Below are 144,179 nucleotides of genomic sequence, written 5' to 3'. Positions count from 1 at the left end.
TGTAAAGCGCTGCGGAATATGTTGGCGCTATATAAATAAAATTATTATTATTATTATTCACACTCAGCGTATGAAAATACGGTCCGTATATTACGGCCGTAATACGCTGAAAAGTCCCGAAAATAGTGGTCCGTAGCTCCTCCGTAGGCAGGGTGTGTCAGCGTTTTTTGCGCATGGTATCCTCCGTATGTAATCCGTATGTCATCCGTACTGCGTGTTTTTATCGCAGGCTTGCAAAACCGACATACGGCTATACAAGGGATCCATGTGTAAAAAAAAAAAACATATATACTGTCTATATATATATATATATATATGTATATATATATATATATATATATATATATATATGTCAGTAGACACATATATGTATATATATTAATATTTCATCCAGCGCGATATGCAGAAAGCCGGTAATTCAATTACCGGCTTTTGCTTTCTCCTTCCTAAAACCCGACATGATATGAGACCTGGTTTACATACAGTAAACCATCTCATATCCCCATTTTTTTGCATATTCCACACTACTAATGTTAGTAGTGTGTCTATGCAAAATTTGGCCGTTCTAGCTAGTAAATTAAGGGGTTAAATGGCGGAAAAAATTGGCGTGGGCTCCCGCACAATTTTCTCCACCAGAGTAGTAAAGCCAGTGACTGAGGGTAGATATTAATAGCCTGGAGAGGGTCCACGGTTATAGGCCCCCCCCTGGCTAAAAACATCTGCCCCCAGCCACCCCAGAAAAGGCACATCTGGAAGATGCGCCTATTCTGGCACTTGGCCACTCTCTTCCCATTCCCGTGTAGCGGTGGGATATGGGGTAATGAAGGGTTAATGCCACCTTGCTATTGTAAGGTGACATTAAGCCTAATTAATAATGGAGAGGCGTCAATTATGACACCTATCCATTATTAATCCAATACTAGTAAAGGGTTAAAAAAATACACAAACACATTATTAAAAATTATTTTAATGAAATAAAAACAAAGGTTGTTGTAATATTTTATTTAACGCCCAATCCAATCACTGAAGACCCTCGTTCTGTAACAACAAAAACATAATAAACCAACAATATACATACCTTCCGCAGATCTGTAAAGTCCAACTATGTAAATCCTTCTGAAGGGGTTAAAATATTTTGCAGACACGAGCTTTGCTAATGCAACTTTGCTCATGTCTGCAAAACCCCGGATCGTGGGAACTCTCCTAGAAAGCTCCCTGGCTCGAGATCATAAGAGGGCGCCCTCTGCTGGTTGTCCTCATATGAACTCGAGTCAGGGAGCTTTCTAGGAAAGTTCCCATGATCTAGGAACAGCCAGCAGAGGGCGCCTCACCGCAAATGCAGGTAAATATAGGTCATTGACCTACTTTACCTACATTCTCCAGGGTTTTGCAGACATGAGCAACGTTGCATTAGCAAAGCTCGTGTCTGCAAAATATTTTAACCCCTTCAGGAGGATTTACATCATTGGACTTTACAGATCTGCGGAAGGTATGTATATTGTTGGTTTATTCTGTTTTTTTGTTACAGAACGAGGGTCTTCAGTGATTGGATTGGGTGTTAAATAAAATATTACAACAACCTTTGTTTTTATTTAATTAAAATAATTTTAATAATGTGTTTGTGTATTTTTTTAACCCTTTACTAGTATTGGATTAATAATGGATAGGTGTCATAATTGACGCCTCTCCATTATTAATCTGGCTTAATGTCACCTTACAATAGCAAGGTGGCATTAACCCTTCATTACCCCATATCCCACTGCTACACGGGAATGGGAAGAGAGTGGCCAAGTGCCAGAATAGGCGCATCTTCCAGATGTGCCTTTTCTGGGGTGACTGGGGGCAGGTGTTTTTAGCCAGGGGGGGGGACAATAACCATGGACCCTCTCCAGGCTATTAATATCTGCCCTCAGTCACTGGCTTTACTACTCTGGCGGAGAAAATTGTGCGGGAGCCCACGCCAATTTTTTCCGCCATTTAACCCCTTAATTTACTAGCTAGAACGGCCAAATTTTGCACATACACACTACTAACATTAGTAGTGTGGAATATGCAAAAAAAATGGTGATATGAGATGGTTTACTGTATGTAAACCAGGTCTCATATCATGTCGGGTTTTAGGAAGGAGAAAGCAAAAGCCGGTAATTGAATTACCGGCTTTAAAGCTGTCTAGCGCTGGAAGAAATATTAATATATATATGTGTCTACTGACATATATATATATATATATATATATACCTATTCTATGTGTACACATTTATTCTACCTATTCTATTGTAAGCTGTCAGTGTGATTTTACTGTACCCCGCACTGAATTGCCGGCTTTTCTCTCTAACACCGCTGCGTATTTCTCGCAAGTCACACTGCTGGTCCGTGTGTAATCCGTATTTTTGGGGCTTCCATAGACTTTCATTGATGTTTTATTTGCGCAATACGGTGACAAACGCAGCATGCTGCGATTTTCTACAGCCGTAGAAAGCCGTATAATACTGATCAGTTTAATACGGCAGATAAGAGCAGGGGCATAGAGAATAATTGTGCCGTATGTTTTGCGAGTTTTACGGACGTAGTTTCTGCGCTCTTACGTCCGTAAAACTCGCAAGTGTGAAGCCGGCCTAACAATCAAAAGTCTCAGGGGATGTGTCCACGGGCCGGTTTACATTTGGATTAGCTGCCGATTGAACGCTGCGTAGAGCCGCAGAGTTCAACTCGCAGCGGCCAGATGTTACAGCATAGTGGAGGGGATTTTATGAAATCCAGTCTCCACTATGCGTGCGAACACGCATCCGGCGGCCCTGAGTTTCCGGACATGCGGCGCATCTTTTTAGACCGCAGCATATGTTTACCTTGCGGTGACGCTCTGTCTCCGCAAGGTAAATAACAGGGTCCTATGTATGGGGTGCGGAGACTCCCGATGTGTTCACTGAACACAACCAGAATCACCGCACGTACAGAAGGGGGCGGCGCTTTGGGCGAAGCGGGGTTTACGCTCCATCCAAAGCACTGACAATACGGCCCGTGGAGACGTACCCTAATAGAAACACGTGCACCACTTTTGTGCATCACTTTTTCTGTGTAAAAGAAGGGAGATATGATTAGAATTAGGCACATTTTATTTGGTTTGGATTATGGGTTAGAAAACAAAACAAGTGGTAGAATAAGCATGAAGTAATGGCTCTGATTAACGTCAGCGCCAATTTCTCGGAGCCCACCATGAAAGCAGGTTATGTATATCTTGAATGAGGCACGACTTGTAGTGTGTGGCATATTCCTAAAGCTCTTTAAAAAAACACATAGGGGATGTATCTGGGCTGTGTAAAGAATCCATGTGGAATATTGTGTAAATGGGGAACAAAGGAGGGGGGCAGCACATTTTCTTTATGCTGCTCGTGCCACAGTGCTCTATGGTGTTATTGTATGTCGCATAGCTCACTCCATAACTGTATACCACTATTCAAAACTGGACAAGTGTACAGATAACCTTTTGCTAAAATTAAAAATTACCAGAATTTTTCTCATCTTTTGAGTATAAACTTTATCGCTTTTTATTATTTTTTTTCAACATATCTCTTGTTAGAATGATTTTAAGCCTTTGATGTATAGATTTATGTACAATTTCTCATTACTGTGACCCTTACATTACTGAAAATGAATGCTATGCTCAGTAATTCTTGTTTTCACGTCTACAGCTATGCGTGTCACCCCTCAGTATGGACAGCAGAGAGCAGCTGAGCATCACGTAAAAATGATGGGAGCAGGCACTGTAGCCGTGCAGCGCTGGAAGGGCTGCAAACTGTTTCTTAGGTGTTGATCTGGGGTGTATAAAGGGTGATTTTAAGACAAAGAGGATAAAGCTCCTTGCTAGCGATTGTGTAAAGGATTGATTTATGAAATCCCAGTTTCTACATTTCCCTGCATTGTTACACTGAGGTCAATTGTGTTGGAGACGTCAATTTTTCAAGATGCATTGTAACGCTTTCCACAATTCTTGCAGCTTCGATTTCTTCCTCTGGACCCTGAGATTATGTCAAAAATACTAGACCATCTGGATTTCCAGGTCTTTGGGTGCAGGACTAAAGATTAGCACTTAACTATTCACATAATATGTACCATATGACTAGTGTAATTGGCAAATTACTGGAACTTCTGGCAGCAAATAAGCATTTTGCATCTGGATTTCAATAATTTATTTGCAATAAATAAGCAATTTTCAATAGCAAAATGAACAAAGCACACATGATTTATCATAGAATCATAGGATGTTAAGAGTCAGATGGGACCTCAAGGGTCATCGTGTCCAACCCACTGCTCAATGCAGCGCAGGATTTGGTTTACTCAGTTATCTGACTGCACATCACATGTTTGATGATGCAGAATTTCTGCACCATTTCTACATCTAATTAGTAAATTAGCTAACTTGCATTTTTAATTGCGTTTTGTGTGCATTTTCTTTACATAAGTTTTTATCATGTTTTTATAAGGTCGGGGTCAGACCTAACGTATAAAAATACGGTCCGTTTTTTACGGCCAAGATGCGCAGAAAAGTTCCTGAACAGTGATCCGTATTCAATGCGGGGATGAGATTTTTTTTCAGGTAATGTGTTTTAAAAGATTTGCATCTTTGCAAATATAAAGCAGTTAAAAGAAGCTGTAAAGACTGAACATATGTGTATATGCAAGTCATTATTACAATACATTGCGCCCTCTGACCTGAGCATCACAGCAGAGGACGCGGAAGACAGACTGGCGCCTGACGGTGGAACGGGGGACAGGTGAATATCGCGCACTGCCCCCATCATACTCACCTACTCCTGTGAAGTATATCGTGGCACTACTGTGTCGGTGCTCAAGAGAGGTTTCCCACACCAGTATATATAATAAGTAAATAACTTGGCACTCAACTAAGTGGGTAGTGAAAAATTGAACAGAAAATCTTTTATTACTTGTAACAGCAGTCCAGCATAAACGTTTCGGTTTTACATTTAAACCTTCTTCAGTAGACTGCATAGACATATAACAAAATATGACAATTACAATAATGAACATGTCAAAATGATATAATAAGGTAAATCTCAGAAATTGTGATGGATGGGAAGGAAGGAAAAACAGGTGGGGATGAGGTGACATATTTTACATACCCGACTGCTAGCGTAATGGAAAATATGGAAGACTGTTACAGGTAGAAAGGTCCTATGATGTAGTGGTTTGTTAAACCTCAATGCTATCGGAAAGTATCCTGTAGTAGCAAAAAAGTGTGTAAGGAATGTGCCTTGTAATAGCCTGAACATCACAAATATAGCCATACTAACCGGATAAACGGTATGTGTTTATATATGTTCGTCCGGAATGGGCTGTAGAAGGTCACTAGCAAAGAATATATGACATACTCAGTATAGGGTAGTAGAAACGAGAATAATAAGCAGCAAAAAGGCAAAAAGGGAAGATTCTCACCTAGTAAGAAATAATGAGACCCATACAGGGTGCTATAATGATGCCCATATTAGATATAAGGAATGGTGTCCGACAAATAACTATAAAAGAAATGCAAAAATGGCTGAAAATAACTAGGTTATAGTCAAAGGCTATAGTAAAAAAATAGGCAACCATAGGAGATGCTACTATTCTCACCCTGGAGTAGAATATAATGGCCGAAGCAGAAATATATAGGCCGAAGCAGAAATATATATATATATATATGCACATATGCAACCCCGGAGGAACGATTAATGATCTAGAGATAGAAATAAAATATATAGTTAAAAAACTAGAAAACTATTGGGCAAAAAGAAGAACATCATGGGCTTACCTAATATAAGAGAAGTTTTTAATATATGATAAGAGAAGATTCTCATATGAAGCAGGTCCACTCCTGTACAAAGGTAATAGGTATAGAAAGAGTCACCGCCGAATCAAGTATCACCATGCCCAAAGGATAGTAGGCTGTAGAGAGACTTACCGGTATACTGAGAGCAAATGGTGTACATCAACGCGGTGTCCGCCGCTGGTTGAATGCACCATGCTCACAGAAACCGGTTTAAATAGGCCAGGGGCGGGATAGGCAGTATCGTAAAAACCGGAAGTGCGTCATCCTATAAGGAGACGCGCACCGAGAGAGAATAGGCGAGTCAGGAATCATGGGAAATGTAGTCCGGGAATGGCCGGAACCGGAAGTTCGTCATCTACGATGATGTAAGCTGCCTGTGTGGGGAGCTAAGAGTGGTCAGGAATCATGGGAAGTGTAGTCCGGAAGTGGCCGGACCAGAAGAGCGTAATCTATGATGATGTAAACTACCTGTATGGGGAGCTAAGAGTAGTGGGAAATGTAGTGCCAAAGGCGGCCGAGATCGGAAGTAGCACAAATTACCATAGGTATGGTATGGAGTGTAGCCAAAACTAATATCAGTTGGATATAAAGCGTACACATAAAAAAATGGGATAATATCCTAATGGTAAATGTGTGAATGAAGGATGAAAATAATACAATACATAGAGATTATATGCAGTCGGGTACGGAGCAAGGGATAGGAAAATCCAGGGTGGGGGAGGGAGCAGGCAGTGACTTGCATGGAGAATATCAATAAAGTCGACTCTGTAGATAAAGACAAATATATTAGTAAACGGCATACAGTACATATGACTAAAATCATGTTATTAAAGTACAATACCCATAATGTCTAGAGAGTCTTAAATAAAAGCTAGGGGGTCATAGTCTCTATTGAGTCCTTTAGGGGCCAGAGTTTGTAACTCATGAATCCAATATGCCTCCCTCTTTTTAAGGAGGTGGATTCTGTCGCCACCCCGCCTGGGTACCGAAATGTGTTCCAACACCTGAAACCTCAGCTGAGACACATTATGGCCCCTCGAGACAAAATGGGCTGGTAGTGGCAATAGTAGATTCTGGCATCGGATGGTTGATTTGTGCTTAGAAATGCGTGATCTAATCGGTTGGGTTGTCTCTCCAATATATAGGAGGCCACACGGACATTTAATAGCATAAACCACAAATGTTGAGTCACAGGTAAAATAGCTTTTGATCTTGTATCTCTTTCCAGAGTGGGGATGATGAAAGGAGTCCCCTTTAATTATGCTGCTGCATTGATTGCAGTGTAAACATGGAAAGGTACCATATTTCGGTTGATTAAGAAAGCGTTGCGTTTTCTCCTTACAGCTCCCCAGGTCAGCTTTGACCAGGGAGTCACGGATGTTGGAAGGACGCTTATAGCATGGTAGAAAATGTTCCTGAAATTCTGGAATGTGTGGGTGAGCTGTACGTAATATGTTCCAGTGTCGTCTGATATTATGGTGTAGAATGTGTACATATGGGTGATATGTATGTACAAAAGGGACTCTTTTCCTATTGAGAGGGCGTGCTGTAGGTGAGGGGTTGATGGCCTCAGTAAGAAGATCAGGAGGATAACCTCTTTCTCTAAATTTGGAGTACATTTCGTCTGTTCTGGTTTTGAGGAGGTCAGGTTCTGTAACTATCCTCTGTACCCGTTTGAATTGGGAACGAGGGATAGATTTTTTAGTAGCGTTGGGGTGTAGACTTTGATAATGCAGCAGGCTGTTCCTGTCAGTTGGTTTAGTATAGAGGTCGGTTTTGAGGGTCCCCAGACTATCTCTAAAGACCATGGTGTCTAAAAAACTGACTTTTTCTATGCTGCTCGTTATCGTAAAGGAAAGCCCTGGCCAAGCCGTGTTAAGGGTGTGAAAAAATAGATCTAATGTCTGTGATGTGCCAGTCCATAGGCAAAAGACATCGTCTATGTACCGTCTCCAGAAGGGGCAATATGCTTGGAACAGTGGGTCAGGGTATACTATCTCCTCCTCAAATAGGGCCATGTAGCTGTTAGCATATGGTGGTGCCACATTAGATCCCATGGCGGTACCTTTAGTTTGTAAATAAAATTGGTCCTCGAACATAAAAAATTTTTTTGTAAGGACTATTGTCAGTAAGTCAATACAGAGATTTATGACATCTGGGTCAAGTGACGAGTTGGCAAGTAGATGTCTCACACTGAGAATACCCTGTGTGTGGGGGATGGAGGTATATAAATCTTTAACGTCCAGGGAGACTAGTAGGAAATCAGTTGGAAGGGAGTCTAGATTCCGTAGTTGGTGTAGGAAATCACCCGTGTCGAGAAGAAAAGAGGGTAACGTACGTATGTGCGGAGTCAGATTCTTTTCCAAGAAGATGGCAAGTGGAGAAAGTATCGATTCTGTCGAAGCCACAATCGGGCGGCCTGGTGGGTGCTCAAGATTTTTATGTATCTTAGGCAGTATATAAAATACTGGAATGATTGGAAAAACTTTAGTCAAATAGTCCCTTGTTTTAAGATCAATGACACCTTTTTGTACGTAGGAGCTCAAGGTATCTCCAATGAGGTCTCTGATCATGGTTGTGGGATCAGATGGTAGTAACCGATAAACCGTGTCGTCATGTAGTTGTCGGTAGATCTCTTTAGTGTAGTCCAGTCTATTCATAACGACTATAGCCCGCCTTTATCGGCTGGCTTAATAATAATGTTCTTGTCATTACGTAGTGACTGTAAAGCATAGAAGTCGGGGGCACTGAGGTTTGGGGAAGTGTGTAATTTCCGTGTCTCAATATCTTGACGGAGTTTTGAAAAGGAGTGTTCAATAGCATCAACGAAAGCTTCAACGGCGTGAGAAGCCTTAGGGGGTCTATATGAGCTCTTATTGCGTAACCCCAAGCTATGAGAGGAAATCAGAGATCTGGAGGTGTCAGAGGTAGTAGAAGGTACTGTTTCAGGGGAATTGAAATGTACAAGGAGTCGTAGACGACGGTAAAATCGGTGTAGATCCATGTCCATATTGAATGTGTCAAATTTGTAAGAGGGACAAAAGGAAAGGCCTTTCTGTAGAACGTTATGTTCGGCGGTACTGAGAGTCCTTGATGAGATGTTTATGACCAATGGTGTTTTACCTGGGATCTGGTCACTCTGAAGAAGTCTGCGTCTCTTCTTTCGTTGACTCCTCCGTATCCTCTTCTTCTTTGAGGTTGTCGTCGTCTCCGCTGGCCTAAAAAAGTATTTGATCCACTCGGGTTGTCGCGTCTATCAGTTTCTGAACCTGAGGTAGAAAGGTCAATGGAGGAATGAAAGTCAGATCTAGTAGTATTAGGGTAGAATGTAGATTTATCCTGCCAACGATAGACTCGGTTATTCTCATAGTCATCCAAGTCTCTCTGGAATTTAATCCTTTTCCTACTTTCCGTGTCTCTTCTATGTTGGTCAGTAATTGTTTTGATCCGAATTTTCAGTGCATCTAATTCTTCAGCAGTGCTCGAAGAGGACAACTGTGACTCAATATTTTTAATACTGTCTTTACTTGAAGCTATAGCCTTTTGTAAGTGTTCTACTGTAAGAGTCATTAAGTCGAATGAGCACTTATTAAGGATTTGTTCAAATTTCTGACAAAATTCTTGACAGTCACTGAACAAAGTGGGGCGGAGTGGAACTCGCAATCCCCTCGGAATTCTCTTCACACGCAGGTATTCAGTGAGAGTAGCGCAGTGTAATTCCAGGTTGATCTGGCGTCGCTCTTCGCGTTCCAGATCCCTCCCCCTTGTTTCTCTCGGGGTGGCTTTGAGAAAATCACTAGAGAGATTTAACTTAGAAAGTATACTATTAGTTTCATCCGGATTATAAGAAAATGTCGAAGATGACATATCAGACAGTGTGCTCACGTAAAGGAGAGTCAATAGTGAAGTATATCGTGGCACTACTGTGTCGGTGCTCAAGAGAGGTTTCCCACACCAGTATATATAATAAGTAAATAACTTGGCACTCAACTAAGTGGGTAGTGAAAAATTGAACAGAAAATCTTTTATTACTTGTAACAGCAGTCCAGCATAAACGTTTCGGTTTTACATTTAAACCTTCTTCAGTAGACTGCATAGACATATAACAAAATATGACAATTACAATAATGAACATGTCAAAATGATATAATAAGGTAAATCTCAGAAATTGTGATGGATGGGAAGGAAGGAAAAACAGGTGGGGATGAGTTGACATATTTTACATACCCGACTGCTAGCGTAATGGAAAATATGGAAGACTGTTACAGGTAGAAAGGTCCTATGATGTAGTGGTTTGTTAAACCTCAATGCTATCGGAAAGTATCCTGTAGTAGCAAAAAAGTGTGTAAGGAATGTGCCTTGTAATAGCCTGAACATCACAAATATAGCCATATTAACCGGATAAACGGTATGTGTTTATATATGTTCGTCCGGAATGGGCTGTAGAAGGTCACTAGCAAAGAATATATGACATACTCAGTATAGGGTAGTAGAAACGAGAATAATAAGCAGCAAAAAGGCAAAAAGGGAAGATTCTCACCTAGTAAGAAATAATGAGACCCATACAGGGTGCTATAATGATGCCCATATTAGATATAAGGAATGGTGTCCGACAAATAACTATAAAAGAAATGCAAAAATGGCTGAAAATAACTAGGTTATAGTCAAAGGCTATAGTAAAAAAATAGGCAACCATAGGAGATGTTACTATTCTCACCCTGGAGTAGAATATAATGGCCGAAGCAGAAATATATAGGCCGAAGCAGAAATATATATATATATATATATGCACATATGCAACCCCGGAGGAACGATTAATGATCTAGAGATAGAAATAAAATATATAGTTAAAAAACTAGAAAACTATTGGGCAAAAAGAAGAACATCATGGGCTTACCTAATATAAGAGAAGTTTTTAATATATGATAAGAGAAGATTCTCATATGAAGCAGGTCCACTCCTGTACAAAGGTAATAGGTATAGAAAGAGTCACCGCCGAATCAAGTATCACCATGCCCAAAGGATAGTAGGCTGTAGAGAGACTTACCGGTATACTGAGAGCAAATGGTGTACATCAACGCGGTGTCCGCCGCTGGTTGAATGCACCATGCTCACAGAAACCGGTTTAAATAGGCCAGGGGCGGGATAGGCAGTATCGTAAAAACCGGAAGTGCGTCATCCTATAAGGAGACGCGCACCGAGAGAGAATAGGCGAGTCAGGAATCATGGGAAATGTAGTCCGGGAATGGCCGGAACCGGAAGTTCGTCATCTACGATGATGTAAGCTGCCTGTGTGGGGAGCTAAGAGTGGTCAGGAATCATGGGAAGTGTAGTCCGGAAGTGGCCGGACCAGAAGAGCGTAATCTATGATGATGTAAACTACCTGTATGGGGAGCTAAGAGTAGTGGGAAATGTAGTGCCAAAGGCGGCCGAGATCGGAAGTAGCACAAATTACCATAGGTATGGTATGGAGTGTAGCCAAAACTAATATCAGTTGGATATAAAGCGTACACATAAAAAAATGGGATAATATCCTAATGGTAAATGTGTGAATGAAGGATGAAAATAATACAATACATAGAGATTATATGCAGTCGGGTACGGAGCAAGGGATAGGAAAATCCAGGGTGGGGGAGGGAGCAGGCAGTGACTTGCATGGAGAATATCAATAAAGTCGACTCTGTAGATAAAGACAAATATATTAGTAAACGGCATACAGTACATATGACTAAAATCATGTTATTAAAGTACAATACCCATAATGTCTAGAGAGTCTTAAATAAAAGCTAGGGGGTCATAGTCTCTATTTAGTCCTTTAGGGGCCAGAGTTTGTAACTCATGAATCCAATATGCCTCCCTCTTTTTAAGGAGGTGGATTCTGTCGCCACCCCGCCTGGGTACCGAAATGTGTTCCAACACCTGAAACCTCAGCTGAGACACATTATGGCCCCTCGAGACAAAATGGGCTGGTAGTGGCAATAGTAGATTCTGGCATCGGATGGTTGATTTGTGCTTAGAAATGCGTGATCTAATCGGTTGGGTTGTCTCTCCAATATATAGGAGGCCACACGGACATTTAATAGCATAAACCACAAATGTTGAGTCACAGGTAAAATAGCTTTTGATCTTGTATCTCTTTCCAGAGTGGGGATGATGAAAGAGATCTACCGACAACTACATGACGACACGGTTTATCGGTTACTACCATCTGATCCCACAACCATGATCAGAGACCTCATTGGAGATACCTTGAGCTCCTACGTACAAAAAGGTGTCATTGATCTTAAAACAAGGGACTATTTGACTAAAGTTTTTCCAATCATTCCAGTATTTTATATACTGCCTAAGATACATAAAAATCTTGAGCACCCACCAGGCCGCCCGATTGTGGCTTCGACAGAATCGATACTTTCTCCACTTGCCATCTTCTTGGAAAAGAATCTGACTCCGCACATACGTACGTTACCCTCTTTTCTTCTCGACACGGGTGATTTCCTACACCAACTACGGAATCTAGACTCCCTTCCAACTGATTTCCTACTAGTCTCCCTGGACGTTAAAGATTTATATACCTCCATCCCCCACACACAGGGTATTCTCAGTGTGAGACATCTACTTGCCAACTCGTCACTTGACCCAGATGTCATAAATCTCTGTATTGACTTACTGACAATAGTCCTTACAAAAAATTTTTTTATGTTCGAGGACCAATTTTATTTACAAACTAAAGGTACCGCCATGGGATCTAATGTGGCACCACCATATGCTAACAGCTACATGGCCCTATTTGAGGAGGAGATAGTATACCCTGACCCACTGTTCCAAGCATATTGCCCCTTCTGGAGACGGTACATAGACGATGTCTTTTGCCTATGGACTGGCACATCACAGACATTAGATCTATTTTTTCACACCCTTAACACGGCTTGGCCAGGGCTTTCCTTTACGATAACGAGCAGCATAGAAAAAGTCAGTTTTTTAGACACCATGGTCTTTAGAGATAGTCTGGGGACCCTCAAAACCGACCTCTATACTAAACCAACTGACAGGAACAGCCTGCTGCATTATCAAAGTCTACACCCCAACGCTACTAAAAAATCTATCCCTCGTTCCCAATTCAAACGGGTACAGAGGATAGTTACAGAACCTGACCTCCTCAAAACCAGAACAGACGAAATGTACTCCAAATTTAGAGAAAGAGGTTATCCTCCTGATCTTCTTACTGAGGCCATCAACCCCTCACCTACAGCACGCCCTCTCAATAGGAAAAGAGTCCCTTTTGTACATACATATCACCCATATGTACACATTCTACACCATAATATCAGACGACACTGGAACATATTACGTACAGCTCACCCACACATTCCAGAATTTCAGGAACATTTTCTACCATGCTATAAGCGTCCTTCCAACATCCGTGACTCCCTGGTCAAAGCTGACCTGGGGAGCTGTAAGGAGAAAACGCAACGCTTTCTTAATCAACCGAAATATGGTACCTTTCCATGTTTACACTGCAATCAATGCAGCAGCATAATTAAAGGGGACTCCTTTCATCATCCCCACTCTGGAAAGAGATACAAGATCAAAAGCTATTTTACCTGTGACTCAACATTTGTGGTTTATGCTATTAAATGTCCGTGTGGCCTCCTATATATTGGAGAGACAACCCAACCGATTAGATCACGCATTTCTAAGCACAAATCAACCATCCGATGCCAGAATCTACTATTGCCACTACCAGCCCATTTTGTCTCGAGGGGCCATAATGTGTCTCAGCTGAGGTTTCAGGTGTTGGAACACATTTCGGTACCCAGGCGGGGTGGCGACAGAATCCACCTCCTTAAAAAGAGGGAGGCATATTGGATTCATGAGTTACAAACTCTGGCCCCTAAAGGACTCAATAGAGACTATGACCCCCTAGCTTTTATTTAAGACTCTCTAGACATTATGGGTATTGTACTTTAATAACATGATTTTAGTCATATGTACTGTATGCCGTTTACTAATATATTTGTCTTTATCTACAGAGTCGACTTTATTGATATTCTCCATGCAAGTCACTGCCTGCTCCCTCCCCCACCCTGGATTTTCCTATCCCTTGCTCCGTACCCGACTGCATATAATCTCTATGTATTGTATTATTTTCATCCTTCATTCACACATTTACCATTAGGATATTATCCCATTTTTTTATGTGTACGCTTTATATCCAACTGATATTAGTTTTGGCTACACTCCATACCATACCTATGGTAATTTGTGCTACTTCCGATCTCGGCCGCCTTTGGCACTACATTTCCCACTACTCTTAGCTCCCCATACAGGTAGTTTACATCATCATAGATTACGCTCTTCTGGTCCGGCCACTTCCGGACTACACTTCCCATGATTCCTGACCACTCTTAGCTCCCCACACAGGCAGCTTACATCATCGTAGATGACGAACTTCCGGTTCCGGCCATTCCCGGACTACATTTCCCATGATTCCTGACTCGCCTATTCTCTCTCGGTGCGCGTCTCCTTATAGGATGACGCACTTCCGGTTTTTACGATACTGCCTATCCCGCCCCTGGCCTATTTAAACCGGTTTCTGTGAGCATGGTGCATTCAACCAGCGGCGGACACCGCGTTGATGTACACCATTTGCTCTCAGTATACCGGTAAGTCTCTCTACAGCCTACTATCCTTTGGGCATGGTGATACTTGATTCGGCGGTGACTCTTTCTATACCTATTACCTTTGTACAGGAGTGGACCTGCTTCATATGAGAATCTTCTCTTATCATATATTAAAAACTTCTCTTATATTAGGTAAGCCCATGATGTTCTTCTTTTTGCCCAATAGTTTTCTAGTTTTTTAACTATATATTTTATTTCTATCTCTAGATCATTAATCGTTCCTCCGGGGTTGCATATGTGCATATATATATATATATATTTCTGCTTCGGCCTATATATTTCTGCTTCGGCCATTATATTCTACTCCAGGGTGAGAATAGTAGCATCTCCTATGGTTGCCTATTTTTTTACTATAGCCTTTGACTATAACCTAGTTATTTTCAGCCATTTTTGCATTTCTTTTATAGTTATTTGTCGGACACCATTCCTTATATCTAATATGGGCATCATTATAGCACCCTGTATGGGTCTCATTATTTCTTACTAGGTGAGAATCTTCCCTTTTTGCCTTTTTGCTGCTTATTATTCTCGTTTCTACTACCCTATACTGAGTATGTCATATATTCTTTGCTAGTGACCTTCTACAGCCCATTCCGGACGAACATATATAAACACATACCGTTTATCCGGTTAGTATGGCTATATTTGTGATGTTCAGGCTATTACAAGGCACATTCCTTACACACTTTTTTGCTACTACAGGATACTTTCCGATAGCATTGAGGTTTAACAAACCACTACATCATAGGACCTTTCTACCTGTAACAGTCTTCCATATTTTCCATTACGCTAGCAGTCGGGTATGTAAAATATGTCACCTCATCCCCACCTGTTTTTCCTTCCTTCCCATCCATCACAATTTCTGAGATTTACCTTATTATATCATTTTGACATGTTCATTATTGTAATTGTCATATTTTGTTATATGTCTATGCAGTCTACTGAAGAAGGTTTAAATGTAAAACCGAAACGTTTATGCTGGACTGCTGTTACAAGTAATAAAAGATTTTCTGTTCAATTTTTCACTACCCACTTAGTTGAGTGCCAAGTTATTTACTTATTATATATACTGGTGTGGGAAACCTCTCTTGAGCACCGACACAGTAGTGCCACGATATACTTCACTATTGACTCTCCTTTACGTGAGCACACTGTCTGATATGTCATCTTCGACATTTTCTTATAATCCGGATGAAACTAATAGTATACTTTCTAAGTTAAATCTCTCTAGTGATTTTCTCAAAGCCACCCCGAGAGAAACAAGGGGGAGGGATCTGGAACGCGAAGAGCGACGCCAGATCAACCTGGAATTACACTGCGCTACTCTCACTGAATACCTGCGTGTGAAGAGAATTCCGAGGGGATTGCGAGTTCCACTCCGCCCCACTTTGTTCAGTGACTGTCAAGAATTTTGTCAGAAATTTGAACAAATCCTTAATAAGTGCTCATTCGACTTAATGACTCTTACAGTAGAACACTTACAAAAGGCTATAGCTTCAAGTAAAGACAGTATTAAAAATATTGAGTCACAGTTGTCCTCTTCGAGCACTGCTGAAGAATTAGATGCACTGAAAATTCGGATCAAAACAATTACTGACCAACATAGAAGAGACACGGAAAGTAGGAAAAGGATTAAATTCCAGAGAGACTTGGATGACTATGAGAATAACCGAGTCTATCGTTGGCAGGATAAATCTACATTCTACCCTAATACTACTAGATCTGACTTTCATTCCTCCATTGACCTTTCTACCTCAGGTTCAGAAACTGATAGACGCGACAACCCGAGTGGATCAAATACTTTTTTAGGCCAGCGGAGACGACGACAACCTCAAAGAAGAAGAGGATACGGAGGAGTCAACGAAAGAAGAGACGCAGACTTCTTCAGAGTGACCAGATCCCAGGTAAAACACCATTGGTCATAAACATCTCATCAAGGACTCTCAGTACCGCCGAACATAACGTTCTACAGAAAGGCCTTTCCTTTTGTCCCTCTTACAAATTTGACACATTCAATATGGACATGGATCTACACCGATTTTACCGTCGTCTACGACTCCTTGTACATTTCAATTCCCCTGAAACAGTACCTTCTACTACCTCTGACACCTCCAGATCTCTGATTTCCTCTCATAGCTTGGGGTTACGCAATAAGAGCTCATATAGACCCCCTAAGGCTTCTCACGCCGTTGAAGCTTTCGTTGATGCTATTGAACACTCCTTTTCAAAACTCCGTCAAGATATTGAGACACGGAAATTACACACTTTCCCAAACCTCAGTGCCCCCGACTTCTATGCTTTACAGTCACTACGTAATGACAAGAACATTATTATTAAGCCAGCCGATAAAGGCGGGGCTATAGTCGTTATGAATAGACTGGACTACACTAAAGAGATCTACCGACAACTACATGACGACACGGTTTATCGGTTACTACCATCTGATCCCACAACCATGATCAGAGACCTCATTGGAGATACCTTGAGCTCCTACGTACAAAAAGGTGTCATTGATCTTAAAACAAGGGACTATTTGACTAAAGTTTTTCCAATCATTCCAGTATTTTATATACTGCCTAAGATACATAAAAATCTTGAGCACCCACCAGGCCGCCCGATTGTGGCTTCGACAGAATCGATACTTTCTCCACTTGCCATCTTCTTGGAAAAGAATCTGACTCCGCACATACGTACGTTACCCTCTTTTCTTCTCGACACGGGTGATTTCCTACACCAACTACGGAATCTAGACTCCCTTCCAACTGATTTCCTACTAGTCTCCCTGGACGTTAAAGATTTATATACCTCCATCCCCCACACACAGGGTATTCTCAGTGTGAGACATCTACTTGCCAACTCGTCACTTGACCCAGATGTCATAAATCTCTGTATTGACTTACTGACAATAGTCCTTACAAAAAATTTTTTTATGTTCGAGGACCAATTTTATTTACAAACTAAAGGTACCGCCATGGGATCTAATGTGGCACCACCATATGCTAACAGCTACATGGCCCTATTTGAGGAGGAGATAGTATACCCTGACCCACTGTTCCAAGCATATTGCCCCTTCTGGAGACGGTACATAGACGATGTCTTTTGCCTATGGACTGGCACATCACAGACATTAGATCTATTTTTTCACACCCTTAACACGGCTTGGCCAGGGCTTTCCTTTACGATAACGAGCAGCATAGAAAAAGTCAGTTTTTTAGACACCATGGTCTTTAGAGATAGTCTGGGGACCCTCAAAACCGACCTCTATACTAAACCAACTGACAGGAACAGCCTGCTGCATTATCAAAGTCTACACCCCAACGCTACTAAAAAATCTATCCCTCGTTCCCAATTCAAACGGGTACAGAGGATAGTTACAGAACCTGACCTCCTCAAAACCAGAACAGACGAATTGTACTCCAAATTTAGAGAAAGAGGTTATCCTCCTGATCTTCTTACTGAGGCCATCAACCCCTCACCTACAGCACGCCCTCTCAATAGGAAAAGAGTCCCTTTTGTACATACATATCACCCATATGTACACATTCTACACCATAATATCAGACGACACTGGAACATATTACGTACAGCTCACCCACACATTCCAGAATTTCAGGAACATTTTCTACCATGCTATAAGCGTCCTTCCAACATCCGTGACTCCCTGGTCAAAGCTGACCTGGGGAGCTGTAAGGAGAAAACGCAACGCTTTCTTAATCAACCGAAATATGGTACCTTTCCATGTTTACACTGCAATCAATGCAGCAGCATAATTAAAGGGGACTCCTTTCATCATCCCCACTCTGGAAAGAGATACAAGATCAAAAGCTATTTTACCTGTGACTCAACATTTGTGGTTTATGCTATTAAATGTCCGTGTGGCCTCCTATATATTGGAGAGACAACCCAACCGATTAGATCACGCATTTCTAAGCACAAATCAACCATCCGATGCCAGAATCTACTATTGCCACTACCAGCCCATTTTGTCTCGAGGGGCCATAATGTGTCTCAGCTGAGGTTTCAGGTGTTGGAACACATTTCGGTACCCAGGCGGGGTGGCGACAGAATCCACCTCCTTAAAAAGAGGGAGGCATATTGGATTCATGAGTTACAAACTCTGGCCCCTAAAGGACTCAATAGAGACTATGACCCCCTAGCTTTTATTTAAGACTCTCTAGACATTATGGGTATTGTACTTTAATAACATGATTTTAGTCATATGTACTGTATGCCGTTTACTAATATATTTGTCTTTATCTACAGAGTCGACTTTATTGATATTCTCCATGCAAGTCACTGCCTGCTCCCTCCCCCACCCTGGATTTTCCTATCCCTTGCTCCGTACCCGACTGCATATAATCTCTATGTATTGTATTATTTTCATCCTTCATTCACACATTTACCATTAGGATATTATCCCATTTTTTTATGTGTACGCTTTATATCCAACTGATATTAGTTTTGGCTACACTCCATACCATACCTATGGTAATTTGTGCTACTTCCGATCTCGGCCGCCTTTGGCACTACATTTCCCACTACTCTTAGCTCCCCATACAGGTAGTTTACATCATCATAGATTACGCTCTTCTGGTCCGGCCACTTCCGGACTACACTTCCCATGATTCCTGACCACTCTTAGCTCCCCACACAGGCAGCTTACATCATCGTAGATGACGAACTTCCGGTTCCGGCCATTCCCGGACTACATTTCCCATGATTCCTGACTCGCCTATTCTCTCTCGGTGCGCGTCTCCTTATAGGATGACGCACTTCCGGTTTTTACGATACTGCCTATCCCGCCCCTGGCCTATTTAAACCGGTTTCTGTGAGCATGGTGCATTCAACCAGCGGCGGACACCGCGTTGATGTACACCATTTGCTCTCAGTATACCGGTAAGTCTCTCTACAGCCTACTATCCTTTGGGCATGGTGATACTTGATTCGGCGGTGACTCTTTCTATACCTATTACCTTTGTACAGGAGTGGACCTGCTTCATATGAGAATCTTCTCTTATCATATATTAAAAACTTCTCTTATATTAGGTAAGCCCATGATGTTCTTCTTTTTGCCCAATAGTTTTCTAGTTTTTTAACTATATATTTTATTTCTATCTCTAGATCATTAATCGTTCCTCCGGGGTTGCATATGTGCATATATATATATATATATTTCTGCTTCGGCCTATATATTTCTGCTTCGGCCATTATATTCTACTCCAGGGTGAGAATAGTAGCATCTCCTATGGTTGCCTATTTTTTTACTATAGCCTTTGACTATAACCTAGTTATTTTCAGCCATTTTTGCATTTCTTTTATAGTTATTTGTCGGACACCATTCCTTATATCTAATATGGGCATCATTATAGCACCCTGTATGGGTCTCATTATTTCTTACTAGGTGAGAATCTTCCCTTTTTGCCTTTTTGCTGCTTATTATTCTCGTTTCTACTACCCTATACTGAGTATGTCATATATTCTTTGCTAGTGACCTTCTACAGCCCATTCCGGACGAACATATATAAACACATACCGTTTATCCGGTTAGTATGGCTATATTTGTGATGTTCAGGCTATTACAAGGCACATTCCTTACACACTTTTTTGCTACTACAGGATACTTTCCGATAGCATTGAGGTTTAACAAACCACTACATCATAGGACCTTTCTACCTGTAACAGTCTTCCATATTTTCCATTACGCTAGCAGTCGGGTATGTAAAATATGTCACCTCATCCCCACCTGTTTTTCCTTCCTTCCCATCCATCACAATTTCTGAGATTTACCTTATTATATCATTTTGACATGTTCATTATTGTAATTGTCATATTTTGTTATATGTCTATGCAGTCTACTGAAGAAGGTTTAAATGTAAAACCGAAACGTTTATGCTGGACTGCTGTTACAAGTAATAAAAGATTTTCTGTTCAATTTTTCACTACCCACTTAGTTGAGTGCCAAGTTATTTACTTATTATATATACTGGTGTGGGAAACCTCTCTTGAGCACCGACACAGTAGTGCCACGATATACTTCACTATTGACTCTCCTTTACGTGAGCACACTGTCTGATATGTCATCTTCGACATTTTCTTATAATCCGGATGAAACTAATAGTATACTTTCTAAGTTAAATCTCTCTAGTGATTTTCTCAAAGCCACCCCGAGAGAAACAAGGGGGAGGGATCTGGAACGCGAAGAGCGACGCCAGATCAACCTGGAATTACACTGCGCTACTCTCACTGAATACCTGCGTGTGAAGAGAATTCCGAGGGGATTGCGAGTTCCACTCCGCCCCACTTTGTTCAGTGACTGTCAAGAATTTTGTCAGAAATTTGAACAAATCCTTAATAAGTGCTCATTCGACTTAATGACTCTTACAGTAGAACACTTACAAAAGGCTATAGCTTCAAGTAAAGACAGTATTAAAAATATTGAGTCACAGTTGTCCTCTTCGAGCACTGCTGAAGAATTAGATGCACTGAAAATTCGGATCAAAACAATTACTGACCAACATAGAAGAGACACGGAAAGTAGGAAAAGGATTAAATTCCAGAGAGACTTGGATGACTATGAGAATAACCGAGTCTATCGTTGGCAGGATAAATCTACATTCTACCCTAATACTACTAGATCTGACTTTCATTCCTCCATTGACCTTTCTACCTCAGGTTCAGAAACTGATAGACGCGACAACCCGAGTGGATCAAATACTTTTTTAGGCCAGCGGAGACAACGACAACCTCAAAGAAGAAGAGGATACGGAGGAGTCAACGAAAGAAGAGACGCAGACTTCTTCAGAGTGACCAGATCCCAGGTAAAACACCATTGGTCATAAACATCTCATCAAGGACTCTCAGTACCGCCGAACATAACGTTCTACAGAAAGGCCTTTCCTTTTGTCCCTCTTACAAATTTGACACATTCAATATGGACATGGATCTACACCGATTTTACCGTCGTCTACGACTCCTTGTACATTTCAATTCCCCTGAAACAGTACCTTCTACTACCTCTGACACCTCCAGATCTCTGATTTCCTCTCATAGCTTGGGGTTACGCAATAAGAGCTCATATAGACCCCCTAAGGCTTCTCACGCCGTTGAAGCTTTCGTTGATGCTATTGAACACTCCTTTTCAAAACTCCGTCAAGATATTGAGACACGGAAATTACACACTTTCCCAAACCTCAGTGCCCCCGACTTCTATGCTTTACAGTCACTACGTAATGACAAGAACATTATTATTAAGCCAGCCGATAAAGGCGGGGCTATAGTCGTTATGAATAGACTGGACTACACTAAAGAGATCTACCGACAACTACATGACGACACGGTTTATCGGTTACTACCATCTGATCCCACAACCATGATCAGAGACCTCATTGGAGATACCTTGAGCTCCTACGTACAAAAAGGTGTCATTGATCTTAAAACAAGGGACTATTTGACTAAAGTTTTTCCAATCATTCCAGTATTTTATATACTGCCTAAGATACATAAAAATCTTGAGCACCCACCAGGCCGCCCGATTGTGGCTTCGACAGAATCGATACTTTCTCCACTTGCCATCTTCTTGGAAAAGAATCTGACTCCGCACATACGTACGTTACCCTCTTTTCTTCTCGACACGGGTGATTTCCTACACCAACTACGGAATCTAGACTCCCTTCCAACTGATTTCCTACTAGTCTCCCTGGACGTTAAAGATTTATATACCTCCATCCCCCACACACAGGGTATTCTCAGTGTGAGACATCTACTTGCCAACTCGTCACTTGACCCAGATGTCATAAATCTCTGTATTGACTTACTGACAATAGTCCTTACAAAAAATTTTTTTATGTTCGAGGACCAATTTTATTTACAAACTAAAGGTACCGCCATGGGATCTAATGTGGCACCACCATATGCTAACAGCTACATGGCCCTATTTGAGGAGGAGATAGTATACCCTGACCCACTGTTCCAAGCATATTGCCCCTTCTGGAGACGGTACATAGACGATGTCTTTTGCCTATGGACTGGCACATCACAGACATTAGATCTATTTTTTCACACCCTTAACACGGCTTGGCCAGGGCTTTCCTTTACGATAACGAGCAGCATAGAAAAAGTCAGTTTTTTAGACACCATGGTCTTTAGAGATAGTCTGGGGACCCTCAAAACCGACCTCTATACTAAACCAACTGACAGGAACAGCCTGCTGCATTATCAAAGTCTACACCCCAACGCTACTAAAAAATCTATCCCTCGTTCCCAATTCAAACGGGTACAGAGGATAGTTACAGAACCTGACCTCCTCAAAACCAGAACAGACGAATTGTACTCCAAATTTAGAGAAAGAGGTTATCCTCCTGATCTTCTTACTGAGGCCATCAACCCCTCACCTACAGCACGCCCTCTCAATAGGAAAAGAGTCCCTTTTGTACATACATATCACCCATATGTACACATTCTACACCATAATATCAGACGACACTGGAACATATTACGTACAGCTCACCCACACATTCCAGAATTTCAGGAACATTTTCTACCATGCTATAAGCGTCCTTCCAACATCCGTGACTCCCTGGTCAAAGCTGACCTGGGGAGCTGTAAGGAGAAAACGCAACGCTTTCTTAATCAACCGAAATATGGTACCTTTCCATGTTTACACTGCAATCAATGCAGCAGCATAATTAAAGGGGACTCCTTTCATCATCCCCACTCTGGAAAGAGATACAAGATCAAAAGCTATTTTACCTGTGACTCAACATTTGTGGTTTATGCTATTAAATGTCCGTGTGGCCTCCTATATATTGGAGAGACAACCCAACCGATTAGATCACGCATTTCTAAGCACAAATCAACCATCCGATGCCAGAATCTACTATTGCCACTACCAGCCCATTTTGTCTCGAGGGGCCATAATGTGTCTCAGCTGAGGTTTCAGGTGTTGGAACACATTTCGGTACCCAGGCGGGGTGGCGACAGAATCCACCTCCTTAAAAAGAGGGAGGCATATTGGATTCATGAGTTACAAACTCTGGCCCCTAAAGGACTCAATAGAGACTATGACCCCCTAGCTTTTATTTAAGACTCTCTAGACATTATGGGTATTGTACTTTAATAACATGATTTTAGTCATATGTACTGTATGCCGTTTACTAATATATTTGTCTTTATCTACAGAGTCGACTTTATTGATATTCTCCATGCAAGTCACTGCCTGCTCCCTCCCCCACCCTGGATTTTCCTATCCCTTGCTCCGTACCCGACTGCATATAATCTCTATGTATTGTATTATTTTCATCCTTCATTCACACATTTACCATTAGGATATTATCCCATTTTTTTATGTGTACGCTTTATATCCAACTGATATTAGTTTTGGCTACACTCCATACCATACCTATGGTAATTTGTGCTACTTCCGATCTCGGCCGCCTTTGGCACTACATTTCCCACTACTCTTAGCTCCCCATACAGGTAGTTTACATCATCATAGATTACGCTCTTCTGGTCCGGCCACTTCCGGACTACACTTCCCATGATTCCTGACCACTCTTAGCTCCCCACACAGGCAGCTTACATCATCGTAGATGACGAACTTCCGGTTCCGGCCATTCCCGGACTACATTTCCCATGATTCCTGACTCGCCTATTCTCTCTCGGTGCGCGTCTCCTTATAGGATGACGCACTTCCGGTTTTTACGATACTGCCTATCCCGCCCCTGGCCTATTTAAACCGGTTTCTGTGAGCATGGTGCATTCAACCAGCGGCGGACACCGCGTTGATGTACACCATTTGCTCTCAGTATACCGGTAAGTCTCTCTACAGCCTACTATCCTTTGGGCATGGTGATACTTGATTCGGCGGTGACTCTTTCTATACCTATTACCTTTGTACAGGAGTGGACCTGCTTCATATGAGAATCTTCTCTTATCATATATTAAAAACTTCTCTTATATTAGGTAAGCCCATGATGTTCTTCTTTTTGCCCAATAGTTTTCTAGTTTTTTAACTATATATTTTATTTCTATCTCTAGATCATTAATCGTTCCTCCGGGGTTGCATATGTGCATATATATATATATATATTTCTGCTTCGGCCTATATATTTCTGCTTCGGCCATTATATTCTACTCCAGGGTGAGAATAGTAGCATCTCCTATGGTTGCCTATTTTTTTACTATAGCCTTTGACTATAACCTAGTTATTTTCAGCCATTTTTGCATTTCTTTTATAGTTATTTGTCGGACACCATTCCTTATATCTAATATGGGCATCATTATAGCACCCTGTATGGGTCTCATTATTTCTTACTAGGTGAGAATCTTCCCTTTTTGCCTTTTTGCTGCTTATTATTCTCGTTTCTACTACCCTATACTGAGTATGTCATATATTCTTTGCTAGTGACCTTCTACAGCCCATTCCGGACGAACATATATAAACACATACCGTTTATCCGGTTAGTATGGCTATATTTGTGATGTTCAGGCTATTACAAGGCACATTCCTTACACACTTTTTTGCTACTACAGGATACTTTCCGATAGCATTGAGGTTTAACAAACCACTACATCATAGGACCTTTCTACCTGTAACAGTCTTCCATATTTTCCATTACGCTAGCAGTCGGGTATGTAAAATATGTCACCTCATCCCCACCTGTTTTTCCTTCCTTCCCATCCATCACAATTTCTGAGATTTACCTTATTATATCATTTTGACATGTTCATTATTGTAATTGTCATATTTTGTTATATGTCTATGCAGTCTACTGAAGAAGGTTTAAATGTAAAACCGAAACGTTTATGCTGGACTGCTGTTACAAGTAATAAAAGATTTTCTGTTCAATTTTTCACTACCCACTTAGTTGAGTGCCAAGTTATTTACTTATTATATATACTGGTGTGGGAAACCTCTCTTGAGCACCGACACAGTAGTGCCACGATATACTTCACTATTGACTCTCCTTTACGTGAGCACACTGTCTGATATGTCATCTTCGACATTTTCTTATAATCCGGATGAAACTAATAGTATACTTTCTAAGTTAAATCTCTCTAGTGATTTTCTCAAAGCCACCCCGAGAGAAACAAGGGGGAGGGATCTGGAACGCGAAGAGCGACGCCAGATCAACCTGGAATTACACTGCGCTACTCTCACTGAATACCTGCGTGTGAAGAGAATTCCGAGGGGATTGCGAGTTCCACTCCGCCCCACTTTGTTCAGTGACTGTCAAGAATTTTGTCAGAAATTTGAACAAATCCTTAATAAGTGCTCATTCGACTTAATGACTCTTACAGTAGAACACTTACAAAAGGCTATAGCTTCAAGTAAAGACAGTATTAAAAATATTGAGTCACAGTTGTCCTCTTCGAGCACTGCTGAAGAATTAGATGCACTGAAAATTCGGATCAAAACAATTACTGACCAACATAGAAGAGACACGGAAAGTAGGAAAAGGATTAAATTCCAGAGAGACTTGGATGACTATGAGAATAACCGAGTCTATCGTTGGCAGGATAAATCTACATTCTACCCTAATACTACTAGATCTGACTTTCATTCCTCCATTGACCTTTCTACCTCAGGTTCAGAAACTGATAGACGCGACAACCCGAGTGGATCAAATACTTTTTTAGGCCAGCGGAGACGACGACAACCTCAAAGAAGAAGAGGATACGGAGGAGTCAACGAAAGAAGAGACGCAGACTTCTTCAGAGTGACCAGATCCCAGGTAAAACACCATTGGTCATAAACATCTCATCAAGGACTCTCAGTACCGCCGAACATAACGTTCTACAGAAAGGCCTTTCCTTTTGTCCCTCTTACAAATTTGACACATTCAATATGGACATGGATCTACACCGATTTTACCGTCGTCTACGACTCCTTGTACATTTCAATTCCCCTGAAACAGTACCTTCTACTACCTCTGACACCTCCAGATCTCTGATTTCCTCTCATAGCTTGGGGTTACGCAATAAGAGCTCATATAGACCCCCTAAGGCTTCTCACGCCGTTGAAGCTTTCGTTGATGCTATTGAACACTCCTTTTCAAAACTCCGTCAAGATATTGAGACACGGAAATTACACACTTTCCCAAACCTCAGTGCCCCCGACTTCTATGCTTTACAGTCACTACGTAATGACAAGAACATTATTATTAAGCCAGCCGATAAAGGCGGGGCTATAGTCGTTATGAATAGACTGGACTACACTAAAGAGATCTACCGACAACTACATGACGACACGGTTTATCGGTTACTACCATCTGATCCCACAACCATGATCAGAGACCTCATTGGAGATACCTTGAGCTCCTACGTACAAAAAGGTGTCATTGATCTTAAAACAAGGGACTATTTGACTAAAGTTTTTCCAATCATTCCAGTATTTTATATACTGCCTAAGATACATAAAAATCTTGAGCACCCACCAGGCCGCCCGATTGTGGCTTCGACAGAATCGATACTTTCTCCACTTGCCATCTTCTTGGAAAAGAATCTGACTCCGCACATACGTACGTTACCCTCTTTTCTTCTCGACACGGGTGATTTCCTACACCAACTACGGAATCTAGACTCCCTTCCAACTGATTTCCTACTAGTCTCCCTGGACGTTAAAGATTTATATACCTCCATCCCCCACACACAGGGTATTCTCAGTGTGAGACATCTACTTGCCAACTCGTCACTTGACCCAGATGTCATAAATCTCTGTATTGACTTACTGACAATAGTCCTTACAAAAAAATTTTTTATGTTCGAGGACCAATTTTATTTACAAACTAAAGGTACCGCCATGGGATCTAATGTGGCACCACCATATGCTAACAGCTACATGGCCCTATTTGAGGAGGAGATAGTATACCCTGACCCACTGTTCCAAGCATATTGCCCCTTCTGGAGACGGTACATAGACGATGTCTTTTGCCTATGGACTGGCACATCACAGACATTAGATCTATTTTTTCACACCCTTAACACGGCTTGGCCAGGGCTTTCCTTTACGATAACGAGCAGCATAGAAAAAGTCAGTTTTTTAGACACCATGGTCTTTAGAGATAGTCTGGGGACCCTCAAAACCGACCTCTATACTAAACCAACTGACAGGAACAGCCTGCTGCATTATCAAAGTCTACACCCCAACGCTACTAAAAAATCTATCCCTCGTTCCCAATTCAAACGGGTACAGAGGATAGTTACAGAACCTGACCTCCTCAAAACCAGAACAGACGAATTGTACTCCAAATTTAGAGAAAGAGGTTATCCTCCTGATCTTCTTACTGAGGCCATCAACCCCTCACCTACAGCACGCCCTCTCAATAGGAAAAGAGTCCCTTTTGTACATACATATCACCCATATGTACACATTCTACACCATAATATCAGACGACACTGGAACATATTACGTACAGCTCACCCACACATTCCAGAATTTCAGGAACATTTTCTACCATGCTATAAGCGTCCTTCCAACATCCGTGACTCCCTGGTCAAAGCTGACCTGGGGAGCTGTAAGGAGAAAACGCAACGCTTTCTTAATCAACCGAAATATGGTACCTTTCCATGTTTACACTGCAATCAATGCAGCAGCATAATTAAAGGGGACTCCTTTCATCATCCCCACTCTGGAAAGAGATACAAGATCAAAAGCTATTTTACCTGTGACTCAACATTTGTGGTTTATGCTATTAAATGTCCGTGTGGCCTCCTATATATTGGAGAGACAACCCAACCGATTAGATCACGCATTTCTAAGCACAAATCAACCATCCGATGCCAGAATCTACTATTGCCACTACCAGCCCATTTTGTCTCGAGGGGCCATAATGTGTCTCAGCTGAGGTTTCAGGTGTTGGAACACATTTCGGTACCCAGGCGGGGTGGCGACAGAATCCACCTCCTTAAAAAGAGGGAGGCATATTGGATTCATGAGTTACAAACTCTGGCCCCTAAAGGACTCAATAGAGACTATGACCCCCTAGCTTTTATTTAAGACTCTCTAGACATTATGGGTATTGTACTATAATAACATGATTTTAGTCATATGTACTGTATGCCGTTTACTAATATATTTGTCTTTATCTACAGAGTCGACTTTATTGATATTCTCCATGCAAGTCACTGCCTGCTCCCTCCCCCACCCTGGATTTTCCTATCCCTTGCTCCGTACCCGACTGCATATAATCTCTATGTATTGTATTATTTTCATCCTTCATTCACACATTTACCATTAGGATATTATCACATTTTTTTATGTGTACGCTTTATATCCAACTGATATTAGTTTTGGCTACACTCCATACCATACCTATGGTAATTTGTGCTACTTCCGATCTCGGCCGCCTTTGGCACTACATTTCCCACTACTCTTAGCTCCCCATACAGGTAGTTTACATCATCATAGATTACGCTCTTCTGGTCCGGCCACTTCCGGACTACACTTCCCATGATTCCTGACCACTCTTAGCTCCCCACACAGGCAGCTTACATCATCGTAGATGACGAACTTCCGGTTCCGGCCATTCCCGGACTACATTTCCCATGATTCCTGACTCGCCTATTCTCTCTCGGTGCGCGTCTCCTTATAGGATGACGCACTTCCGGTTTTTACGATACTGCCTATCTCGCCCCTGGCCTATTTAAACCGGTTTCTGTGAGCATGGTGCATTCAACCAGCGGCGGACACCGCGTTGATGTACACCATTTGCTCTCAGTATACCGGTAAGTCTCTCTACAGCCTACTATCCTTTGGGCATGGTGATACTTGATTCGGCGGTGACTCTTTCTATACCTATTACCTTTGTACAGGAGTGGACCTGCTTCATATGAGAATCTTCTCTTATCATATATTAAAAACTTCTCTTATATTAGGTAAGCCCATGATGTTCTTCTTTTTGCCCAATAGTTTTCTAGTTTTTTAACTATATATTTTATTTCTATCTCTAGATCATTAATCGTTCCTCCGGGGTTGCATATGTGCATATATATATATATATATTTCTGCTTCGGCCTATATATTTCTGCTTCGGCCATTATATTCTACTCCAGGGTGAGAATAGTAGCATCTCCTATGGTTGCCTATTTTTTTACTATAGCCTTTGACTATAACCTAGTTATTTTCAGCCATTTTTGCATTTCTTTTATAGTTATTTGTCGGACACCATTCCTTATATCTAATATGGGCATCATTATAGCACCCTGTATGGGTCTCATTATTTCTTACTAGGTGAGAATCTTCCCTTTTTGCCTTTTTGCTGCTTATTATTCTCGTTTCTACTACCCTATACTGAGTATGTCATATATTCTTTGCTAGTGACCTTCTACAGCCCATTCCGGACGAACATATATAAACACATACCGTTTATCCGGTTAGTATGGCTATATTTGTGATGTTCAGGCTATTACAAGGCACATTCCTTACACACTTTTTTGCTACTACAGGATACTTTCCGATAGCATTGAGGTTTAACAAACCACTACATCATAGGACCTTTCTACCTGTAACAGTCTTCCATATTTTCCATTACGCTAGCAGTCGGGTATGTAAAATATGTCACCTCATCCCCACCTGTTTTTCCTTCCTTCCCATCCATCACAATTTCTGAGATTTACCTTATTATATCATTTTGACATGTTCATTATTGTAATTGTCATATTTTGTTATATGTCTATGCAGTCTACTGAAGAAGGTTTAAATGTAAAACCGAAACGTTTATGCTGGACTGCTGTTACAAGTAATAAAAGATTTTCTGTTCAATTTTTCACTACCCACTTAGTTGAGTGCCAAGTTATTTACTTATTACTCACCTACTCCTGGCACGGTCCCTGCACGCCCCTGGTTCTCCGGGCGCCGGCAGCTTCTTCCAGCATTGAGCGGTCACATGGTACCGCTCATTACAGTAATATATATGCAGCTCCACCCCTATGGGAGTGGAGTCGGGTCCATATTCATTACTGTAATGAGCGGTACCATGTGACCGCTCAATGCTGGAAGAAGCTGCCGGCGCCCGGAGAACCAGGGGCGTGCAGGGACCGCGCCAGGAGCAGCTGAGTATGATTAGACGGCTGCCGCTCCCCCTCCCCTGCGGACCCCTGGGAATGACTCGAGTATAAGCCGAGAGGGGCAATTTTAGCCTAAAAAAATGGGCTGAATGTCTCTGCTAAGGCCTCTTTCACATTTCCATCGTTGGCTGTGCGTCATAGTGCAGTGGAATGATGTGTCGATGGACTTTGTGAAAATAGAGAGAGAGAGAATTTTTCCCTGCCTTGAAAATCCTTCCGGGCATGCTCAGAGGGAAAAAACGTGATACGTCGCTGGATTCCTGTGTGTGACCGTCAGCGACAGATCCTGCGTCCATAGGCTTCCATTATAGCCGACGACGGACAGCGCAGGACCCGTCGCTGAGCGATTTTCCAATGTACAGAAAAAACGTTCCTCTGAACGTTTTCTCTCCACGACGGACCGCTATTTTCCGACTCATCCTGTGCACGACGGATGAAACGGATGGCCATCCATCACAATCCGTCGCTAATACAAGTCTATGGGAAAAAACAGGATCCTGCAGAAAAATTTGCAGGATCCTGTTTTTTCAAAACTTGACGGATTTCGACGTAAGACAAAAGACGGAAGTGTGAAAGAGGCCTTATACTCAAGTATATACAGTATTTCTCCTTGAGTAGGTTTTGAGTCTTTTTGCTGAATTTGTGGAATTGAAGCTGAGTGAAAATTTCACGTTTTTGAGTTTTGAGCAGGATTTGGAGAATTTCTGCTCAGATTCTGTACCAAAGACTATTGCAAACATGCAGAGTGAGCAATCCCTTATGAGAATTCTGAAGGAAACTTCCCCAAAGCAGGCACTGTATTATTATAAAGCTGCTAAAACTATTCAGGAAAAAAAACTCTTCCAAAACAGTATCAAATGCATAAAAATAGCATAAATGTTGTGTTTCATTCAGCTGTTTTTTATGAGCAGGATTTCTAAAGGTATCTGCTTAAAACTACAATTACCATCTTCTCTATTAGTTTCATTTTTGCTGAATTTTCATTGCATTTTCTCACGTATTTCATCCATTTTTGGTAAAGATTTAAGAAATGTTTTTAAATGACAGAAAACAGAAAATATTTAATTCTGCGCTTAAAAATCAACTGCATTTTTTATATGCAAATTTTTACATGCATTTACTTTCAGGCTCCCTATAGAAGCCTACAGAGGAAAATAAAAACAATTACAAATGCACAGTTCAACAGCATGTTTAGATGCCCAGTGTGGTACATGAGTTTTCATGAAATCACATGCACGGGTACATTTTCTGCACCAAAACCGCAGCAGAAAAAAGCGCTACATGTGAACACAACCTTAAGAAAAGAAAAACTCTTCAAAAACCTCTCCAAAAATGAGAGTTTTCTGGAAGCCTTGAAAACTTGTGATACTTGAACACTTGGAAAAAAACTCAGTGTCAGCATAGCCTCCCACAAACAAAAGTTCATCAACAGATCATGGAATGATAATAACTTTTACAATAATAATAATCTTTATTTTTATATAGCGCTAACATATTCTGCAGCGCTTTACAGGTTGCACACATTATCATCGCTGTCCCCAATGGGGCTCACAATCTAGATTCCCTATCAGAATGTCTTTGGAATGTGGGAGGAAAGCGGAGTACCCGGAGGAAACCCACACAAACACGGAGAGAACATACAAACTCTTTGCAGATGTCGTCCTTGGTGGGGTTTGAACCCAGGACTCCAGTGCTGCAAGGCTGCTGTGCTAATTGAATGTGTTAAATAAAATGTTCCTGTGCCGAGATAATCTTATAAATGTGCCCCTGTTGTGTACTGTGTAATGGCCATGTCTGACCATACAGTAACATGGCCTGATTATACCACAACTTCTGGGCAAGGAGGAAGCAAAAGAGAGTATACAGGCAGGACAGTATTGGTTTGTATCTAATTCTTTCTGTGAAATCATAGTAACATAGTAACATACATAGTAACATAGTTAGTGAGGCCGAAAAAAGACATTTGTCCATCCAGTTCAGCCTATATTCCATCATAATAAATCCCCAGATCTACGTCCTTCTACAGAACCTAATAATTGTATGATACAATATTGTTCTGCTCCAGGAAGACATCCAGGCCTCTCTTGAACCCCTTGACTAAGTTCGCCATCACTACCTCCTCAGGCAAGCAATTCCAGATTCTCACTGCCCTAACAGTAAAGAATCCTCTTCTATGTTGGTGGAAAAACCTTCTCTCCTCCAGACGCAAAGAATGCCCCCTTGTGCCTGTCACCTTCCTTGGTATAAACAGATCCTCAGCTAGATATTTGTATTGTCCCCTTATATACTTACTAGCTATTGAACCCGTTCTACGCCCGGGTGGCGAGCATTTATATTGGTATATGGTCTCCATCCTGGTATGTGCTGCTCCATCCTGCGTCCCCATCTTGTCATGAGCTGCACCCATCCTGCGTCCCCATCCTGTCATGTGCTGCTCCATCCTGCGTCCCCATCCTGTCATGTGCTGCAACCATCCTGCGTCCCCATCCTGTCATGTGCTGCACCCATCCTGCGTCCCCATCCTGTCATGTGCTGCACCCATCCTGCTCCCCCATCCTGTCATGTGCTGCACCCATCCTGCGTCCCCATCCTGCGTCCCCATCCTGTCATGTGCTGCACCCATCCTGCGCCCCCATCCTGTCATGTGCTGAACCCATCCTGCGTCCCCATCCTGGTATGTGCTGCACCCATCCTGCATCCCCATCCTGCATCCCCATCCTGTCATGTGCTGCACCCATCCTGCGCCCCCATCCTGTCATGTGCTGCACCCATCCTGCGCCCCCATCCTGTCATGTGCTGCACCCATCCTGCGTCCCCATCCTGGTATGTGCTGCACCCATCCTGCGTCCCCATCCTGCGTCCCCATCCTGTCATGTGCTGCACCCATCCTGCGTCCCCATCCTGCATCCCCATCCTGTCATGTGCTGCACCCATCCTGCGCCCCCATCCTGTCATGTTCTGCACCCATCCTGCGCCCCCATCCTGTCATGTGCTGCACCCATCCTGCGCCCCCATCCTGTCATGTGCTGCACCCATCATGCGTCCCCATCCTGGTATGTGCTGCAACCATCCTGCGTTCCCATCCTGGTATGTGCTGCAACCATCCTGCGTCCCCATCCTGGTATGTGCTGCAACTATCCTGCGTCCCCATCCTGCGTCCCCATCCTAGTATGTGCTGCAACCATCCTGCGTCCCCATCTTGGTATGTGCTGCAACCATCCTGCGTCCCCATCCTGGTATGTGCTGCAACCATCCTGCGTCCCCATCCTGCGTCCCCATCCTGGTATGTGCTGCAACCATCCTGCGTCCCCATCCTGGTATGTGCTGCAACCATCCTGCATCCCCATCCTGCGTCCCCATCCTGGTATGTGCTGCAACCATCCTGCGTCCCCATCCTGGTATGTGCTGCAACCATCCTGCGTCCCCATCCTGCGTCCCCATCCTGGTATGTGCTGCAACCATCCTGCGTCCCCATCCTGTCATGTGCTGCACCCATCCGGGGGCCTAAGCAGGCGGGGACACCGGCGCGCTGTGGGGGTCAGGTGCCGGTATCGCCGCCAGCTCAGGCCCCCCAGCACTTACTATACTCACCTGTCTGTCCCGTTCCAGCGCTAAGCGCGTCATCGCGCCCTCTGAACTGAAGGTCACAGACTGAAGACCGGGAAGATGGCGGCGCTCAGCGGTGGAACGCAGGACAGGTGAATATGGCCAATACTCACCCTCCTGGCGGTCCCTGCTTCTCTGTTGGAGATCGCGGTGTGCGTTCAGTGTGAACGCATACCGCGATCTCCCGGGAGCGTCACTCTGTGAGGCCCAGACTGCGCCGGCGCTTGCGCCTGCGCAGTCTATAAAGGCTTCGGACAGAGTGACGCTCCCAGTGTTATATTATCCCCTTAGTGACGGAGCCAAATTTTTTAATTCTGACCAGTTTCACTTTATGTGGTAATAACTCTGCAACTCTTCAACAAATCTCAGTGATTTTGAGATTGTTTTTTCGAGACATATTACACTTTATGATAATGGTACATTTAGGTCAATATGTTTTGTGTTTATTTATAAAAAATATCAAAAATTTGATAAAAATGTTAAAAAATTAGCAATTTTCAAAATTTGAATGATTATCCCTTTAATCCAGATGGTCATACCACAGCAAACCATTAATAAATAACATTTCCCACATGTCGGCTTTACATCAGCATCATTTGTAAAATGTTATTTTATTTTTTTAGCATTTTATGAGGTTTAAAATTATAGCAGCAATTTTTCATTTTTTCAAGGAAATTTACTAATCTTATTTTTTTAGGGACTTATCCATGTTTGAAGTGTCTTTAGGGGTCTCATATATTGGGAAACCCCCACAAGTGATACCATTTTAAAAACCGCACCCCCTGACATATCAAAAACTGCAGTCAGGTAGTTTATTAACCCTTCAGGTGCTTTACAGGAATTAATGCAAAGTGATATGACAGAAATGAAAATGTGTATTTTTACCACCTAAATGCCTCTAACTTCTGAACAGATTACTACAGCCGTCAGACTCTAAGGCCGCTATTTGGTCATGAATTGCCATGGCAAACATCAGGACAACAAAATCATGATCTGAGGTCACCAATTGGGATAAAGAGGAAGCCCTCACACTCTGTTAACCATTTATAATGATGTAGTCACTATTGACAGCAGCATCTAAGGGGTTAAACAGATTTGGACGGTGCAAACACTGATCGTGACTGATGCAGAAAGTTGTCAGCTATAGTGCACAACCGACAGATGCTGTATTGTTACCTGTATGGGGAGGCTATTCTCTTATATCTCAGGTCAGTTAAAAGACGTATTGGCGGTCACTAAGGGGATAAGATACATGGTTATTAGATCGCCCCTCAGTCGTCTTTTTTCTAGACTAAATAATCCTAATTTCGCTAATCTATCTGGGTATTGTAGTTCTCCCATCCCCTTTATTAATTTTGTTGCCCTCCTTTGTACTCGCTCTAGTTCCATTATATCCTTCCTGAGCACCGGTGCCCAAAACTGGACACAGTACTCCATGTGCGGTCTAACTAGGGATTTGTACAGAGGCAGTATAATGCTCTTATCATGCATCATTTCACTGCATGTTTTTAAAGAATATTTTCCTTCAAAGAAAGAATCAGCTGTGATCCCATGCTCTCCTGTCTGTATCCTCTGTTTTACTTCCTTCCCTGCCCAGGAGCTGTGGTATGATCAGACCATGTTCCTGCATGGTGAGACACAGCCATTATACAGTACACAGCAGGGACACATTTAGTGCAGTACAGACATTTTAATTAAACACATTCAATTGTGGAAATTATTATTATTCAAAGATCTATTGACTAAAATGAACTTTTATTCATGGGGGAAGATGCCCCTCATCTTTTAGAATACATCGGGGGCTTATCTACAGCATTCCGGAATGCTGTAGTCTAAGCCCCTGATGCTGGTGGGCTTAGCTCATTGTCGATTTTGGGGGTGACAGGTTCCCTTTAAATACATTTGATTTGACACTGACCAGACAGGGGGACTTATTAGCAATTCCAGAGGTCAATTTACTTTTACACTGTCTTCATAGAGACATTTTGTCATATTATGGTAAATGTGTGAAAACCATACACAAACTGGATTTTTTCTAATGCACCAGGAATCTGGCACCTACATGACTTGTGCATATAGGTTTACGCTACATATATTCCAAACTCCAACAATTAGTCTACCCAATGACTGATGTTTACTAATATTTATAAAAAGAAGAAAATGAGAGCTAATGGATTACAACCTTAGAAGACTTTACGGTATTACAGGAAAACTTTTTTTAAAAATTCCAAAGACTGCTATTAAGCAATGTATTGTGTTAAAATACACTATGGCTATGTCATTGTCAGCATGGGTTCACTAAAATAAGACCATTAGGACTGAGGCATTACATGAACGAACTTTGGAAAAAAATGAAAGAATCACTATGTATAATGAAAAGTTCAGCAACTTTACATTACATTTGTATTTAAATTTCCCAACTATTGTCACACATGCTAATTCTGAGAATTTGCTACAATTGTATCCAGTCTAAGCAAACAGTAGAACACCACTGATCCAAAGAATAGGCTTTAAAGTATTTGTCAGGGGAGCAGAGGCCCAGCTTGAATGATCTCAATCTATTGAAGCAGCTAGGGTTACAGAGACTGCCGAGTGCTTTTACACAGCGTTTTCCATTTTGTTCCATATTCGTGGCTTGCTGTACCCCAGCAATTGGGACATTTTTTCTAATTTTTATATAAAACATAAAAAATAAACTCAATAAACTCAAAGAGATTTTACACAAAGACTTCTAAGGCAATCAATATGAAACCAATTAAGACTTAAAGGGAATCTGCCACCCGCAAAATGGAAGGTGAGCTAAGCCCACCGGCATCAGGGCCTTATCTAGAGTTGAGCGACTTTTACTTTTTTAGGATCGAGTCGGGTTTAGTGAAACCCGACTTTCTCAAAAGTCAGGTCAGGTGAAATCGGCCGATTATTGCGAAAAAGTCGGGGGCCGACCGAAACACGAAACCCAATGCAAGTCAATGGGGAATCAAAGTCGGCAGTGAGTGGAGGACAGGAAAACACCTAGAGTGCCCATTTTAATGCCAAAAACATCAATTCGTAGTACTGAAGCTTGTCAATCTTAATTTACTTTATAATAATAGTTAGTAGGGTTGAGCGAATCGGATCGTTCATTTTCATAAGTCGCCGACTTTTGGCAAAGTCGGGTTTCATGAAACCCGACCCGATCCCTGTGTGGGTTCGGCCATGCGGTACTCGACTTTCACGCCAAAGTCGCGTTTCAATGATGTGAAAAGCGCCATTTCTCAGCCAATGAAGGTGGACGCAGAGTGTGGGCAGCGTGATGACATAGTTCCTGGTCCCCACCATCTTAGAGAAGGGCATTGCAGTGATTGGCTTGCTTTCTGCGGCGTCACAGGGGCTATAAAGGGGCGTTCCCGCCGACCGCCATCTTACTGCTGCTGATCTGAGCATAGGGAGAGGTTGCTGCCGCTTCGTCAGAAGCAGGGATAGCGTTAGGCAGGGTACATTAACCCTGAAACCGCTTGTGCTGTAGCGATTTCCACTGTCCAACACCACCTTTTGTTTGCAGGGACAGTGGAAGCTACATTTTTTTTTCCTCAGCGCTGTAGCTCATTGGGCTGCCCTAGAAGGCTCCCTGATAGCTGCATTGCTGTTTGTACACCGCTGTGCAAACCAACTGCTTTTTTCAAAGCACAAATCCTGTTGTTCTTTCCTTTCTGCACAGCTATCTTGTTTGTTTGTCCACACTTTTGATTTAATTTGTGCAGCAGTCCACTCCTTGCTATTGCTGCCTGCCATACATTGCTGAGATTACTGCAGGGAGATAGTAATTGTAGGACAGTCCCTTTTTTTTTTTTTTTTTTCTCGTTACATCTCTTCAAGCCACTTTCTGCCACAGAAAATATACTCTAATACAGAGGCCCACAATTATTCACTAGTCTCCCTGAATAAAAAAAAAAGGGTGCAGATTAAAATTGGCAAATCTGCATCAGTGGCAGTCTAACAGTGGGCCTGATTTCTTGCCAATTCTCCCAGAAATAAAAAAAAAAATTGTGGGAGATTAAGATTGCCATTTCTGCTTGAGTGCCAGTCCTGTGTGTGCCATCTCTCTCAAATTTTGGTGCACACAAAGCCTAGTGTCTAATACTGTTTTTTTTTTTTTTTTTTTTTAATTCTCCCTGAAAAAAAATACATAGTGGGATATTAATATTGGCATTTGTGCTTGAGTGCCAGTCGTGTGTGCCATCTCTCTCAAATTGTGGGCCACAGAAAGCCTAGTGTCTATAATACTGTTTTTTGGTTTTTTTTTAAATTCTCCCTTAAAAAAAAATAGTGGGAGATTAATATTGGCATTTGTGCTTCAGTGCCAGTCGTGTGTGCCATCTCTCTCAAATTGTGGGGCACAGAAAGCCTAGTGTCTAATACTGGTTTTTTGGGGGGTTTTAAATTCTCCCTGAAAAAAAATTAATAGTGGGAGATTAATATTGGCATTTGTGCTTGAGTGCCAGTCGTGTGTGCCATCTAGTAACATAGTAACATAGTTAGTAAGGCCGAAAAAAGACATTTGTCCATCCAGTTCAGCCTATATTCCATCATAATAAATCCCCAGATCTACGTCCTTCTACAGAACCTAATAATTGTATGATACAATATTGTTCTGCTCCAGGAAGACATCCAGGCCTCTCTTGAACCCCTCGACTGAGTTCGCCATCACCACCTCCTCAGGCAAGCAATTCCAGATTCTCACTGCCCTAACAGTAAAGAATCCTCTTCTATGTTGGTGGAAAAACCTTCTCTCCTCCAGACGCAAAGAATGCCCCCTTGTGCCCGTCACCTTCCTTGGTATAAACAGATCCTCAGCGAGATATTTGTATTGTCCCCTTATATACTTATACATGGTTATTAGATCGCCCCTCAGTCGTCTTTTTTCTAGACTAGATAATCCTAATTTCGCTAATCTATCTGGGTATTGTAGTTCTCCCATCCCCTTTATTAATTTTGTTGCCCTCCTTTGTACTCTCTCTAGTTCCATTATATCCTTCCTGAGCACCGGTGCCCAAAACTGGACACAGTACTCCATGTGCGGTCTAACTAGGGATTTGTACAGAGGCAGTATAATGCTCTCATCATGTGTATCCAGACCTCTTTTAATGCACCCCATGATCCTGTTTGCCTTGGCAGCTGCTGCCTGGCACTGGCTGCTCCAGGTAAGTTTATCATTAACTAGGATCCCCAAGTCCTTCTCCCTGTCAGATTTACCCAGTGGTTTCCCGTTCAGTGTGTAATGGTGATATTGATTCCCTCTTCCCATGTGTATAACCTTACATTTATCATTGTTAAACCTCATCTGCCACCTTTCAGCCCAAGTTTCCAACTTATCCAGATCCATCTGTAGCAGAATACTATCTTCTCTTGTATTAACTGCTTTACATAGTTTTGTATCATCTGCAAATATCGATATTTTACTGTGTAAACCTTCTACCAGATCATTAATGAATATGTTGAAGAGAACAGGTCCCAATACTGACCCCTGCGGTACCCCACTGGTCACAGCGACCCAGTTAGAGACTATACCATTTATAACCACCCTCTGCTTTCTATCACTAAGCCAGTTACTAACCCATTTACACACATTTTCCCCCAGACCAAGCATTCTCATTTTGTGTACCAACCTCTTGTGCGGCACGGTATCAAACGCTTTGGAAAAATCGAGATATACCACGTCCAATGACTCACCGTGGTCCAGTCTATAGCTTACCTCTTCATAAAAACTGATTAGATTGGTTTGACAGGAGCGATTTCTCATAAACCCATGCTGATATGGAGTTAAACAGTTATTCTCATTGAGATAATCCAGAATAACATCCCTCAGAAACCCTTCAAATATTTTACCAACAATAGAGGTTAGACTTACTGGCCTATAATTTCCAGGTTCACTTTTAGAGCCCTTTTTGAATATTGGCACCACATTTGCTATGCGCCAGTCCTGCGGAACAGACCCTGTCGCTATAGAGTCACTAAAAATAAGAAATAATGGTTTATCTATTACATTACTTAGTTCTCTTAGTACTCGTGGGTGTATGCCATCCGGACCCGGAGATTTATCTATTTTAATCTTATTTAGCCGGTTTCGCACCTCTTCTTGGGTTAGATTGGTGACCCTTAATATAGGGTTTTCATTGTTTCTTGGGATTTCACCTAGCATTTCATTTTCCACCGTGAATACCGTGGAGAAGAAGGTGTTTAATATGTTAGCTTTTTCCTCGTCATCTACAACCATTCTTTCCTCACTATTTTTTAAGGGGCCTACATTTTCAGTTTTTATTCTTTTACTATTGATATAGTTGAAGAACAGTTTGGGATTAGTTTTACTCTCCTTAGCAATGTGCTTCTCTGTTTCCTTTTTGGCAGCTTTAATTAGTTTTTTAGATAAAGTATTTTTCTCCCTATAGTTTTTTAGAGCTTCAATGGTGCCATCCTGCTTTAGTAGTGCAAATGCTTTCTTTTTACTGTTAATTGCCTGTCTTACTTCTTTGTTTAGCCACATTGGGTTTTTCCTATTTCTAGTCCTTTTATTCCCACAAGGTATAAACCGCTTACACTGCCTATTTAGGATGTTCTTAAACATTTCCCATTTATTATCTGTATTCTCATTTCTGAGGATATTGTCCCAGTCTACCAGATTAAGGGCATCTCTAAGCTGTTCAAACTTTGCCTTCCTAAAGTTCAATGTTTTTGTGACTCCCTGACAAGTCCCCCTAGTGAAAGACAGGTGAAACTGCACAATATTGTGGTCGCTATTTCCTAAATGCCCAACCAATAGTGGGAGATTAATATTGGCATTTGTGCTTGAGTGCCAGTCGTGTGTGCCATCTCTCTCAAATTGTGGGGCACAGAAAGCCTAGTGTCTAATACTGTTTTTTTTTTTGGTTTTAAATTCTCCCTGAAAAAAAATTAATAGTGGGAGATTCATATTGGCATTTGTGCTTCAGTGCCAGTCGTGTGTGCCATCTCTCTCAAATTGTGGGGCACAGAAAGCCTAGTGTCTAATACTGGTTTTTTTTTTGTTTTAAATTCTCCCTGAAAAAAAAAATAGTGGGAGATTAATATTGGCATTTGTGCTTCAGCGCCAGTCGTGTGTGCCATCTCTCTCAAATTGTGGGGCACAGAAAGCCTAGTGTCTAATACTGTTTTTTTTTTTTTGGCTTTAAATTCTCCCTGAAAAAAAAATAAATAGTGGGAGATTAATATTGGCATTTGTGCTTGAGTGACAGTCCTGCGTGTGTGGCATCTCTCTCATTTTGTGCCACAGAAAACCTAGTGTGTAACATTGTGCCTGATTTTCCTTGCAGTCTCACCCACCTATAAAGGGATATCTAAATCCTACAGAAGTTTGAGTTCACCTTGTAACTTGTTTTATAGTAACAAATACCGTTACTTTGGTTACGTTTTTCAAACAATGAGGAAGTCAGGTGGAAGAGGTCGTGGCCGTGGGCGTTCATTGCCAGCTGGTAATGATGGTAGTGGTGGTGGAGCATCAGGTGGTCGTGGGAAAAGCAATATAGCACCTAAGTCTCGAGTTGTGGAGCCAGGTTCGTCGTCTGGCTACACAAGGCCTCGAACGCTCCCTTTTCTGGGAGTAGGAAAACCGCTTTTAAAGCCGGAGCAGCAAGAGCAAGTTTTGGCTTTCCTTGCTGACTCAGCCTCTAGCTCTTTTGCCTCCTCTTCTGAAACTGGTAAATGTAAAAGCAGCGCTTCGTTAGTGGATGTTCAGGGACAAGTCGCTTCCTTGTCCTCTTCAGCAAAAACAACAACAAAGAAGGATGCGTCAGGCGACACAACGGGTTACTCCATGGAGCTCTTTACACATACCGTTCCTGGGTTAGAAAGTGAAACAGTTACATAGTTAGTAAGGCCGAAAAAAGACATTTGTCCATCCAGTTCAGCCTATATTCCATCATAATAAATCCCCAGATCTACGTCCTTCTACAGAACCTAATAATTGTATGATACAATATTGTTCTGCTCCAGGAAGACATCCAGGCCTCTCTTGAACCCCTCGACTGAGTTCGCCATCACCACCTCCTCAGGCAAGCAATTCCAGATTCTCACTGCCCTAACAGTAAAGAATCCTCTTCTATGTTGGTGGAAAAACCTTCTCTCCTCCAGACGCAAAGAATGCCCCCTTGTGCCCGTCACCTTCCTTGGTATAAACAGATCCTCAGCGAGATATTTGTATTGTCCCCTTATATACTTATACATGGTTATTAGATCGCCCCTCAGTCGTCTTTTTTCTAGACTAAATAATCCTAATTTCGCTAATCTATCTGGGTATTGTAGTTCTCCCATCCCCTTTATTAATTTTGTTGCCCTCCTTTGTACTCTCTCTAGTTCCATTATATCCTTCCTGAGCACCGGTGCCCAAAACTGGACACAGTACTCCATGTGCGGTCTAACTAGGGATTTGTACAGAGGCAGTATAATGCTCTCATCATGTGTATCCAGACCTCTTTTAATGCACCCCATGATCCTGTTTGCCTTGGCAGCTGCTGCCTGGCACTGGCTGCTCCAGGTAAGTTTATCATTAACTAGGATCCCCAAGTCCTTCTCCCTGTCAGATTTACCCAGTGGTTTCCCGTTCAGTGTGTAATGGTGATATTGATTCCCTCTTCCCATGTGTATAACCTTACATTTATCATTGTTAAACCTCATCTGCCACCTTTCAGCCCAAGTTTCCAACTTATCCAGATCCATCTGTAGCAGAATACTATCTTCTCTTGTATTAACTGCTTTACATAGTTTTGTATCATCTGCAAATATCGATATTTTACTGTGTAAACCTTCTACCAGATCATTAATGAATATGTTGAAGAGAACAGGTCCCAATACTGACCCCTGCGGTACCCCACTGGTCACAGCGACCCAGTTAGAGACTATACCATTTATAACCACCCTCTGCTTTCTATCACTAAGCCAGTTACTAACCCATTTACACACATTTTCCCCCAGACCAAGCATTCTCATTTTGTGTACCAACCTCTTGTGTGGCACGGTATCAAACGCTTTGGAAAAATCGAGATATACCACGTCCAATGACTCACCGTGGTCCAGTCTATAGCTTACCTCTTCATAAAAACTGATTAGATTGGTTTGACAGGAGCGATTTCTCATAAACCCATGCTGATATGGAGTTAAACAGTTATTCTCATTGAGATAATCCAGAATAACATCCCTCAGAAACCCTTCAAATATTTTACCAACAATAGAGGTTAGACTTACTGGCCTATAATTTCCAGGTTCACTTTTAGAGCCCTTTTTGAATATTGGCACCACATTTGCTATGCGCCAGTCCTGCGGAACAGACCCTGTCGCTATAGAGTCACTAAAAATAAGAAATAATGGTTTATCTATTACATTACTTAGTTCTCTTAGTACTCGTGGGTGTATGCCATCCGGACCCGGAGATTTATCTATTTTAATCTTATTTAGCCGGTTTCGCACCTCTTCTTGGGTTAGATTGGTGACCCTTAATATAGGGTTTTCATTGTTTCTTGGGATTTCACCTAGCATTTCATTTTCCACCGTGAATACCGTGGAGAAGAAGGTGTTTAATATGTTAGCTTTTTCCTCGTCATCTACAACCATTCTTTCCTCACTATTTTTTAAGGGGCCTACATTTTCAGTTTTTATTCTTTTACTATTGATATAGTTGAAGAACAGTTTGGGATTAGTTTTACTCTCCTTAGCAATGTGCTTCTCTGTTTCCTTTTTGGCAGCTTTAATTAGTTTTTTAGATAAAGTATTTTTCTCCCTATAGTTTTTTAGAGCTTCAATGGTGCCATCCTGCTTTAGTAGTGCAAATGCTTTCTTTTTACTGTTAATTGCCTGTCTTACTTCTTTGTTTAGCCACATTGGGTTTTTCCTATTTCTAGTCCTTTTATTCCCACAAGGTATAAACCGCTTACACTGCCTATTTAGGATGTTCTTAAACATTTCCCATTTATTATCTGTATTCTCGTTTCTGAGGATATTGTCCCAGTCTACCAGATTAAGGGCATCTCTAAGCTGTTCAAACTTTGCCTTCCTAAAGTTCAATGTTTTTGTGACTCCCTGACAAGTCCCCCTAGTGAAAGACAGGTGAAATTGCACAATATTGTGGTCGCTATTTCCTAAATGCCCAACCACCTGCAGATTTGTTATTCTGTCAGGTCTATTAGATAGTATTAGGTCTAAAAGTGCTGCTCCTCTGGTTGGATTCTGCACCAATTGTGAAAGATAATTTTTCTTGGTTATTAGCAGAAACCTGTTGCCTTTATGGGTTTCACAGGTTTCTGTTTCCCAGTTAATATCCGGGTAGTTAAAGTCCCCCATAACCAGGACCTCATTATGGGTTGCAGCTTCATCTATCTGCTTTAGAAGTAGACTTTCCATGCTTTCTGTTATATTTGGGGGTTTGTAACAGACCCCAATGAGAATTTTGTTACCATTTTTCCCTCCATGAATTTCAACCCATATGGACTCGACATCCTCATTCCCTTCGCTAATATCCTCCCTTAAAGTGGACTTTAGACAAGACTTTACATAGAGACAAAGCCCTCCTCCTCTCCGATTTTTACGATCCTTTCTAAACAGACTGTAACCCTGTAAGTTAACTGCCCAGTCATAGCTTTCATCTAACCATGTCTCGGTTATTCCCACTATGTCAAAGTTACCTGTAGATATTTCTGCTTCTAGTTCTTCCATCTTGTTTGTCAGGCCATGCCCATTGCAAGTTGAATCGGACATGGAGTGCACAGATGCACAGCCACAGCCAGATTACTATGCTGTTCCTTTGACTCAGACCACAACATTGCCCTCACAGTGTACTGATCTAGAATCAGACCCTGATGAGACTATGCTGCCCCGTCACGAACGCTATACCACCGGCTTACACGGTGACACAGACGAAGTTGCACACGAGATAGAAGAGGAGGTCATAGATGACCCAGTTGTTGACCCCGATTGGCAGCCATTGGGGGAACAGGGTGCAGGCGGCAGTAGATCTGAAGCGGAGGAGGAGGGGCCGCAGCAGGCATCAACATCGCAACAGGTTCCATCTGCCGGGCCCGTATCTGGCCCAAAACGCGTGGCAAAGCCAAAACCAGTTGGAGGACAGCGTGGCCATCCGCTTACAGAAGCTCAGTCTGCAATGCCTGAAAAGGTATCCGATGGTAGAAAGAGTGCAGTCTGGCATTTTTTTTAAACAACATCCAATTGATCAGCGCAAAGTCATCTGTCAAAAATGTTCAACTACCTTAAGCAGTGGTCAGAATCTGAAAAGTCTAAATACAAGTTGCATGCATAGACATTTAGCCACCATGCATTTGCAATCCTGGACTAACTACCAAACATCCCTTAAGGTTGTAGCACCCTCGGCCAATGAAGCTAGATCCCTTCCATCACTGTAAGGCCACCATTTCCCGCACCACCTGCAGTATCTGTGCAGGTTTCGTTGCCAGGCCAAAGCAGTCAGGGTCAGGGAATCACCAGTTTCGTAGTAGGAAACACTGCATGTAGGGCACCAGCAAGAATACCGTCTCCAACCGTCTCTCAGTCTGCCATGTCCACCGGCACCCCCCGCTAGTTCTTCCTCCTCCTCGTCCTCCTGCAGAAGCGGGAGCTCGTCCACAGACCACAGTCGCACAACCACTCCATCTGCAGCTGCCACTGTTGCACACCAGGTGTCCCATTTTGGGGCAGCTACTGGCAAGCGTCAGCAGGCTGTATTGGCAATGAAGTGTTTGGGCGACAACAGACACACCGCGGAAGTTCTGTCCGAGTTCTTGCAGAAAGAAACGCAGTCATGGCTGGGCACTGTAGATCTTGAGGCAGGCAAGGTAGTGAGTAATAACGGAAGGAATTTCATGGCTGCCATTGCCCTTTCCCAACTGAAACACATTCCTTGCCTGGCTCACACCTTTAACCTGGTGGTGCAGTGCTTCCTGAAAAGTTATCCGGGGTTATCCAACCTGCTCCTCAAAGTGCGCAGACTTTGCTCGCATATCCGCCGTTCGCCCGTACACTCCAGCCGTATGCAGAACTATCAGCGGCCTTTGAACCTTCCCCAGCATCGCCTAATCATCGACGTTGCAACAACTCAACACTGCACATGCTTCAGAGACTGTGCGAACAGAGGCGTGCTGTTATGTATTTGTGGGAGGATACACATACACGGGCAGGCAGTTGGATGGCAGACATGGAGTTGTCAGGTGTGCAGTGGTCGAAGTTACAAGACATGTGTCAAGTCCTTCAGTGTTTTGAGGAATGCACACGGCTGGTTAGTGCAGACAACGCCATAATAAGCATGAGCATCCCCCTAATGCGTCTGCTGATGCAAAGTTTGACGCACATAAAGGAGCAGGCGTCTGCAGCAGAGGAAGAGGAAAGCCTTGATGACAGTCAGCCATTGTCTGGTCAGGGCAGTGTACAGGACGAGGTAGCGGGCGAACAGGAGGAGGAGGACGAGGAGGATGATGGGGATGAGTATTTTTTTAATGAGGAAGCTTCTCCGGGGCCAATGGAAATTGGTGGCGTGGCAAGGCCGGGTTCCGTTTTTTTGAGGGACACAAGTGACGTAGATTTGCCTGTAACTGCCCCTCAACCCAGCACAACCGCAGATTTGACAACTGGAACTTTGGCCCACATGGCGGGTTATGCCTTACGTATCCTCAAAAGGGACCCACGCATTATTAAAATGATGACTGATGACGATTACTGGTTGGCCTGCCTCCTTGATCCTCGCTATAAAGGCAAATTGCAAAATATTATGCCACATGAGAACCTGGAACAAATATTAGCAACCAAACAATCAACTCTTGTTGACCGTTTGATTCAGGCATTCCCAGCACACAGCGCCGGTGATGGTTCTCACACGAGCTGCAGGGGGCAGCAGACCAGAGGTGTTAGAGTTGCACAAATCAGAAGTGGCGTTGGACAGAGGGATTTTCTGACCAGGTTGTGGAGTGATTTTGCTATGACCGCAGACAGGACAGCGACTGCAGCATCAATTCAAAGTGACAGGAGACAACATTTGTCCAGTATGGTTACTAACTATTTTTCATCCCTTATCGATGTTCTCCCTCAACCGTCATTCCCATTTGATTACTGGGCATCCAAATTAGACACCTGGCCAGGATTTGCAGAATATGCATTGCAGGAGCTTGCTTGCCCAGCAGCTAGTGTGCTATCAGAAAGAGTATTCAGTGCTGCTGGTTCAATATTAACCGAAAAAAGGACTCATCTGGCTACCCAAAATGTTGATGATCTAACCTTCATTAAAATGAACCACTCCTGGATTTCAAATTTTTTTTTTCCCCACCTTTCCCGGCTGACACCTAGCTTTCCTACAAAAAGGTCTTGCTTGTGGACTGGTCTGACTGAGTTTTCCAATCTCGTAATTTGCAGCAGCTGTTTGTCCAGCATACAACATGTTTACACCTCCCTAAATGGGCAAACTCCCCCCATGGGGCCGTGGTCTCGCCACTTGGCGCAAGCACCCGTGAGAGTGCCGTTTGTCTGAAGAGGTGGGTGTGCACGCTTTTGGTCGACGGCACTGCCACTGGGTCCCTCATAGTACAATAAAGTGTCTCTGGCGGTGGTGGCGCGCTACCAACGTCAGACACACCGTTGTAACATGAGGGGCCCTGGTCCTGTACCGCCGGCCACAAGACAGTTCCCCCCCAGCTCAAACAGTGCTCTACGATTTGCAAAATTATCTCTCACAGCTCCACCAATGTTTAGTCTACGCGCTGACATCCTTCAATGCCTGGCACTGACAATACCAATGTGTTGACATGTATGATGCTACTTAAAATAGTCAGGGGCAGTGTCCTATATTTACACCAGTAAATACAGTAATTAGCGCCAAATTACTAGGTCTGAAACTCAGCAGAAGAGCCCACCCCTGTACCTAAGTATGCCACCCTTTTGTTTTTTGGTTTTGTAGTATTGCGAGACATTAACATCTATTTATTTTTTGGGAGTACTAACTGTCAGACACTCCTTACAATCGGCCTCCGCTGACAACACCAATGCTGCCTGTGTACCCCTGCAAGATAATTCCAAGTGCATAGAGCCTACTTTTGTTATGTTAGGCCTACTAAGTCTGTCTGCGGTCCATAATAGAAATTGTCCTTCACTGACCACACCACTGCTGCCCGTGTACCCCTGGAACCTATTTTAAAGTGCCTACAGCCAACTTTTCTTATGTTAGGCCTACTAAGCCTGTCTGCGGTCCCTCCTTCCAATAGTCCTCCACTGACCAGACCAATGCTGGCCATGTACCCCTGGAACCTATTTTAAATTGCATAGAGCATCCTTTTTTTAATTGTAGGCGTACTAAGTCTGTCTGCGGTCCATAATTGAAATTATCCTCCACTAGCCAGACCAATGCTGGCCGTGTACCTAGCTGAAAGTGCATAGAGCCTACTTTTTTTCTTTATTTTATATTTATAAAGCCCAGATGAACTACGCTGTACCATGGTTCGAGCTACCCAGTCGACACTTCTTTTGCGAGAAAAGCCATCCCAGCCCTCCACCAGCATGAAAAAGTCCACATTGTCCATGCACTCAGGCAATCTAAGAGTAGAAAGGTGCACCTGACAACAGACGCATGGACCAGTAGGCATGTCCATGAAAGGTTACGTGTCCATTACGGCGCACTGGGTTAATGGGGTGGATGCATGGTCCACAGGGGACAGCCTACTAAGTCTGTCTGCAGTCCCTAATTCAAATTGTCCTCCGCTGACCACACCAATGCTGCCTGTGTACCCCTGTAACCTTTTTAAACTGCATTGAGCCAAATTTTTTGTTTAAGGTCTACTACCTGTGTCTGTCTGCGCCACTCAATACAGCTGTCCTCCTCTGAAAAAAGCTGAGCGTCAATTGTCTGGTTTTCAGCCTATAGGAATTTGAAAACTGCATTGGGGCTACTACTTCGGTAGGGCCTACTAACGGTGTCTGCCGCTCCAAGGTGTTCTCCTGGTTGCCTTTCCTGAGCTTCAATCTTCAGGCTCATCTTAAATAGTTTTTTAATCGAACAACTGCAGTGGGGCTACTGGTTTGGTTGGGGCGTACTAAGATTGTCTGTCGCTCCAAGGTGTTCTCCTGGTTTACTTTCCTGAGCTTCAATCTTCATGCTCGTCTCAAATAGTTTTTTAATCGAACAACTGCAGTGGGGCTACTAGTTTGGTTGGGGCCTACTAAGATTGTCTGTCGCTCCAAGGTGTTCTCCTGGTTTACTTTCCTGAGCTTCAATCTTCATGCTCGTCTCAAATAGTTTTTTAATCGAACAACTGCAGTGGGGCTACTAGTTTGGTTGGGGCCTACTAAGATTGTCTGTCGCTCCAAGGTGTTCTCCAGGTTGCCTCTCCATAGCTTCAATCTTCATGCTCTCGTTAAGTAGTTGTTGAAACAACACTGCATTAGGCCTACAAGTTGGGTCTGGGTCGTAGAGACGGTGTCTGCCGCTCCAAGGTGTTCTCCAGGTTGCCTCTCCATAGCTTCAATCTTCATGCTCTCGTTAAGTAGTTGTTGAAACAACACTGCATTAGGCCTACAAGTTGGATCTGGGTCGTAGAGACGGTGTCTGCCGCTCCAAGGTGTTCTCCAGGTTGCCTCTCCATAGCTTCAATCTTCATGCTCTCGTTAAGTAGTTGTTGAAACAACACTGCATTAGGCCTACAAGTTGGGTCTGGGTCGTAGAGACGGTGTCTGCCGCTCCAAGGTGTTCTCCAGGTTGCCACATAATCGAAGCTGCATAGAGCCTACTTTGATATTTTAGGCCTACTAAGTCTTTCTGCGGTCCCTCCTTCCAATTGTCCTCCAGTGAGCACACCAATGCAGACCGTGTACCCATGTAACCTTTTTTAAACCTGCGTCGAGCCAACTTTGTGGTGTAAGGCCTACTTGTAGTGTCTGGCTGCACCACTCAATACAGCTGTCCTCTTTACAAAAAATGACCTGCAATTATCTGGTTTTCAGCCTATCGGAATTTTAAAACTGCAGTGGGCCTACTAGTTTGTTGGGGCCTACTAACAGTGTCTGCCGCTCCAAGGTGTTCTCCTGGTTGCCTTTCCTGAGCTTCTATCTTCAGGCTCTTGTTAAATAGTTGTTAAATGGAACAACTGCATTTGGCCTACTAGTTGGGTTGGGGCCTACTAACAGTGTCTGCCGCTCCTTGCTGTTCTCCTGGTTTCCTGTCCTGAACTTCCATTTTCAGGCTCTCGTTAAGTTGTTGTTAATGTTAGACTGCATTTGGCCTACTAGTTGGGTTGGGGCCTACTATCGGTGTCTGCCACTCCTTGCTGTTCTCCTCCACTGAACAAAGCTGTGCCGCCTGTTTACTACTGTTGCCAATTTTGAACTGCATATAGACTACTTACTGATTTGGGCCTACTCTCTGTGTCAGCCTCTCATTACAGTTGTCCTCCACTGAACAAAGCAATGCCCCCTGGTTAGTCCTGTTACCAATTTTGAACTGCATTTAGCCCACTTTATTCTTTGGGCCTATATCTGTGTTTCCTCCTCATCCTGCCCATTGCCCAGCCAGTGATAGATGAGTCTGCTGGTACATTGCCTCAGACCACTACATTCCCCTTGCACGCTACACAGCCAGAATCTGATCCTGCTGAAATTCAGGTTCCCCTTCCCACATAGTATACCACCTTACAAGGGGACAAAGAGGAAGGTGAAGATGAAAGTGCAAGTTCCATCATCAGGTTGGGGGGCATACTCATTGGCGACGTCACTGGCACAGGGCCCCTCATAGTACGCAAAAGTGTCGCTGCGGTGGGAGGCGCCCCCGCCGTGCAAACACACTGCCGTACTTTGAGGGGCCCTGTGCCAGTGCCAATGCCAACAAGTGGGCCCCCCTGCTTGCTCAGGATCACAGCACTTGCAAAGTTTAAATACTTACCCCGCCCTGCTCCACTGCCTGTTATGACCTGGTGGTTAGGAGCACCCGGAATGACCTGATAGTTAAACCTCATACAGGACGAGCTCTGGGATGTGGGAGCTCTGCTGACCGCAAGCCCTAATCCTATCACACACACTAGAAATAGCCGTGGAGCGCTCCTGACCAGAACTAGGCGCCTCGTCACAGCCTAAGAACTATCTAGCCCTAGAGATAGAAAATAAAGCCTACCTTGCCTCAGAGAAATTCCCCAAAGGTAAAGGAAGCCCCCCACATATATTGACTGTGAGTAAGATGAAAGTCACAAACGCAGAAATGAAACAAGTTTCAGCAAAGGGAGGCCAGACTTACTAAATAGACAGAGGATAGGAAAGGTAATTTTGCGATCAGCACAAAAACCTACAAAAGACCACGCAGAGTGTGCAAAAAGGACCTCCGCACCGACTCACGGTGCGGAGGGGCCACTCTGCATCCCAGAGCTTCCAGCTAGCAAGACAAAATCATGATAACCAGCTGGACAAGAAAACAGTGAACAAATAAAGACTATCAGGGACTTAGCTTCTGCAGGAGAAGGCAGGTCACCAGAGAGATCCAGGAGCGAACTGAAGCAATGCAAAAAACATTGACAGCTGGCATGGAGTAACGATCTGAGAGGAGTTAAATAGAGCAGCCAACCAAAGGATAAACCACGTCACCTGTGTAAGGAACCTCAGAAGCAGCAGCTTCACTCATAGCCACCAGAGGGAGCCCATAGACAGAACTCGCCGAAGTACCATTCACGACCACAGGAGGGAGCTCGACAACAGAATTCACAACAACTGCCGTGACGTGGTCCAGATTTCCTGGGCCCACAAAATACTTAAATCAGCCCTACCCCCAACAACTTTGGCCAAATGACCCCCAATTTCCAATGCCTAACTATTATTGTAAGGGAAATAAAGATTGACAAGCTTCCTTAAGAAGAATGGATGTTTTTGCCATTAAAATGGGCACTCTAGGTGTTTTCCTGGTCCCACTCACTGCCGACTATGCTGCCCCATTGACTTGCATTGGGTTTCGTGTTTCGGTCAATCCCGACTTTACAACATAATCGGCCGATTTCACTCGACCCGACTTTTGAGATAGTCGGGTTTTGCGAAACCCAACTCGACTCTAAAAAAGTCAAGGTCGCTCAACCCTAATAGTTAGGCATTGAAAACAGGGGGTCATTTGGCTAAAGTTGTGGGGGGGTAGGGCTGGCTCAAGATTTTCGTGGGCCCAGGAAACGCGGAATACGTCATGGCGGTGGAGCAGGGAGAGGTAAGTATTTCATCTTTGCAAGTGCTGTGATCCTCAGCAAGCAGTGGGGGGCTGTTGTGAATTCTGTGGTCAAGCTCCCTCCTGTGGTCATGAGTGATACTTCGGCTGGTTCTGTCTATGAGCTCCCTCTGGTGGATGTGAGTGGGGCTGCGGCTTCTGAGTTTCCTTCCTCAGGTGATGAGGTTAAGTCGTTAGGTGCTGCTCTATTTAACTCCACCTAGTTCTTTGTTCCTGGCCTCCAGACAGTGTTCCAGTATTGGTCTTGCTTTCTCCTGGATCGTTCTTGTGGCCTGTCTGCCCTGCATAAGCTAAGTTTTGCTTGTGTTACTTTTGTTTGCTATATTTTCTGTCCAGCTTGCTATATTGGTTTTTCTTGCTTGCTGGAAGCTCTGAGACGCAGAGGGAGCACCTCCGTACAGTTAGTCGGTGCGGAGGGTCTTTTTGCGCCCTCTGCGTGGTTGTTTGTAGGTTTTTGTGTTGACCGCAAAGCTATCTTTCCTATCCTCGGTCTATTCAGTAAGTCGGGCCTCACTTTGCTAAAATCTATTTCATCTCTGTGTTTGTATTTTCATCTTTACTCACAGTCATTATATGTGGGGGGCTGCCTTTTCCTTTGGGGAATTTCTCTGAGGCAAGGTAGGCTTATTTTTCTGACTTCAGGGCTAGCTAGTTTCTCAGGCTGTGCCCGAGGCGCCTAGGTCTGGTCAGGAGCGCTCCACGGCTACCTCTAGTGTGGTATGATAGGATTAGGGATTGCGGTCAGCAGATTTCCCACGTCTCAGAGCTCGTCCTATGTTAGTAACTATCAGGTCACTTGTGTGCTCTTAATCACTAGGTCCATTGTGGTTCTGAATCACCAGTTCATAACAGGGGGCCACTAGTTGGCACTGGCACAGGGCCCCTCATAGTACAGCGCTGTGTTTGACGGCGGGCGGCGCCTCCCACTGCCACTATGAGGGGCCCTGTGCCAGTGCCAACGAGTATGCCCCCCACCTGATGAAGGAACCTGCACTTTCATCTGACCCTTTCTCTTTGTCCCTGTGTAAGGTGATATAGTATGCGGGAAGGGGAACCTGACTTTCATCAGGGTCAGATTCTGGCTGTGTAGAGTGCAAGGGGAATGTAGTTGTCTGGGTCAATGTACCAGCAGACTCATCTAGCAGTGGCTGGCCAATGGACAGGGTGAGGAGTTAACACAGATATAGGCCCAAATTAGAAAGTAGGCTAAATCTAGATCAAAATTGGTAACAGGACTAAACAGGCGGCATTGCTTTGTTCAGCGGAGGACAACTGTAATGAGAGGCTGACACAGTTAGTAGGCCTCAAAAAGTAAGTAGGCTAAATGCAGTTCAAAATTGCTAACAGGGCTAAACTGGCGGCATTGCTTTGTTCAGTGGAGGACAACTGTAATGAGGGGCAGACACAGTTAGCAGGCCCAAATAAGAAAGTTGGCTAAATGCAGTTCAAAATTGGTAACAGGACTAAACTGGCGGCATTGCTTTGTTCAGCGGAGGACAACTGTAAGGAGTGGCTGACACAGTTACTAGGCCCAAAATAAAAAAGTAGGCTAAATGCAGTTCAAAATTGGTAAGAGGAGTTCACAGGTGGCATAGCTTTTTTCAGCGGAGGAGGACAACTGTTATGACAGGCTCACACAGTTACTAGGCCCAAGTAAGTAAGTAGGCTAAATGCAGTTCAAAATTGGTAAGAGGAGTACACAGGCGGCATAGCTTTATTCAGCTGAGGAGGACAACTGTTATGAGAGGCTCACACAGTTACTAGGCTGTCATGATCCCAATGGCAGGGGATCACAAAAGGACTAGAAAAAATACAAAACAAGCTCTAGGGTGATGGAACCTGAGCTGACCGCGATCCTGAACCTAAACACACAACTAATAGTAGCTGGGGAACGTGCCTACGATGATCCTAGACGTCTCGCGCCAGCCGAAGGACTAACTTCCCCTATTAGAAGAAACACAGACCTCTCTTGCCTCCAGAGAAACACCCCACAGAAATAGCAGCCCCCCACATGTAATGACGGTGAAATGAGAGGAAGGCACATACGTAGTGATGAAAACAGATTCAGCAAAATGAGGCCCTGCTAAAGCTAGATAGCAGAGGATACAAAAGAGAACTGCGCGGTCAGCGAAAAACCCTACAAAAAACCATCCTGAAATTACTTGAACTCATGTGCCAACTCATGGAACATGAGGAGTAATTTCAGCCCACTAGAGCAACCAGCAGCAAGAATCACATATCAGCAAGCTGGACTAAGACAAAAAATAAAACAAAACGTGGAACAAGAAAATCAAAACTTAGCTTGTCCTGAAGATTACAGAAGCGGGAAGCAGAGGTAACAAGACACTCTGAATACAATGATAGCCAGCGAGGAAATGACAAGAAGGCCAGGTTAAATAGGAAACTCCCATATCCTGATAGAACAGGTGGACACCAGAGACCACAGAGAACACAAGTCACCCAGTACCATCTGTAACCACCAGAGGGAGCCCAAAAACAGAATTCACAACAGTACCCCCCCTTGAGGAGGGGTCACCGAACCCTCACGAGAACCACCAGGGCGACCAGGATGAGCCCTATGAAAAGCACGGACCAAATCAGCAGCATGAACATCAGAGGCAACCACCCAAGAATTATCCTCCTGACCATAACCCTTCCACTTGACCAAATATTGAAGTTTCCGTCTGGAAACACGAGAATCCAAGATCTTCTCCACAACATACTCCAATTCTCCCTCCACCAGCATCGGAGCAGGAGGCTCAAGTGAAGGAACAACAGGTTCCTTATACTTCCGCAACAACGACCGATGGAACACATTATGAATAGCAAACGATGCCGGGAGATCCAAACAAAACGACACAGGGTTAAGAATTTCCAAGATCCTATAGGGACCGATGAACCGAGGCTTGAACTTAGGAGAAGAGACCTTCATAGGAACAAAACGAGAAGACAACCACACCAAGTCCCCAACACGAAGTCGAGGACCGACGCGGCGACGGCGATTAGCAAACTGCTGAGCCCTCTCCTGGGACAACTTCAAATTGTCCACCACATGACTCCAAATCTGATGCAATCTATCCACCACCATGTCCACTCCAGGACAATCAGAAGGCTCCACCTGACCAGAGGAAAAACGAGGATGAAACCCCGAATTACAAAAGAAAGGAGAAACCAAGGTAGCAGAACTAGCCCGATTATTAAGGGCAAATTCAGCAAGCGGCAAAAAGGTAACCCAGTCATCTTGATCAGCAGAAACAAAACACCTTAAATAAGTTTCTAAGGTCTGATTAGTTCGTTCCGTCTGGCCATTCGTCTGAGGATGGAATGCAGACGAGAAGGACAAATCAATGCCCATCTTAGCACAGAACGTCCGCCAAAATCTAGACACAAACTGGGATCCCCTGTCAGAAACGATGTTCTCCGGAATCCCATGCAAACGAACCACGTTCTGAAAAAATAGAGGGACCAACTCAGAGGAGGAAGGCAACTTAGGCAAGGGCACCAGATGAACCATCTTAGAAAAGCGGTCACACACAACCCAGATGACGGACATTTTTTGAGAGACAGGGAGATCCGAAATAAAGTCCATGGAAATGTGCGTCCAAGGCCTCTTCGGGATAGGCAAAGGTGACAACAATCCACTGGCCCGAGAACAGCAAGGCTTAGCCCGAGCACAAACTTCACAAGACTGCACGAAAGAACGCACATCCCTCGACAAGGAAGGCCAACAAAAAGACCTGGCCACCAAGTCTCTAGTACCAAATATTCCAGGATGACCTGCCAACACAGAAGAATGGACCTCAGAGATGACTCTACTGGTCCAATTAACCGGAACAAACAGTCTTTCAGGCGGACAACGATCAGGTTTATCCGCCTGAAACTCCTGCAAAACACGTCGCAAGTCTGGGGAGACAGCCGACAAAATCACCCCATCCCTAAGGATACCAGTAGGCTCAGAATTTCCAGGGGAGTCAGGCACAAAACTCCTAGAAAGAGCATCCGCCTTCACATTCTTTGAACCTGGCAGGTACGAAACCACAAAATTAAAACGGGAGAAAAACAGTGACCAACGAGCCTGTCTAGGATTCAGACGCTTGGCAGACTCAAGGTAAATCAGATTTTTGTGATCAGTCAAGACCACCACACGATGTCTAGCACCCTCAAGCCAATGACGCCACTCCTCAAATGCCCACTTCATGGCCAAAAGCTCCCGATTACCAACATCATAATTCCGCTCAGTGGGCGAAAATTTTCTAGAAAAGAACGCACATGGCTTCATCCCTGAGCCATCAGAGCTTCTCTGTGACAAAACCGCCCCCGCTCCAATCTCGGAAGCATCAACCTCAACCTGAAAAGGAAGTGAAACATCTGGCTGACGCAACACAGGAGCAGAAGAAAACCGGCGCTTAAGTTCCTGAAAGGCCTGCACAGCCGCAGGAGACCAATCAGCAACATCAGCACCCTTCTTAGTCAAATCCGTCAAAGGCTTAACAACACTAGAAAAATTAGTTATGAAACGACGATAAAAATTAGCAAAGCCCAAAAACTTCTGTAGACTCTTAAGAGATGTAGGCTGCGTCCAGTCACAAATAGCCTGAACCTTGACGGGATCCATCTCAATAGTAGAAGGGGAAAAAATATACCCCAAAAAAGAAATCTTCTGGACTCCAAAGAGACACTTCGAACCCTTTACAAACAAAGAATTGGCCCGCAGGACCTGAAACACCTTCCTGACCTGCTGAACATGGGACTCCCAGTCATCAGAAAAAACCAAAACATCATCCAAATACACAATCATAAATTTATCCAGATATTCACGGAAAATATCGTGCATAAAGGACTGGAAGACAGAAGGAGCATTAGAAAGTCCAAAAGGCATCACCAAATACTCAAAATGGCCCTCAGGCGTATTAAATGCGGTTTTCCACTCATCACCCTGCTTTATCCGCACAAGATTATACGCACCCCGAAGATCAATCTTAGTGAACCATTTAGCCCCCTTAATGCGAGCGAACAAATCAGTCAACAATGGCAAAGGATACTGATATTTGACTGTAATCTTATTCAAAAGACGATAATCTATACAAGGCCTCAAGGAACCATCTTTTTTGGCCACAAAAAAAAAACCTGCTCCCAAAGGGGACGAAGAAGGACGGATATGTCCCTTTTCCAAGGACTCCTTAACATAATCCCGCATAGCAGTATGCTCTGGCACTGACAGATTAAACAAACGACCTTTAGGAAATTTACTGCCAGGAATCAAATCTATAGCACAATCGCAATCCCTATGAGGACGAAGCGAACTGAGCTTAGGCTCCTCAAAAACATCCCGATAATCAGACAAAAATACAGGAACCTCAGAAGGAGTAGATGAAGCGATAGAAATCGGAGATGCATCATCATGAACCCCCTGACATCCCCAGCTTAACACAGACATTGTTTTCCAGTCCAGGACTGGGTTATGAGTTTGTAACCATGGCAGACCAAGCACTAAGACATCATGTAAATTATACAGTACCAGGAAGCGAATCACCTCCTGATGAACGGGAGTCATACGCATGGTCACTTGTGTCCAGTACTGAGGTTTATTCATAGCCAAAGGTGTAGAGTCAATTCCTTTCAAAGGAATAGGGACTTCCAAAGGCTCCAGACTAAACCCACAGCGGTTGGCAAATGACCAATCCATAAGACTCAGGGCAGCGCCTGAATCCACATAGGCATCGACGGAAATGGATGATAATGAACAAATCAGAGTCACAGACAAAATGAACTTAGACTGTAAAGTACTAATGGCAACAGACTTATCAACCTTTTTTGTGCGTTTAGAGCATGCTGATATAACATGAGCTGAATCACCACAATAAAAACACAACCCATTTTTCCGCCTATAGTTTTGCCGTTCACTTCTGGACTGAATTCTATCACATTGCGTTGTCTCAGGTGCCTGTTCAGAAGACACCGCCAAATGGTGCACAGGTTTGCGCTCCCGTAAACGCCAATCAATCTGAATAGCCATAGTCATAGACTCATTCAGACCTGTAGGCGCAGGGAACCCCACCATAACATCTTTAATGGCCTCAGAAAGGCCATCTCTGAATTTTGCAGCCAGGGCGCACTCATTCCACTGAGTAAGCACCGACCATTTCCGAAATTTCTGACAATATATTTCTGCTTCATCTTGCCCCTGAGAGAGAGCCAATAAAGCTTTTTCAGCCTGAATCTCTAGGTTAGGTTCCTCATAGAGCAAACCCAATGCCAGAAAAAACGCATCCACATTGAGCAACGCAGGGTCCCCTGGTGCCAATGCAAATGCCCAATTCTGAGGGTCACCCCGCAGGAATGATATCACAATCTTGACCTGCTGAGCAGGGTCTCCAGAGGAGCGAGATTTCAAAGAAAGAAACAACTTGCAATTGTTCCTAAAATTCAGAAAACTAGATCTATCTCCAGAAAAAAACTCTGGGATAGGAATTCTAGGTTCAGACATAGGAGCATGTACAACAAAATCTTGTATATTTTGAACCTTAGCAGCAAGATTATTCAGGCTGGAAGCCAAACTCTGAACGTCCATGATAACCAGCTGAGGTCAGAGCCATTCAAGGATTAAGAGGAGGTAAGAAGCAGCCAGGCTGCAATTAAGGCTAGGCAGCAAACTCTGAGGAGAGAAAAAAAAAAAAAACTACCTCAGACTACTTTTCCTCCTACTTCAGCCAATACGATTACCACTTTTCGGGCCGGCTATACTGTCATGATCCCAATGGCAGGGGATCACAAAATGACTAGAAAAAATACAAAACAAGCTCTAGGGTGATGGAACCTGAGCTGACCGCGATCCTGAACCTAAACACACAACTAATAGTAGCTGGGGAACGTGCCTACGATGATCCTAGACGTCTCGCGCCAGCCGAAGGACTAACTTCCCCTATTAGAAGAAACACAGACCTCTCTTGCCTCCAGAGAAACACCCCACAGAAATAGCAGCCCCCCACATGTAATGACGGTGAAATGAGAGGAAGGCACATACGTAGTGATGAAAACAGATTCAGCAAAATGAGGCCCTGCTAAAGCTAGATAGCAGAGGATACAAAAGAGAACTGCGCGGTCAGCGAAAAACCCTACAAAAAACCATCCTGAAATTACTTGAACTCATGTGCCAACTCATGGAACATGAGGAGTAATTTCAGCACGCTAGAGCAACCAGCAGCAAGAATCACATATCAGCAAGCTGGACTAAGACAAAAAATAAAACAAAACGTGGAACAAGAAAATCAAAACTTAGCTTGTCCTGAAGATTACAGAAGCGGGAAGCAGAGGTAACAAGACACTCTGAATACAATGATAGCCGGCGAGGAAATGACAAGAAGGCCAGGTTAAATAGGAAACTCCCATATCCTGATAGAACAGGTGGACACCAGAGACCACAGAGAACACAAGTCACCCAGTACCATCTGTAACCACCAGAGGGAGACCAAAAACAGAATTCACAACACTAGGCCCAGATAAGTAAGTAGGCTAAATGCAGTTCAAAATTGGTAAGAGGAGTACACAGGCGGCATAGCTTTGTTCAGCGGAGGAGGACAACTGTTATAAGAGGCTCACACAGACTTTGTAGGCCTAAAATAAAAAAATAGGCTAAATGCAGTTCAAAATTGGTAAGAGGAGTACACAGGCGGCATAGATTTGTTCAGCGGAGGAGGACAACTGTTATGAGAGGCTCATAGAGACTTAGTAGGCCTAAAATAAAAAATTTGGCTAAATGCAGTTCAAAATTGGTAAGAGGAGTACACAGGCGGCATAGCTTTTTTCAGCGGAGGAGGACAACTGTTATGAGAGGCTCACACAGACTTAGTAGGCCTAAAATAAAAAAGTAGGCTAAATGCAGTTCAAAATTGGTACGAGGAGTACACAGGCGGCATAGCTTTGTTCAGCGGAGGAGGACAACTGTTATGAGAGGCTCACACAGTTACTAGGCCCAAGTAAGTAAGTAGGCTAAATGCAGTTCAAAATTGGTAGGAGGAGTACACAGGCGGCATAGCTTTTTTCAGCGGAGGAGGACAACTGTTATGAGAGGCTCACACAGACTTAGTAGGCCTAAAATAAAAAAGTAGGCTAAATGCAGTTCAAAATTGGTAAGAGGAGTACACAGGCGGCATAGCTTTGTTCAGCGGAGGAGGACAACTGTTATGAGAGGCTCACACAGTTACGAGGCCCAAGTAAGTAAGTAGGCTAAATGCAATTCAAAATTGGTAAGAGGAGTACACAGGCAGCATAGCTTTGTTCAGCGGAGGAGGACAACTGTTATGAGAGGCTCACACAGACTTAGTAGGCCTAAAATAAAAAATTAGGCTAAATGCAGTTCAAAATTGGTAAGAGGAGTACACAGGCGGCATAGCTTTGTTCAGCGGAGGAGGACAACTGTTATGACAAGCTCACACAGTTACTAGGCCCAAGTAAGTAAGTAGGCTAAATGCAGTTCAAAATTGGTAAGAGGAGTACACAGGCGGCATAGCTTTTTTCAGCGGAGGAGGACAACAGTTATGAGAGGCTCACACAGACTTAGTAGGCCTAAAATAAAAAAGTAGGCTAAATGCAGTTCAAAATTGATAAGAGGAGTACACAGGCGGCATAGCTTTGTTCAGCGGAGGAGGACAACTGTAATGAGAGGCTCACACAGTTACTAGGCCCAAGTAAGTAAGTAGGCTAAATGCAGTTCAAAATTGGTAACAGGAGTACACAGGCGGCATTGCTTTGTTCAGTGGAGGACAACTGTATTGAGTGGCGCAGAAAGACTTAGTAGGCCCAAAATAAAAAAGTAGGCTAAATGCAGTTCAAAATTGGTAAAGGAGTACACTGACGGCATTGCTTTGTTCAGTGGAGGACACCTGTATTGGGTGGCTCAGACAGACATAGTAGGCCCAAAATAAAAAAGAAGGCTAAATGCAGTTCAAAATTGGTTACAAGAGTACACAGGCGGCATTGCTTTGTTCAGTGGAGGACAACTGTAATGAGAGGCTGACAGTTAGTAGGCCCAAAAAAGTGAGTAGGCTAAATGCAATTCAAAATTGGTAACAGGACTAAACAGGCGACATTGCTTTATCCAGTGGAGGACAACTGTAATGAGTGGCTGACACAGTTACTAGGCCAAAATAATAAAGTGGGCTAAATGTCTGCCAAAAAATTGTTCATAAATAAACAAGTGGCATAGCTAGGTACAGGGGTGGGCTCCTCTGCTGAGTAGCAGACAGTGGTAGTTGGCGCAAAGTATTAACTGGTCTAAATGGAGGCCAGGGCCCCTGTATATTTTTACTATCATCTATCATTTCAACAAATTTGCATTGGCAGTGCCATTGAAGGATTTAACAGCACAGACTACACAGTGGTGGAGCAGGGAGAGGTAAGTTTTGCAAGTGGTAGAGCACTGTTCAAGCTGGGGGGGAACACTCTCTTCGTGGGCGGCTGTACTGGCACAGGGACCCTCATATTACGACGGTGTGTCTGACGTTGGTTGTGCACCACCACCATCAGAGACACTTAATGGTACTATGAGGGACGCTGTGCGAGTGCCGACGCCCAAGAGTAGTCACACCCACCTGTCCAGGCAAACGGCACTCGCACGGGTGCTTGCGCCAAGTGGTGACCACGGCCCTGTGGGGGGAGTCAGCCCATGTAGGGAGGTATTAAAATGGCCTATGGTGGACATTCAGCAGCTGCAAATGGAGGAATTGGAGAAGTCAGTAAAAGGAGGCCAAAACCAAGACATTTTTCAAGCAAACTATGTATCAGCAGGGGAAGGTGGGGCAAAATAATTTGAAATCCATGATTGGTTCATTTTAATGAAAGTTAGATCATCAACATTTCGGGTAGCCAGACATGTCCTTTTTTCGGTCAGTATTGAACCAGCAGTGTTGTAAATTCTGCTCTTGGGCTCCCTCCGGTGGTTATGAGTGATAGTGCTGCTGTCTTTGGATCGCAGCATTCATCAGGTGTGTCTACTTTTTGCAATTAGGACTGGGCTATTTAGTCTTGCTTGATTCTTTAGTCAGTGCCAGTTGTCCATTGTTTTTGGAGGATTCACATCCCTGCCTGGTCTCTCCTGTTTTGCTGTTCATTTCAACAAAGATAAGTTCTGGCTTTGTTATTGCAGTCCACATGCTGTGGGCTTTATAGTTCAGTGCAGTTCCATGTTTTGTCTTGTCCAGATTTGTCTGTGTAAGGATTTTCTCAGCCAAGCTGGAATCTCTGGAAATGCAGATATACCCTCCTTGTCTTTAGTCAGATGTGGAGTTTTTGTATTTTCTGTGGTGGATATTTTCTAGTGTTTTAATACTGACCGCATAGTATTCTGTCCTATTCTTTCTTTTTAGCTAGAATGGCCTCCTTTGCTAAATCCTGATTTCAGTCTGCGTATGTCATTTCCCTCTCCTCTCACAGTCAATATTTGTGGGGGGCTGTCTATCCTTTGGGGATTTTCTCTGAGGCAAGATAGTTTTCCCGTTTCTATCTTTAGGGGTATTTAGTCCGCCGGCTGTGTCGAGGTGTCTAGGGAGTGTTAGGTACATCCCACGGCTACTTCTAGTTGCGGTGTTAAGTTCAGGGTCTGCGGTCAGTACAGGTACCACCTTCTCCAGAGTATGTCTCATGCTGCTCTTAGCCCACCAGATCATAACAGTACAACTGGCCAACAATGAGTTAAACGCATCTCAGAAGAAGGGAAGAAAAGTGCTGAGCCATTTTTTTTTCTGTAGTCTGTTGTGTCTTTTCTTCCCTCTTTTCCTCTGGGTGGCTCAGGAGTTTGGCGCTGGCATGGATGTTCAGGAACTGGCGTCTCGTGTGGACCAACTTGCGGCTAGAGTACAGGGTATTTCCGATTATATCGTTCAGACTCCGGTATTAGAGCCTAGAATTCCAACTCCTGATTTGTTTTTTGGGGATAGGTCCAAATTTTTGAGCTTTAAAAATAACTGTAAACTGTTTTTTGCTCTGAAACCCCGTTCCTCTGGTGATTCCATACAGCAGGTTAAAATCGTTATTTCCCTGCTGCATGGTGATCCTCAGGATTTGGCATTCTCCCTGGAATCTGGGAATCCGGTTTTGCTTAATGTAGACACCTTTTTTCAGGCGCTAGGGTTATAATATGATGAACCTAATTCAGTGGATCATGCAGAGAAGACCTTGTTGGCCCTGTGTCAGGGTCAAGAAGCGGCAGAATCATATTGCCAGAAATATCGAAAATGGTCTGTGCTGACTAAATGGAATGAGGATGCCTTGGCGGCAATTTACAGAAAGGGTCTTTCTGAATCCGTTAAAGATGTTATGGTGGGGTTCCCCACGCCTGCTGGTCTGAGTGATTCTATGTCTCTGGCCATTAAGATTGATCAGCGCTTGCGCGAGCGCAGAGTTGTGCCCACTGTGGCGTTGTCCTCCGAGCGGAGTCCTGAGCCTATGCAGTGTGATAGGATTTTGTCTAGAGGTGAACAACAAGGATTCAGGCGTCAGAATAGGTTGTGTTTTTACTGCGGCGATTCTGCTCATGTTATTTCTGATTGCCCTAAGCGTACAAAGAGAATCGCTAGTTCTGTTACCATCAGTACTGTACAACCTAAATTTCTGTTATCTGTGACCTTGATCTGCTCATTATCGTCATTTTCTGTCATGGCATTTGTGGATTTAGGTGCCGCTTTGAACTTAATGGACTTAGAATTTGCCAGACGTTGTGGTTTCCCCTTGCAGCCTTTGCAGAACCCTATTCCTTTAAGGGGAATTGATGCTACACCGTTGGCTATAAATAAACCTCAGTTTTGGACACAGCTGACCATGCGCATGGCGCCAGCCCATCAGGAAGATTGTCGTTTTCTGGTAAAATATGTAGAAAAGACCAGCATATAAGAGAGTGTACAAAATACTAACTCTATAATACTATGTTAAATATAGGAGAACTTTGAGTTTTTAGTATAAAAAATATCATTTATTGGATACAAAAACATGTAAGGCTAGGTTCACACTAGCGTTGCGCCGCCCTGCGTCGGCGACGCAACGCGCTACGCACGTAAAAACGCGCGCAAACGCGCGCAAAAACGCGCGCGTTTTGCGACGCGTGCGTCGTTTTTGACGAAAATCGGACGCACAGAAAATGCTACAATGTAGCTTTTTCTTGCGTCCGACGCTAGCGTCGGAAACGACGCACGTGGCAAAAACGCCACCAAAACAACGCACGCGTCATAGGGGCGCGTCGCCGCTGCGTCGCCGGCGCAACAGCGACGCACATTGGCGGAACGCCAATGTGAACGTAGCCTAAAAGGTACAAAAGACTATAATACATAAAAGACAAAAATAAGGCATGGAAATATAATGGATGGTGTGATCCCAAAAGTGCGAGGACACAAATAGGGGTCAAGATCCTGGACAAGTGCAGGGAAAACAAATGCACAATATAACAATGCTGTGTATGGCATGGGATTAGTACTGCATAAATACTGATCATGGAGATAATCTCCTTCCTCATATATTCTCAGAAAAATCCCCGCCGTGCATGTTTCCCCACATATCAAAAAAAGCCAGCTGCTGCCGGAAACAACTAATGCATAATGAAGGGTTAATTACCCATAGTATTAGTGGTGCCGTCCAGGACCCGACCTCTCTCCCCGACGCGCGTTTCGCGAGAGTGAATCTCGCTTCCTCAAGGGGGCGTGGTCTCAACTGAATGGGCGTCAGCGTTAAATACCAGGTTGTTCCGGTCACATGACCGGCAACGTACCAATGGTATCCCATGTATATGCGCCTGCGCATACGCCATGATCGGGACCAAAAATATCCGCGAGCCCCGCGCCGCCAATGCACCCGCCGGATGGAGCGGCCGGCACCATGCCGCATACCGCCCGACAGGAGACATGGAGGCGCAGAGCACGCGGGAGGGTCCGGAACATAGCGGACACGTGGATGGCATATTCAAAAGATAAACAAGCCACACATATAATGGTGAATTACGATGGTGATTAATCACTTTATAGTAGTTAAAAATAGTGATAAATCTCTTTTATGAACACTTAAAAGGGAAAAATACTAAATTTGTGCTGCATTAAATTGTTGATAGCATGAAATCCATGCACATAACAATGTGTTACGTTTATATATAGTGCCACATTCCCACATATATTGTAAATATGCTGTAAATATGCAAATTATATATACAAAAAGAATTAATAAAGTGCCCATACTGTCATTACATAGACAAAATAATAATAATTACTATAAATATTTATATATTATACATATATTCGTTTTCTGGTGTTGCATAATTTGCATGATGCTATTGTGCTGGGTTTTCCATGGTTACAGGTACATAATCCGGTGTTAGATTGGAAATCTATGTTTGTGACTAGTTGGGGTTGTGAGGGGGTTCATGGTCACGTTCCTTTGATGTCAATTTCCTCTTCCCCCTCTTCTGAAATTCCTGAGTTTTTGTCAGATTTCCAGGATGTATTCGATGAGCCCAAATCCAGTTCCCTTCCACCGCATAGGGACTGTGATTGTGCTATTGACTTGATTCCAGGTTGTAAGTTCCCTAAGGGCCGACTTTTCAACCTGTCTGTGCCAGAACATGCCGCCATGCGGAGCTATATTAAGGAGTCTTTGGAGAAAGGGCATATTCGGCCATCTTCTTCACCATTGGGAGCAGGTTTTTTTTTCGTTGCCAAGAAGGATGGCTCCTTGAGACCCTGTATTGATTATCGCCTCTTGAATAAGATCACGGTCAAATTTCAATACCCTTTGCCTTTGCTTTCTGATTTGTTTGCTAGGATTAAGGGGGCTAGTTGGTTTACTAAGATTGACCTTCGAGGGGCATATAATCTTGTTCGTATTAAGCAGGGTGACGAATGGAAAACTGCATTTAATACGCCCGAAGGCCATTTTGAATACCTTGTGATGCCATTTGGGCTCTCTAATGCTCCATCTGTGTTCCAGTCCGTTATGCATGATATCTTTCGGAGTTATCTTGATAAATTCATGATTGTATATTTGGATGATATTTTGATTTTTTCCGATGATTGGGAGTCTCATGTGAAACAGGTCAGGATGGTATTTCAGATCCTTCGTGATAATGCTTTATTTGTGAAGGGGTCTAAGTGCCTCTCTGGAGTGCAGAAGGTTTCTTTTTTGGGCTTAATTTTTTCTCCCTCATCTATAGAAATGGATCTGGTTAAGGTTCAGGCCATTCATGATTGGATTCAGCCCACATCCGTGAAGAGCCTTCAGAAATTTTTGGGCTTTGCTAATTTTTATCACCGTTTCATTGCCAACTTCTCCAGTGTGGTTAAACCCCTGACCGATTTGACGAAGAAAGGCGCTGATGTGACGAATTGGTCCTCCGCGGCTGTTTCTGCCTTTCAGGAGCTTAAACGCCGATTTACTTCTGCCTCTGTGTTGCGTCAGCCGGATGTTTCTCTTCCATTTCAGGTTGAGGTTGACGCGTCTGAGATTGGGGCAGGGGCCGTTTTGTCTCAGAGGAATACTGATGGTTCCTTGATGAAACCATGTGCCTTCTTTTCTCGGAAGTTTTTGCCTGCGGAACGCAATTATGATGTCGGCAATCGGGAGTTGTTGGCTATGAAGTGGGCATTTGAGGAGTGGCGACATTGGCTTGAGGGGGCCAAGCACCGTATTGTGGTCTTGACCGATCATAAGAATCTGATTTACCTCGAGTCTGCCAAACGGCTGAATCCTAGACAGGCTCGATGGTCCCTGTTTTTCTCCCGTTTTGATTTTGTGGTCTCGTATCTTCCGGGTTCTAAGAATGTTAAGGCTGATGCCCTCTCTAGGAGTTTTTTGCCTGATTCTCCTGGGGTCCTTGAACCGGTCGGCATTCTGAAGGAAGGGGTGATTCTTTCTGCCATCTCCCCTGATTTACGACGGGTTCTTCAGGAATTTCAGGCTAATAAACCTGACCGCTGTCGAGTGGGGAAACTGTTTGTTCCTGATAGATGGACTAGTAAAGTGATTTCTGAGGTTCATTGTTCTGTGTTCTCTGGCCATCCTGGGATTTTTGGTACCAGAGATTTGGTTGGTAGGTCCTTTTGGTGGTCTTCTTTGTCACAGGATGTGCGTTCTTTTGTGCAGTCCTGTGGGACTTGTGCGCGGGCCAAGCCTTGCTGTTCCCACACTAGTGGGTTGCTTCTGCCTTTGCCGGTCCCTGAGAGGCCTTGGACGCATATTTCTATGGATTTTATTTCAGATCTTCCGGTTTCCCAGAGGATGTCTGTTATCTGGGTGGTTTGTGACCGGTTTTCTAAGATGGTTCATTTGGTACCTTTGCCTAAATTCCCTTCCTCTTCTGATTTGGTTCCGTTGTTTTTTCAGCATGTGGTTCGTTTGCATGGCATTCCGGAGAATATTGTGTCCGATAGAGGTTCCCAGTTTGTTTCCAGGTTTTGGCAGGCCTTTTGTGCTAGGCTGGGCATTGATTTGTCTTTTTCTTCCGCATTTCATCCTCAGACAAATGGCCAAACCGAGCTAACTAATCAGACTTTGGAAACTTATTTGAGATGCTTTGTGTCTGCTGATCAGGATGATTGGGTGGCTTTCTTGCCATTGGCCAGGTTTGCCCTTAATAATCGGGCTAGTTCTGCTACCTTGGCCTTTTTTTTGCAATTTTGGTTTTCATCCTCGTTTTTCTTCAGGGCAGGTTGAGCCTTCTGATTGTCCTGGTGTGGATTCTGTGGTTGACAGGTTGCAGCAAATTTGGGCTCATGTGGTGGACAATTTGGTGTTCTCTCAGGAGGAGGCCCAGCGTTTTGCTAACCGTCGTCGGTGTGTTGGTTCCCGGCTTCGGGTTGGGGATTTGGTCTGGTTGTCTTCCCGTCATGTTCCTATGAAAGTTTCTTCCCCTAAGTTCAAGCCTCGGTTTCAGGGCTGCCACTAGAAATTTCGGGGCCCCATACTGGCAAAATTTTCGGGGCCCCCTTGAGACTCCGCCCAGGCTCCACCCGAGCCCCGCCTCCACGCTCCACCCCTCGAACTGTCCACAGTCCCACTGCTCTCTCTTGGAAAAACTCCACTTCTCACCTATCACACATTAACAGTTCCCATCACCAGATCACACATATAGCCGGCAGCTTTTGTTTTGGCCAAAAGATTTCTTAAGCCGCCACCATAACACGGTAGACACTTTTGGCCGGGCCCTACTCTACTGTAACCTATTAAATATTTGTTAAAATATGCAATACAATTTAGGTATATTTTTATTTATTTTTCAATTTTTAAAATGACCAATAATATCACATACAAAGAACAAATACCGCTACACCATGACCAGATGACATATTACCACCACAGTGATTGAATAATATCACATACAAAGAACAAATACCGCTACACCATGACCAGATAACATATTACCACTGCAGTGATCGAATAATATCACATACAAAGAACAAATACCGCTACACCATGACCAGACCACATATTACCACCACATAGTGACTGAATACTACAATTCTGATCAGTAATTAAAAAAAAGCACCATGCGATCACCATAAGTGCCAATATGCACAGGAGATCTGTACTTAGTATGCAGTGTCTGTGTACAGGTAATACATTGATCACTAGTGAAATTATACACAGGAGCTCTGTATATAGTATACAGTGTATAGTGTCAGTGTATAGGTAACACACTGACTCACCAGTGACATCTCTAGGTGAAGTTCTTCATCTTTCATCCAGCACAGACCGCCATCATTTCATCCAGCCAGGACTTCTCTCTGCAGGAAATAACACAGTTACCTCGAGCTCCGCTTGAAGAATACATTACTTAATTTTTCCCATATTCTGCATTACACTACATGAAGAAAAAGAGGCGACATAGTGTCACTCTACACAGTGACAGGACCACCCCCCCCATTTAAAACCGTGTCCTCAAAAAATAAAATAAATACGGTACATCACTGCAGTAATAATATCCCTAAATTAGCCCCTATGGTAATAATATTCCCCATCCTGGCCACCGTGTGTCTCATTCCTGGCGTCAGCCATATGTTCTCCCATCCTGCCCTCATGAGTATCCATTCTGCCCCATATGATCTCCCCATCCTGCCCCATATGATCGCCCCATGTGATCTCTCCATCCTGCCCCATCTGTCTCCATCATATCCATCCTGCCCCATGATCCTGCACGATCTGTCTCCAATTCTGCTCCCAGTGTCTCCAATCATGCCCCATGTCTCCATTCTGCCCATGTCTGCAATCCTGCCACTTGTCTCCAATCATGCCCCCTGTGTCTCCATTCTGCCCCATCTGTCTCCAATCCTCCCCCATCTGTCTCCAGTCATGCCCCCATGTCTTTCATCCTGCCCCGTGTCTCCAATCATGCCCCGTATCTCCATTCTGCCCCGTGTCTCGCATTCTGCCCTAATGTCCAGCATTCTGCCCCAATGTCCAGCATTCTGCCCAATGTCCAGCATTCTGCCCCCGGGTCTCACAGTCTGCCCCTGTGTCCAGCATACTGCCCCTGTCACTGTGTCCAGCATTCTGCCCCTGTCACTGTGTCCAGCATTCTGCCCCTGTCACTGTGTCCAGCATTCTGCCCCAGTGTCTCCAGCATTCTGCCCCAGTGTCTCCAGCATTCTGCCCGTGTCTCCAGCATTCTGCCCCAGTGTCTCCAGCATTCTGCCCCCAGTGTCTCCAGCATTCTGCCCCAGTGTCTCCAGCATTCTGCCCCCAGTGTCTCCAGCATTCTTCCCCAGTGTCTTCAGCATTCTGCCCCTGTGTCTCCAGCATTCTGCCCCCAGTGTCTCCAGCATTCTGCCCCTGTGTCTCCAGCATTCTGCCCCTGTGTCTCCAGCATTCTGCCAATGTGTCTCCAGCATTCTGCCCCTGTGTCTTCAGCATTCTGCCCCTGTGTCTCCAGCATTCTGCCCCTGTCTCCAGCATTCTGCCCCTGTGTCTCCAGCATTCTGCCCCTGTGTCTCCAGCATTCTGCCCCCAGTGTCTCCAGCATTCTGCCCCTGTGTCTCCAGCATTCTGCCCCTGTGTCTCCAGCATTCTGCCAATGTGTCTCCAGCATTCTGCCCCTGTGTCTTCAGCATTCTGCCCCTGTGTCTCCAGCATTCTGCCCCTGTCTCCAGCATTCTGCCCCTGTGTCTCCAGCATTCTGCCCCTGTGTCTCCAGCATTCTGCCCCCAGTGTCTCCAGCATTCTGCCCCCAGTGTCTCCAGCATTCTGCCCCCAGTGTCTCCGGTGGTCCCCCGCTGCCGCTTGCCTCTTCTCCGCCGTCTGGTCCTCCGTCGGTCCCCCGCTGACGCCTGCCTCTTCTCCTCCGCCGTCTGGTCCTCCGCCATCCGCAGGCGCAGCCACGTGGTGGCACTTCGCACGCTGCTCTGCTCCAGAATGAGGAAGTGGAGCAGGGCAGCGTGTGACGTCATGAACTTGCGGCCCATGATGCACCACGGGCCCAGCCGCCTTAAAGCTACAGGGCTCAGGTAGGCACAGTGGCAGCCGCGCAGCCGCAGCCTGAATAAAAATGTCAGGGGGGCCCGAGCAGAGTGCGGACCGGACCGGCTGCCAGCGTGCTCGCTCGGGCCCCCCTTTTTGCTCCTCATCACCGGGCCCCATACTGCAGTGATGCCTGTAATGCCCTGATGGCAGCCCTGCTCGGTTTATTGATCCTTATAGGATTTCTGAGATTATCAATCCAGTGTCTTTTCGTTTGGCCCTTCCAGCCTCTTTTTCCATCCATAATGTTTTCCATAGATCTTTGTTGCGGAAATATGTGGTGCCCGTTGTTCCCTCTGTTGATCCTCCTGCCCCGGTGTTGATTGATGGGGAGTTGGAGTATGTGGTTGAGAAGATTTTGGATTCTCGTTTTTCGAGGTGGAAGCTTCAGTATCTTGTCAAATGGAAGGGTTATGGCCAGGAGGATAATTCTTGGGTTGTTGCCTCCGATGTTCATGCTGACGATTTGGTTCGTGCCTTTCATTTGGCTCGTCGAACTCGGCTTCAGGAAAATGGCCGCCGCGATTTCCATCTGCGCACGCGTGGCATCCCGCGGCCGTTTTCCTGAAGCCCCGGGAAGCAGGAGACTCCATCTGCGCACGCGCGGCCTCAGGAAGATGGGCGCGCCCACCGAGAAACCGCTGAATAGCGGCGAGCGCGCTCTTTTTCTACAGCTGCGCAGTGCATTCGGCACTTGCGCATGCGAGAAGCACTACGCCACCAACGGGAACATAAGCAAGATGTGGGGGAGAAACAGCGCTGTGACCACGCCCATCCGACCTGACCAGCCTGATTGACTGGCGAAAAAGGCCACTTTTGTAAGGTATTTCGGCAGCATAGGTAGGGAATCAGGGGACAAAAAATACCCTATTGTAAAGCACAGCTCAGGCCCTATTTAACGGTATTTTTATCTCCTACTGAAAAAACGAGGTGACAGGTTCCCTTTAATTAAGTGCTTGTATAGGGGGAGGTTTAAAATAAAACTGCTATAGTGTAGTTTAAAAAATACACAGCAGATGGCAGTATATTCTGCTCTCAGTGCATTGCTCTGTATTTCCTGGCTAAGGGGCTACTTTCACACTAGTGTCGTACGACGCACGTCGCAATGCGTCGTTTTGCAGAAAAAACGCATCCTGCAAAGTTGTCTGCAGGAATGCGTTTTTTCTCCATAGGCTTGTATTAGCGACGCATTGCCACACGTCGCAACCGTCGTGCGATGGTTGGGTCGTGTTGCGTCGAACCATCGGCACCAGAAAACGTTGCTTGTAACTTTTTTTGGTGCGTTGTGTCCGCCATTTCCGACTGCGCATGCGCTGCCGGAACTCCGCCCCCACCTCCCCGCAACTCACAATGGGGCAGCGGATGCGTTGTAATAATGCATCCGCTGCCCCCGTTGTGCTGCGTTGTCACCGGATGCGTCGCAGTGCGTCGGGCCGACGCTAGTGTGAAAGTAGTACTTCTAATTTTGTCAGCCTTGGGGCTGCACAATGTATCTCTATGGGAAATCTGTGTATGATCGATATTTCTCTTTCCTTTTCTTTGAACACAAGTAGTGCGACACCTGAATATTTTGGGGGAAGATCAGATGCAATTTGAGGAGTTACCAGACAATATTCCTGCCAAGATTTGCTTGTCTGGTACCTTCTGCTGGGTAGTTGTGGGGTTTCAGAACCCCAAAATCTGTCACAGGTCTCAAACTGTCTTTTCAAACTTGCTGTCCAATTCAGACATTGAGGTCCCTCTTCATAACTACTTTGATCATTCTAACATTTAGGCCCCCGTCACACATGCGAGTTTTACGGACGTAAGAGCGCAGAATCTACGTCCGTAAAACTCGCAAAAAATACGGCACAATGCTTCTCTATGCCTCTGCTCCTATTTGCCGTATTTTACTGATCAGTATTATACGGCTTTCTACGGCCGTACAAAATCGCAGCATGCTGCGTTTGTCACCATACTGCGCAAGAAATACGCCAATGAAAGTCTATGGAAGCGTGAAAAATACGGATTACACACGGACAAGCAGTGTGACTTGCGAGAAATACGCAGCGCTGTTAGAGAGAAAAGCCGGTAATTCAGTGCGGTGTACAGTAAAATCACACTGACAGCTTACAGTAGAATAGGTAGAATAAATGTGTACACATAGAATAGGTATATATATATATATATGTCAGTGAGACACATATATGTATATATATTAATATTTATTCCAGCGCTATACAGCTTGAAAGCCGGTAATTCAATTACCGGCTTTTTCTTTCTCCTTCCTAAAACCCAACATGATTTGAGACATGGTTTACATACAGTAAACCATGTCTTCTCTCCATTTTTTTTTTGCAGATTCCACACTACTAATGTCAGTAGTGTGTATCTGCAAAATTTGGCCGTTCTAGCTCTTAAAATAAAGGGTTAAATGGCGGAAAAAAATTGGCGTGGGCTCATTTTTCATATTTCTAGTGCAGTAATGCAGTTCAAATTTCGTTTTTTCAAGTTTGCATGTTTTGGCGCTGCAGTGTGCTGCCCTATTTATTTAACTATATACGAGTTGGCGACTCTGGGTTCAGCACCTGTTCACACTCAGTCTATGTTTGGATGTGCAGGTCAGGTTTTTGAAATGTATTCTCTAGCCTTCTGATCGTGCACTCCCCGCCTCCTAGCTTCAGGTGTTTTAATTATAGTAGGTCCAATACCCCTCCACATAGAGAGAGAATTTGAGTCCAAGAAGAGGTTTTTACATGTACCCATTCAGATGGAGACGTTTATTCTCAGTGAGGTAGGTCAAACGTAGGACCTCGTATAAGAGAGATGCCTTAGGCTATGTTCACACTTTGCGGATTTTGCTGCGGCTCCGCAGCGGATTTGACCGCTGCGGATCCGCAGCAGTTTCCCATGAGTTTACATTACAATGTAAACCTATGGGAAACAAAAAACGCTGTGCACATGCTGCAGAAAAATCCGCGCGGAAACGCTGCAGATTACATTCCGCAGCATGTCGCTTCTTTTCTGCGGATTTTCACCTGCTCCAATAGGAAACTGCAGATGAAAATCCGCAGAAGAAACCGCAGTAAAAACCGCGATAAATCCGCAGTAAAAACCGCAACGGGTTTTCACTGCGGATTTTGGAATTCTGCTGCGGAAAAATCCGCAGTGGAATCCGCAAAGTGTGAACACAGCCTTTACGTGGCTACGAGGTACACATAAAATTGGCCATTTTTGTGCGCTAAAAGCTCTCATTTTTCATATTTCTAGTGCAGTAATGCAGTTCAAATTTCGTTTTTTCAAGTTTGCATGTTTTGGCGCTGCAGTGTCCTGCCCTATTTATTTAACTATATACGAGTTGGCGACTCTGGGTTCAGCACCTGTTCACACTCAGTCTATGTTTGGATGTGCAGGTCAGGTTTTTGAAATGTGTATATATATATATATATATTTTTCTTTTTTTTTTCTTTTCTTTTTGGGACACATGGATCACTTCTATAGCGGTATGTTGGTTTTGCAAGCCTGCGAGAAAACCACGCAGTACGGATGCCATACGGATTACATACGGAGGATGCCATGCGCAAAAACGCTAACACACCCTGCCTACGGAGGAGCTACGGACCACTTTTTTGGGGACTTTTCAGCGTATTACGGCCGTATTGTTTTACGCTGTGTGTGACGCCGGCCTAAACCTCCACCACCATGTTTGTGTAGCCATCAATCTGCAGCATTGAACAGTTAAAAAAAAAAGACAAAAACCTGCAGGGGAGATAGATAGATATCGATCTCCTATAGCTTTTTTTTTATGACTTTAGCTTTGCAGACAGAAGGTAAACGCCATTGTCTGTAAGTGTTACAATGAGTCACTTCTAGCTGGCTAGATACAAAACTTGTAGACTCTGTAATCTCAGGATAAATTACCTAAAGGTACCATTAAGGTACCTTCACACTGAGCAACTTTTGAACGAGAACGATAGCGATCCGTGACGTTGCAGCTTCTTGGATAGCGGTCTCGTTGTGTTTGACACGCAGCAGCGATCAGGATCCTGCTGTGACATCGCTGGTCGGATCTAGAAGGCCAGAACTTTATTTCGTCGCTGGATCACCCGCTGTCTTCGATGGATCGGCGTGTGTGACGCCGATCCAGCGATGTGTTCACTTGTAACCAGGGTAAACATCGGGTTACTAAGTGCAGGGCCGCGCTTAGTAACCCGATATTTACCCTGGTTACCATTGTAAAAGTAAAAAAAAAAAAAAACACAACATACTCACATTCCGGTGTTTGTCACGTCCCCCGCCGTCAGCTTCCCGCACTGACTGTGAGCGCCGGCCGTAAAGCACAGCGGTGACGTCACCGCTGTGCTGTGCTTTACGGCCGGCGCTGACACAGTGCGGGAAGCTGACGGCGGGGGACGTGACAGACACCCGAATGTGAGTATGTTGTGTTTTTTTTTTTTTTACTTTTACAATGGTAACCAGGGTAAATATCGGGTTACTAAGCGCGGCCCTGCGCTTAGTAACCCGATGTTTACCCTGCTTCCCTGCACTTTCTGTGTCAGCGCCGGCAGTAACAGCGGTGACGTCAACGCTGTGCTCTGCTTTACGGCCGAGACTGACACAGTCAGTGCAGGGAAGCTGACGGCGGGGGACGTGACAGACATCAGAATGTGAGTATGTAGTGTTTTTTTTTTTTTACTTTTACAATGGTAACCAGGGTAAATATCGGGTTACTAAGCCCGGCCCTGCACTTAGTAACTCGATATTTACCCTGGTTACAAGTGAACACATCGCTGGATCGGCGTCACACACGCCGATCCAGCGATGACAGCGGGTGATCAGCGACCAAAAAAAGGTCCTGATCATTCCCCAAGACCAACGATCTCCCAGTAGGGGCCTGATCGTTGGTCGCTGTCACACATAACGAGATCGTTAGCGGGATCGTTGCTACATCACAAAAAGCGTGACGTTGCAACGATATCGTTAACGATATCGTTGTGTGAAGGTACCTTAACATACCTTAATACCTTAGCCAAGGGAACTACCTGTAACATATATATAGTGTATATACAGTGGGGCAAAAAAGTATTTAGTCAGTCAGCAATAGTGCAAGTTCCACCACTTAAAAAGATGAGAGGCGTCTGTAATTTACATCATAGGTAGACCTCAACTATGGGAGACAAACTGAGAAAAAAAAATCCAGAAAATCACATTGTCTGTTTTTTTAACAATTTATTTGCATATTATGGTGGAAAATAAGTATTTGGTCAGAAACAAAATTTCATCTCAATACTTTGTAATATATCCTTTGTTGGCAATGACAGAGGTCAAACGTTTTCTGTAAGTCTTCACAAGGTTTCCACACACTGTTGTTGGTATGTTGGCCCATTCCTCCATGCAGATCTCCTCTAGAGCAGTGATGTTTTTGGCTTTTCGCTTGGCAACACGGACTTTCAACTCCCTCCAAAAGTTTTCTATGGGGTTGAGATCTGGAGACTGGCTAGGCCACTCCAGGACCTTGAAATGCTTCTTACGAAGCCACTCCTTCGTTGCCCTGGCGGTGTGCTTTGGATCATTGTCATGTTGAAAGACCCAGCCACGTTTCATCTTCAATGCCCTTGCTGATGGAAGGAGGTTTGCACTCAAAATCTCACGATACATGGCCCCATTCATTCTTTCATGTACCCGGATCAGTCGTCCTGGCCCCTTTGCAGAGAAACAGCCCCAAAGCATGATGTTTCCACCACCATGCTTTACAGTAGGTATGGTGTTTGATGGATGCAACTCAGTATTCTTTTTTCCTCCAAACACCACAAGTTGTGTTTCTACCAAACAGTTCCAGTTTGGTTTCATCAGACCATAGGACATTCTCCCAAAACTCCTCTGGATCATCCAAATGCTCTCTGGCAAACTTCAGATGGCCCGGACATGTACTGGCTTAAGCAGTGGGACACGTCTGGCACTGCAGGATCTGAGTTCATGGTGGCGTGGTGTGTTACTTATGGTAGGCCTTGTTACATTGGTCCCAGCTCTCTGCAGTTCATTCACTAGGTCCCCCCGTGTGGTTCTGGGATTTTTGCTCACCGTTCTTGTGATCATTCTGACCCCACGGGGTGGAATTTTGCGTGGAGCCCCAGATCGAGGGAGATTATCAGTGGTCTTGTATGTCTTCCATTTTCTAATTATTGCTCCCACTGTTGATTTCTTCACTCCAAGCTGGTTGGCTATTGCAGATTCAGTCTTCCCAGCCTGGTGCAGGGCTACAATTTTGTTTCTGGTGTCCTTTGACAGCTCTTTGGTCTTCACCATAGTGGAGTTTGGAGTCAGACTGTTTGAGGGTGTGCACAGGTGTCTTTTTATACTGATAACAAGTTTAAACAGGTGCCATTACTACAGGTAATGAGTGGAGGAAAGAGGAGACTCTTAAAGAAGAAGTTACAGGTCTGTGAGAGCCAGAAATCTTGATTGTTTGTTTCTGACCAAATACTTATTTTCCACCATAATATGCAAATAAAATGTTAAAAAAACAGACAATGTGATTTTCTGGATTTTTTTTTCTCAGTTTGTCTTCCATAGTTGAGGTCTATCTATGATGTAAATTACAGACGCCTCTCATCTTTTTAAGTGGTGGAACTTGCACTATTGCTGACTGACTAAATACTTTTTTGCCCCACTGTATATTGGTATATATATATATACTAGATGGTGGCCCGATTCTAACGCATCGGGTATTCTAGAATATGCTATTGCCCAGCCACGTAGCATATTGCCTAGCCACGTAATACAGTTAGGTCCATATATATTTGGACAGAGACAACATTTTTCTAATTTTGGTTATAGACATTACCACAATGAATTTTAAACAAAACAATTCAGATGCAGTTGAAGTTCAGACTTTCAGCTTTCATTTGAGGGTATCCACATTAAAATTGGATGAAGGGTTTAGGAGTTTCAGCTCCTTAACATGTGCCACCCTGTTTTTAAAGGGATCAAAAATAATTGGACAATTGACTCCACGGCTATTTCATGGACAGGTGTGGGCAATCCCTTTGTTATGTCATTCTCAATTAAGCAGATAAAAAGCCTGGAGTTGTTTTGAGGTGTGGAGCTTGCATTTGGAAGGTTTTGCTGTGAAGTAAACATGTGGTCAAAGGCGCTCTCTATGCAGCTGAAACAAGCCATCCTTAAGCTGCGAAAACAGAAAAAAACATCCGAGAAATTGCTACAATATTAGGAGTGGCAAAATCTACCATTTGGTACATCCTGAGAAAGAAAGAAAGCACTGGTGAACTCATCAATGCAAAAAGACCTGGGCGCCCACGGAAGACAATAGTGGTGGATGATCGCAGAATAATCTCCATGGTGAAGACAAACCCCTTCATAACAGCCAACCAAGTGAACAACACTCTCCAGGAGGTAGACGTATCAATATCCAAATCTACCATAAAGAGAAGACAGCATGAAAGTAAATACAGAGGGTTCACTGCACGGTGCAAGCCACTCATAAGCATCAAGAATAGAAAGGCTAGACTGGACTTTGCTAAAAAAAATCTAAAAAAGCCAGCAAAGTTCTGGAAGAACATTCTTTGGACAGATGAAACCAAGATCAACCTCTCCCAGAATGATGGAAAGTGAAAAGTATGGCGAAGGCGTGGTACAGCTCATGATCCAAAGCATACCACATCATCTGTAAAACATGGCGGAGGCAGTGTGGTGGCTTGGGCATGCATGGCTGCCAGTGGCACTGGGTCACTAGTGTTTATTGATGATGTGACACAGGACAGAAGCAGCCGAATGAATTCTGAGGTATTCAGAGCCATACTGTGTGCTCAGATCCAGCCAAATGCAGCCAAACTGATTGGTCGTCGTTTCATACTATAGATTGACAATGACCCAAAACATAAAGCCAAAGCAACCCAGGAGTTTATTGAAGCAAAGAAGTGGAATATTCTTGAATGGCCAAGTCAGTCAGCTGATCTCACCCAATTGAGCATGCATTTCACTTGTTAAAGACTAAACTTCAGACAGAAAGACCCACAAACAAACAGCAACTGAAAACCACCGCAGTGAAGGCCTGGCAGAGCATCAAAAAGGAGGAAACACAGTGTCTGGTGATGTCCATGAGTTCAAGACTTCAGGCAGTCATTGCCAACAAAGGGTTTTCAACCAAGTACTAGAAATGATGCAGCGCCAGAACATACAAACTTGAAAAACGAAATTTGAACTGTATTACTGCACTAGAAATATGAAAAATGAAAAGGGGCTACCAGGTACACATAAAATTGGCCATTTTTATGCACTAAACGCTCTCATTTTTCATATTTCTAGTGCAGTAATGCAGTTCAAATTTCGTATTTCAAGTTTGTATGTTCTAGCGCTGCAGTGTGCTGCCTTATTTACTTAACTATATACGAGTTGGCGACTCTAGGTTCAGCACCTGTTCACACTGAGTCTATGTTTGGATGTGCAGGTCAGGTTTTTGAAATGTATTCTCTAGCCTTCTGATCGTACACTCCGCCTCCTAGCCTACAGGTGTTTTAATTACAGCAGGTCCAATACCCCTCCACAGAGAGAGAGAGAATTCTAGTCTAAGAAGAGGTTTCACATGTACCCATTCAGATGGAGACGTTTATTCTCAGCGAGGTAAGGCAAGCGTAGGACCTGGTATAAGAGAGATGCTGTAAAGGGGCTACCAGGTACACATAAAATTGGCCATTTTTATGCGCTAAACGCTCTCATTTTTCATATTTCTAGTGCAGTAATGCAGTTCAAATTTCGTATTTCAAGTTTGTATGTTCTAGCGCTGCAGTGTGCTGCCTTATTTACTTAACTATATATGAGTTGGCGACTCTAGGTTCAGCACCTGTTCACACTGAGTCTATGTTTGGATGTGCAGGTCAGGTTTTTGAAATGTAGTACCGTATATTGCCCAGTCACACAGTATACAGCACAGAGCCATGTAGTATACAGCACAGACACGTAGTATACTGCCCAGTCACGTAGTATATTGGCCAGTCACGTAGTATGCACCATATCCCTGTTAAAAAAAAGAATTAAAATAAAAAATAGTTACATACTCACCCTCCGTTGGCACCCGGATCGAAGAGGCCAGTTATCGATGCTCCTCGCGCTCTGGTCTGAAGAGTGCATTGCGGCCGGTTACCGATGCTCCTCGTGCTCCGGTCTGAAGAGTGCATTGCGGCCGGTTACCGATGCTCCTCGCGCTCCGGTCTGAAGAGTGCATTGCGGTCTCGTGAGATGATGACATAGCGGTCTCGCGAGACCGCACGTCATCATCTCGCAAGACCGCAATGCACTCTTCAGACCGGAGAGCGAGGAGCATCGGTAACCGGCCGCTTCGATCCGGGGGCCAACGGAGGGTGAGTATGTAACTATTTTTTATTTTTTTATTATTTTTAACATTAGATCTTTTTACTATTCATGCTGCATAGGCAGCATGAATAGTAAAAATTTGGTCACACAGGGTTAATAGCAGCGTTAACCGAGTGCGTTACACCGATTTGGGTAGGATTATATATACAACTTCATGATTCTATTTTGAATGCGATATCTGAGGTTACTTGTATCGGGATATTATCGGTCATATTCCAAAATGGCCTGCCCATACGTCTACATCTTCATATTTTCATATCTTTATATGTCTGCACTTTGACTCATCAGGCGTTCGTTTATGTGGGTTGAATTGCTTATCCTTCTAGATAGTAACATGGCTCCTTAACCAACTACCTAATTTGGCTATTCTCCCTGGGACGGACTTGAGTGTTTCTAATGTATACGCTCATGTCCAGTCAACGGGGACTTGAATATAAATATTCTCGTAACCAGTGTTCTGGCTTCTTTGTTATATCTGGGTACATGTGGGTGCTATTTATAGATGTCCATGGGTGCGGGCGTGATGGCCATCTTTGTGCCCGAAAACCGCCTAAGAATCATTAATACGCTTTTTTTCTTTTCCTTTTTGCTTTCTCCCTTGCATTTTACAGCTTGATTTTGATTCTGTATTTTGCGTGTGGGCGCATTCATATGCGTCTTCGTTTGTTTGTTTTTTATCCCTTACTTATGTAATATAGTTTGCTCACTTAATACCATCATCTTGTGTGCAATTTTTGGGGTAATTAGATAACTTTATGTACTCATATTATACATTCATTGGTATTATTACTATATATTTTTTTTGTTGGATGTGAAATCCAAGCTCTGGCGCCGGCACTCCAGAGCGGAGCGTGCGGCTTCATGTGTTGCTATGCGGCCGCACGCTCCGCTCTGGAATGCCGGCGCCCGAGCTTGGATTTCACATGCGAGACACAGACGTGTTTCTCGCATGTGTGATCCTGGCCTTATTCTAATTTATGCCTATATGTATAATCATACTCATCGATCTTTGCATTTTTTACTCCATCAGCGCTATGGTATAAGCTATGACACTGGGTGGGGCTCTTCGCATAGCACTGACCCTGTAAGCGCGTTATGAGTCTACACATGACGGTGTATGGCCAATATGGCTCCTTCTTACCCATAAAAACCCTTACCCACATTCCGTGTAAACAAAACACCATACTTTAAATAAAAACGTAACACAATAGCTTCTTTGGATAATTTTGGCCACAGCGGCCAGTTTATTAACAAACAATACATACATTTTCTTTAAGCATTAGCATAATTTATGCAAAAATTCGAGGGGAGGGTTCTTGGAGCCTACCGGGAAAATTCTGGCTTAAAATATTTTGGCAAAACCAAAAACAGAACTTAACCCCTTAATGACCGCCAATACGTCTTTTAACTGACCTGAGATATAAGAGAATAGTATCCCCATACAGGTGACAATCCAGCAGCTGTCGGCTGTCCACTATAGCTGACAACTTGCTGTATCAGGGACGATCAGTGTTGGCACCGTACATATCTGTTTAACCCCTTAGATGCTGCTGTCAATAGTGACTACATCATTATAAATGGTTAACAGAGTGTGGGGGCTTCCTTTTTATCCCAAATGGTGCCCTCTGATCATGATTTTGTGGTCCTGATGTTTGCCGTGGCAATTCACGACCAAATAGCGGCCTTAGAGTCTGTCGGCTGTTGTAACCTGTTCAGAAGTTAGAGACATTTAGGTGGTAAAAATACACATTTTCATTTCTCTCATACCACTTTGCATTAATTCCTGTAAAGCATCTGAAGAGTTAATAAACTACCTGACAGCAGTTTTCAATACGTCAGGGGGGGCGGTTTTTAAAATGGTATCAGGTTTGGGGGTTTCCCAATATACGAGACCCCTAAAGTCAATTCAAACATGGATAGGTCCCTAAAAAAATAAATGTTGTAAATTTCCTTGAAAAAATGAAAAATTGCTGCTACATTTTTAAACCTCCTAAAATGCTAACAAAATAAAATAACATTTTACAAATGGTGCTGATGTAAAGCCGACATGTGGGAAATGTTATTTATTAATGGTTTGCTATGGTATGACCATCTGTATTAAAGGGATAATCATTCAAAGTTTGAAAATTGCTAATTTTTTTACATTTTTCTCTCATTTTTGATATTTTTTATAAATAAACACAAAACATATTGACCTAAATTTACCATTATCATAAAGTATGATGTGTCACGAAAAAACAATCTCAAAATCACTGGGATTTCTTGAAGCATTGCAGAGTTATTACCACATAAAGTGACACTGGTCAGATTTCAAAAATTTGGCTCCGTCACTAAGGGGTTAAACACCTCAACTTACCCTCATCCGTACCACCAGCTCGAGGGAACCATAATTCCCGTTTCGGGAAAATTAACCCACCTCCAGCTCCCAGGGTAAAAACCCCGTCCAGAGCCTGTAACCAAAATGCCAGAACAACAAACCCATTTAACTGTCCGGAATTTCCTTCAAATTCCTTCACCGCTGAATCCGCATCAACTCCAAGAACCCCCCCCCCCCAACAGCCACTGTGACAAGACAATAACCAACCCTCACAACTGTCCAACCTATGGTCAATGCTACCAACTAAATATGTCCCTCTACCTATGAATGAATCTAACCGCATTACTAAAAAAGGGGAGGGAGGGTGAGTCTCTGCACATAGGCTTTCCTGATGTAAAGGTGACACCTTTCCCGCACTTTTTCCCCTATATAGCCCACGCCCCCCACTAAAACCCCTCCCTAAGCTCCCCTAACACCCAATCATCTAACCCTGGCACAATTTTGAATAAAGCCTATGTCCAAGCACAGTCATGGGGGGCCTACGTCAAGCTGTGCTTATTCCTGCCCCTTCCTTGAGTGCAGCCTGCATATGAGTGCAGCTTATTTATGGTGTTGGTCCGATAGGACATTTTTGATCATGTGCTTGCGCCGTTTTGCTCTCTCTAATATGTTTGTGTGCACTGTGTCAACATGCATTAACAATATGGGCATGATTATTTCGGGGGTAAAATACGGCAGGTACTTTTACATTGTGTTTCCCTCCCTCTTGATGGTCCCCACTTGGTGAGTGTTTTCTGACCGGCATTTGTGTATATGGCCAGTGCGCAGGCGCATTTGCGCAATGCATCTTTTTGGCTCGGGCTTTACCATTAATGCACCTGTGCGGGGGTTTCCCTTCATTGCGCATGTGTGGATCTCATTTCTATACAACTTTATTGTCATTACACCGTTCTGGTGGATTCACAAGATGGCTGCGACCAGTCTGCTCCATGTGCCTTCCTCACTGCTGTTTCCTAACAGGTGAATATCATTTAGCTCATTTATTCTACATAAATATTGGATCGATACGACACACAGTATGCTACCTCTCCCTGAGGAAGCTGCAACTTTTGCGGCAATACGCGTGGGTTTCTTTTCCCACATCTCCTTCCCTCCTCTCTTTTCCATCGGTATACACATGGCCTTAAGGTACCTTCACACTAAACAATATCGCTAGCAATCCGTGACGTTGCAGCGTCCTCGCTAGCGATATCGTTTAGTTTGACACGCAGGAGCGATCAGAATCCTGCTGTGATGTCGTTGGTCGGGGCTAGAGGGCCAGCGCTTTCTTTGGTCGCTGGCTCTCCCGCTGACATCGCTGAATCGGCGTGTGTGACACCGATTCAGCGATGTCTTCGCTGGTAACCAGGGTAAACATCGGGTTACTAAGCGCAGGGCCGTGCTTAGTAACCCGATGTTTACCCTGGATACCATCCTAACAGTAAAAAAAACAAACGCTTCATACTTACCTAACGCTGTCTGTCCCCCGGCGCTGTGCTCTGCTCTCCTCCTGCACTCACTGTGAGCACACCACAGCGGCCGGAAAGCAGAGCGGTGACGTCACCGCTCTGCTTTCCGGCTGACCGACGCTCACAGCCAGTGCAGGAGGAGTGCAGAGCCCAGCGCCGGGGGACAGACAGCGTTAGGTAAGTATGAAGCGTTTGTTTTTTTTACTGTTAGGATGGTATCCAGGGTAAACATCGGGTTACTAAGCGCGGCCCTGCGCTTAGTTACCCGATGTTTACCCTGGTTACCGGCATCGTTGGTCGCTGGAGAGCGGTCTGTGTGACAGCTCTCCAGCGACCAAACAGCGACGCTGCAGCGATCCGGATCGTTGTCTGGATCGCTGCAGCGTCGTTTAGTGTGAAGGTACCTTTAGCCTGATCTCAACATTTGGATCTCACATGGTGTATGTATTTGATTCTTTTTCTGACATGCAGGACCTTATTATACTTTGTGGTCCTTTCATTTAGCATGGCTGCATTGGGTAAAGGCCGTTTAGGCATTGATCTCTTTTTTTGCCTGTGGTACTGTGATACTAGCAGGTCTACACTTATTTGCTAATATTGTTGTGTTGTTTTGATCTGTGAACCATGTATATATAATTAATTGTTTCTGTATACTAAGCACATTGTATATGGTTATGCCACAGGCCATTATATTGTACTGCATGACCATGCTGGAGTAGTTGGGGATATGGGTTGTCACTCTTTTCCTACATTATTATATTAGGATATGACTTGTGTACAAAGTTTGTGCTATTGTTGGACTTTTAATGTTTTTATCTCTTTTTCTGTGTGATGTATCTTTTTGTATGTTGCATTATTTTTTGTAAAAGCTTAAATAAAATAAAAGATTTTGTATTTTTTTCATATGGTTGTGGTGCTCCCTTCCGTGTGGACTTGATCTTTCTCTATGGTTTTAGTTGCTATGTTTCCAAGTCCACGGTGAGCCCCAACAGTTATATATTCAGCGGTGCCCTCCGCCCTCACGAATTTATTCGTTATACCGCGGTCAACGCTGCCATTAACCCTGTGTGAGCGCTGACCGGAGGGGAGTATGCGGGCGCCGGGCACTGACAGCGGGGAGTAAGGAGCGGCCATTTTCTTCCGGACTGTGCCTGTCGCTGATTGGTCGTGGCTGTTTTGCCACGACCAATCAGCGACTTGGATTTCCATGACAGACAGACCAATGAATATCCGTGACAGACAGACAGAAGGACAGACAGACAGAAAGACGGAAGTGACTCTTAGACAAATATATATATATATATATATATTTACTGTTTGACATTAGTTATTGGAAAAGAAAATGAAAAAAAACAAAACCCTCATGCTGTTTATCCTCATGAGGTTGTAATTTCAATCTTCATTTTTTTTTCTCTTTTCAAAGCATGAAGATCCAACAGAGAGAAGGAGGGCCACTGCCAAAATGTGTTCCCGTCATCTCCCTACGTCGCCTACACTCTGCCCAAGCATGTACCAGTCGCCCTACTACGTCACTTGCATGAAAAAGATAAGTTTATATTTTATTTCTCCTTTACCGTTATCATCTATTTCTATTCTTACCCATCTATCTTTCTATCTCATAAGGAATAACCTACAGTAGCCAAGGTAAAGTTGAATCAACCCCGTGTTATTATTCCATCTTAGAAGAGAATACATGATGTTTCAGCACCTCACACATCAGTCTCATGCTTGAACATAACAGTGTGAGTTGGTGTGATGTCACAACATGTATCCTTGCATATTAGTACATTAATAGATATTGTATAGGGATGAATAATGTTTTCCAGAGATCTCACCAGCAAATGAAAGAAAGAAAAAAGAAAAAGTAAATGCACCCTGTTGCCATCATTTCTAAGTGGAGGTATATGATCAATAATTCTAAATTTAGCATTCTTTTCAGATTGTCAATTCTCTATAAAAGTGTATTGTGACAAGTAGGAACTTGGCTAAAATAAACAATATATACATACACATACACACACTTGCAAACACTTTATTTACAAAAACACCCTTAATCCTTCTTATTCTTTACCCACTGATGGACACCTAATGAAAAGAGGGTGAGGGCAGCCATTCTTTTTCAAAATGTCCAATCACAAGCCGTACTCCGCCTACATATGAAGCAAATAAAAACTGTTAGGGTATATGTGCACAGGTCAGGATTGCATCCGGATTTTGCCAGGATTTTGTCAGTATTTTACATCAGTATTTGTAGCCAAAACCAGGAGTGGGTGATAAATGCAGAAGTGGTGCATATGTTTCTATTATACTTTTCCTCTAATTGTTCCACTCCTGGTTTTGGCTTACAAATACTGATGAAAAATCCTGACAAAATCCTGATGCAATCCTGACGTGTGCACATTATTACACTTAAACTGTTCTGCCAGACTAGCTGAATAGCTATTGCTTGCTTACCTTAAACATCACTTGTGCTATTTTCCTAATATTGCTTTTTTTTTCCAGAGATTGATATTGCACTTTTGGACATCGCTTTTAGAAGATATATTTGTTTTCTTAAACTTTTGGATACCGAACTTCAGTTTCAAGCCCGAAGTCTGCTAAAGTAAGTTCAAATACTCATTCTCATGGAGTGTATATATATATATATATATATATATATATATATATATATATACTAGATTGTGGCCCGATTCTAACGCATCGGGTATTCTAGAATATGCATATCCCCGTAGTATATGGACAATGATGATTCCAGAATTCGCGGCAGACTGTGCCCGTCGCTGATTGGTCGAGGCAACCTTTATGACATCGTCGCCATGGCAACCATTATGACATCATCGTCGCTGTGCCCGTTGCTGATTGGTCGAGGCCTGGCGGCCTCGACCAATCAGACGCGGGATTTCTACGTCCTTTATGACATCATCGTCGCTGTGCCCGTTGCTGATTGGTCGAGGCCTGGCGGCCTCGACCAATCAGACGCGGGATTTCTACGTCCTTTATGACATCATCGTCGCTGTGCCCGTTGCTGATTGGTCGAGGCCTGGCGGCCTCGACCAATCAGACGCGGGATTTCTACGTCGATGCTGTGCCGGTCTCTGATTGGTCGAGGCCACCAGGCCTCGACCAATCAGAGAGCCGGGATTTCCAGGACAGACAGACAGACAGACAGACAGACAGACAGACAGAAAAACCCTTAGACAATTATATAGATAGATTAATGTTTTGATTTGTTTTTCCAATATTATCATATTGTTTCAATGGAGTAAAATATGAAAAGTAATTTAAAAAGTTTAATATGTTCCACTTTGAAACACTGCTGAAAATCTGGTCTGCATTTGGTCCATGTGTGATGTCTCCTCTCCTCCCTTTCAGGGTGTTTACAAATGGATAAGAGACAATGAAGTTTAGGATCACTCACAGAGGGGAGCCATTTTGTTGTAGACAAAATGCCTAAAGGTACCGTCACACTAGACGATATCGCTAGCGATCCGTGACGTTGCAGCGTCCTGGCTAGCGATATCGTCCAGTGTGACAGGCAGCAGCGATCAGAATCCTGCTGTGATATCGCTGGTCGGGGAAGAAAGTCCAGAACTTTGTTTCGTCGCTGGATCTCCCGCTGACATCGCTGAATCGGCGTGTGTGACACCGATTCAGCGATGTCTTCGCTGGTAACCAGGGTAAACATCAGGTTACTAAGCGCAGGGCCGCGCTTAGTAACCCGATGTTTACCCTGGTTACCATCGTTAAAGTAAAAAAAACAACCACTACATACTTACCTAACGCTGTATGTCCCCGGCGCTGTGCTTCTCTGCTCTGGCTGTGAGCACAGCGGCCGGAAAGCAGAGCGGTGACGTCACCTCTCTGCTTTCCGGCTGCCCGGCGCTCACAGCCAGAGCAGAGAAGCAGAGCGCCGGGGACAGACAGCGGTAGGTAAGTACACACAGACAGCTCTCCAGCGACCAAACAGCGACGCTGCAGCGATCCGGATCGTTGTCGGTATCGCTGCAGCGTCGCTTAGTGTGACGGTACCTTAACACATAATTTCATGCAGATACTTATACAGCAAGGTCTGATATTAAGGTACCGTTACACTAAACGACTTACCAACGATCACGACCAGCGATACGACCTGTAAGTCGTTGTGTGGTCGCTGGAGAGCTGTCACACAGACAGCTCTCTCCAGTGACCAACGATCAGGGGAAAGACTTCGGCATCGTTGAAACTGTCTTCAACGATGCCGAAGTCCCCGGGTAACCAGGGTAAACATCGGGTTACTAAGTGCAGGGCCGCGCTTAGTAACCCGATATTTACCCTGGTTACCATTGTAAAAGTAAAAAAAAAAAAAAAACACTACATACTCACATTCCGGTGTCTGTCACGTCCCCCGCCATCAGCTTCCCGCACTGACTGTCAGCGCCGGCCGTAAAGCAGAGCACAGCGGTCACGTTAACCCTGCGCTTAGTAACCCGATATTTACCCTGGTTACAAGTGAACACATCGCTGGATCGGCATCACACATGCCAATCCAGCGATGACAGCGGGTGATCAGCGACCAAAAAAAGGTCCTGATCATTCCCCAGCGACCAACGATCTCCCAGCAGGGGCCTGATCGTTGGCCGCTGTCACACATAACGAGATCGTTAGCGGGATCGTTGCTACGTCACAAAAAGCGTGACGTTGCAACGATATCGTTAACGATCTCTTTATGTGTGAAGGTACCTTTAGAGTGTCAGCTCTGGGGCCGAGGCCTGGACCGAATATTGTCCTTGTGCTGTTATTATTTATTTTGTATATAATGTATTTAAATGTTTAAATTTTATTTAATAATTTCTATTTTCATTATTAATGCAAACTGAAAGGGTTGCCAGTCTAGGACAACGGTGTTCCCTATGCCCAGGGCTGCCGTAATTGCAGAAGTGTAAGTGTCGTGCAGCGACTCTTACACTCCTGTAAAGCAAAATGGCAGCCCCCAGTGGCTGCAAAAATTCTTAATAAAAAAATAAATATTAAAGTTAAAACATTTAATTTTGTATTACAAATCATTTTTTATAGAAACAATCATTTTTAATTAAAAAAAAAAATTGCAGCACCTTCCCTTTAACTCAGGAAGAGTTCAGAGATCAATATTTGGTGGTAAAACCATGATTTTTAATCACAGCTTTCTTGCTTCTTGTCATGTTTCCATCAGTCTTTCCCTGCTTTCCAAAGGAAAACTGTTCACTGTTCTCTTCATTTTTGCCAGCCAGAGACACATATTAATTAGTTATATATATACGCAAGGATACATATATGGTCTTCATACAGCTTCTCCCTTCCTCCCCAGGTTCAACACATAGCTTCTCCCCTCCTCCCCAGGTTCAAAACATACCTTCTCCAATCCTCCCCAGGTTAAACACATAACTGTTCCCCCTCCTCCCAAGATTCAACACATACCTTCTCCCCCTCCTCCCCAGGTTCAACACACATCTTCTCCCCCTCCTGCCCAGGTTCAACACACATCTTCTCCCCCTCCTCCCCAGGTTCAACACATAGCATCTCCCCTCCTCCCCAGGTTCAGCACATAACTTCTCCCCCTCCTCCCCAGGTTCAACACATAGCATCTCCACTCCTCCGCAGGTTCAACACATAGCATCTCCCCTCCTCCCCAGGATAAATACATAGCTTCTCCCCCTCCTCCCAAGGTTCAACACATAGCATCTCCCCCTACTCCCCATGTTCAACACAAATTTTCTCCCCCTCCTCCCCAGGTTCAACACATAGCTTCTCCCCTCCTCCCCAGGTTCAACACATAGCATCTACCCCTACTCCCCTTGTTCAACACATAGCATCTCCCCCCCCCCCCTCCCCAGGTTCAACACAGATGTTCTCCCCCTCCTCCCCAGGTTCAATACATAACTTCTCCTCTCCTCCCCAGTTTCAACACATACCTTCTCCCTTCCTCCCCAGGTTCAACACATAGCTTCTCCCCTCCTCCCCAGGTTCAACACATAGCTTCTCCCCTCCTCCCCAGGTTCAACACATAGCTTCTCCCCTCCTCCCCAGGTTACACACATAACTTCTCCCCTCCTCCCAAGGTTCAACACAGCTTCTCCCCTCCACCCCAGGTTCAACACATAGCTTCTCCCCCTCTTCCCCAGCTTCATCACAAAGCTTCTCCCCTTCCTCCTCAGGTTCAACATAACTTTTCCCCTCCTCCCCAGGTTCAACACATAGCTTCTTCCCGTCCTCCCCAGGTTCAACACATAGCATCTTCCCTCCTTCCCAGGTTCAACACATAGCATCTCCCCTCCTCCCCAGGTTCAACACATAGCATCTCCCCCTCCACCCCAGGTTCAACATATAGCTTCCCCCCCTCCTCCCCAAGTTCAACACATAGCCTCTCCCCCCTACTCCCCAGGTTCAACACATAGCCTCTCCCCCTACTCCTCATGTTCAACACATAACTTCTCCCCCTCCTCCCCAGGTTCAACACATAGCCTCTCCCCCTACTCCTCATGTTCAGCACATAACTTCTCCCCCTCCTCCCCAGGTTCAACACACAGCTTCTCCTCCTCCTCCCCAGATACAACACATAACTACTCCCTTCCTCCCCAGGTTCAACATATTGCTTCTCCCCTCCTCCCCAGGTTCAACACATAGCTTCTCCCCTCCTCCCCAGGTTCAACACACAGCCTCTCCCCCTACTCCCCATGTTCAACACAACTTCTCCCCCTCCTCCCCAGGTTCAACACATAGCCTCTCCCCCTACTCCTCATGTTCAGCACATAACTTCTCCCCCTCCTCCCCAGGTTCAACACACAGCTTCTCCTCCTCCTCCCCAGATACAACACATAACTACTCCCTTCCTCCCCAGGTTCAACATATTGCTTCTCCCCTCCTCCCCAGGTTCAACACATAGCTTCTCCCCTCCTCCCCAGGTTCAACACATAGCTTCTCCCCTCCTCCCCAGGTTCAACACATAGCATCTACTCCTACTCCCCTTGTTCAACACATAGCATCTCCCCCTCCTCCCCAGGTTCAACACAGAGCTTCTCCCCCTCCTCCCCAGGTTCAATACATAACTTCTCTCCTCCCCAGTTTCAACACATACCTTCTCCCTTCCTCCCCAGGATCAACACATAGCTTCTCCCCTCCTCCACAGGTTCAACACAAAGCATTTCCCCTCCTCCCCAGGTTCAACACATAGCTTCTCCCCTCCTCCCCAGGTTCTACACATAGCTTCTCCCCTCCTCCCCAGGTTCAACACATAACTTCTCCCCCTCCTCCTCAGATACAACACATAACTACTCCCTTCCTCCCCAGGTTCAACATATTGCATCTCCCCTCCTCCTCAGGTTCTACACATAGCTTCTCCCCTCCTCCCAAGGTTCAACACAGCTTCTCCCCTCCTCCCCAGGTTCAACACATAGCTTCTCCCCCTCTTCCCCAGCTTCATCACAAAGCTTCTCCCCTTCCTCCTCAGGTTCAACATAGCTTTTCCCCTCCTCCCCATGTTCAACGCATAGCTTCTCCCCCTCCTTCCCAGGTTCAACACATAGCATCTCCCCCTCCTCCCCAGGTTCAACACATAGCTTCTCCCCTCCTCCCCAGGTTCAACACATAGCTTCTCCCCTCCTCCCCAGGTTCAACACATAGCTTCTCCCCTCCTCCCCAGGTTACACACATAACTTGTCCCCTCCTCCCAAGGTTCAACACAGCTTCTCCCCTCCTCCCCAGGTTCAACACATAGCTTCTCCCCCTCTTCCACAGCTTCATCACAAAGCTTCTCCCCTTCCTCCTCAGGTTCAACATATCTTTTCCCCTCCTTCCCAGGTTCAATACATAGCTTCTTAATCTCCTCCCCAGGTTCAACAAATAGCATCTGCCCTCCTACCCAGGTTCAACACATAGCTTCTCCCCCTCCTCCCCAGGTTCAAAACATAACTTCTCCCCCTCCTCCCCAAGTTCAACACATAGCCTCTCCCTCTACTCCCCATGTTCAACAAATAACTTCTCCCCCTCCTCCCCAGGTTCAACACATAGTCTCTCCCCCTACTCCCCATGTTCAACACATAGCCTCTCCCCCTCCTCCTCAGGTTCAGCACATAGCATCTCCCCTCCTCCCCAGGTTCAACACATAGCATCTCCTCTCCTCCCCAGGTCCAACACATAGATTCTCCCCTCCTCCCCAGGTTAAACACATAACTTCTCCCCTCCTCCCCAGGTTCAACACATAACTACTCCCTTCCTCCCCAGGTTCAACATATTGCTTCTCCCCTCCTCCCCAGGTTCAACACATAGCTTCTCCCCTCCTCCACAGGTTCAACACATAGCATCTCCCCTCTTCCCCAGGTTCAACACATAGCTTCTCCCCTCCTCCCCAGGTTCAACACATAGCTTCTCCCCTTCTCCCCAGGTTCAACACATAGCATCTACCCCTACTCCCCTTGTTCAACACATAGCATCTCCCCCTCCTCCCCAGGTTCAACACAGAGCTTCTCCCCCTCCTCCCCAGGTTCAATACATAACTTCTCTCCTCCCCAGTTTCAACACATACCTTCTCCCTTCCTCCCCAGGATCAACACATAGCTTCTCCCCTCGTCCACAGGTTCAACACATAGCATTTCCCCTCCTCCCCAGGTTCAACACATAGCTTCTCCCCTCCTCCCCAGGTTTTACACATAGCTTCTCCCCTTCTCCCCAGGTTCAACACATAGCTTCTCCCCTCCTCCCCAGGTTACACACATAACTTCTCCCCTCCTCCCAAGGTTCAACACAGCTTCTCCCCTCCTCCCCAGGTTCAACACATAGCTTCTCCCCCTCTTCCCCAGCTTCATCACAAAGCTTCTCCCCTTCCTCCTCAGGTTCAACATATCTTTTCCCCTCCTCCCCAGGTTCAATACATAGCTTCTTCCCCTCCTCCCCAGGTTCAACACATAGCATATCCCCTCCTACCCAGGTTCAACACATCGCATCTCCCCTCCTCCCCAGGTTCAACACATTGCTTCTCCCCCTCCTCCCCAGGTTCAAAACATAACTTCTCCCCTCCTCCCCAGGTTCAAAACATAGCTTCTCCCCTCCTCCCCAGGTTACACACATAGCATCTACCCCTACTCCCCTTGTTCAACACATAGCATCTCCCCTCCTACCCAGGTTCAACACATAGCATCTCCCCTCCTCCCCAGGTTCAACACATAGCTTCTCCCCCTCCTCCCCAGGTTCAAAACATAACTTCTCCCCTCCTCCCCAAGTTCAACACATAGCCTCTCCCCCTACTCCCCATGTTCAACACATAATTACTCCCCTCCTCCCCAGGTTCAACATATTGCTTCTCCCCTCCTCCCCAGGTTCAACACATAGCATTTCCCCTCCTCCCCAGGTTAAACACATAACTTTTCCCCTCCTCCCCAGGTTCAACACATAGCATTTCCCCTCCTCCCCAGGTTAAACACATAACTTTTCCCTTCCTCCCCAGGTTCAACATATTGCTTCTCCCCTCCTCCCCAGGTTCAACACATAGCTTCTCCCCTCCTCCACAGGTTCAACACATAGCATCTCCCCTCCTCCCCAGGTTCAACACATAACTTCTCCCCTCCTCCCCAGGTTCAACACATAGCATCTACCCCTACTCCCCTTGTTCAACACATAGCATCTCCCCCTCCTCCCCAGGTTCAACACAGACTTCTCCCATTCCTCCCCAGGTTCAATAAATAACTTCTCCTCTCCTCCCCAGGTTCAACACATATCTTCTCCCCTCCTCCCCAGGTTCAACACATATCATCTCCCCTCCTCCCCAGGTTCAACACATATCTTCTCCCCTCCTCCCCAGGTTCAACACATAGCTTCCCCCCTCCTCCCCAGGTTCTACACATAGCTTCTCCCCTCCTCCCCAGGTTCAACACAGCTTCTCCCCTCCTCCCCAGGTTCAACACATAGTTTCTCCCCTCCTCCCAAGGTTCAACACAGACTTCTCCCCCTCCTCCCCAGGTTCAATAAATAACTTCTCCTCTCCTCCCCAGGTTCAACACATATCTTCTCCCCTCCTCCACAGGTTCAACACATATCATCTCCCCTCCTCCCCAGGTTCAACACATATCTTCTCCCCTCCTCCCCAGGTTCAACACATAGCTTCCCCCCTCCTCCCCAGGTTCTACACATAGCTTCTCCCCTCCTCCCCAGGTTCAACACAGCTTCTCCCCTCCTCCCCAGGTTCAACACATATCTTCTCCCCTCCTCCCCAGGTTCAACACATAGCTTCCCCCCTCCTCCCCAGGTTCTACACATAGCTTCTCCCCTCCTCCCCAGGTTCAACACAGCTTCTCCCCTCCTCCCCAGGTTCAACACATAGTTTCTCCCCTCCTCCCAAGGTTCAACACAGACTTCTCCCCCTCCTCCCCAGGTTCAATAAATAACTTCTCCTCTCCTCCCCAGGTTCAACACATATCTTCTCCCCTCCTCCACAGGTTCAACACATATCATCTCCCCTCCTCCCCAGGTTCAACACATATCTTCTCCCCTCCTCCCCAGGTTCAACACATAGCTTCCCCCCTCCTCCCCAGGTTCTACACATAGCTTCTCCCCTCCTCCCCAGGTTCAACACAGCTTCTCCCCTCCTCCCCAGGTTCAACACATAGTTTCTCCCCTCCTCCCCAGGTTCAAAACATAGCTTCTCCCCTCCTCCCCAGGTTCAACACATAGCTTCTCCCCTCCTCCCCAGGTTACACACATAACTTCTCCCCTCATCCCCAGGTTCAACACATAGCTTCTCCCCCTCATCCCCATGCACAACACATAGCTTCTCCCCCTCCTCCCCAGGTTCAACACAGAGCTTCTCCCCCTCCTCCCCAGGTTCAATACATAACTTCTCCTCTCCTCCCCAATTTCATCACATACCTTCTCCCTTCCTCCCCAGGTTCAACACATAGCTTCTCCCCTCCTCCCCAGGTTCAACACATAACTTCTCCCCTCCTCCCCAGGTTCAACACATAGCTTCCCCCCTCCTCCCCAGGTTCTACACATAGCTTCTCCTCTCCTCCCCAGGTTCAACACAGCTTCTCCCCTCCTCCCCAGGTTCAACACATAACTTCTCCCCTCATCCCCAGGTTCAACACATAACTTCTCCCCTCCTCCCCAGGTTCAACACATAGCTTCTCCCCTCCTCCCCAGGTTCAACACAGCTTCTCCCCTCCTCCCCAGGTTCAACACAGCTTCTCCCCTCCTCCCCAGGTTCAACACAGCTTCTCCCCTCCTCCCCAGGTTCAACACATAACTTCTCCCCTCATCCCCAGGTTCAACACATAGTTTCTCCCCTCCTCCCCAGGTTCAAAACATAGCTTCTCCCCTCCTCCCCAGGTTCAACACATAGCTTCTCCCCTCCTCCCCAGGTTACACACATAACTTCTCCCCTCATCCCCAGGTTCAACACATAGCTTCTCCCCCTCATCCCCATGCACAACACATAGCTTCTCCCCCTCCTCCTCAGCATCAACAACACAAAGCTTCTCCCCTCTTCAGTTTCAACACAGCTTCTCCCCTCCTCCCCAGGTTCAACACATATCATCTCCCCTCCTCTGCAGGTTCAACACATAGCTTCTCCCACTCCTCCCCAGGTTCAAAACATAACTTCTCCCCCTCCTTCTCAGGTTCAGCACATAGCATCTCCCCTCCTCCCCAGGTTCAACACATAGCTTCTCCCCAGGTTCAACACATAGGAAGCCGTGGGCGAAACGCGCGTAGGGGAACGTGTTGGCATTCATGGATCTTTATGGCTGCTTGGGGATGTAGTAAGCACTAGCATGTTATTTTTTCCGTTAGGCATCCATTGGATCTAATCACTACAACTTATACCCCTTCTCTATATCCATGCTGCAACACTGGTTTTAGGGCACCCATTCTCAATATTCAATTGACTCTGTATGATATATTTTTGTTTATTTATCTGGAGTTATGTCTTGTAATTTATAGGTTTTTGCTTCATTGCATTCATAAATATATACTTTTTAAACATATTGATGAGTTGATATACTTCATGTTCTTTGGTCTCTATATATTAGGAAGTATCTTGGGGTATTATCCCAATTAGTCCTGGGTGATCCAGACAGGACTGTCCTTTATGGCAATGGTATCTGTATCTGAGGTTTTGTTTCTAATATAATGTAGAGTGTAGAATTATAGAATATAACACAGCCCCCAATATAATGTAATGTAGACCCCTCATAGGGTATAATGCAGTCCCCTCACAGAACATAATGTAACCCCCTCATAGTATAATTCAGCCCCCTCATAGGGTATAATGCAGCCCCCTCATATAGTATAATGCAGCCTCCTCATAGGGTATAATGCAGCCCCCTCATAGGGTATAATGCAGCCCCCCTCATATAGTATAATGCAGCCTCCTCATAGGGTATAATGCAGCTGTCTCACAGGGTATAATGCAACCCCCTCATAGGGTACAAACAATGCAGCCCCCCTCAGAGGGTATAATGCAGCCTCCCATGGAATATAATCCAGACCCACAGTCTTATGGCCACCAGGACTGATTCACTGATATTATATATTTTTAAACTTTATTATCTCCCCTTGACCAAAAAAATCAAACCTAGATTGCCCCACAGTTTCTTAGGTACATACAGGGTGAGTAGATTATGGAAAGGGCCGGCATTATTATGTTGCATACGATATTTAGATTTAGCTATTGAAACAGTTCTAAAACTTTATTTTTTTAAGTTTTTGAACAAAATTGCAACATAACCCAAAATGCACACACCTGAAAATAAAAACAGAGCAACAGTGTGCAGTATGGCTCTGGGGTTCACAGTTAATAAATTGGGGTGTTGCCGCAAGCCGAAGGAGTTGGACGTGTTTGAGAGAGCTCTGAACTCAACTGCTTAAATCTCTCCAATGCAGCTGATATAGGCAAGGTCGGACTGGCTAACCGGAGAACCGGAGGATTCTCAGGTGGGCCCAGGCACTGACACCTGCTGGCATACAGGGCCGGCAGCTGCCTAGGGCCCCTGCTGCTCCAGGGGCCCCCAGCCAGTGGTGTGTAGCTAATAGCGGCACACCACACAGCTGCTATGGGGTCCGTGAGTCAGGGGGCCTGCCCGGTGCCAGCGGAGCAGCAGTGGGTGTCAGGAGGCAGGAGCAGGCTGCTGCAACTAAAGATTGTCCCCACTGCTAAAGAGAAATTAATATGCACTCTTCCCCAAGCCCACATGGGCGTGGAGAGGAGTCAATGTTCACTTCACTTTTATAGCGCGCAGTGTTAGCCGTAGTCAGCGGCTAACACCCTTTATCAGGGCAGCATACCAGGGACCCCAGTCCATGCAACCACTATGGGGCCGTAAGTCAGGGGGGCCCGGTGCCAATGCTGCCCCTAGTGCGTTCCGCATTCAACTGTATCGGCATCATAAATGTCACTTTATCGCGTACCCGCTGTGTGACAGACAGATAGCAGTGCAGCTGCTGATACCTGAGCAGAGCTGGGATCAGGGGAGAGATGAGGAAGAGAGGTGAGGATTATATTTGTTTTATATACAACCCCTGGCAAAAATTATGGAATCACCGGCCTTGGAGGATGTTCATTCAGTTGTTTAATTTTGTAGAAAAAAATAAGATCACAAACTTGGCACAAAACTAAAGTCATTTCAAATGGCAGCTTTCTGGCTTTAAGAAACACTAAACGAAATCAAGAGCAAAAAATGTGGTAGTCAGCAATGGTTACTTTTTTAACGAAGCATAGGGGAAAAATTATGCAATCACTCAATTCTGAGGAAAACATTATGGAATCACCATGTAAATTTTCATACCCCAAAATAACATCTGCATCAAATGAAATTTGTTCGTTAGTCTGCATCTAATAAGGAGTGATCACACCTTGGAGAGCTGTTGCACCAAGTGGACTGACATGAATCATGGCTCCAACATGTCAATTGAAACAAAGGGGAGGATTATCGAACTCTTAGGGTACCGTTACACTATATGATTTACCAACGATCACGACCAGCGATACAACCTGGCCGTGATCGTTGGTAAGTCGTTGTGTGGTCGCTGGGGAGCTGTCACACAGACAGCTCTCCAGCGACCAACGATGCCGAGGTCCCCGGGTAACCAGGGTAAACATCAGGTTACTAAGCGCAGGGCCGCGCTTAGTAACCCGATGTTTACCCTGGTTACCAGCGTAAAAAAAAAAAAACAGTACATACTTACATTCCGGTGTCTGTCCCTTGCCGTCTGCTTCCCACACTGACTGTGCTCTGCTTTCACTTTACGGCCAACAGTCAGTCAGTGCGGGAAGCAGACGGCAAGGGACCTGACGGACACCGGAATGTAAGTATGTACTGTTTTTTTTTTTTTTTACATTTACGATGGTAACCAGGATAAACAGCCGCTACTACCGTATGTGTCCCTATTACTGCACCTGATACCCCAATACTGAGCCGCTGCTGCCGTATGTGTCCCTTTTACTGTTCCTGATACCCCAATACTGAGCCGCTGCTGCCATATGTGTCCCTATTACTGCACCTGATACCCCAATACTGAGCCGCTGCTGCCGTATGTGTCCCTATTACTGCACCTGATACCTCAATGCTGAGCTACTGGTGCCGTATGTGTCCCTATTACTGCACCTGATACCCCAATACTGAGCTGCTGCCGTATGTGTCCTTATTTCTGCACCTGATACCCCAATACTGAGCCGCTGCTGCCTTATGTGTCCCTATTACTGCCCCTGATACCCCAATTCTGAGCCGCTGCTGCCATATGTGTCCCTATCACTACACCTGATACCCAATACTGAGCCGCTGCTGCCATATGTGTCCCTTTTACTGCACCTGATACCCCAATACTGAGCCGCTGCTGCCGTATGTGTACCTATTACTGCACCTGATACCCCAATACTGAGCTGCTGCTGTATGTGTCCTTATTACTGCACCTGATACCCCAATACTGAGCCGCTGATGCCGTATGTGTCCCTATTACTGCACCTGCTGTGCGGTTCTCTGTGCCCTCTAAATTCTAAAGCAACCCTCTATAATATAGTAATGCCGGGTGCAAGTGCCCTAGAAAACAGTGCCCATATTTTGCCCACTAGAAAGTAATATTGCCCTGTGTGCCCCTTTGATAGCCACAGTAACCTGAGTTCCCGTGTAACAATAAGTGCCCACTTTACATTTAATAATGTCCCAAATCGCCCCCCCTGTACAGCTCCCCTATACACAATATGATGCACTCTTATACACAGTATACTGGCCCCTTAGTAGCCCCCAAACTGTTTGATGGCTACAACAATGTATAATCACCCCCACTGTTGTGAATTCTGTTGTCAAGCTCCCTCCTGTGGTCATGAATGGTACTTCGGCTGGTTCTGTCCATGGGCTTCCTCTGGTGGTTGTGAGTGGAGCTGCGGCTGCTGAGTTTCCTTCCACAGGTGACGAGGTTAATTCATTAGCTGGCTGCTCTATTTAACTCCACTTAGGTCATTGCTCCATGCCACCTGTTCCAGTATTGGTCTAGTTCTCTCCTGGATCGTTCTTGTGACCTGTCTTCCCAGCTGAAGCTAAGTTCCTGTTTGTTTTTCTCTGGTTTGCTATTTTTCTGTCCAGCTTGCTATTTTGATTTTGTCTTGCTTGCTGGAAGCTCTGGGACGCAGAGGGAGCGCCTCCGCACCGTGAGTCGGTGCGGAGGGTCTTTTTGCGCCCTCTGCGTGGTCTTTTTGTAGTTTTTTGTGCTGACCGCAATGTTACCTTTCCTATCCTCTGTCTGTTCAGTAAGTCGGGCCTCACTTTGCTAAATCTATTTCATCTCTGTGTTTGTAATTTTCATCTTTACTCACAGTCATTATATGTGGGGGGCTGCCTTTTCCTTTGGGGAATTTCTCTGAGGCAAGGTAGGCTTATTTTTCTATCTCTAGGGCTAGCTAGTTTCTTAGGCTGTGTCGAGTTGCATAGGGAGCGTTAGGAGCAATCCACGGCTATTTCTAGTGTGTGTGATAGGATTAGGGATTGTGGTCAGCAGAGTTCCCACGTCTCAGAGCTCGTCCTATATTATTAGAAACTATCAGGTCATTCCGTGTGCTCTTAACCACCAGGTCCATTATTGTCCTTACCACCAGGTCATAACACCCCACACTATAATATCCATACTGTATGATGGACCCCTAGATAGCCTCCGTATACAGTAGCATAATGCACCAAATAGTCCACAATATAGTATAATGCACTCCCCATAGGCAGACTCTACAGCATAAGGCAGCCCCCATAGGCAAACCCTGTAGTAAGGCAGCCCCCATAGTCAGACTCTGTAATAAGGCACCCCCCATAGTCAGACCCTGTAAAAAGGCAGCCCCCATAGTCAGACCATGTAATAATGCAGCCCCCATAGTCAGACCCTGTAATAAGGCAGCCCCCATAGTCAGACCCTGTAATAAGGCAGCACCCCCATAGTCAGACCCTGTAATAAGGCAGCCCCCATAGTCAGACCCTGTAATAAGGCAGCTCCCCTATAGTCAGACTCTGTAATAAGGCAGCACCCCTATAGTCAGACTCTGTAAGAAGGCAGCTCCCATAGTCAGACCCTGTAATAAGGCAGCCCCCATAGTCAGATCCTGTAATAAGGCAGCACCCATAGTCAGACCCTATAATAAGGCAGCCCCCATAGTCAGACCCTGTAATAAGGCAGCCCCATAGTCAGACCCAGTAATAAGGCAGCCCCATAGGCAGACCCTGTAATAAGGCGGCAGATCCCCAAAGTCAGTCCCTGTAATAAGGCAACCCCCCATAGTCAGACCCTGTAATAAGGCAGACCCCCATAGGCAGACCCTGTAATAAGGCAGCAGCACCCATAAAAAATAAATAAATAAATACCTCTCTTCTTCCTGGTTCCTGCGCTGCTCCCACTGATCTCCTGACAGCGGGCCCCGTGCAGTGACATCATTGCGCTCGCTGTCAGTGTCGGCGACGTCAGATGCCGGCACTGAGAGAGGGATGATAGGAGAAGGAGCGCAACGCTCCTTCTCCCATCACTGCGATCAGCTGTATCAGCTAAATGCCGATACAGCTGATCGGTGGGATAGCACAAAAGCCATCCCACCACATCAAGGTAACTGATCAGGACTCTGATCATTGTATTGTTGCATTCTGTGCAAGCCGGGGTGTGGCCTTCCCCTCTCCTGAGCTGGAAATTGTATATAAGGCTTCCCCAGTCTGATATTTCACTGGTTGGGCCCAGTCCTTTTGTCTGCCCTTATTGACACTGAGGTCAACATTGACACATGGTAAGGTTTTAATATTAGACAATGTAGGACTGTCCCGATCAGAGTTACCTTGATGTGGTGGGATGGCTTTTGTGCTATTTTTGATTTAAAAAAAACAGCATTATTAAAAACTCTGTATTATTTAAATGCACTTTTGCTTTTTTACTTCGTTACAGCAGGGTTTTCTTGCTCACTTTTCCTCATGTAGGTTTTATGTGGTTTGTGGCCAATGTTAACATGCGTTTGACTTCTGCATGTGTACCAACTCAAGTTAAGCTCAATTTTTGTGTTTTTTTTTCTTTGTATTGTTGCATTTTGTGCAAGCCAGGGTGTGGCTTTCCCCTCTCCTGAGCTGGAAATTGTACATAAGGCTTCCCCAGTCTGGTGTTTCACTGGCTGGGCCCAGTCTTTTTGTCTGCCCTTATTCACACTGAAGTCAACATTGATACATGGTAAGGTTTTAATATTAGACAGTGTAGAACTGTCCCGATCAGAGTTACCTTGACATGGTGGGATGGCTTTTGTGCTATTTTTTGATACAAAAATGGTATTACTAAAAACTCTGTTATTTAAATGCACTTTTGCTTTTTTACATAGTTACATCGGGGATTTTTTGCTCACTTTTTCTCTTGAATGTGGCAAAAGATGTTCGTTCTTCACAGTCAGCTGTGTCTAAAATCTGGACCAAATACAAACAACATGGGAAGGTTGTTAAAGGCAAACATACCTGTAGACCATGGAAGACATCAAAGTGTCAAGACCGGAAACTTAAAGCAATATGTCTCCAAAACAGGAAATGCACATCAAAACAAATGAGGAACGAATGGGAGGAAACTGGAGTCAATGTCTGTGACCGAACTGTAAGAAACCGCCTAAAGGAAATGAGATTTACATACAGAAAAGCTAAACGAAAGCCATCATTAACACCTAAACAGAAAAAAGCAAGGTTATAATGAGCTAAGGAAAAGCAATCGTTGACTGTGGATGACTGGAATAAAGTCATATTCAGTGATGAATCGCGAATCTGCATTGGGCAAGGTGGTGATGTTGGAACTTTTGTTTGGTGCTGTTCCAATGAGATTTATAAAGATGACTGCCTGAAGAGAATGTGCACATTTCCAGTCATTGATGATATGGGGCTGCATGTCAGATAAAGGCACTGGGGAGATGGCTGTCATTACATCTTCAATAAATGCACAAGTGTATGTTGATATTTTGGACACTTTTCTTATCCGATCAACTGAAAGGATGTTTGGGGATGATGAAATCATTTTTCAAGATGATAATGGATCCTGCCCTAGAACAAAAACTGTGAAAACATTCCTTGAAAAAAGACACATAAGGTCAATGTCATGGCCTGAAAATCTTTGGTGCAAGTTGACAAAAATTGTCCATGATAAGGCTCCAACCTGCAGAGCTGATCTGGCGACAGCAATCAGAGAAAGTTGGAACAAGATTGATGAAGAGTACTGTTTGGCAATCATTAGGTCCATGCCTCAGAGACTGCGAGCTGTTATTAAAGGCAGAGGTCGTGCAACAAAATACTAGTGATGTTTTTGAGTGTTTTTTGCTTGTTTGTTTTTCATGATTCCATAATTTTTTCCTCAGAATTGAGTGATTGCATAATTTTTCCCCTATGCTTTGTTAAAAAAGTAACCATTAGTGACTACCACATGTTTTGTTCTTGATTTCTTTTAGTGTTTCTTAAAGCCAGAAAGCTGCCATTTGAAATGACTTTAGTTTTGTGCCATGTTTGTGATCTTATTTTTTTCTACAAAATTAAACAACTGAATGAACATCCTCCAAGGCCGTTGATTCCATAATTTTTGCCAGGGGTTGTATATAAAACAAACATAATCCTCACCTCTCTTCCTCATCTCTCCCCTGATCCCAGCTCTGCTCAGGTATCAGCAGCTGCACTGCTATCTGTCTGTCACACAGCGGGTACGCGATAAAGTGACATTTATGATGCCGATACAGTTGAATGCGGAACGCACTAGGGGCAGCACTGGCACCGGGCCCCCCTGACTTACGGCCCCATAGTAGCTGCATGGACTGGGGTCCCTATGCCGGCCCTGATAAAGGGTGTTAGCCACTGCCTGCGGCTAACACTGCCTGCTATTAAAGTGAAGTAAACATTCACTCCTCTCCACGCCCATGGGGGCTTGGGGAAGAGTGCATATTAATTTCTCTTTAGTAGGGTTGAGCGAAACGGATTGGTCATTTTCATAAGTCGCCGACTTTTGGCAAAGACGGGTTTCATGAAACCTGACCCGACCCCTGTGTGGGGTCGGCGATGTGGTACATGACCTTCGCGCCAAAGTCACGTTTCATATGACGCGTTCAGCGCCATTTCTTATCCAATGAAGGAGGACGCAGAGTGTGGGCAGCTTGATGACGTAGTTCTCGGTCCCCACCATCTTAGAGAAGGGCATTGCAGTGATTGGCTTGCTTTCTGCGGCATCACAGGGGCTATAAAGGGGCGTGCACGCCGACCGCCATCTTACTGCTGCTGATCTGAGCATAGGGAGAGGTTGCTGCAGCTTCGTCAGAAGCAGGGATAGCGTTAGGCAGGGAATATAAACCCCCAAACCGCTTGTGATGTAGCGATTTCCACTGTCCAACACCACCTTTTCCTTGCAGGGACAGTGGAGGCTACATTTCTGTGCATCAGCTCTGTAGCTTATTAGGCTGCCTTATAAGGCTCCCTGATAGCTGCATTGCTGTTTGTATGCCGCTGTGCAAACCAACTGCTTTTTTCAAAGCACAAATCCTGTTGTTCCTTCCTTTCTGCACTGCTATCTTGTTTGTTTGTCCACACTTTTGTGTGCAGCAGTCCTTTTTATTGCTGCCTGCCATACTTTTCTGAGATTACTGTAGGGAGATAGTAATTGTAGTACAGTCCCCTTTTTTTTTATATATATCTTCAAGCCACTTTCTGCCCCTGAAACTGTGTAGTGTGAAACAGTGGGCCTGTATTTTTTCTGCACTGTCCCACACCTAAAAAGGGAGATTAATATTGGCAAATCTGTGCATCTGTGCCAGTCCAGTCTGTGGTATCGGTCTGTCATTTTGTGCCACTGAAACACTACTGTAAAACTGTGGGCCAGATTTATTGACTAGTCTCCCATCCCCCCAAAAAAAGAAGGGGAGATTAATATTGGCAAATCTGTGCATCTGTGCCAGTCCAGTCTGTGGTATCGGTCTGTCATTTTGTGCCACTGAAACACTACTGTAAAACTGTGGGCCAGATTGATTCACTAGTCTCCCATCCCCCCAAAAAAAGAAGGGGAGATTAATATTGGCAAATCTGTGCATCTGCGTCAGTCCTGTTAATGGCATATCTGTCAGCCACTGTCTGCCACTGAAACTGTGTACTGTAATACAGTGGGCCTGATTATCCCTGCACTCTCACACATCTATAAAGGGAGATTTAAATTCACAACAATTTTGCGTCCACCTTGTAACTGGTTTTACAGTACCAAATACCGTTTGTTAGTTTGGTTACATATTTCCAAGAATGAGGAAGTCTGGTGGAAGAGGTCGTGGCCGTGGGCGGTCATTGCCAGCTGGTAATGATGGTAGTGGTGGTGGAGCATCAGGTGGTCGTGGGAAAAGCAATATAGCACCTATGTCTCGAGTTGTTCAGCCACCGTCATCATCTGGCTACACAAGGCCTCAAACGCTCCCTTTTCTGGGAGTAGGAAAACCGCTTTTAAAGCCGGAGCAGCAGGAACAAGTTTTGGCTTTCCTTGCTGACTCTGCCTCTAGCTCTTTTGCCTCCTCTTCGGAAAGTGCAAAATGTAAAAGCAGCGCGTCGTCAGTGGATGTTCCCAGTCAGGGACAAGTCGCTTCCTTGCGTTCTTCACACAGAACAACAGAGAAGGATGCGTCAGGCGACACAACGGGTTACTCCATGGAGCTCTTTACACATACCGTTTCTGGGTTGGAAAGGGAAATTGTTAACAGGCCATGCCCATTACAAGATGAATCGGACATGGAGTGCACAGATGCACAGCCACAGCCAGATTCTTATGCTGTTCCTTTGACTCAGATCACAACATTGTCCTCGCAGTGTACTGATCCAGAATCTGACCCAGATAAGACTATGGAGCCCCGTCACGAACGCTATAGCACCGGTTTACACGGTGACACAGAGGAAGGTGCACAGGACATAGAAGAGGAGGTCATAAATGACCAAGTTGTTGACCCCGATTGGCAGCCATTGGGGGAACATGGTGCAGCCGGAAGTAGCTCTGAAGCGGAGGAGGAGGAGCTGCTGCAGGCATCAACATCGCAACAGGTTCCATCTGGCAGGCCCGTATCTGGCCAAAAACGTGTGGCAAAACCAAAACCAGTTGTAGGACAGCGTGGCCATCCGGTTAAAGTAGCTCAGTGTGCAATGCCTGAAAAAGTATCCGATAGTAGGAAGAGTGCAGTCTGGCATTTTTTTAACCAACATCCAAATGATCAGTGCAAAGTCATCTGTAAGAAATGCTCAAGGACCTTCAGCAGAGGTCAGAATCTTAAAAATCTAAATACAAGTTGCATGCGTAGACATTTAAACACCATGCGCTTGCAAGCCTGGACTAACTACCAAATGTCCCTTAACGTTGTTGCACCCTCTCACAATGAAGCTAGTCAGCAACGCTACATCCCTTCCCTCGCTGTAAGCCCACCGTTTACCACACCACCTGCAGCAAATGTGGAGGTTTCGTCGCAAGGCCAAAGCAGTCAGGGAATCACCAAGTTCTTGGTAGGAAATACTGTATGTAGGCCAACAGCAGGAATACCATCACCAAGCCTCTCTGTCTTCTATGTCCACTGGTACCCCCGCTAGTACCACCAAATGCAGCTCTCCAGTCCAGCTCACCCTACAAGAGACTCTCATTAGGAAAAGGAAGTACTCATCCTCTCATCCGCGTACACAGGGTTTGAACGCCCACATTGCTAGACTAATCTCGTTAGAGATGATGCCCTACCGGTTAGTTGAAAGCAAAGCTTTCAAATCCCTGATGGACTACGCTGTACCACGCTATGAGCTACCCAGTCGACACTTCTTTTTGAGAAAAGCCATCCCAGCCCCCCATCAGCACGTAAAAGACCGCATTGTCCATGCACTCAGGCAATCAGTCAGTAGAAAGGTGCACCTCACAACAGATGCATGGATCAGTAGGCATGGCCAGGGGCGTTACGTGTCCATCACGGCACACTGGGTTAATGTGGTGGATGCAGGATCCACAGGGGACAGCAATATTGGGACAGTTCTGCCTAGCCCACGGTCTAGGAAACAGTTGGCTGTAGACGTTCGCCACCCCTCCTCCTCCTCCTCGTCCTCCAGCAGAAGCGACAGCTCGTCCACAGACCGCAGTTGCACGACCACTCCATCCGCAGCTGCCACTGTTGCACACGAGGTGTACCATTATGGAACAGCTAGTGGCAAGCGTTAGCAGGCTGTATTGGCAATGAAGTGTTTGGGCGACAACAGACACACCGCGGAAGTCCTGTCCGAGTTCTTGCAGCAAGAAACTCAGTCATGGCTGGGCAGTGTACATCTCGAGGCAGGCAAGGTAGTGAGTGATAACGGAAGGAATTTTATGGCTGCCATAGCCCTTTCACAACTGAAACACATTCCTTGCTTGGCTCACACCTTAAACCTGGTGGTACAGTGCTTCCTGAAAAGTTACCCGACCTGCTCCTGAAGGTGCGCAGACTTTGCTCGCACATCCGCCGTTCGCCCGTACACTCCAGCCGTATGCAGAACCATCAGCGATCTTTGAACCGTCCCCAGCATCGCCTAATCATCGTCGTTGCAACAAGGTGGAACTCCACACTGCACATGCTTCAGAGACTGTGGGAACAGAGGCGTGCTGTTATGTATTTGTGGGAGGATACACATACACGGGCAGGCAGTTGGATGGCAGACATGGAGTTGTCAGGTGTGCAGTGGTCAAAGCTACAAGACCTCTATCAAGTCCTTCAGTGTTTTGAGGAATGCACACGGCTGGTTAGTGCAGACAACGCCATAATAAGCATGAGCATCCCCCTAATGCATCTGCTGATGCAAAGTTTGACGCACATAAAGGAGCAGGCGTCTGCAGCCGAGGATGAGGGAAGCCATGATGACAGTCAGCCATTGTCTGGTCAGGGAATTCTACTGGACGAGGTGGCGGGCGAAGAGGAGGAGGACGAGGAGGATGATGGGGATGAGTATTTTTTGGATGAGGAAGCTTCTCAGGGGCCAATAGAAACTGGTGGCGTTGCAAGGCCAGGTTCAGGGTTTTTGAGGTTGGCAAGTGACGTTGATTTGCCCGAAAGTGCTCCTCAACCCAGCACAAGCAGTGAATTGACAACTGGAACATTGGCCCACATGGCAGATTATGCCTTGCGTATCCTAAAAAGGGACTCCCGCATTATCAAAATGATGACCGATGACGATTACTGGTTGGCCTGCCTCCTGGATCCACGCTATAAGGGGAAACTGCAAAACATCATTCCACATGAGAACCTTGAACAAATATTGGCAACCAAACAAGCAACTCTTGTTGACCGTTTGATTCAGGCATTCCCAGCACACAGCGCCGGTGATGGTTCTCCCACGAGCTGCAGGGGGCAACAGGGCAGAGGTGTTAGAGGTGCACAAATCAGAAGTGGCGTTGGACAGAGGGGTTTTCTGACCAGGTTGTGGAGTGATTTCGCAATCACCACAGACAGGACAGGTACTGCAGCATCAATTCAAAGTGACAGGAAACAACATCATTTGTCCAGTATGGTTACTAACTATTTTTCCTCCCCTATGGATGTTCTCCCTCACCCGTCATTCCCATTTGATTACTGGGCATCCGAAATAGACACCTGGCCTGAATTGTCCGAATATGCATTGCAGGAGCTCGCTTGCCCAGCAGCTAGTGTGCTATCAGAAAGAGTATTCAGTGCTGCTGGTTCAATACTGACCGAAAAAAGGACTCGTCTGACTACCCAAAATGTTGATGATCTAACCTTCATTAAAATGAACCACTCATGGATTTCTAATTATTTTGCCCCACCTTACCCGGCTGACACCTAGCTTTCCTTTAAAAAGGTCTTGCTTTTGGACTGGTCTTACTGAGTGTTCCAATTTCTCCATTTGCAGCTGCTGTATGTCCAGTATACGACATGTTTACACCTCCCTAAATGGGCTGACTCCCCCCACGTGGCCGTGGTCTCGCCACTTGGCGGAAGCACCCGTGAGAGTGCCGTTTGTCTGAAGAGGTGGGTGTGCCCACTTTTGGTCGACGGCACTGGCACCGGGTCCCTCATAGTACAATGAAGTGTCTCTGGCGGTGGTGGCGCGCACCCAATGTCAGACACACCGTTGTAACATGAGGGGCCTTGGGCCAGTACCGCCGGGCACGAGAGAGTGCCCCCCACCCCCCCAGCTCAAACTGTGTTTTAGCACTTGCAAAATTATCTGTCACTGCTCCACCGCTGTTTAGTCTATGCGGTGAAATCCTTTAATGCCTGGAACTGACAATACCAATTTGTTGACATGTATGATGCTACTTAAAATATTCAGTGGCCCTGTCCTACATTTACACCAGTAAATACTTTGCGCCAAATAACAATGTCTGAAAGTCATCAGAGGAGCCCACCCCTGTACCTAAGTATGCCACACTTTTTTTTTGTTTGTTTTGCTTTTTGCGAGACATTAACATCTATGTATTATTTTGGAGTAATAACTGTGTCAGACACTCCTTCCAGTGCATAGAGCCTACTTTTTTATGTTAGGCCTACTAAGTCTGTCTGCGGTCCCTCCTTCAAATAGTCCTCCACTGTCCACACCAATGCTGCCTGTGTACCCCTGGAACCTATTTAAAAGTGCATACAGCCACCATTTTTTTTATTTTAGGCCTACTAAGTCTGTCTGCGGTCCCTCCTTCCAATAGTCCTCCACTGACCACACCAATGCTGCCTGTGTACCCCTGGAACCTATTTAAAAGTGCATAGAGCCTCCTTTTTTTATTTTAGGCCTACTAAGTCTGTCTGCGGTCCCTCCTTCCAATAGTCCTCCACTGACCTCACCAATGCTGCCTGTGTACCCCTGGAACCTTTTTAAAAGTGCATAGAGCCACCTTTTTTTATTTTAGGCCTACTAAGTCTGTTTGCGGTCCCTCCTTCCAATAGTCCTCCACTGACCCCACCAATGCTGCCTGTGTGCCCCTGGAACCTATTTAAAAGTGCATAGAGCCTACTTTTTTTATTTTAGGCCTACTAAGTCTGTCTGCGGTCCCTCCTTCCAATTGTCCTCCGCTGACCACACCAAAGTTGCCTGTGTACCCCTGGAACCTATTTAAAAGTGCATTGAGCCTACTTTTAGCCTACTTTTGTATTTAGGACTATATCTGTGTTTCCTCCTCATCCTGCCCATTGCCCAGCCAGTGCTAGATGACTTTGCTGGTACATTGACCCAGACCGCTACATTCCCCTTGCACTCTACACAGCCAGATTCTGACACTGCTGAAAGTCAGGTTCCCCTTCCCGCATACTATACCACCTTACACGGGGACAAAGAGGAAGGTGCAGATGAAAGTGCAGGTTCCATCATCAGGTGGGGGGGATACTCGTTGGCAACGTCACTGGCACAGGGCCCCTCATAGTACGCAAAAGTGTCGCTGCGGTGGGAGGCGCCCCCGCCGTGCAAACACACCGCCGTACTTTGAGGGGCCCTGTGCCAGTGCCAATGTGAACGAGTGGGCCCCCCCTGCTTGCTCAGGATCACAGCACTTGCAAAGTTGAAATACTTACCTCTCCCTGCTCCACTGCCGTGACGTGGTCCATGTTTCCTGGGCCCACTAAATACTTGAACCAACCATACCCCCACAACTTTAGCCAAATGACCCCCAATTTCCAATGCCTAACTATTATTATAAGGTAAATTAAGATTGACAAGCTTCAGTAACAAGAATGGATGTTTTTGCCATTAAAATGAGCACTGTAGGTTTTCTCCTGGCCTCCACTCACTGCCGACTATGCTCCCCCATTGACTTGCGTTGGATTTAGTGTTTCGGTCGATCCCCGACCCCGACTTTTCCCGATAATCGGCTTATTTCACTCGACTCGACTTTTGAGATAGTCGGGTTTCGCAAAACCCGACTCGACCCTAAAAAAGTAAAAGTCACTCAACCCTACTCTTTAGCAGTGGGGAAAATCTTTAGCTGCAGCAGCCTGCTCCTGACACCTGCTACTGCTCCGCTGGCACCGGGCAGGCACCCTGACTCACGGACCCCATAGCAGCTTCGTGGTGTGCCGCTATTAGCTACACACCACTGGCTGGGGGCCCCTGGAGCAGCAGTGACCCTAGGCAGCTGCCGGCCCTGTATGCCAGCAGGTGTTAGTGCCTGGGCCCACCTGAGAATCCACCGGTTCTCCGGTTGGCCAGTCCGACCCTGCCTATATCAGCTGCATTGGACAGATTTAAGCAGTTGAGCTCAGAGCTCTCTCAAACACATCCAACTCTCCCGGCTTGCGGCAACACCCCATTTTAATTAACTGTGCACCCCAGAGCCATACGGCACACTGTTGCTCTGTTTTTATTTTCAGGTGTGAGCATTTTGGGTTATGTTGCAATTTTGTTCAAAAACATAAAAAAAATAATGTTTTGCAACTGTTTCAATAGCTAAATCTAAATATCATATGCAACATAATATTGCCGGCCCTTTCCATAATCTACCTACCCCGCGTGTACTTAAGAAACTGTGGGGCAATCTAGGTTTGATTTTTTTGGTCAGGGGGAGATAATAAAGTTTATAAAAATAAATAAATAGAAATGTGAAACCTTCAGGCCCGATTTACTATTTGCATACATTCTGTAATACCTGTGTCTGTAATGCCTGTGTCCCTGCATGATCCCCTCTTCCCTACTGGCAGGAATGCTGACAAACTCACTGTCATGGTGGGGTGAGGTGTCACTGTTCCCTGCTGGGGCTTCCTGCGTATCTGGGCCTGCGCACACAGCACAGGTAACATAGTAACATAGTAACATAGTTAGTAAGGCCGAAAAAAGACATTTGTCCATCCAGTTCAGCCTATATTCCATCATAATAAATCCCCAGATCTACGTCCTTCTACAGAACCTAATAATTGTATGATACAATAATGTTCTGCTCCAGGAAGACATCCAGGCCTCTCTTGAACCCCTCGACTGAGTTCGCCATCACCACCTCCTCAGGCAAGCAATTCCAGATTCTCACTGCCCTAACAGTAAAGAATCCTCTTCTATGTTGGTGGAAAAACCTTCTCTCCTCAAGATGCAAAGAATGCCCCCTTGTGCCCGTCACCTTCCTTGGTATAAACAGATCCTCAGCGAGATATTTGTATTGTCCCCTTATATACTTATACATGGTTATTAGATCGCCCCTCAGTCGTCTTTTTTCTAGACTAAATAATCCTAATTTCGCTAATCTATCTGGGTATTGTAGTTCTCCCATCCCCTTTATTAATTTTGTTGCCCTCCTTTGTACTCTCTCTAGTTCCATTATATCCTTCCTGAGCACCGGTGCCCAAAACTGGACACAGTACTCCATGTGCGGTCTAACTAGGGATTTGTACAGAGGCAGTATAATGCTCTCATCATGTGTATCCAGACCTCTTTTAATGCACCCCATGATCCTGTTTGCCTTGGCAGCTGCTGCCTGGCACTGGCTGCTCCAGGTAAGTTTATCATTAACTAGGATCCCCAAGTCCTTCTCCCTGTCAGATTTACCCAGTGGTTTCCCATTCAGTGTGTAATGGTGATAATGATTCCTTCTTCCCATGTGTATAACCTTACATTTATCATTGTTAAACCTCATCTGCCATCTTTCAGCCCAAGTTTCCAACTTATCCAGATCCATCTGTAGCAGAATACTATCTTCTCTTGTATTAACTGCTTTACATAGTTTTGTATCATCTGCAAATATCGATATTTTACTGTGTAAACCTTCTACCAGATCATTAATGAATATGTTGAAGAGAACAGGTCCCAATACTGACCCCTGCGGTACCCCACTGGTCACAGCGACCCAGTTAGAGACTATACCATTTAGGTCTAAAAGTGCTGCTCCTCTGGTTGGATTCTGCACCAATTGTGAAAGATAATTTTTCTTGGTTATTAGCAGAAACCTGTTGCCTTTATGGGTTTCACAGGTTTCTGTTTCCCAGTTAATATCCGGGTAGTTAAAGTCCCCCATAACCAGGACCTCATTATGGGTTGCAGCTTCATCTATGTGCTTTAGAAGTAGACTTTCCATGGTTTCTGTTATATTTGGGGGTTTGTAACAGACCCCAATGAGAATTTTTTTACCATTTTTCCCTCCATGAATTTCTACCCATATGGACTCGACATCCTCATTTCCTTCGCTAATATCCTCCCTTAAAGTGGACTTTAGACAAGACTTTACATAGAGACAAACCCCTCCTCCTCTCCGATTTTTACGATCCTTTCTAAACAGACTGTAACCCTGTAAGTTAACTGCCCAGTCATAGCTTTCATCTAACCATGTCTCGGTTATTCCCACTATGTCAAAGTTACCTGTAGATATTTCTGCTTCTAGTTCTTCCATCTTGTTTGTCAGGCTTCTGGCGTTTGCGAGCATGCAGTTTAGAGGATTTTGTTTTGTTCCAATCTCCTCACTGTGGATTGTTTTAGAAATGTTCTTACCTCCCTTCTGAGTATGTTTTACTGGGTCTTCTTTGTTCGAGTCTCTAGGTCTCTAGGCCTAGTTGGGTGTGCGCTCCCCAAGTCTTAAAGGGGCATTTCCTCTAGTCAATAGCTCGGAGGCATCTGGTATACACACTTGGTCTAAATTGTTGGTACCCCTCGTTTAGTGACAGAAAAACCCACAATGGTCACAGAAATAATTTGAATCTGACAAAAGTACCGGTAATAATAAATTAAAAATCTATGAAAATGAACAAATGAAAGTCAGACATTGCTTTTCAACCATGCTTCATCAGAATTAAAAAAATAAAATAAAACTCATGAAATAGGCCTGGACAGAAATGATTGTACCCCTGAAAATAATGTGACAAAATTGACATGTTTGATCAAGGTGTGTCCACTAATTAGCATCACAGGTGTCTAGAATCTTGGAATCAGTGAGTGGGCTTGTATATAGGGCTACAGATACTCACTGTGCTGTTTGGTGACATGATGTCATGCCTATGGAGAAAACCAGAGTATAACGGCCCAAAATATATTACAAAATACCACAATTAGTGAAAAATAGGCAACTTTATTGAACAATACAAAACACCATGTAAAATCTCAGTAAAAATGATGGATACTGGTGATGAAACAATGAACGGAGACAGCAGTACCATATAATTCTATATTTGCACTGTGCAGCAGGAAACACTCAATTTATAAAGTACACAACATGGAATATCTATGTCTGTATAACATATTGTATCAATTTATCTCTTGAGCCACATATGGTGTAGTGTTATGTTTGCTAATGAAAGGTGTTATGAAGGCAATCCAGAGACACAGTGTGCCTAGCGATCAGAGCGCACACAGTGATCTGACAAATACCCAAAAACAAAAGAACGAGCTCTGAGACGTGGAAACTCTGTAGACTGCACACCTGATCCTATCCTAAACACAACTAAAAGCGGCTGTGGATTGCGCCTAACAACTACCTATGCAACTCGGCACAGCCTAAGAAACTAGCTAGCCTGAAGATAGAAAAATAGGCCTGACTTGCCCCAGAGAAATACCCCAAAGGAAAAGGCAGCCCCCCACATATAATGACTGTGAGTAAGATGAAAAGACAAAATGTAGGGATGAAATAGATTCAGCAAAGTGGGGCCCGATATTCTAGACAGAGCGAGGACAGTAAAGCGAACTTTGCAGTCTACAAAATACCCTAAAGCAAAAACCACGCAAAGGGGGCAAAAAAGACCCACCGTGCCGAACTAACGGCACGGCGGTACACCCTTTGCGTCTCAGAGCTTCCAGCAAAACAAAAGACAAGCTGGACAGAAAAAAAGCAACAAAATAGCAAAAAAGCACTTAGCTATACAGAGCAGCAGGTAACAGGAACAATCAGGAGAAGCTCAGATCCAACACTGGAACATTGACAAGGAGCAAGGATAGCAGCATCAGGCGGAGTTAAGTAACGAAGCAGTTAACGAGCTCACCAGAACACCTGAGGGAGGAAGCTCAGAAGCTGCAGTACCACTTGTGACCACAGGAGTGAATTCAGCCACAGAATTCACAACAGTACCCCCCCCTTGAGGAGGGGTCACCGAACCCTCACCAGAGCCCCCAGGCCGACCAGGATGAGCCGCATGAAAGGCACGAACAAGATCGGGAGCATGAACATCAGAGGCAAAAACCCAGGAATTATCTTCCTGAGCATAACCCTTCCATTTAACCAGATACTGGAGTTTCCGTCTAGAAACACGAGAATCCAAAATCTTCTCCACAATATACTCCAATTCCCCCTCCACCAAAACCGGGGCAGGAGGCTCAACAGATGGAACCATAGGTGCCACGTATCTCCGCAACAACGACCTATGGAATACATTATGTATGGAAAAGGAGTCTGGGAGGGTCAAACGAAAAGACACAGGATTGAGAACCTCAGAAATCCTATAGGGACCAATAAAACGAGGTTTAAATTTAGGAGAGGAAACCTTCATAGGAATATGACGAGAAGATAACCAAACCAGATCCCCAACACGAAGTCGGGGACCCACACGGCGTCTGCGATTAGCGAAAAGTTGAGCCTTCTCCTGGGACAAGGTCAAATTGTCCACTACCTGAGTCCAGATCTGCTGCAACCTGTCCACCACAGAATCCACACCAGGACACTCCGAAGACTCAACCTGTCCTGAAGAGAAACGAGGATGGAACCCAGAATTGCAAAAAAAAGGAGAAACCAAGGTAGCCGAGCTGGCCCGATTATTAAGGGCGAACTCAGCCAACGGCAAAAAGGACACCCAATCATCCTGGTCAGCAGAAACAAAACATCTCAGACATGTTTCCAAGGTCTGATTGGTTCGTTCGGTCTGGCCATTAGTCTGAGGATGGAAAGCCGAGGAAAAGGATAGGTCAATGCCCATCCTACCACAAAAGGCCCGCCAAAACCTTGAAACAAACTGGGAACCTCTGTCAGAAACAATATTCTCAGGAATGCCATGCAACCGAACCACATGCTGAAAGAACAAAGGTACCAAATCAGAGGAGGAAGGCAATTTAGCCAAGGGCACCAGATGGACCATTTTAGAAAAGCAATCACAGACCACCCAAATGACTGACATCTTTTGAGAAACGGGAAGGTCAGAAATGAAATCCATCGAAATATGTGTCCAAGGCCTCTTTGGGACCGGCAAGGGCAAAAGCAACCCACTGGCACGAGAACAGCAGGGCTTAGCCCTAGCACAAATCCCACAGGACTGCATAAAAGTACGTACATCCCGTGACAGAGATGGCCACCAGAAGGATCTAGCCACTAACTCTCTGGTACCAAAGATTCCAGGATGACCAGCCAACACCGAACAATGAAGTTCAGAGATAAGTTTATTAGTCCACCTATCAGGGACGAACAGTTTCTCCGCTGGACAACGATCAGGTTTATTCGCCTGAAATTTTTGCAGCACCCGCCGCAAATCAGGGGAGATGGCAGACACAATTACTCCTTCCTTGAGGATACCCGCTGGCTCAGATAAACCCGGAGAGTCGGGCACAAAACTCCTAGACAGAGCATCCGCCTTCACATTTTTAGAGCCCGGAAGGTACGAAATCACAAAGTCGAAGCGGGCAAAAAATAACGACCAACGGGCCTGTCTAGGATTCAAGCGCTTGGCAGACTCGAGATAAGTCAAGTTCTTATGATCAGTCAATACCACCACGCGATGCTTAGCTCCTTCAAGCCAATGGCGCCACTCCTCGAATGCCCACTTCATGGCCAGCAACTCTCGGTTGCCCACATCATAATTACGCTCAGCGGGCGAAAACTTCCTGGAAAAGAAAGCACATGGTTTCATCACTGAGCAATCAGAACCTCTCTGTGACAAAACCGCCCCTGCTCCAATCTCAGAAGCATCAACCTCGACCTGGAACGGAAGAGAAACATCTGGCTGACACAACACAGGGGCAGAACAAAAACGACGCTTCAACTCCTGAAAAGCTTCCACAGCAGCAGAAGACCAATTAACCAAATCAGCACCCTTCTTGGTCAAATCGGTCAATGGTTTGGCAATGCTAGAAAAATTACAGATGAAGCGACGATAAAAATTAGCAAAGCCCAGGAACTTTTGCAGACTTTTCAGAAATGTCGGCTGAATCCAATCCTGGATGGCTTGGACCTTAACTGGATCCATCTCGATAGTAGAAGGGGTAAAGATGAACCCCAAAAATGAAACTTTCTGCACACCGAAGAGACACTTTGATCCCTTCACAAACAAAGAATTAGCACGCAGGACCTGAAAAACCATTCTGACCTGCTTCACATGAGACTCCCAATCATCTGAGAAGATCAAAATGTCATCCAAGTAAACAATCAGGAATTTATCCAGATACTCACGGAAGATGTCATGCATAAAAGACTGAAACACAGATGGAGCATTGGCAAGTCCGAACGGCATCACTAGATACTCAAAATGACCCTCGGGCGTATTGAATGCAGTTTTCCATTCATCTCCTTGCCTGATTCTCACCAGATTATACGCACCACGAAGATCTATCTTAGTGAACCAACAAGCCCCCTTAATCCGAGCAAACAAGTCAGATAACAATGGCAAGGGATACTGAAATTTAACAGTGATCTTATTAAGAAGGCGGTAATCAATACACGGTCTCAGCGAACCATCCTTCTTGGCTACAAAGAAGAACCCTGCTCCCAGTGGTGATGACGATGGGCGAATATGTCCCTTCTCCAGGGATTCCTTCACATAACTGCGCATAGCGGCGTGTTTGGGCACGGATAAATTAAATAATCGACCTTTAGGGAATTTACTACCAGGAATCAAATTGATAGCACAATCACAATCCCTATGCGGAGGTAGGGCATCGGACTTGGGCTCTTCAAATACATCCTGATAATCAGACAAGAACTCTGGAACCTCAGAAGGGGTGGATGACGAAATCGACAAAAATGGAACATCACCATGTACCCCCTGACAACCCCAGCTGGATACCGACATGGAATTCCAATCCAATACTGGATTATGGGTTTGTAGCCATGGCAACCCCAACACGACCACATCATGCAAATTATGCAACACCAGAAAGCGAATAACTTCCTGATGTGCAGGAGCCATGCACATGGTCAGCTGGGCCCAGTACTGAGGTTTATTCTTGGCCAAAGGTGTAGCATCAATTCCTCTCAATGGAATAGGACACCGCAAAGGCTCCAAGAAAAACCCACAACGTTTAGCATAATCCAAATCCATCAGATTCAGGGGAGCGCCTGAATCCACAAACGCCATGACAGAAAACGACGACAAAGAGCATATCAAGGTAATGGACAGAAGGAATTTGGACTGTACAGTACCAATGACGGCAGACCTAGCGGACCGCTTAGTGCGCTTAGGACAATCAGAAATAGCATGAGTGGAATCACCACAGTAGAAACACAGCCCATTCAGACGTCTGTATTCCTGCCGTTCAACTCTGGTCATAGTCCTATCGCACTGCATAGGCTCAGGTTTAACCTCAGGCAATACCGCCAAATGGTGCACAGATTTACGCTCGCGCAAGCGTCGACCGATTTGAATGGCCAAAGACAAAGACTCATTCAAACCAGCAGGCATAGGAAATCCCACCATGACATCCTTAAGAGCCTCAGAGAGACCCTTTCTGAACAAAGCTGCCAGCGCAGATTCATTCCACTGAGTGAGTACTGACCATTTCCTAAATTTCTGACAATATACTTCTATATCATCCTGACCCTGGCACAAAGCCAGCAAATTTTTCTCAGCCTGATCCACTGAATTAGGCTCATCGTACAGTAATCCGAGCGCCAGGAAAAACGCATCGACACTACTCAATGCAGGGTCTCCTGGCGCAAGAGAAAATGCCCAGTCTTGAGGGTCGCCGCGCAAAAAAGAAATAATAATCAAAACCTGTTGAATAGGATTACCAGAAGAATGAGGTTTCAAGGCCAGAAATAGCTTACAATTATTTTTGAAACTTAGAAACTTAGTTCTATCTCCAAAAAACAAATCAGGAATAGGAATTCTTGGTTCTAACATAGATTTCCGATCAATAGTATCTTGAATCTTTTGTACATTTATAACGAGATTATCCATTGAAGAGCACAGACCCTGAATATCCATGTCCACACCTGTGTCCAGAATCACCCAAATGTCTAGGGGAAAAAAATAAAATGAACACAGAGCAGAGAAAAAAAAAAATGATGTCAGAACTTTTTCTTTCCCTCTATTGAGAATCATTAGTTGGCTCCTTGTACTGTTATGTTTGCTAATGAAAGGTGTTATGAAGGCAATCCAGAGACACAGTGTGCCTAGCGATCAGAGCGCACACAGTGATCTGACAAATACCCAAAAACAAAAGAACGAGCTCTGAGACGTGGAAACTCTGTAGACTGCACACCTGATCCTATCCTAAACACAACTAAAAGCGGCTGTGGATTGCGCCTAACAACTACCTATGCAACTCGGCACAGCCTAAGAAACTAGCTAGCCTGAAGATAGAAAAATAGGCCTGACTTGCCCCAGAGAAATACCCCAAAGGAAAAGGCAGCCCCCCACATATAATGACTGTGAGTAAGATGAAAAGACAAAACGTAGGGATGAAATAGATTCAGCAAAGTGGGGCCCGATATTCTAGACAGAGCGAGGACAGTAAAGCGAACTTTGCAGTCTACAAAAAACCCTAAAGCAAAAACCACGCAAAGGGGGCAAAAAAGACCCACCGTGCCGAACTAACGGCACGGCGGTACACCCTTTGCGTCTCAGAGCTTCCAGCAAAACAAAAGACAAGCTGGACAGAAAAAAAGCAACAAAATAGCAAAAAAGCACTTAGCTATACAGAGCAGCAGGTAACAGGAACAATCAGGAGAAGCTCAGATCCAACACTGGAACATTGACAAGGAGCAAGGATAGCAGCATCAGGCGGAGTTAAGTAACGAAGCAGTTAACGAGCTCACCAGAACACCTGAGGGAGGAAGCTCAGAAGCTGCAGTACCACTTGTGACCACAGGAGTGAATTCAGCCACAGAATTCACAACAGTGTAGCTACATAACCAGATCACTGAATGTTGAATATACAGACAGACTGACGGTGAGTCTCAACATAGCGTTTCACAGTTAAAGTCAAAATCTCTATTTAACAGGCAAAAAATATTAGCACTATAGTAAAGTGCAGAGTGCTTGTAAAGGTGCGCTCCATGGAGGGGCGGTGATTATAATCAATTGTGCAAGCAGGATAAAGAGCCCCTCTCAATTCAGCAACTCACACAAGCCTCCTGAACAAGCAAATACTGCAAAATGTGCGTCGGGGCCACGAACTCGGCGGGTACCATATTCTTATCCCACATGGGTAAGCACTGTATGTAGCACCTTTACAAGCACTCTGCACTTTACTATAGTGCTAACATTTTTTTAATTTTTTAAATAGAGATTTTGACTTTAACTTTGAAATGCTATGGTTGAGACTGACTGTGAGTCTGTCTGTATATTCAACATTCAGTGATCTGTTTATGTAGCTACACCATATGTGGATCAAGAGACAAATTGATACAATATGCTGTAGTGAAATATGTATAGGTTTATATGTCTCACAAAGGTCACAACAACATATGTATCTTGAGAAGGGAATCTACTGTCTCCAATCTCACCAGGGGGTCTTGCTGGGAACCAGGAAAGATTTCACACCTTCTAGTTCTTTTGAAGAGAGATGTCAATTACAGCCTGACACTATCTATCTGTGGTAAACTTTACACCAAGAATTTCAGAGAAAATAATATATTCACTGGTGGAGTGGCCATGGGCCAATGAGAAAACAAGCAATTAGGCTACGTTCACATTAGCGTTCCGCTAATGTGCGTCGCTGTTGTGTCGGCGACGCAGCGGCGATGCAGCGGCAACGCGCCCCTATGTTTAACATAGGGGACGCATGCGTTTTTTTGGTAGCGTTTTTCGACACGTGCGTCGTTTCCGACGCTAGCGTCGGACGCAAGAAAATGCAACAAGTTGCATTTTTCGTGCGTCCGATTTTTGTCAAAAAACGACGCACGCGTCACAAAACGAAGCGTTTTTGCGCGCGTTTTGCGCGCGTTTTTTGTGCGTCGTGCGTTGCGTCGCCGACGCACCGGCGCGCAACGCTAATGTGAACGTAGCCTTATTATATCAACCTGAGAGGCTGGTCTAGAAATCTGACCTCCAGGGTGACTTTATAAATCAGGCCTGTATACATAGAATCGTGTTCACAGATGGAAGGGCAGCCTAGCTGCTGTGTTCCAGTCCATATTAATCCCCCAGGGAGCAGGAAGCAGACTACAAGGTTAGCTATTTCTGTAAGTTTTCTCCTTTTTATTTTATAACTGTTTTGCATATTTGTATGTCTTTTTATTACCATATTTTTATACCTTTTTCTTTATTGTAAGCACTGTACCTTTTTGTATTAAAGCATAAAACTTTAACAAGTTGAACCTTGTATGTTCTAAAGAATCCATAGCCTTAAAGTGTTTGATCCTTATGATTGGCAGACAGTAGTAGTAATATTTCCAGAACTCATCGCCCGTGTGTTTGGTGAGTGGTGGCAGCGTGTATGAGTGGGTGTGTGGCCTGGGTTGGTGTGATTTATGCTCCCATTACAGCATAGGACAGAGGTTGAATGCTAGACTGAGAGAGGGGAGATAGATTAACCCTTGCAGGCGCAACCCCAAGTCGCGTGCTGAGAAGTGGGTGCGTGACAAATTGGTGGCACCACGGTGGGATCTGTGACATATGCTATACAGACATATATATTCCGTGTTGTGTACTTTATAAATTGAGTGTTTCCTGCTGCACAGCTCATTGTGTTATCCCTAGGGTTGAGCGAAACGGATCGGTCATTTTCATAAGTCGCCGACTTTTGGCAAAGTCGGGTTTCATGAAACCCGACCCGATCCCTGTCTGGGGTCGGCCATGCGGTACGCGACCTTCGCGCCAAAGTCGCGTCTCTATGACGCTTTCAGCGCCATTTCTCAGCCAATGAAGGTGGACGCAGAGTGTGGGCAGCGTGATGACATAGGTCTCAGTCCCCACCATCTTAGAAAAGGGCATTACAGTGATTGGCTTGCTTTCTGCGGCGTCACAGGGGCTATAAAAAGGCGTTCCCGCTGACCTCCATCTTACTGCTGCTTATCTGAGCATAGGGAGAGGTTGCTGCCGCTTCGTCAGAAGCAGGGATAGCGTTAGGCAGGGTACATTAACCCCCAAACCGCTTGTGCTGTAGCGATTTCCACTGTCCAACACCACCTTTTGTTTGCAGGGACAGTGGAGGCTACATTTTTTTTTCCTCAGCGCTGTAGCTCATTGGGCTGCCCTAGAAGGCTCCCTGATAGCTGCATTGCTGTTTGTACACCGCTGTGCAAACCAACTGCTTTTTTCAAAGCACAAATCCTGTTGCTCCTTCCTTTCTGCACAGCTATCTTGTTTGTTTGTCCACACTTTTGACTTTTTTGTGCAGCAGTCCACGCCTTGTTATTGCTGCCTGCCATACTTTGCTGAGATTACTGCAGGGAAATAGTAATTGTAGTACAGTCCCTTTTTTTTTTCGTTATATCTCTTCAAGCCACTTTCTGTCACAGAAAATATACTCTAATACAGTGGCCCAGATTTATTCACTAGTCTCCCTGAAGGAAAAAAAAAAGATTAAAATTGGCAAATCTGCATCAGTGGCAGTCCTGTGTGTGGCATCTGTGTCTCATTTTCTGGCACAGAAAACATACAGTCTATCAGTGGGCCTGATTTCTTGCCAATTCTCCCATAAATAAAAAAAAATAGGGGGAGATTAAGATTGGCATTTCTGCCTCAGTGCCAGTCCAGTGTGTGCCATCTCTCATTTTGTGCTCATAAAACCTAGTGTGTAACATGGTGCCACATTTTTTCACAATTCTCCCATAAATTAAAAAAAAATAGTGGGAGATTAAGATTGGCATTTCTGCCTCAGTGCCAGTCCAGTGTGTGCCATCTGTCTCTCATTTTCTGCCACAGAACATTTTATTGTATAAGAGTGGGCCACATTTCTTCAATATTCTCCCTGAAAAAATAAAAAGGGGGAGATTTTTATTGGTAGTGTGTGCATCTGTGTCAGTCCTGTTAGTGGCATATCTGTCTGCCACTGAAGCTGTGTACTGTTATACATTGGGCCTGATTTTCCCTGCAGTCTCACCCACCTATAAAGGGATATATAAATCCAACAGAAGTTAGAGTTCACCTTGTAACTGGTTTTACAGTAAGCAATACTGTTAGTTTGGTTACGTTTCTCAAACAATGAAGAAGTCTGGTGGAAGAGGTCATGGCCGTGGGCGTTCATTGCCAGCTGGTAATGATGGTAGTGGTGGTGGAGCATCAGGTGGGCGTGGGAAAAGCAATATAGCACCTAAGTCTCGAGTTGTTGAGCCAGCTTCGTCGTCTGGCTACACAAGGCCTCGAACGCTCCCTTTTTTGGGAGTAGGAAAACCGCTTTTAAAGCCGGAGTAGCAAGAACAAGTTTTGGCTTTCCTTGCTGACTCTGCCTCTAGCTCTTTGGCCTCCTCTTCTGAAACTGCTAAATGTAAAAGCAGTGCGTCGTTAGTGGATGTTCACGGTTAGGGACAAGTCGCTTCCTTGTCTTCTTCACCAAGAACAACAGAGAAGGATGCGTCAAGCGACACAACGGGTTACTCCATGGAGGTCTTTACACATACCGTTCCTGGGTTAGAAAGTGAAATAGTTAACAGGCCATGCCCATTACAAGTTGAATCGGACATGGAATGCACAGATGCACAGCCACAACCAGATTACTATGCTGTTCCTTTGACTCAGACCAGAACATTGCGCTCGCAGTGTACTGATCCAGAATCTGACCCTGATGAGACTATGGTGCCCCGTCACGAACGCTATAGCACCGTCTTACACGGTGACACTGACGAAGTTGCACACGAGATAGAAGAGGAGGTCATAGATGACCCAGTTGTTGACCCCGATTGGCAGCCATTGGGGGAACAGGGTGCAGGCGGCAGTAGCTCTGAAGCGGAGGAGGAGAAGCCGCAGCAGGCATCAACATCGCAACAGGTTCCATCCGCCAGGCCCGTATCTGGCCAAAAAAGCGTGGCAAAGCCAAAACCATTTGTAGGACAGCGTGGCCATCCGGTTAAAGAAGCTCAGTCTGCAATGCCTGAAAAGGTACCCGATAGTAGAAAGAGTGCAGTCTGGCATTTTTTTAAACAACATTCAAATGATCAGCGCAAAGTCATCTGTCAAAAATGTTCAACTACCTTAAGCAGAGGTCAGAATCTTAAAAGTCTAAATACAAGTTGCATGCGTAGACATTTAAGTACCATGCATTTGCAAGCCTGGACTAACTACCAAACGTCCCTTAAGGTTGTAGCACCCTCGGACAATGAAGCTAGTCAGCAACGCTACATCCCTTCCCTCACTGTAAGCCCACCATTTCCCGCACCACCTGCAGTAAATGTGCAGGTTTCTGTCATGAAATGGCAATTTAGAACCACAATGGATGTTGAAGTTCACAGCACATACAGTGACCTGGCAATAACCCAAAAACATAGGACGAGCTCTGAGATGTGGGAACTCTGTTGACCTCAATCCCTGAACCTCACCAACCACACTAAAGGCAGCCGTGGATTGCGCCTAACGCTGCCTATGCAACTCGGCACGGCCTGAGAAACTAGCTAGCCTAAGAAGGAAAAATAAGCCTATCTTGCCTCAGAGAAATTCCCCAAAGGAAAAGGCAGCCCCCCACATATAATGACTGTGAGTGAGATGAAAAGACAAACGTAGAGATGAAACAGATTAAGCAAAGTGAGGCCCGATATTCTAAATAGACCGAAGATAGGAAAGGTAACTTTGCGGTCAACACAAAACCCTACAAACAACCACGCAGAGGGGGCAAAAAGACCCTCCGTACCGAACTAACGGCACGGAGGTACACCCTCTGCGTCCCAGAGCTTCCAGCAAGCAACAAAAACCAAAAGAGCACGCTGGACAGAAAAAAACAGCAAACAAAAAAATAACACAAGCAAAAACTTAGCTTATGCAGAGCAGCAGGCCACAGGAACGATCAGGAGGAAACTAGATCCACACTAATACATTGACAGGAGGCCAGGATCAAAGCACCAGGTGGAGTTAAATAGGAAATGTCTAACGACTTCACCACTCACCTGAGGAAGGAGACTCAGAAGCCGCAGTACCACTTGTGGCCACAGGAGGGAGCTCTGCCACAGAATTCACAACAGTACCCCCCCCCTTGAGGAGGGGTCACCGAACCCTCACCAGAGCCCCCAGGACGACCAGGATGAGCCATATGAAAGGCACAAACCAGATCGGGAGCATGGACATCAGAGGCAAAGACCCAGGAATTATCCTCCTGAGCATAACCCTTCCATTTAACCAGATACTGGAGTTTCCGCCTTGAAACACGAGAATCCAAAATCTTCTCCACAATATACTCCAACTCCCCCTCTATCAAAACCGGGGCAGGAGGATCAACAGATGGAACCATAGATGCCACGTATCTCCGCAACAATGACCTATGGAATACGTTATGTATGGAAAACGAATCTGGAAGGGTCAGACGAAAAGACACAGGATTAAGAACCTCAGAAATCCTATACGGACCAATAAAACGAGGTTTAAACTTAGGAGAGGAAACCTTCATAGGAATATGACGAGAAGATAACCAAACCAAGTCCCCAACCCGAAGTCGGGGACCCACACAGCGTCTGCGATTAGCGAAACGTTGAGCCTTCTCCTGGGACAAGGTCAGGTTGTCCACTACATGAGTCCAAATCCGCTGCAACCTGTCCACCACAGTATCCACACCAGGACAGTCCGAAGACTCAACCTGTCCTGAAGAAAAACGAGGATGGAACCCAGAGTTGCAGAAAAACGGTGAAACCAAGGTAGCCGAACTGGCCCGATATTAAGAGCGAACTCAGCCAAAGGCAAAAAGGACACCCAATCATCCTGATCAGCAGAAACAAAGCATCTCAGATATGTTTCCAAGGTCTGATTGGTTCGTTCGGTCTGGCCATTAGTCTGAGGATGGAAAGCCGAGGAAAAAGACAAGTCAATGCCCATCCTACCACAAAAGGCTCGCCAAAACCTCGAAACAAACTGGGAACCTCTGTCAGAAACGATATTCTCTGGAATGCCATGTAAACGAACCACATGCTGGAAAAACAATGGCACCAAATCAGAGGAGGAAGGCAATTTAGACAAGGGTACCAAATGGACCATCTTAGAGAAGCGATCACAGACCACCCAAATGACTGACATCTTTTGAGAGATGGGAAGATCTGAAATAAAATCCATGGAGATATGTGTCCAAGGCCTCTTCGGGACCGGCAAGGGCAAAAGCAACCCACTGGCACGAGAACAGCAGGGCTTAGCCCGAGCACAAATCCCACAGGACTGCACAAAAGCACGCACATCCCGCGACAGAGATGGCCACCAAAAGGATCTAGCCACTAACTCTCTGGTACCAAAGATTCCAGGATGACCAGCCAACACCGAACAATGAACCTCAGAGATAACTTTATTCGTCCACCTATCAGGGACAAACAGTTTCTCCGCTGGGCAACGATCAGGTTTATTAGCCTGAAATTTTTGCAGCACCCGCCGCAAATCAGGGGAGATGGCAGACACAATTACTCCCTCTTTGAGGATCCCCGCCGGCTCAGATACACCCGGAGAGTCGGGCACAAAACTCCTAGACAGGGCATCCGCCTTCACATTTTTAGAGCCCGGAAGGTATGAAATCACAAAGTCAAAACGGGCAAAAAACAACGACCAACGAGCTTGTCTAGGATTCAACCGCTTGGCGGACTCAAGATAAATCAAGTTCTTGTAATCAGTCAAGACCACCACGCGATGCTTAGCTCCTTCAAGCCAATGACGCCACTCCTCGAATGCCCACTTCATGGCCAGCAATTCACGATTGCCCACATCATAATTATGCTCAGCAGGCGAAAACTTCCTGGAAAAGAAGGCGCATGGTTTCATCACCGAGCAATCAGAACTTCTCTGTAACAAAACAGCCCCTGCTCCAATCTCAGAAGCATCAACCTCGACCTGGAACGGAAGCGAAACATCAGGTTGACACAACACAGGGGCAGAAGAAAAACGACGCTTCAACTCCTGAAAAGCTTCCACAACAGCAGAAGACCAATTGACCAAATCAGCACCTTTCTTGGTCAAATCGGTCAATGGTTTAGCAATACTAGAAAAATTGCAGATGAAGCGACGATAAAAATTAGCAGAGCACAGGAATTTTTGCAGACTTTTCAGAGATGTCGGCTGAGTCCAATTATGAATGGCTTGGACCTTAACAGGATCCATTTCGATAGTAGAAGGGGAAAAGATGAACCCCAAAAATGAAACCTTCTGAACACCAAAGAGACACTTAGATCCCTTCCCAAACAAAGAATTAGCACGCAGGACCTGAAACACCGTTCTGACCTGCTTCACATGAGATTCCCAATCATCCGAGAAGATCAAAATGTCATCTAAGTACACAATCAGGAATTTATCCAGGTACTCTCGGAAGATGTCATGCATAAAGGACTGAAACACTGATGGAGCGTTGGCAAGTCCGAATGGCATTACTAGATAATCAAAATGGCCCTCGGGCGTATTAAATACAGTTTTCCATTCATCGCCTCGCTTAATACGCACAAGATTATACGCACCACGAAGATCTATCTTGGTAAACCAACTAGCCCCCTTAATCCGAGCAAATAAATCAGATAACAATGGCAAGGGGTACTGAAATTTAACCGTGATCTTATTTAGAAGGCGGTAATCTATACAAGGTCTCAGTGAACCATCCTTCTTGGCTACAAAAAAGAACCCTGCTCCCAATGGCGACGACGACGGGCGAATATGCCCCTTCTCCAAAGACTCCTTCACATAACTCCGCATAGCGGCGTGCTCATGCACAGATAAATTAAACAGTCGACCTTTTGGGAATTTACTACCAGGAATCAAATTGATAGCACAATCACAATCCCTATGCGGAGGTAGGGCATCGGAATTGGGCTCATCAAATACATCCCGGTAATCAGACAAGAACTCAGGAACCTCAGAAGGGGTGGATGATGAAATATTCAGAAATGGGACATCACCATGTATCCCCTGACAACCCCAACTGGACACAGACATGGATTTCCAATCCAAAACTGGATTATGGACTTGTAGCCATGGTAACCCCAACACGACCACATCATGCAGATTATGCAGCACCAGAAAGCGAATAACCTCCTGATGTGCAGGAGCCATGCACATGGTCAGCTGGGTCCAGTACTGAGGCTTATTCTTGGCCAAAGGCGTAGCATCAATTCCTCTCAATGGAATAGGACACTGCAAGGGCTCCAAGACAAACCCACAACGCCTAGCATACTCCAAGTCCATCAAATTCAGAGCAGCGCCTGAGTCCACAAATGCCATGACAGAATACGATGACAAAGAGCAGATCAAGGTAACAGACAGAAGAAATTTAGACTGTACCATACCAATGGTGGCAGACCTAGCGAACCGCCTAGTGCGTTTAGGACAATCAGAGATAGCATGAGTGGAATCACCACAGTAGAAACACAGCCCATTCTGACGTCTGTGTTCTTGCCGTTCAACTCTAGTCAAAGTCCTATCGCACTGCATAGGCTCAGGTTTAAGCTCAGGTAATACCACCAAATGGTGCACAGATTTACGGTCGCGCAAGCGTCGACCGATCTGAATGGCCAAAGACATAGACTCATTCAGACCAACAGGCATGGGAAATCCCACCATGACATCCTTAAGGGCTTCAGAGAGACCCTTTCTGAAAATCGCTGTGAGCGCACCTTCATTCCATTGAGTGAGTACGGACCACTTTCTAAATTTCTGACAATATACTTCTATTTCATCCTGACCCTGGCACAGAGCCAGCAAATTCTTCTCTGCCTGATCCACAGAATTATGCTCATCGTACAGCAATCCGAGCGCCAAGAAAAATGCATCAATATTACTTAATGCAGGATCCCCTGGCACAAGGGAAAATGCCCAATCCTGAGGATCGCCACGCAAAAAAGAAATAACGATCCTAACTTGTTGAACTGGATTACCAGAAGAACGAGGTTTCAAAGCAAGAAATAGTTTACAATTATTTTTGAAACTCAGAAATTTATTTCTATCTCCAAAAAACAAATCAGGAATAGGAATTCTCGGTTCTAACATAGAATTCTGAACCACAAAGTCTTGAATATTTTGTACTCTTGCCGTGAGCTGATCCACACATGAAGACAGACCATTAATGTCCATTGCTACACCTGTGTCCCGAACCACCCAAATGTCTAGGGGAAAAAAAAAGGCAGAACACAGAGCAGAGAAAAAAAAATAGTCTCAGAACTTCTTTTTTCCCTCTATTGAGAATCATTAGTACTTTGGGCCTCCTGTACTGTCATGAAATGGTAATTCAGAACCACAATGGATGTTGAAGTTCAGAGCACATACAGTGACCTGGCAATAACCCAAAAACATAGGACGAGCTCTGAGACGTGGGAACTCTGTTGACCGCAATCCCTGAACCTCACCAACCACACTAAAGGCAGCCGTGGATTGCGCCTAACGCTGCCTATGCAACTCGGCACGGCCTGAGAAACTAGCTAGCCTAAGAAGGAAAAATAAGCCTATCTTGCCTCAGAGAAATTCCCCAAAGGAAAAGGCAGCCCCCCACATATAATGACTGTGAGTGAGATGAAAAGACAAACGTAGAGATGAAACAGATTAAGCAAAGTGAGGCCCGATATTCTAAATAGACCGAAGATAGGAAAGGTAACTTTGCGGTCAACACAAAACCCTACAAACAACCACGCAGAGGGGGGCAAAAAGACCCTCCGTACCGAACTAATGGCACGGAGGTACACCCTCTGCGTCCCAGAGCTTCCAGCAAGCAACAAAAACCAAAAGAGCACGCTGGACAGAAAAAAACAGCAAACAAAAAAATAACACAAGCAAAAACTTAGCTTATGCAGAGCAGCAGGCCACAGGAACGATCAGGAGGAAACTAGATCCACACTAATACATTGACAGGAGGCCAGGATCAAAGCACTAGGTGGAGTTAAATAGGAAACGTCTAACGACTTCACCACATCACCTGAGGAAGGAGACTCAGAAGCCGCAGTACCACTTGTGGCCACAGGAGGGAGCTCTGCCACAGAATTCACAACAGGTTTCATCGCCAGGCCAAAGCAGTCAGGGAATCACCAGGTTTGTGGTAGGAAACACTGCATGTAGGGCACCTGCAAGAATACCATCTCCAACCCTCTCTCAGTCTGCCATGTCCACCGGCACCCCCGCTAGTTCCACGATTTGCAACTCTCCAGTCCAGCTCACCCTACATGAGACTCTCGTTAGGAAAAGCAAGTACTCATCCTCGCATCCGCGTACACAGGGTTTGAACGCACACATTGCTAGACTAATCTTGTTAGAGATGATGCCCTACCGGTTAGTTGAAAGCAAAGCTTTCAAAGCCCTGATGGACTACGCTGTACCACGCTACGAGCTACCCAGTCGACACTTCTTTTCGAGAAAAGCCATCCCAGCCCTCCACCAGCATGTAAAAGACCGCATCGTCCATGCACTCAGGCAATCTGTGAGTACAAAGGTGCACCTGACAACAGATGCATGGACCAGTAGGCATGGCCAGGGACGTTACGTATCCATCACGGCACACTGGGTTAATGTGGTGGATGCAGGGTCCACAGGGGACAGCAATATTGGGACAGTTTTACCTAGCCCACGGTCTAGGAAACAGTTGGCTGTAGGCGTTCGCCCCCCTCCTCCTCATCCTCCTGCAGAAGCGAGAGCTCGTCCACAGACTGCAGTCGCACGAGCACTCCATCCGCAGCTGCGACTGTTGCACACGAGGTGTCCCATTATGGGACAGCTAGTGGCAAGCGTCAGCAGGCTGTATTGGAAATGAAGTGTTTGGGCGACAGACACACCGCGGAAGTTCTGTCCGAGTTCTTGCAGCAAGAAACTGGGTACTGTACATCTTGAGGCAGGCAAGGTAGTGAGTGATAACGGAAGTAATTTTATGGCTGCCATAGCCCTTTCACAACTGAAACACATTCCTTGCCTGGCTCACACCTTAAACCTGGTGGTGCAGTGCTTCCTGAAAAGTTATCCGTGGTTACCCGACCTGCTCCTCAAAGTGCGCAGACTTTGCTCGCATATCCGCCGTTCGCCCGTGCACTCCAGCCGTATGCAGAACCATCAGCGGTCTTTGAACCTTCCACAGCATCGCCTAATCATCGACGTTGCAACAAGGTGGAACTCCACACTGCACATGTTTCAGAGACTGTGCGAACAGAGGCGTGCTGTTATGTATTTGTGGGAGGATACACATACACGGGCAGGCAGTTGGATGGCAGACATGGAGTTGTCAGGTGTGCAGTGGTCGAAGGTACAAGACCTGTGTCAAGTCCTTCAGTGTTTTGAGGAATGCACACGGCTGGTTAGTGCAGACAACACCATAATAAGCATGAGCATCCCCCTAATGCGTCTGCTGATGCAAAGTTTGACGCACATAAAGGAGCAGGCGTCTGCAGCCGAGGAAGAGGGAAGCCTTGATGACAGTCAGCCATTGTCTGGTCAGGGCAGTCTACAGGATGAGGTAGCGGGCGAAGAGGAGGAGGACGAGGAAGATGATGGGGTTGAGTATTTTTTGAATGAGGAAGCTTCTCCGGGGCCAAAAGAAACTGATGGCGTTGCAAGGCCGGGTTCAGGCTTTTTGAGGGAGACAAGTGACGTAGATTTGCCAGAAACTGCCCCTCAACCCAGCACAAGCGCACAATTGACAACTGGAACTTTGGCCCACATGGCGGATTATGCCTTACGTATCCTCAAAAGGGACCCACGCATTATTAAAATGATGTCCGATGACGATTACTGGTTGGCCTGCCTCCTTGATCCTCGCTATAAAGGCAAATTGCAAAATATCATGCCACATGAGAACCTTGAACAAATATTAGCAACTAAACAAGCAACTCTTGTAGACCGTTTGATGCAGGCATTCCCAGCACACAGCGCCGGTGATGGTTCTCACACGAGCTGCAGGGGGCAACAGGGCAGAGGTGTTAGAGGTGCACAAATCAGAAGTGGCGTTGGACAGAGGGGTTTTCTGACCAGGTTGTGGAGTGATTTCGCAATGACCGCAGACAGGACAGGTACTACAGCATCAATTCAAAGTGACAGGAGACAACATTTGTCCAGTATGGTTACTAACTATTTTTCCTCCCTTATCGATGTTCTCCCTCAACCGTCATTCCCATTTGATTACTGGGCATCCAAAATAGACACCTGCCCTGAATTGGCAGAATGTGCTTTGCAGGAGCTTGCTTGCACAGCAGCTAGTGTGCTATCAGAAAGAGTATTCAGTGCTGCTGGTTCAATATTAACCGAAAAAAGGACTCGTCTGGCTACCCAAAATGTTTATGATCTAACCTTCATTAAAATGAACCACTCATGGATTTCGAATTATTTTGCCCCAACTTTCCCGGCTGATACCTAGCTTTCCTATAAAAAGGTCTTGCTTGTGGACTGGTGTTACTGACTGTTCCAATCTCTTAATTTGCAGCAGCTGTTTGTCCAGCATACAACAGGTTTACACCTCCCTAAATGTGCTAACTCCCCCCAAGGGGCCGTGGTCTCGCCACTTGGCGCAAGCAACCGTGAGAGTGCCGTTTGTCTGAAGAGGTGGGTGTGCCCGCTTTTGGTCGACGGCACTGCAACTGGGTCCCTCATAGTACAATAAAGTGTTTCTAGCGGTGGTGGCGTGAACTCAACATCAGACACACCGTTGTAACATGAGGGGCCCTAGGCCTGTACCACCGGCCACAAGAGAGTCCCCCCCCCCAGCTCAAAGAGTGCTCTACCACTTGCAAAATTATCTCTCACAACTCCACCAATGTTTAGTCTTTGCGCTGACATCCTTCAATGCCTGGCGCTGACAATACCAATTTGTTGACATGTATGATGCTAGTTAAAATAGTCAGGGTCAGTGTTCTATATTGACACCAGTAAATATTTAGCGCCAAATTACTATGTCTGAAACTCAGCAGAGGAGCCCACCCCTGTACCTAAGTATGCCACCCTTTTTTGGGGGGGTTTGTTGTTTTGCGAGACATTAAACATCTATTTATTTTTTGGGAGTACTAACTGTGTCAGACACTCCTTCCAATCGTTCTCCGCTGACCACACCAATGCTGCCTGTGTACCCCTGGAACCTATTTAAAAGTGCATAGAGCCACCTTTTTTATGTTAGGCCTACTAAATCTGTCTGCAGTCCCTCCTTCAAATTGTCCTCCGCTGACCACACCAATGCTTCCTGTGTACCCATGTAACCTTTTTCAAACCGGCAGCGAGCCAACTTTGTGTTGTAAGGCCTACTAGCAGTGTCTGTCTGCACCACTCAATACAGCTGTCCTCCTTCTCTTTTAAAATAAAAGAGCCGCAATTGTCTGGTTTTTAGCCTGTCGAAATTTTACAACTGCATTGGGGCCACAAGTTTCGTTGGGGTCTACAATCTGTGTCTGCCGCTCCAAGGTGTTCTCCAGGTTGCCTCTCCCTAGCTTCTATCTTCTAGCTCTCGTTAAGTAGTTGTTGAAACAACACTGCAATAGGCCTACAAGTTGGGTCTGGGTTGTAGAGACGGTGTCTGCCGCTCCAAGGTGTTCTCCAGGTTGCCTCTCCATAGCTTCTATCTTCATGCTCTCGTTAAGTAGTTGTTGAAACAACACTGCAATAGGCCTACAAGTTGGGTCTGGTTTGTAGAGACGGTGTCTGCCGCTCCAAGGTGTTCTCCAGGTTGCCTCTCCCTAGCTTCTATCTTCTAGCTCTCGTTAAGTAGTTGTTGAAACAACACTGCAATAGGCCTACAAGTTGGGTCTGGGTTGTAGAGACTGTGTCTGCCACTCCAAGGAGTTCTCCAGGTTGCCTCTCCATAGCTTCTATCTTCATGCTCTCGTTAAGTAGTTGTTGAAACAACACTGCAATAGGCCTACAAGTTGGGTCTGGTTTGTAGAGACGGTGTCTGCCGTTCCAAGGTGTTCTCCAGGTTGCCTCTCCCTAGCTTCTATCTTCTAGCTCTCGTTAAGTAGTTGTTGAAACAACACTGCATTAGGCCTACAAGTTGGGTCTGGGTTGTAGAGACGGTGTCTGCCGCTCCAAGGTGTTCTCCAGGTTGCCTCTCCATAGCTTCTATCTTCATGCTCTCGTTAAGTAGTTGTTGAAACAACACTGCAATAGGCCTACAAGTTGGGTCTGGGTTGTAGAGACGGTGTCTGCCGCTCCCAGGTGTTCTCCAGGTTGTCTCTCCATAGCTTCTATCTTCTAGCTCTCGTTAAGTAGTTGTTGAAACAACACTGCATTAGGCCTACAAGTTGGGTCTGGGTTGTAGAGACGGTGTCTCCCGCTCCAAGGTGTTCTCCAGGTTGCCACATAATCGAAGCTGCATAGAGCCTATTTTGTTATTTTAGGCCTAAGTCTTTTTTTGCGGTCCCTCCTTCCAATTGTCCTCCACTGAGCACACCAATGCAGACCGTGTACCCATGTAACCTTTTTTAAACCTGCGTCGAGCCAACTTTGTGGTGTAAGGCCTACTTGCAGTGTCTGGCTGCGCCACTCAATACAGCTGTCCTCTTTAAAAAAATGACCTGCAATTATCTGGTTTTCAGCCTATCGGAATTTTAAAACTGCAGTGGGGCTACTAGTTTGGTTGGGGCCTACTAGCAGTGTCTGCCGCTCCAAGGTGTTCTCCTGGTTGCCTTTCCTGAGCTTCTATCTTCAGGCTCTTGTTAAATAGTTGTTAAATGGAACAACTGCATTTGGCCTACTAGTTGGGTTGGGGCCTACTAACAGCGTCTGCCGCTCCTTGCTGTTCTCCTGGTTTCCTGTCCTGAAATTCCATTTTCAGGCTCTCGTTAAGTAGTTGTTAATGTTAGACTGCATTTGGCCTACTAGTTGGGTTGGAGCCTACTAACGGTGTCTGCCGCTTCTTGCTGTTCTCCTCCACTGAACAAAGCTGTGCCGCCTGTTTACTACTGTTGCCAATTTTGAACTGCATTTAGACTACTTACTGATTTGGGCCTACTCTCTGTGTCAGCCTCTCATTACAGTTGTCCTCCACTGAACAAAGCAATGCCGCCTGGTTAGTCCTGTTACCAATTTTGAAATGCATTTAGCCCACTTTATTATTTGGGCCTATATCTCTGTTTCCTCCTCATCCTGCCCATTGCCCAGCCAGTGCTAGATGACACTGCTGGTACATTGACCCAGACCGCTACATTCCCCGTGCACGCTACACAGCCAGATTCTGACCCTGCTGAAAGTGAGGTTCCCCTTCCTGCATACTATACCACCTTACATGGGGACAAATAGGAAGGTGCAGATGAAAGTGCAGGTTCCTTAATCAGGTGGGGGGGGCGCTCGTTCGCATTGCCACTGGCACAGGGCCCCTCATAGTACGCAAAAGTGTCGCTGCCGGTGGGAGGCGCCCCCGCCGTGCAAACACACCGCCGTACTTTGAGGGGCTCTGTGCCAGTGGCAATGCGAATGTGTGGGCCCCCCCATGCTTGCTCTGGATCACAGCACTTGCAAAGTTGAAATACTTACCTCTCCCTGCTCCGCTGCCGTGACGTGGTCCACGTTTCCTGGGCCCACTAAATACTTGACCCAGCCATACCCCCCACAAATTTTGCTAAATTACCCCCAATGTCCAATGCCTAACTATTATTATTATAAGGTAAATTAAGATTGACAAGCTTCAGTACCAAGAATGGATGTTTTGGCCATTAAAATGGGCACTGTAGGTGTTTTCCTGGCCTCCACTCGCTGCCGACTATGCTTCCCCATTAACTTGCATTGGGTTTTGTCTTTTGGTCGATCCTGACCCCGACTTTACGCGATAATAGGCCGATTTCACTTGACTCGACTTTTGAGATAGTCGGGTTTCGCGAAACCCGACTCGACCCTAAAAAACTTAAAGTCGCTCAACCCTAGTTATCACCAATTATCCATCATTTTTACTCAGATTTTACATGATGTTTTGTATTGTTCAATAAAGTTGTATATTTTTTCACTAATTGTGGTATTTTGTAATATATTTTGTGGTATTATACTCTGTTTTTCTCTATAGATATAATTTATAATGGGAATTGTCCTGCCTTCTGTGGCATCTTTGGCATATTTTCCCGCATAGGGTATTAATAGATGTTTCAAATATGTTAGTTTATGTTCAATTGGTCACATGGTATGTATCACACTCAACATGGACCAGAGGAAGCAGCAAAAAAAAGAGTTGTCTCAGGAGATTACAAAGAAAATATTAGACAAACATGTTAAAGGTAAAAGTTTTAAGACCATCTCCAAGCAGCTTGATGTTCCTGTGACTACAGTTGCACATATTATTAAGAAATTTAAGATCCATGGGACTGTAGCCAACCTCCCTGGACATGGCTACAGAAGGAAAATTGATGACAAATCAAAGAGATGGATAATACGAATGGTAACAAAAGAGCCCAGAAAAACTTCTAAACAGATTAAAGGTGAACTTTGAGCTTAAGGAACATCAGTGTCAGATCGCACCATCCGTCATTGTCTGAGCCAAAGTGAACTTCATGGGAGACGATCAAGGAGGACACCATTGTTGAAAAAATCATAAAGCCAGACTGGACATTGCCAAACTTCATGTTGACAAGCCACAAAGCTTCTGGGAGAATGTCCTATGGACGGATGAGACAAAAATGGAACTTTTTGGCAAGGCACATCAGCTCTATGTTCACAGATGGAAAAATGAAGCATATCAAGAAAAGAACACTGTCTCTACTGTGAAACTTGGAGGGGGCTCCATTATGTTCTGGGACTGCTTATGCTGCATCTGGCACAGGGTGTCTAGAATCTTTGCAGGGAACAATGAATTCTCTAGACTATCAAGGGATACTAGAGAGAAAAGTGCTGACCTGTGTCAGAAAGCTTTGTCTCTCTCGCAGGTCATGGGTCTTGCAACAGAATAATGACCCAAAACACACAGCTAAAAACACCAAAGAATGGCTCAGGGGAAAACATTGGACTATTATGAAGTGGCCTTCTACTAGCCCTGACCTACTGTAAATCCTATTGAGCATCTTTGGAATGAACTGAAACATGTCGTCTGGAAAAGGCAACATTCAAACACGAGACAACGGGAGCAGTTTGCTTTTGAGGAGGGGGCCAAAATACCTGTCGAGAGGTGCAAAAGTCTCATTGACAGTTAAAGGAATCCTTTGTTTGCAGTCATTGCCTCAAAAGGTTGTGCAACAAAATATTAAGTTAAGGGTACCATCATTTCTGTCCAGGCCTATTTTATGAGTTTTATTTTATTTTTTTAAATTCTGTGGAAGCACAGTTAAAAAACAATGCTTGACCTTCATTTGTTCATTTTCATAGGTTTTTTATTACTTTTGTCAGAATCAAATTATTTCTGTGACCATTTTGGGTGTTCCTGTCATTAAATGAGGGGTACCAACAATTATGATCACGTGTGTATAAGACATGCTCCACGGTAGGTAGGTGCCTAAGAAACCCCTTTAGTTTTCCTACTACGTGTGTGTGTGCAACTAGTTTGTTGCCAGGTCCCTGTCCTCGAAACCTGAGTGGTCTGAATCAGAACTGTTCCTGAACCCCTGTTATCTGAACCAGAAACTGTTCCTTAAATACATGTTGTTTGAACCAGAATCTGTTCCTGAAACCCCTGTTGTCTGAACCAGAAACTATTCCTTAAATACATGTTGTTTGAAACAGAATCTGTTCCTGAAACCCGTATGGTCTGAACCAGAACCTGTCCTTGAAAACCGTATTGTCTGAACCGGAATCTGTTCCTGAAACCCGTGTTGTCTGAACAAGAACCTTTTCCTGAAAGCCGTGTTGTCTGAACAAGAACCTGTCCCTGAAACCCATGTTGTCTGAACCAGAATCTGTCCCTGAAACCCATGTTGTCTGAACCAGAATCTGTTCCTGAAACCCATGTTGTCTGAACATCGTGTTCCTGAGACCCATGTTGTCTGAACCAGAACCTGTCCTTGAATCCTGTGTTGTCTGTCCCTGAAACCTCTCTGGTGGTAACTGAACCTTAAGCCGAGGTACTTGAACTTGCAGCCATTAAAGCAGCTCCTGAACCTAAAACCGCTCCGGCATTACCTGAACCTGTGACAGTTCTTCCTGATTAGTGCTCCAGAGACAGCATTATCTGAACCTGTTTAAGTGTCCATCCTATCTTATGATTTCAAGTCCTGTCCTGCCAGTGTTCCGCAGTTGTATTACCGGGGAGTGGTACTGCCTAGGAGTGGTACCTGGCGGCTACCTGCAGCTCAAACCTAACTTCACCATCAGGAGATCTAGCAAAAACAAGGTAGCCATGCCCCTCCTAGGTAAGCCCAGATCATGGCACAGTGGGTCCACAAGCCATGTGTGTAACACCGTTACTCCAATTTGGCAACTTACACCTCACAGCTTTATTGTGCGCCGGTGATGGATTTTGAGGTGCCTATGTGCCCTGAAAAGCTTTTCTTCATCACCTTTTACTGGATACAATTTACAACATCTATCCTGAAGATTGATGGTGTTTTTTTCCTTCCCTGGTTCTGATGGTTCGGCAGCCATGGACTGCTGACATATCATAGGCTACCAAGATGGCCACTGAGATCAGGGTCCTATAAATCACTTCAGTTATCTTTATTTAATGGTCAAGCTGCCAAATAGCAGAAGCCATAGTTTTGTCGCAATTCCAAAGTCAACCGTATAGGCTGGATCTGGCTAAAGGCCTACGTTGATGCCATTATGGTCCTCCATTGAAGCTCAATCATGAACTGAGCATCATAGAAGACCAGAATTTACATGTCTCAGGTTTATCACAACAGAGGGGGGACTGAATATCGCAGTGTCTGATTTCATATACTCATGTATTGATTAGAAGCACTTCACCATAATATTAAACAGTGCAGGTTTCTGCCATCAGTGCAAGGGTTAATCTGCTTACTTGAGAGCTCCTGGAGCTTTCCTGATTTGATGGTCTCAGCTGTTAAATATTGTCCACTCTCCTCTGCTATATATACTCACCTCTGGCAACAAGGGATTGCCAGTGTTAGCTTCATATTGCCTAGTTCTGGAGTTGGAGGTGTTGGTTGTTGGAGGTGGTGTTTGGAGTGTTGTTCAGAAGACTGTTGCTTTGGGTTTGTGTGCACATCCTAATTAGGGTGGTTTTTACTTTAGAAAGTGTGTTTTCTTCAGGAGGCACTCCTTGATTCTGCTTCTGTACGTAAACTTAAAATGCAGAAAATTATTCAGTCAGATTTAGGTGTCCATACCTACCATCAAACTTTCTGGATTTTTGCCATGGTCAAGTCCCATTTGCACCATGTCTATAAAATCTAGTTTGTGGTACGATGGCAAAATTTTTGCCTAATATAGCCTAACATTAATAACACCATCCTTTTTCAGCTAGCTCTGCCAATCAGTCCTTTCCTCTGATGCTACTCATCCTCCCGCAGGCTGGAACGCAAATAAAACTGAGAGGATGAATGTTTCTTACTGAGAAGCACTGTTTGTTTCTGCTTGCATCAGTTCCTAATCCCCATACTCTCTTTACAGGGGTTACAAAAATAAAGCATCAAACATAGCAGCTAGCACTGCAGTATGTAAACTCCAACAACTAGGAAAGAAACTGATCTGTGGCTTATTGAACAAATAAATGTCTGATAGTGGTTTATCTTCAATCAAACTGCTATCCAATAGAGCGGTTATGTCACTGTTCTACTGTAAGATAGCAGGAACGCGGAATGCAGTGACGAGCAGGAGGCAGAACAAGAGTTAAAGGGTTTATTACAAAGATTACTCCACGCAGGGAGAGAAAGGGTTAAGGGGGAAATAAAACTGGGTTTGGTGTCAGGGTAGGAACAAACGATTAAGAATCTGGCATACTTATCAGTCTCATGGTTTCCGGGCTGTGGAAGCTTGAAATCCCACGGTGGCACCGTAGGTGACACGTGAAATCTCTGGCCTGTTCTTGAAGGAAGGTGATGCACTGTCTCCCAACGGAAGCAGCGTATCCTGGTTCTCTGAGGCGAGGTCCTGGGTTACCGGGACGATGTTCATGAAATGAAGCAGTCTCTGACACCACCGGAAGGTGTCTCAGTACAGTGCTGGTGACGGGGATGCAGCTACCTGAATTTCGACAATCCACCCGGTCAGATATAGGCCGCGAACTCACGGTCGTCAGCAGAATGGTGTGGGTCTGAACTTCACTCGTCAGGGTGAGGGGACAAACGAACTCACGTCCCTCGTGGTCAGTGTGCGCAAGGTCTGAGGATCTGCAGCGCGGACCTGAACTATCGCATAGGCCCACGGAGAGTGAGTCAACCTTCTCCTGCTGTGCACCCAGTCTTCCTGCAAAGTGTCCCGCTTTCCCGAGCACTGTCCCTTTTATCCCTGACATTCCCCCTACAGTTGAGTGCAGAGGTCTGTCCGGGTTGGAAAGCCTTTTCCCCAGGAACAATGGTGACAGCCCCGATAGTTCCTGAACCGGCACGAGAGAAGCAACACCTGCCCGGTCCATCTTCCTACATTACTACAAAAAGAAAATTACTAAACAGACATTCGTGACACAGCTCGTTTAACAGCGAATTATGTTCTTGATGTCTGGGCAGGTAACCCCACGAGACTGAAAAAAGTGGAAGGTCTTTTCAAAGAATATGACAAGCTGAAGAAAAACTAAGAAAGCAAAACTAAACGTTCTGATAGTCTGAAGAAGAAAGAGGAAGACTGGAAAGCAGGTTCAGACAACTTGTTTAATATCGCGCATGCTAGAGATATGGATATGACAAGAATACCAGAAGACAAGGAGTTTTTGGTAGCTCAGAGACAAACTGGATGCCATGGAAAAATGAGAGGTGTTGACAAAGAGTTTGAGAAAAACAAATAAATTTTGAAGAAAGAGAAGTGCTAGAGAGGAAAAGGTGGTGTTGCAGTTGTCATCTGATGAAATAGATACAGATATGGAAGACGATGAAACATCATAGGCACTGCCATCAGAAAAACAAGCTAATAGAGGAAGAGTCAGTGTAGTAGATGACAAACTATGAGCAAGTCTTGACATGGCCAAATTTGGCCATGATCCTGCAGATTTCAATGGAAATTGTTCATCGGTACATAGAGAGAGAATAGTACGCAGTGAAAGAGGAGTTTCAGCCAACTGCACCTTTAACAATTCACTGGGATGGAAAGCTCTTAGACATTGGCGGCAGGAGAACTGTAGACCATCTTCCCCTTCTGTTATCAGAAGCAATAGAAACAATTTCTGCTGCAGGTAGTCAAGGAATATAGAGAATGATATGGAGGGAGAACGAAAAAAAACACTTGTGGACTTCAAATAATAAGTGCCGCTATCAAACAAGTACTTAACTGTCAGGCAACAAAAGTAACTGTTTTTGTTGAGAAATAAACATGATTTGTAATTGCCTATCATAATCGTTAATTTTTTTTTTTTTCAGTAAATATATTTATTGAAATTTTAGTGAAATTTTAAACAGGAAAAACAATAAAAAGAATCATTACAATGTCCAGAGCTATACATTACACCTCTGAGAACACAGCACAAGTGTAGTTGAACAAGGACTCTGGCACATAAAGGGTACATGCTTCTCATCTTGAGAATCACCTCGGGACATGGAGCTTATATACAGAACGTGTAAGAAAAGCAATTGTAGAGATAGGAGAAAAGGAAAGAAAGAGAAGAAGAGAAAGAAAGAGGGGGGGGGAATGGGTGGAGTAAGGAGGGGGAGGTGGGGGTTAAGGGAGACCCAGCAATGTACAGTACAGACCAAAAGTTTGGACACACCTTCTCATTTAAAGATTTTTTCTGTAGTTTCATGACTATGAAAATTGTACAGTCACACTAAAGGCATCAAAACTATGAATTAACACATGTGGAATTATATACTTAACAAAAAAGTGTGAAACAACTGAAATTATGTCTTATATTCTAGGTTCTTCAAAGTAGCCACCTTTTGCTTTGATGACTGCTTTGCACACTCTTGGCATTTTCTTGATGAGCTTCAAGAGGTAGTCACCGGAAATGGTTATCACTTAACAGGTATGCACTGTCAGGTTTAATAAGTGGGATTTCTTGCCTTATAAATGGGGTTGGGACCATCAGTTGTGTTGTGCAGAAGTCTGGTGGATACACAGCTGATAGTCCTACTGAATAGACTGTTAGAATTTGTATTGTGGCAAGAAAAAAGCAGCTAAGTAAAGAAAAACGAGTGGCCATCATTACTTAAAAAAAATGAAGGTCAGTCAGTCCGAAAAATTGGGAAACTTTGAAAGTGTCCCCAAGTGCAGTTGCAAAAGCCATCAAGCGCTACAAAGAAACTGGCGCACATGAGGACCTTCCCAAGAAAGGAAGACCAAGAGTCACCAAACTCAGAAATCACAGGTTAACAGTAGCTCAGATTAGGGACCAGGTCAATGCCACACAGAGTGCTAGCAGCAGACACATCTCTACAACAACTGTTAAGTGGAGACTTAGTGCAGCAGGCCTCATGGTAAAATAGCTGCTAGGAAACCACTGCTAAAGACAGGCATCCAAGCAGAAGAGACTTGTGTGGGCTAAAGAACACAAGGAATGGACATTAGACCAGTGGAAATCTGTGCTTTGGTCTGATGAGTCCAAATTTGAGATTTTTGGTTCCAACCACCGTGTCTTTGTGCGACGCAGAAAAGGTGAACGGATGGACTCTACATACCTGGTTCCCACCCTGAAGCATGGAGAAGGAGCTGTGATGGTGTGGGGGTGCTTTGCTGGTGACACTGTTGGGGATTTATTCAAATTGAAGGCATACGGAACCAGCATGGCTACCACAGCATCTTGCAGCGGCATGCTATTTCATCCGGTTTGCGTTTATTTGGACCATCATTTATTTTTCAACAAGACAATGACCCCAAACACACCTCCAGGCTGTGTAAGGCTACGTTCACATTTGCGTTGTGCGATGTTGCGTCCGAGACGCAACGCACAACGCAAAACAAAACGCACCAAAACGCACGCTAAAACGCAGCATTTTGCGACGCATGCGTCCTTTTTTGCCGATTTTTGGACGCAAAAAAAATGCAACTTGCTGCTCAAGATATTGAGCGCCTCCATCTTGGAGTAGTTGACTTTAAAGTTTGAAACCTCCCAAAACCTACGGAACTCTCGGAGGAGTACAGGAAAAGCCATGGTCGGGTTGGTAATGTACAGCAATAAATCATCCGCATACAGGGATATCTTAAACTCATGTTGGCCAATCCGCAGACCCTCAATATCAGGTGTCTTCCATAATGCCACTGCCAGATGCTCCATCTCAAGGATATAAACTAAGGGGGAAAGGGGCCACCCTGACGGGTCCCGTTTCTTACAGTTAGGGCCAGAAATATTTGGACAGTGACACAATTTTCGCGAGTTGGGCTCTGCATGCCACCACATTGGATTTGAAATGAAACCTCTACAACAGAATTCAAGTGCAGATTGTAACGTTTAATTTGAAGGGTTGAACAAAAATATCTGATAGAAAATGTAGGAATTGTACACATTTCTTTACAAACACTCCACATTTTAGGAGGTCAAAAGTAATTGGACAAATAAACATAACCCAAACAAAATATTTTTATTTTCAATATTTTGTTGCAAATCCTTTGGAGGCAATCACTGCCTTAAGTCTGGAACCCATGGACATCACCAAACGCTGGGTTTCCTCCTTCTTAATGCTTTGCCAGGCCTTTACAGCCGCAGCCTTCAGGTCTTGCTTGTTTGTGGGTCTTTCCGTCTTAAGTCTGGATTTGAGCAAGTGAAATGCATGCTCAATTGGGTTTAGATCTGGAGATTGACTTCGCCATTGCAGAATGTTCCACTTTTTGGCACTCATGAATTCCTGGGTAGCTTTGGCTGTATGCTTGGGCTCATTGTCCATCTGTACTATGAAGCGCCGTCCAATCAACTTTGCAGCATTTGGCTGAATCTGGGCTGAAAGTATATCCCGGTACACTTCAGAATTCATCCGGCTACTCTTGTCTGCTCTTATGTCATCAATAAACACAAGTGACCCAGTGTCATTGAAAGCCATGCATGCCCATGCCATCACGTTGCCTCCACAATGTTTTACAGAGGATGTGGTGTGCCTTGGATCATGTGCCGTTCCCTTTCTTCTCCAAACTTTTTTCTTCCCATCATTCTGGTACAGGTTGATCTTTGTCTCATCTGTCCATAGAATACTTTTCCAGAACTGAGCTGGCTTCTTGAGGTGTTTTTCTGCAAATTTAACTCTGGCCTGTCTATTTTTGGTATTGATGGATGGTTTGCATCTAGATGTGAACCCTTTGTATTTACTGTCATGGAGTCTTCTCTTTACTGTTGACTTAGAGACAGATACACCTACTTCACTGAGAGTGTTCTGGATTTCAGTTGATGTTGTGAACGGGTTCTTCTTCACCAAATTAAGTATGCGACGATCATCCACCACTGTTGTCATCCGTGGACGCCCAGGCCTTTTTGAGTTCCCAAGCTCACCAGTCAATTCCTTTTTTCTCAGAATGTACCCAACTGTTGATTTTGCT

The sequence above is a fragment of the Ranitomeya imitator genome, chromosome 3, assembly GCF_032444005.1.
Source record: "Ranitomeya imitator isolate aRanImi1 chromosome 3, aRanImi1.pri, whole genome shotgun sequence".
Lineage (NCBI taxonomy): Eukaryota > Metazoa > Chordata > Amphibia > Anura > Dendrobatidae > Ranitomeya > Ranitomeya imitator.
The sequence above is the reverse complement of the archived record's forward strand: the minus strand, read 5'-3'. Positions refer to the sequence as shown.